The 129,366-nt window shown below is 53.2% G+C and overlaps 4 protein-coding genes and 2 long non-coding RNA genes across 19 annotated transcripts; 3 read left to right on the top strand and 3 right to left on the bottom strand.

The window, feature by feature from the left end:
- Positions 1-6: 6 nt before the first annotated feature.
- On the top strand, positions 7-4,819 carry LOC139440294 (uncharacterized). The gene is made up of 2 exons (XR_011650418.1): positions 7-168; positions 358-4,819. It is a non-coding gene; the product is annotated as an uncharacterized lncRNA (long non-coding RNA).
- Positions 4,820-11,371: 6,552 nt separating this feature from the next.
- On the bottom strand, positions 11,372-18,003 carry ACBD4 (acyl-CoA binding domain containing 4). Of its 5 annotated transcripts, none has more exons than XM_053911081.1 (10): positions 17,983-18,003; positions 17,261-17,396; positions 16,895-17,015; positions 16,740-16,824; positions 16,374-16,494; positions 15,973-16,059; positions 15,598-15,668; positions 15,427-15,505; positions 14,592-14,731; positions 11,372-12,158 (listed from the first exon to the last, which is right to left on the bottom strand). In XM_053911081.1, the coding sequence occupies exons 2-10, from the start codon at positions 17,352-17,354 to the stop codon at positions 12,033-12,035; spliced, it is 924 nt and encodes a 307-aa protein (XP_053767056.1). In that variant the 5' UTR covers positions 17,355-17,396; positions 17,983-18,003; the 3' UTR covers positions 11,372-12,032. The 5 variants fall into 5 exon arrangements, with proteins under 5 accessions (XP_053767056.1, XP_045045958.1, XP_024409379.1 ...); XM_045190023.2 differs by lacking the exon at positions 17,983-18,003 and adding an exon at positions 17,750-17,854 and having other exon boundaries at positions 16,895-17,093; positions 17,261-17,668; XM_024553611.3 differs by lacking the exon at positions 17,983-18,003 and adding an exon at positions 17,750-17,854 and having other exon boundaries at positions 17,261-17,668.
- A 1,272-nt stretch (positions 18,004-19,275) lies between these two features.
- PLCD3 (phospholipase C delta 3) lies at positions 19,276-39,299 on the top strand. Of its 2 annotated transcripts, none has more exons than XM_045190015.3 (15): positions 19,276-19,633; positions 29,030-29,191; positions 29,286-29,514; positions 29,814-29,943; positions 30,845-31,073; positions 31,373-31,574; positions 31,749-31,893; positions 32,506-32,658; positions 33,888-34,031; positions 34,160-34,310; positions 35,005-35,121; positions 35,883-36,049; positions 36,224-36,359; positions 36,473-36,622; positions 36,809-39,299. In XM_045190015.3, exons 1-15 carry the CDS (start codon positions 19,489-19,491, stop codon positions 36,895-36,897), a joined length of 2,349 nt encoding a protein of 782 aa, XP_045045950.2. In that variant the 5' UTR covers positions 19,276-19,488; the 3' UTR covers positions 36,898-39,299. The 2 variants fall into 2 exon arrangements, with proteins under 2 accessions (XP_045045950.2, XP_053767055.1); XM_053911080.2 differs by lacking the exon at positions 19,276-19,633 and adding an exon at positions 22,977-23,056.
- A 2,560-nt stretch (positions 39,300-41,859) lies between these two features.
- Positions 41,860-72,359, bottom strand: NMT1 (N-myristoyltransferase 1). Of its 2 annotated transcripts, none has more exons than XM_024553606.4 (12): positions 72,086-72,359; positions 58,793-58,901; positions 55,666-55,810; positions 50,770-50,888; positions 50,110-50,201; positions 49,149-49,265; positions 48,218-48,388; positions 47,261-47,369; positions 44,750-44,920; positions 43,986-44,153; positions 42,830-42,967; positions 41,860-42,216 (listed from the first exon to the last, which is right to left on the bottom strand). In XM_024553606.4, the coding sequence occupies exons 1-12, from the start codon at positions 72,214-72,216 to the stop codon at positions 42,196-42,198; spliced, it is 1,491 nt and encodes a 496-aa protein (XP_024409374.2). In that variant the 5' UTR covers positions 72,217-72,359; the 3' UTR covers positions 41,860-42,195. The 2 variants fall into 2 exon arrangements, with proteins under 2 accessions (XP_024409374.2, XP_024409375.2); XM_024553607.4 differs by lacking the exon at positions 72,086-72,359 and adding an exon at positions 71,788-71,917.
- A 152-nt stretch (positions 72,360-72,511) lies between these two features.
- On the top strand, positions 72,512-107,916 carry DCAKD (dephospho-CoA kinase domain containing). 8 transcript variants are annotated; one of them, XM_053911085.2, is made up of 8 exons: positions 72,530-72,637; positions 88,748-88,998; positions 91,937-92,158; positions 92,575-92,778; positions 96,351-96,438; positions 100,212-100,441; positions 102,477-102,599; positions 105,069-107,916. In XM_053911085.2, exons 3-8 carry the CDS (start codon positions 92,047-92,049, stop codon positions 105,215-105,217), a joined length of 906 nt encoding a protein of 301 aa, XP_053767060.1. In that variant the 5' UTR covers positions 72,530-72,637; positions 88,748-88,998; positions 91,937-92,046; the 3' UTR covers positions 105,218-107,916. The 8 variants fall into 8 exon arrangements, 7 of the variants coding, with proteins under 7 accessions (XP_053767058.1, XP_053767060.1, XP_045045956.2 ...); XM_053911084.2 differs by lacking the exon at positions 72,530-72,637 and adding an exon at positions 80,516-80,593; XM_053911086.2 differs by lacking the exons at positions 72,530-72,637; positions 88,748-88,998 and adding exons at positions 80,536-80,593; positions 82,972-83,115.
- Positions 106,822-109,193, bottom strand: LOC123479042 (uncharacterized). The gene is made up of 4 exons (XR_006654505.2): positions 108,759-109,193; positions 107,907-108,020; positions 107,125-107,209; positions 106,822-106,947 (listed from the first exon to the last, which is right to left on the bottom strand). It is a non-coding gene; the product is annotated as an uncharacterized lncRNA (long non-coding RNA).
- Between the last annotated feature and the right edge of the window lie 20,173 nt (positions 109,194-129,366).

Raw genomic sequence — 129,366 nt, 5'->3', positions numbered from 1 at the left:
CGCTGGAGGAACGTGAGCGACCATTGGTCTAGAGTCACATGTGTCGCGGAGGAAAGAGTGCCAATCACAGAGAAGATGGGGCGGGTTATGGACCATACCATTATGCTTAAGGAATACGAGAAGATTCCATGATCTAAGAAGACCCGCACAGAATATTTTCATGAAAAGGTGCGTCTTAAAGCCTGTTGTCGTTTTCTGTTCTCAGTGGAAGGGTTCTGGAAGTCGTAAACATTTGTTAACTATAGCAAAAAATGGTTTATTCCTAAAAAGTAGTCCCTAAAGTGTGAAAAAAAAAATAAATCTAATAAAGACATATGTTGGCACAGGGATGGTAACTCTCGATTCTTAATATTACAGAAATGGTTTGAAAGTGTGTGGTTAGTGCCTGGGACTGACGTTTGCGGATGGATATTTGAATACACTTTGTGAAAAAACGAAAAGCGCATGAAGAAGTAAACAAATGAGAAATAAAAAGTGCCGCCTTAAAGGGATAGTGTTGCTGTGTTAGCAATCAATCTCGGACTAGGCCTCAGAAGATGAGAAAGCAGGTTCGAGTCCTGAGTGACGCCCACCGTCACACTGGCCTCCCGACCTGTGGGCGAAAATGACCGAGACCAGCTATAATGTAGCCTTTCAGGCCGGCGGCAGCCCCAGTGACCAGTGCAAAATGGTGGGCCGCGACTGAGCCAGTCTCCTGGGCCCGGAACCAGGAAGCGCGGGGTGTGCGACCGGAGCTCCCTGGAAACCCGAGGCAGGAAGGCGTCACCCAAGGGCCTCAGCTTCCATCAAAGAAAATGGCCTCTTGGGGATGACTTGGTCTCTCCACTCCCAAGCCCACCTGGAGGATTTCCTGAGATGGACAGGGAAGTCCACGCCAACTAGTGAATCTTGTTGTTGGGGAGGGGGTTGAAATTAATAATGAATTTAAATAGTCGCTCCTGGCTAACCGAGAGAAAGAGAGAAGGGGATATCACCCACAGAGGTTCTTCCTCATTACTGAGCGTCAGCGGGAGGGAAGCAGATACACAGAGTAAGGAGGAGGCCTTGCCCAGAAACGGGGGCAGGGGATTTTGGTTCCTGACTGCGGGGTAGACTCATGGGGAGAGGGAGACAACTTTTTCTTGAGAAAAGTTTGCAGATTCCAAGCATCTCCTCAAGGGACAGAGCCAGGGAGTAGCCCAAACCCTTAGACCTAATCACTTAGGCCTAAATTCCAGTGTAATCTTAACTTCTCCCTTTTGCCGTATTCCTAGTGACCTATTCTTATTTCTTCCTGAACAGCAATGGCTGACGTTCCAACCGCATTCCATTGTATGTGCTCTTGCCACAGAACCATTTGATCCCACCGCAGCCCAGGCAGGATAGGAATCACAGTGTCCATTTTAGAGATAAGAAATTTCTAAGACTCAGAGAAATTAAGTGACTTGGCCAAGATCACATGACAACTAAGTGACAACTCTGGCTCGTGTGAAGGTCTTTGTGACCTCCTGTGCCATTTTTCTTTCTGTCACAAAAAAATTCCCTTCTTTCTCAAGAACTCTGCATTTTGTTCCTTTACATTCCTAACAGCTTCAGCCTAAGTCAGGCCCTTACTTCTTCATTAGCAAAGATTTATGAGGAGGGTACGCCCTGCCTGGTGGGGCTCAGTGGTTTGGGTGCCGGCCTGTGAACCAAAGGGTCGCGGGTTCCATTGCCAGTCAGGGCACATGCCTGGGTTGCAGGCCAGGTCCCCAGCTGGGGGCCGGTAAGAGGCAACCACACATTGTCTCTCTCCCATTCTCCCTTCCTTCCCTTCTCTCTAGAAATAATTCTCTTTAATCTTAAAAAAAAAAAAAAGGAGGGACAAATAATGTCATCCTTGCTGCTCACAGACTGTGTAGAGAGGCCATGAAACCACAGTGAGCCAAAATGGCAGGTGACAAAAATCCAGTAGGGTTTGTGAGCCAAGCTGCTTAGGAGTCGGGGATTGTGTACAGGTTTCAAGGGGAAGTAACTTACTGGCTGTCTCTGAAGGCTGAATCGTTTTCAGGCAAAGTGGCATTGAAGCAGGGTGCAGCCAAGAGGAGGGCCCCAAGAAGGGATTTGTAATGGGGTCCAGGACTCAGGGTGTCCAGGAAATATTAGAAAAATGTATGTAGGATGTCTTCACCCCCACAGGCCTGAGCCAAGGGGGATGGGACACATGGAACAGGGCCATTCAGAGCTGTTTTGGGTAGCAAGAGCTTTGCAGCTAACCCCTGGCACAGTCATTTAACATATCTATAACCTTTAACTGGTTTCATGGATGTGTTAAGTAGCTGTGGCCATGCTTTGAGCCAGGGGGATGGGACCAAATTCCACCCAGGATGGGACTGGGAAGCAACTCCCCCTGGTTACAGGGCCTGCGTGAGAGCGTGGAGATGATTGGCTCCATGCCATGGGGCCATACCTGCCCAGACTTACTATGGCAGCCCAGAAAAGCTGGAAGAATACAGGGATGCTGGCAGGTGTAGCTGACTGTAGGAGGAGTCAGAAATGGGGCTGCAAAGGAAGATGGGCACTGGGATTTATACCTAGGCCCGGCAGCCATAGAAAGGAGAGAGACCACGCGGCTTCAAAGAGTAGGGAGGACCACAAGGTTATGGGGGAGAAAGAAGAGACCATGCAGCTCTGAAGGAAGGAGTGAACCACGAGGCTCTGAAGCAAGTAGATAGATAGAGGTCCATGTGGTTCTGAAGTGGGGAAAAGGACCACGCGGTTCTGAAGGAGAGTAAAGAGGACCACGAGGTTTTGGAGTGCTTCTTCTTGCCACGCGGCTTAGGCAGCAGGAGAGACTTTGCAGCCATAGAGAAAGGGGAGAAAGGACTCTTGCTGCTGCGCCATGAGAAGGTGCCACATGGCTTTGGATTAACTGGAGATCGCAGCAGCCACACAGCTGATGGTGCCGGGAGCCTGAATCACGGACTTCTACTTCTTTTCCTGAGACACGGTACCCCGGACTGGGCACAGGGAGAGGGAAGGACTGTGCATCTGTGGGTATTCTAGAGGACTTTAGTATCTTACTGAAGACATTAGGTCATTATTCTAAGTTTGTGTAACTTTTGAATAAACAATTCCTTTCCTTTTCACCAGTCTCTGGCATTGAGAGACGTCTTTCCTCTGGCGGCGGGCATTGCGAACCTAGCAGGTGGGCGTGGGGGAAGGAACGTCCAGAGACAGAAAGGCGGAATCCTTTCTGTAATAATTTATCGTGAACCACCCCCACCCCCTTGCTCTGTAACAGTTTTTGGCAACCACGAAGGGACGTAATTGCCCGTGGCAGACCGACCCCCTCAGGTGTGGGAGAGTGAGACTGCGGAGTTTTCCCAGTCTCTGAGAGTTTTCTCTGCGCTCCTGAGGGCATCGGCCGCCTAATCACGCCCGGAAAGGTGAAAAGGAAACGGAACGGAGAAGGGAACAGGGACGCGAAAGTGTTTTGGTTGAGAATTTCTTTTCTGGTAACTGTTTCGGAATAATGGAGTTAGAGTTGTGGGCAATAGCTGGGGAAATACCCTGTCTATATGTCATCTGTATTCTTCTTGCTCTGAATCTTTGCAAGCTTTGTTGGAACTATACACGTTGTTCTGAGCCCGTACCTGAGTGGAGCCCACTGGGCAGAATTCTAAGGGATTGGGAGAACTACTGCTCTAAGTCGACAGATAAGAATCCCTTGAGTAAGCAGTTATTGATTTATTATTGTAACACAGTGTGGCCTACTTATGTTTTGAGTGATGAGATGGTGTGGCCTGTGAATGGTTCCTTGAGTTATTGTATTATTATGAGGTTGAAACAGTACTGCCGAAGGCGGGAACTCTCGGAAGAACTCCACTACCTTAATGCATTTATAATATTGCACAATAGCCTTATGCCGGAGACAGAGAAGCGTGTAATGGTGCAGAAGGAGAAGGTGGTCTCGAAACCCCTCCCTGATAGTAGAACGCAGGAGGAGAAAGATAATGAGGAGATAAACCTCATTAATGCTCTGAACCCCTTGAATGGACAAGGGATTGCCAGGTAGCATTTGACACCTTGAAGGAGAAGCTAGCTTCGGCCCCTGCATTAGGACTGCCGGACTTACAGAAGCCTTTCAAATTGTATATCCATGAAAGGCAGGGGATAGGACTGGGGGTGCTAACCCAGACCCTGGGGAATATTCCCCGGCCCATAGCCTATCTCTCAAAGAAGCTGGATCATACAACGAAAGGATGGCCACCGTGTCTCCGGGCAGTAGCAGCCACCTGTGACATCTTACAGGAAGCTGAGAAGTTTACCTTGGGACAACCTACTACAGTGTTGGTGCCACATCAGGTTCTGACTCTGCTAGAACAGAGAGGAGGATATTGGCTGACGGCAGGGCGTATGGGAAAATACCAGGCCATTTTGTTGGACAATCCAAATGTTACCTTGCAGACCACTACAACCCTGAACCCAGCCACCCTACTCCCAGATGTGGAAGGGGACTCCACCCTTGAGCATGAATGCGTAGAAATAATTGACCAAGTTTATTCTAGCAGGCCAGATCTGATGGACCAGCCGCTGGCATCGCCGGACTGGGAGCTGTATACAGACGGGAGCAGCTTCATGGACAATGGCCAGCGACGAGCGGGGTATGCGGTGGCCACTGCAGACAAGGTAATAGAAGCCCAAGGCCTTACGCCAGGAACCTCAGCACAAAAGGCTGAACTGATAGCCCTTACAAGAGCCTTACTGCTCTCCCAAGGAAAGAAAGTTAACATATATACAGACTCCAAGTATGCCTTCATGGTAGTGCATGCCCATGGAGCAATATGGAAAGAGAGAGGACTTTTAACCTCGGGGAACAAGGATGTAAAACACGCGGAGGTGATTTTACAGTTGCTGGAGGCAGTGAATGTACCGGACCGGGTTGCTATAATGCACTGCCCAGGGCACCAGAGGGTTGGCTCCCAAACCAGTCAGGGAAACCAAGTTGCTGACAGAGCAGCAAGACAGGCAGCCAAGAAGCAGCCATGCCTAGCAGCACTGGTTCCCCATCTGGACTTGTCAGAGTTTAAACCTCATTACACAGAACAGGATGAGAAACGGGCCCGTGAATGGGGATTTACTAACACTGATCCTAATTCTATGTGGAGGGTCAATGCCCATGGTATGATTTTACTCCCAGAGGCTCTAGTGTATCCCGTCCTCAAGCACCTCCATGAAGGGACTCATTATGGAAGGGATGCTCTAATGGACTTCATTAGGCCACATTTGAAGGGCCCTTATTTGCAAAAGACTGTCCATAGGATCAGCCAAGCCTGTCAGATATGTGCTAAGAACAATCCCAAAACAGAGCATGCTCCCACGGAAAAGGGAGTACAATACAAAGGGATGTGCCCATTCGAAGACTGGCAGGTGGACTTTACACAAATGCCTAAAACAACGGGAAATTTCAGATTCCTGTTGGTCTTTGTGGATACTTTTTCTGGATGGGTAGAGGCGTACCCCACCAGGACTGAAAAGGCAACTGAGGTGGCAAAACTGTTGCTTAAAGAAATAATTCCCAGGTTTGGACTTCCCCAGAGCATTCAAAGCGACAATGGACCATCGTTCACTTCAGAAATCTCCCAGAGGGTTGGGCAGGCATTGCAAATACAATGGAAATTGCATGCATCTTGGAGACCTCAGTCCACCGGAAAGACTGAGAAAATGAATCACACCATAAAGAAGACCTTGGCAAAAATATGCCAGGAAACACATTTAAAGTGGGACCAAGCACTCCCTATCGCTCTGCTCCGAATCAGAGTGGCACCCAGAAGTGGGCTTAAACTGAGCCCTTTTGAAATAGTTTATGGGAAACCCCTCCGAATATCTGTTTTAGGTACACCCCCTCTAGATTTGGAACATGAGGCAAGAATTAAGCAATATGTACAGCATTTAGGGCAAACACTAACCATTTTGCACAAGTTTGCTCAATGCAGGTCTGTCTACCCCTCTGACGAGCCCCTGCACCCGTTCCAGCCAGGGGACCAAGTCCTACTAAAGACCTGGAAGGCTCAAGGCCCTGAACAGCAACTGTCTGAACAATGGACTGGTCCCTACGATGTCCTATTGACAACGCATTCCTCCCTAAAGCTGATGGGAATTAAGCCCTGGATTCACCACACACGGGTAAAACGGGCTCCACCTAAGGGAGACGTAGACCCTCCTGCTGCAGCTGAGGCGGAAAGGGAAAGCTGGACCTGCACTCCAGAGGAAGGTTTGAAATTTCTCTTCCGGAAAAAGACAGTGAACCCCGATACAGGGTGACAGTGTTTGTTATTTCACGTAAATGTTTATACCAGATACTGAGTTTAACTACTGAGTTTAAGTATAGTCCTTCCCAGTGTGGGAAAGGGCATGTCTGTGCCATTGGTTATGTTTCTGATCAGAAACCCCCTGCAACTGAAGACCTAGTGAAGGTCGCCTGTAACCGGTTGGGGAGAATGCCCTTGCCACTCGGGACCCAGGAAGGGTCATTCAGGCCTGATAAGTGTTTCAGCCTGAGGCAAAGGAGCATGTCTCTGCCCAGAGACCGGACCTGAACGGCATGTCTGTGCCATTGTTTCTGTTTCTGATCAGAAACCCCCTGTACCTGAAGACCTGTTAGGGTCACTTGTAACCGGTTGGGGAGAATGCCTTTGCCACTCGGGACCCAGGAAGGGTCATTTGGGGCTGATAAGTGTTTCAGCCTGAGGCAAAGGAGCATGTCTCTGCCAAGAGACCGGAACTGAAGGGCATGAAAGTTTTGGAAAGAAATTATGTGGGGTTAGTAATGGAAGGTATAAGGCACAGAAATGCAATCTTGGTGGATATCAGAAGGGAAAGGATTTTCCATCGTACTTGGTATTTTTCTCCCTACCTGATCCCTCCAGAATTTGGCATTCTGAAGGAGTGAGTGATGACATAAGGTTTCTCTGCATAAATCCACTAAGACCAGTCATTAATGGTGGTTTGTTAACCTGTACTTTGACTGGAATGTCACGCCTGAAGGAGGCATGTCTGGGTTCTGGTCGTCACCAGGAAGCCCTGAGGAACTGGGATTGACTTGTGAAGCTAGCAAAAGCCCACGAGAAGAAGCCTGGTACCTTGGTTGGTTGTGTGGTTCGTAGCAGTCTTTCCAGGGAAGGAACGGAGGTTGCTTTCCTGAAAGATGGCTAAAAAGGAACCTGCAGGCACCATGGAAGCCTCGGATTTGAGGGAAACAACTGGTTCAGGCGAAGCCAGGTGGCGGATGTGTGGCTCTGCTTCTGTGCCCGGAGGGGCGGACTGAAAAGTCAGTCTAAAGGTTCCCTGTGTGAGTTCCAGCAAAGCGAACTTAAAGATCATAGGTGATCTAGGCTGCTCTTGGTATGTTTATGCAAACAAACAGGCAAAATTAAAAGTTGGACTCAAAGTAGTCACTTTAATAACAACGAGGGTGATCTTAAGGAGAAAAATCATGGTCTGAGGAAAATCACAATGCTCAGTACTGGATATCGGAATCGTGTAGCTAACTGTCTTGGAAGTTTGGTTTCATTTGAAAGTTGAAACTGGGTTTGTAACATCACCGAAGATGTTCAATTTACAGGCACGAAGGACCTGTCAAATTGCCATTGTTAGATGGCATTGCAGCAAGGGGCCTTGCAACTGAATGTCTTCCCAAAAGACAGTCTCGCAGGCATAGAGACTGGTTTGGGGATTGTTGAGTGAATTAACCTGTGTGTTCTTCTGTTTTCATAGGACGTAGGCCTATGACCTCATTACCTGAGAGAATGGTTGCAATATAGGCCTCACTTAAGGAGCCCACCTTCATCATCGCCCCCTGAGACTCAACGGTTTGGTTGAACTAGGTGGTTGGGTTGGTGAAGGGGTCGGGCGGTCTGTGGGCTTCACTTCAGAGCTGATTTTCCCTTTTCTGTCCAAATAGCCTGGACAGAAAGGGCCCAGGGATCTGAAAGGAGGGAAATCCTGATATTCCCCTCAGCCGAGCGAAGTGTAGTGAGCCACAAAGGTTTTGGACAGGTGTAGCATGCTTGTACACCTTCCTCCAGATAAGCCATTCTTTACCTCGGTGCCTGCCTTTGTTATTCAGTGATTGTGATTTAATTGTGCCTTCCAACTCTCTTGCCAAATCTGTCACCTCCAGAATACGACGAGGATGCCAGCTGTCCAGTAATGCCAGCCTTTGGACACCGAGCCTGCAACTTCGCAGTGACAGCCAACTGACTTGGATTCTGTGAGGTCCTTCCCCTTACAGGAAGGACTCCCTCCATGCTGCACCCCCCTTTCAGGGTAGCACTGACCCAAGGTTAGGTAGGACGACGTCCATTTCCAGCCGGAAGCAGTTACAAGAAGACGAGACCTTCGTCCATTGTCCTTTATATGATTATAAAGTGGTTGTAAATCTGAAAGGAGGGATTGAAGCAGGGTGCAGCCAAGAGGAGGGCCCCAAGAAGGGATTTGTAATGGGGTCCAGGACTCAGGGTGTCCAGGAAATATTAGAAAAATGTATGTAGGATGTCTTCACCCCCACAGGCCTGAGCCAAGGGGGATGGGACACATGGAACAGGGCCATTCAGAGCTGTTTTGGGTAGCAAGAGCTTTGCAGCTAACCCCTGGCACAGTCATTTAACATATCTATAACCTTTAACTGGTTTCATGGATGTGTTAAGTAGCTGTGGCCATGCTTTGAGCCAGGGGGATGGGACCAAATTCCACCCAGGATGGGACTGGGAAGCAACTCCCCCTGGTTACAGGGCCTGCGTGAGAGCGTGGAGATGATTGGCTCCATGCCATGGGGCCATACCTGCCCAGACTTACTATGGCAGCCCAGAAAAGCTGGAAGAATACAGGGATGCTGGCAGGTGTAGCTGACTGTAGGAGGAGTCAGAAATGGGGCTGCAAAGGAAGATGGGCACTGGGATTTATACCTAGGCCCGGCAGCCATAGAAAGGAGAGAGACCACGCGGCTTCAAAGAGTAGGGAGGACCACAAGGTTATGGGGGAGAAAGAAGAGACCATGCAGCTCTGAAGGAAGGAGTGAACCACGAGGCTCTGAAGCAAGTAGATAGATAGAGGTCCATGTGGTTCTGAAGTGGGGAAAAGGACCACGCGGTTCTGAAGGAGAGTAAAGAGGACCACGAGGTTTTGGAGTGCTTCTTCTTGCCACGCGGCTTAGGCAGCAGGAGAGACTTTGCAGCCATAGAGAAAGGGGAGAAAGGACTCTTGCTGCTGCGCCATGAGAAGGTGCCACATGGCTTTGGATTAACTGGAGATCGCAGCAGCCACACAGCTGATGGTGCCGGGAGCCTGAATCACGGACTTCTACTTCTTTTCCTGAGACACGGTACCCCGGACTGGGCACAGGGAGAGGGAAGGACTGTGCATCTGTGGGTATTCTAGAGGACTTTAGTATCTTACTGAAGACATTAGGTCATTATTCTAAGTTTGTGTAACTTTTGAATAAACAATTCCTTTCCTTTTCACCAGTCTCTGGCATTGAGAGACGTCTTTCCTCTGGCGGCGGGCATTGCGAACCTAGCAGGTGGGCGTGGGGGAAGGAACGTCCAGAGACAGAAAGGCGGAATCCTTTCTGTAATAATTTATCGTGAACCACCCCCACCCCCTTGCTCTGTAACAGCATGAAGGAAAGGCATTTGATGAAGAGCAAGCCTCATGTCCCAAGAAAGGACTAGTCTGGGAACTCAAGAGTGGGTCTGTGAGAAAGTGGTGGTGGGTGCTTAAAAGGAGATGGCAAGCAAGAATGCCTCGAGGGTGCAGCCGGATGTGTTGAAATTGACCGTCCCAGCCTGTTTTCCCGAAGCTTCCAAGAACTCAGGCCCATCTGAAGAGCCTGCCTTCTGTGCCTCTTCATCAGTCAAACACGCATGGTTCCCTAGGAGCAAGAGCTGCCCCTCACACTAGAAGTCAGGCCTCCGATTTGTTACCGCGCTTTCAGACTCCAGAGGACTAGTGTGTATTCTCAATCAGGGCTTTGGAAGGTGTAGCTGAGCCCAGCCTCAGTTTACTGGACAGGGCTCCGCTGTATGGGCTCATTTGTCATATTGGGGAGGGATGCCCAGACTACTAGGCTGTGGAATTCTAGAATTCTATCAAACGGGAGGTCAGGCACCTTACTATCAGCTGCATTTTACCCTTTGCCAGGTATTTCAGATGCCCTGGTCATTTTAACCACAGAACTGCCTTACAATAAAGACATCATCGTCCTTATTTTGCAAACAAGATAACCCAGGGCCTTAGTCTTGCTGAAGTCATACAACTAGTGTGTGCTAGTGGTGGAGCTGGCTTCTGCCCCCCCACACACACACCTGCGTCCCCAGCACCAATTTGGTCCCTCTCTCACTGCCTTCCTCTTGCTTATAACATTGGGCCAACTGTGGAGCCACAGGGCCACACGGCTGTTCTGAGGGTTACCACCTTGAGAAAAAGAGTGAGGGTCAAAGAGTGACAGTGTCTTCCAGTGGGGCAAGTGATGGCCAAGCCTGGGAGAGTTGGCAAGGACAGGAGTTGACCCAGATAACTCAGGAGTTTAAGGATCTCCAAGCAGGGGCCTTCAGAACTGCCTCTTTCTCACCCAGGGGCAGAAAGGCCCTGGGTCCCAGGTGCTGGCAGATACGGGGGGCTCAAGGCTGCTGCAGCCCTCCACGGGTACAGACCCTGGCCAGTGGCGTCTGCGGCGCCAACATAGCCTAGACAGCAGGGTTGGTGTTGACCAGAGGAAGCCCAGGGTTGCCAAGCAGTGAGAAAAATTTGGTGACCGAGCAAACAGCATCACTGAAAGGTGTGTGCCCTTGCGGGAACTCTGCCCCTCCCTACGGGGGCGCCCCGCTCCCTTACCCTACAAGGGAGGGCAACGTGGGGAGAATCCACTTGGTCTTCTCCTTCCAGAAAGTTCCCTGGGAAAAGCCCGGCACCGGGTTCACAGGAAGGGGGCACCAATAACTGAGGGGTAAGTGAGCAAAGGGTACTTCCGGGGCCAAGATGTCGGGACCCCTACCCTAAGCTCAACACGGGGAGCAGGGATTAGACGTCTCTCTTAAGGTGCTGACAGCTATGCCTGCGTCCACAGGGCCCCCAACAGGGAGGGGCGGGTGGAGCTGAGCTTCAGCCAGACCCTGCGGTGGGTGTGGCCTGTGCCCCTGCCCCCAAAGCCCCAGCTCCACCCATCTCGTGACAACCCCCACCTCTGCTTCCGCCTTTCTTCAAGAGCCTGGGCTCTGTGTTCCCTAAACTTGGCCTTAGAGGACGGACAATTTTCCTCTCTTAGAAACACCAACCAGTAGCCTCTTGTGCTGTCCGAAGGGGCAGGGGTGGTGGGGAGCAGGGAAGAAACTGTGCCTCACGCGTTCCAGACTCAATTTCTGCTTCACTTCGCTGACGGCATAAGATTAAGGTTTTATTTTATTTAGTGAAACGTTCATTTGTAAGCGAATCTTCAGTGAAGACGCCCTGAGTGTGTGTGGCGAAAGGCAGGCTAGCAAACGGAGCTCACGCCCCTCCCCTGGGGCCTGTTCTCTCTGCCTTCCCCCAGCTTGGCGGGCCTCCTGGCCTCCCTCCCAAAGTCTCCCAGCCAACCAATCCCAGGACCCGGCCCAAGTCCCAACTTGCCCAAAAGCTAAGGCTCCACAGGGCGAGGCTGGGCTCATTTATCATATTGGGGAGAAGAGTCAGTTGACCTAGGGGGTGGGGAGGGCAGAGGCACAGCAGCCCCGCCCCTGAGTCGCTGGCCAACCCAGAACCTAGGAAGTGCACCGCAAAAGCCACCTTCCAGTGAAACGTGGGATGGGTTGGGGGCTGGGAGAAGCATCCTTGCGAAGTTGCCGGGAAAGGTGGGGTCTTATTTGTCCCCTCCCCCAATAGGGGATGGGTGCCAAGGCAAACACTGATTGGTAGTGGTGGTGTGGGGGCGGGGATTAATGCTGTTCTAAACCCCGCTGATGGCTCAGGGAGGGTATGGCAGAACGGGACTCAGCCTCCTCTGTTGGCTGCAGAGACTCTGTTGGCTTCATTGAAAGTCACCTCTTCTGGGTCCGAAACTGTCTGACGAGCCACTGGACAATGAAGGGCCACAGGAAGAAGAAGAGCAGCGTAGGACCCGAGAGCCTGAGGGGCCAAGGCCGAGCACTGGATGGGGGCCTCTGCTGTCGAGAGGGAGGGAGGGAGTCAGGGGCCAGCCCACACCTCAGCACCGACTGCGCCCTCCTTGGGAACCTGATTGCAGAACTCAGTGGGAGCCTCTACTACCTCAAGATTGTGAGCACTAGGTCAGAGAAGCCCCTGCCCCCATATCTGCACCACTGGAAGGGAAGGGATCCTGGGGTTCCTGGTGTGTCCCTGACAGATTAGCTTCACTCACTCCCATGTCCTCCTTCCAGGACACTCCGAGGTGCCAAGAGGGCTGGAGGGGGCAGGGGCTGCCGGGTGGGTGGAACGACGACTGACTTCTGGGCTGCTCCCTCTGGGACCCCATATTGTAAAGGATGTGCCACATATTTCAAATGAGGACCTGAATGCTCAGATTTTAGTCTCTAAATATTCTTTGCTAAAAGGAGCCAGGGCTCCTTGGAGAAGTAGCTAGTTCCAGGTCTGGAGTAGGAAAGGCAGAGGTGAATGGGGAACACCTTGTGCCAGAAAGCAAGGAACCTTTATTGATTAACGAGGTCATGATAGGCCCCAACCCGAAGGGTCTCCACTGACCAGAGTTGTGATAATCTGAGCAGCAGAAAGAAGGGGGATTGCAGCTGACTGAAGTACTGAGGCTGAAATCCACCAGGCCACACTGACACTCAAAAAAAGAGAAAGTCGGAGATTTGTCACCACTGAGGCTGTTAAATCAACTCCTTACTTTAAAAAGGGAGAAGTAAGCACTTACTCTGCTTTTTCATAAGGCACTGGATTTCAGGGAGATCCTAGATGATCAAGGCAACTACTGAAAAATAACAGCTAATACATTTTAAAGGAATAAAAGAATTTAAAAGTAAACTTTCTTGGCAACCACTAAATAAATTATTGATTTAGACAAGGATTATCTATCAACTGTTTTCAAAACCTGTGTGACTAATGGGGTGGACAGGGAGCCAGACCCTCCCTGGCTCCAAGCGCAAAACACGATTTCACAAGGGTGGGCTGAGACCGTCAGCCCTTTATCCATGTGAGTGGTCCATGTTAGAATCATTTGTGGGAGTACATCCAGATATGTATCCCCTGGTGCGAAGGACATCACCTCTGATGAAACCTGGTCATGTAAACTAGCCAGGATGTAGACAGTCCCCCCAGAATGGAACATTTCTACAGGACCACTGGCTGAGTCTCATTAGTAAGTCGATAGCAAGGAACAAGGACTGGTCTGGGCTACAAGAGTCTTAAAAGGACAGGAACCAGCTGCGGCACGTGCTCCTGGGCCGGGCGGACAGACAGAGCAGCTGGAAAAGGAGAGACTGGAGTTTGGACTGGCTATGTGATGAGATGAAGGGATTACAGTGTGATAAGATAAGGTAGTAGAATGTTCTTCTTTTTAGAGATGCAGACCCAAGTATTTCAGGGTGGAAATCTTTAAAGATGTCAACATATACAATTAGGAAAAGGTGAACAAAAATTTAAAAAGCCCGGGGAGAGGGTGTTGAAATGTCAGCCACCGTGGATGTAAGGAAATTCCTGCCACCCTCATTGATACTCACTGTGCCAGGGGTACTAGAGGTCACCCAAGTGACCCCCCCCATCCAGCAACTAAGCCCTCCCCTGCCCCCACCACCCCAGGCTTCTCAAGAACAGACCCACTCAGAGTTCATGGTGGGTGCCAGTTTTGGAGGGATAGACCTCCAAAAGATAGACCTAGGGCCTATCACTTAATGTTAATAATACTCATACAGCTCTATCATTTAATGTTAACAATAATCCTAATACTAACAACTGCATTCCAGGAGGTACTGGAGAAGTACCTACATGCATGATCTCATCTGACCCTCACAGCAGCTCTATGAGGTTCTCCAGGCTGTGTGCCACCAGGTGGGTTACTCAGCTTCTCAGAGCCTGAGTTTCCTGATCAGTAATAGGGAAATGAACACCTATTTCATAGGGTCGTTTTGTGAATTAAGTGAGATAACGCAACTAATGGTATTTAGCACACCACTGGGACTCCAGAAATGCCAGAAGCTGAGGTATAAGGGGGCAAGCGGATCTTGGAGTTGAGGGGAGGGAGTAAGAGATGCAAGGGCTGAATTGTTTAGGGGTAAACCCTAAATCTGGGAACAGAAGTCCTAACTGAGGAGCAACAGGGACCTCCAGCCCCAATGCAAAGAGCAGACATGTCCTGTTGGAATTAGTTCTCCTGCTCAGTGTCTCTTCAGGCCAAGGGAGGTAAGGGCAGGAAAAGAGGGCCCTCCCCACTCTCCCAGGAGGAAGCACTTCAGATCCCCGAGTTCCCTGCTGGAGAGTTACACCCCTCTCTGGAGGAGACAAGAGTGTGGGCAGGTAGAGACGTGGGGTCAAAGAAGTGGCTGGATGAAGAGCCCAGAAGAGAGGCCTTCAGCGTTCTGTCCCCATCTTGCCCTGGGTCTTGGGGGAGAGGGGCTCACCTGCTTGGGGGGGCCGGTCATACTCTCCAGGCTTTGCAGTCTCCCCTGGACATCCCGCATGCTCTCCTGCAGTGCTCGCACTGTCCCCACCAGCCACGTGTCCAATTCCTGGGGCCCGGGCAGACTGCCTTCCAACCCCTCTGTAGAGAACAGACACACGAGGAAGAGGACTCAGGAGGTAACTCAGCTAGGGGGAGGTTGGTGGCAGGCTGGGGCAGGCCCAGGAAAGAGTTGAGAGTAGGGCACAGCCCCTTGGACCACATGTGACTTTTGTAGAGCCCATCCACAGGGCTGAGGAACAGGCTACCAAGGGTAGCTGTGCCACTTTGGGCAAGTCAGTAACTTCTCTGAGCCTTGTTTTGTCATCTGAAGGTTAGGAGACCTTATCTCCCTCACAGGGCTGCTGGCTCAAAAGAATATTTATGAAAAGTGCCCTTTATGGGACATGGCACACCGGAAATTATAGAAGGGGATAGGGCAGAAGTCATTGTTGTCCTTTGAGAGTCCCAAATGGGAGGCCCAGAGAAAGAGAATGACTCCCAAAACCATTCACCTGTAGCTGTAGGCGGAGCTAGTCCCTCCTGCCCCAGCTGCCCTTACTCAACGCCTGATGGCTCCTGACTGAGGGCCCTTGGCGAGAGGAGGCGGGGCAAGGACTTTGCCCATCCAGGCCGGCATATGGCTGTTTGGCAGCCCTTCCTGGGCAGAGGCTGCTCTCTCCAGTGCCCAGAGCTGGACTTTCATCTCTGCCCCAAGAGGGCAGCCAGGGGAAGGCCTGGGGCACTAGAACCATGGGGAAGGGCAGAAGGGGGTTAAGGGTCAAACAGTGTCTGACCTTTCTCTGTTGGAGGCACTGGGCTGTTTCTGTTGTCAGGCTTTCCTCTGGGGGTGCCCTTCTTCTGCTCTGCCCGGACCTGCCGAGATGAGTTACAAGGTCCCAGGAGAGCAGTCAGAGCAGCCGGGGCACAGTAGGGTGGGAAAGGGAGGGTACAAGGGGTTAGCTCACCAGCTCAGGCTCCAGCTGCTCCAAAGAATCACAGAAAACCTCGGAGTCCAGGTTCCTGGGTGGCTGAGACTCTAGGAAGGGGGTAGGTAGGTTAGTGACAAGAGGGAGGGTATGGAGGGAGGGGAGGAGCGCAGCACTGGGTAGAGGCAATAGAGATACTGCTGCAAGAAGCACAGGTGGGTCCCAGACATGAGGCCCTGGAATAGGAGTCCCAGAACCTTCCTCCTGGTTTCCCCTGGAGCACAGGAGGTCTCTGTCTGTGGGCATGAGGTATGACGGGCACAGCATGGCATCCAGCCTCCCTTTCACCTACCTGGAGGTCTCCCCAACCCTGGCCTGCGTTTGGCCGTCTGCCCCTCCTGCCCAGCCACTGACCTGCACTTGCGGGTGTTGATTCCTTGGGGAGGCAGGGAGGCTCTAGCGCAGCCCCAGCATCTCCATTCGGTACCTGCTCTTTCCAACCTGCACAGACACAGCACCCAGGGATGCAGGTGGGAAAAGGCTGGCACCTCCCAGTAAGATCAGACCGCTGTTTTCCATTAGCCATGGACTCTGCCTGAGACCTGCTCCATCTCTGTCAATGGCTGGGGTCCTTACAGGGACATCACCTGGACCCCTCTGCCCACCCACCCCCTCAGCGGCAGTGGCTGGGGTCCTTACAGGGACATCACCTGGACCCCTCTGCCCCCAGGCCCCCCTCCAGCTGAGCAGCCCCTTCAGCCTGAACCTACGACAGTTCACTCAGCTCTTGTGGCGCTCCCATCCTGGGGCCTGACCTGTGACCCTTCTCAGGAAGGTTTCTGGGGGCCTCGGCATGTCAGGGATCAGCTGGTACAGGGGCTCAAAGTAACCAAAAATGTCGTCTGCCACCTCACCCAGTGGCACTGTATCAATCACCTGTAGGGAATAAGGTTTACTGAGGGAGCAGCTAGCCCCTTCCACCCCTGCCCTCCTGTGCCTTTGAGCTGGGCCCCTCCACCTTGTGCCCAGTCAGAGACCAGAGACAGGGTTGAGAGGGCAGCATGAAGGTCATAATTCCAACCCGGTGTCCACGTTCAGGAAACACAATGGAAGGATGAGGGGCAGGCCACCTAGCCTGGAGCTTAGGGACAGTGAGGAGCCCACAGCCTATCCCTCCCTACCTTCTGTGCCACCACCTTCATCTCAGTAATGTAGGCGGACATGGCCTCCTCCCTGCTCATCTTGCCCAGGCTGTTCCAGGCATCCCTGAGGGCAGAGAGCTATGAGAAGCTGGTTGACAGCTGAGGCTTGTTTGCCCAGCCAGTGGGGAGCTCACCACTTATATCGTCCAATGGGGTCCCAGAACCCAGGGCGGGGAACCTGGCAGGGCCCCATGGTAGCCTGCTTGTAGTAGCTGTAGAATCGGAGCATCTCTTCGTAGGAGGGGCGGTAATAGCCTGGGCAGGAAGTTGAGAAGTGGAGAGCAGAGCATCACCCCCAGCTCCAAGAGGATGGAGGTGGGGGGCAGAGCCACCCTAGGAGAGGGCAGAGATGGTATGGGGTCTACTAGGGGCAGGAGGCAGAAGGGACCCACCGAGTGGCCCAGGCAGAGACTTGTCTGCAAAAACTGGAGGGATCAGAACCTACTGGGAGGCAGACCCCAGCCACCTTGACCCCCAAATGCAGGTCCCCGTGCCCTCACCATCACTGTTCTTAGGCAGGTTCTGAATGACTCTGACCGCGGCCTGGAACTGTTCCTGGCAGTCCGGTTCTGGAATTTCATTCTTGGTACCCATCCCCAGCTGCTCCGAGCACTGAGGCCCTACTTTTGAGCAACTCTGCAAGAACAAGCCTCTGTGTGAGCAGACCTCTGGGGTCCACCCCCGCACGCACCTCCGTGAGCCACTGATCCACTTTCCAGAGGGGCAAACTAAGCTCGTGAGAGGCCTGAGATATCCGTGGAGGTCAGAAGCTGTGCCTGAAGAGACTCCTCTTTCTACCCCAAGGCAGCGTTGGTATGGCTGGGGTGGGTGGCGCTGTCCTCGGTGGGTGGTTAGAGAGGTGGGTGGTAAGGGGTCTTAGTACCCCTTGAAATGCTCATCTCCAACTGCTAGACAAGGGAATGGGCAAGCCAAGGAATCAGGTGGGCGAACAATCCTTCCGCACCCCGGCCCGGGAGCCCGGCACTCACCCCGCAGAGACCCTGCCCGTAACCTGGGTCCTTTCTCGCCACTAGCCGAGGGCTGCCTACTGACCTCCCGGCCCAGGGTAGCCGGGATGGGGACGCGGGGCGAGGGGGAATTTAAGCCAATGAGAGAGCCGGTCTTAGATTCAGCTTTTATACCCTAGCCACTCAGCGAGGCCCTTTCAAGATTATGCAAATAGTTAGCTGTGCCTCTCCCAATCAGGCAGGGTGAATCCTACCCTGCGCTGCAGGAGGCGGGCAGAAGGGCCTCCCGGCGGACACAGTGAAATAACGTGGAGTACTCGCGCCCTCTGGTGGAATCTCGTCGGTCAGCTGAACCCACGACTCTTCAGACACGAGTAGCTGTGGATAAAATAGGGAGTCCTGTCCTGGCGTCTGGAGTTCTGAAGGAGGGGCATCGGGGCTGAGTTTTGGAAGGCTTAAGCCAGGAGAAGAATGAGGAAGGTCATTCTGGAGGAAGGAATTACAGGATCAAAAGTGCTGAGGCGAACACTTGACATCCCGGAAAGAATATCCAGAGAGGGATGGGGACCCAACCCAGAGATGGGGAATCTCTGAGTAGAGGATATTTAAGAATGGGGAGGAGCCTGGGGCAAATAGCTAATAAATCTATGTCCCGATGTACGCTCTGGGCCGCTGCGGAGTGGCAGCGGGCGACCAGATCTTCGCCCCCGAGCCAGGGCACTTGCGACAGACAGCTCAGACGTACGCGCACATGCAGTCAGTCAGCTGTCCATCCTACCCTTCATGAACAAGTACGCAAGTGGTTTTACATATAGTAAGTGGACAGTGGACGCTGTCACTAGAATCCGCACTCGACGCTCGACCACGGGTTGATGTTACAGACATCTAAGCAGAGTACAGCGGCTGTCCCGGGACGATCACGCTCCCGGTGAGGGTGCCAACCCCCCAAGCCTCGAACCCCAAAACCCGGTTCTGCCAACGACTGTAGACTCCAGACCAGTCAACCTCGCGAGACTCCTACAAGGCTACTGGCCGGGCGCTGAGAGGGTTAATCCTATGAGGTCACGGCATGAGCCTTCCTGCGCCCCCACCCACCACTTGCCGCTCCCCAACTCCTCCGGTTCGGGCTGCCCTGCTGCCCGGCTCTACTCCCAGGGCCCTATCAGTTTTCCGGGACCCAGGACCCTTGGCCCGGGACGAGCCGCCCTGCAGACCCCGTCTTCCCTCTGGCTCCCTTCTGAGGCCTCCCGGTGGGACTGGAGAAGGAGAAGGTGGTGAGGGGTCCTGAGTCCATTCTGAGTTTGGGGTCCAGGGAAAGGTGTCTGTGCGGGAGGACGACCCTCGTCCCCTCCGGTGCCCCTAACGGTGGTTCCGGTCACCGACGACGTTGGGATCCGCTTGGCAAATGGGGAGTCATGCGCAGGGGGCGAAGGTGGAGACTCGGAAGATGGGGGCTCGGATCCGCCCCCTCCTCCGACCCCCTCTCGGCCTGGAGTCCCCGCCTCCTCCCTTCGCACCTCCCTTGCTCGATCCTCGGCCCCGCCCCCTCCCTCTGTGTCCCTCCTTCCCAGAACCTTGTCCCTTCTATTCTCCCTCCTCCCGACACCTACTCCTTCCGACTCCCTCCCGGCGCCGCTAAGTTTCTTCGCCTGCGACCGGACGCAGAGCCGGGGCCGGGCCGGAGCGGCGTCCCCGCTGCCCTGTTCCCGCGCGCAGACACCGGGCCCGGCCCCGGCCTCGGCCCCGGCCCCCACCGAGGCATGCTGTGCGGCCGCTGGAGGAGCCGCCGGCGCCGGGAGCCCCCGGTGCCGGCCCAAGTCGCAGCGTCCGTCGCGCTCCCGCCTCCGCCGGCACCCCAGAACGGCGGCACCAAGAGGCCCGGGCTTCGAGCGCTGAAAAAGATGGGTCAGTGACCGGAGGGGGCGGTTCGGGTGGGCACGGACTGTCTCCCACGGCTCAGCCTGGGAGGGCCGGGGTGTTCCGGCGAGCCGTTAGGGGGCTTCCCGCTAGGCTTCAGGGAGGTCGTGGGTAGTATGGCGAGGTGTACAATGCCCGAGTCATTCCATCTGGGGGTCTCACCTACAGCCACCCGCGGTCCCGAGGCCCAAGCTTGGCGCCCGGTGTGGCCTTTGTTTCCCACCAGGAGGCGGCCGCGGGGCGTGCTGGAGTGAGAGTCTGGGCGAGGGGTGCGGATTGGGGGTCCCTGAGGGCCGGAGAGTGGAGTGGGAGACAGGCTGGAGGCGTCCACCTTTCCAACGCCCCGTGCCTTCCAGGGTCTGCGAGGGTCCCAGGGCATCCCGGGTTCTTGGCCACCCTTAGAAGGACCTAAGAGTCATGGAACAGACTGACCTCTCAAGCCAGACCCCCAGCCTGGCAGCCCCCAGAGGGGTTGCAGCAGCAACACAGCACTGGTAGGACTGGTCCAACTGGTGAGAACACTGTACCAGAAAGCCAGAGTTCCCATCTCCGATTTGGGGAGAACCCCTGGGGGACGGGAGTATAACTGTGGCTTATTAAGCATCTTCCAGAGACAGGCGGCACTGGGAAGTTAGTTCCATACGCGGTGTCATCCAGTCTTCACCTTCCTGACAGGTAGATGGTACAATTCCCATGTCGCAGATGAGGACACGAACTCAGAGAAGTTGAGGAATTTATCTATAACCACACAGCTAGTAAGAGGTGAAGGCTGGCCTGCAGGCTGTTATTCCACACTGTGCCTGGTCCCCTCAGAGTCTGGGAAAGTGGGGCTGCCTAGGTGGTCAGGTGGCTTCAAAGATGGGGGCACAGGTGTGAGTACTTTGTAAAATGTGAAATGCCGTGAAACTGGTGTATCAGAACTGCTGTCTGTAGAATAGTTAATGATGGAGAGCCCGGGGGTGGGGGGGGAAGGGGCGGGGAGTTGAGGGAACAGAAGCGCAGGGCTGCCCAGGAAACCTGTGTAAATCTTGGAGCAGAATTCAGGGGTCCCAATTGCCGGTCTTGCCTTTTTTTTGCTACTGCTCTCTACCCCCTTTTTCTTACTGCTACTTCCTGTCACTCATTCGATCTGAATTTATTTATGTTCTGAGCAACACACCTGGCATCCTCCTTATGAAGACATAAGACATGGTCTCTGCCCTCCCTCCGTCAATCATGCATGCATTCAACAAACATTCATTGAGTGCCTATGGTATGCTCTGCCCTGGGGATTCAGCAACAGATAGGACAGACACAGTCCTGGCCCTTCGAGAACTGAGCATTAGGAAGGAGGTCAGACAATGAAGCAAAGAAAGGAGACTAGGAAGGGAGGGGGCAACTGAGATGCCAGGGAAGCAGCAAGGGCTCTGGCTGCACCCAAGAGCCAGAGACTGGAGTGAGGCAAAAGGGGAGAGGCAGGTAGGGCCAGATCTCACGGCCCCTCCTTATAGGGCTCGGGCTTGCTCTGGAGGGCAAGAGCCGTGCCGAGCAGGGCTGGGTTGGATGAAGGCAGGGGTGAAACGGGGACCCATAGCCAGGAGGCTGAGGGGTGAAACGGGGAGACCCATAGCCGGAAGGCTGAGGGGTGAGCTGGGCAGACAGACTTGGGCTGGTGTGGCTGAGATAGATTCCAGAACCACCTAGGATTCAGACGGGGCTGGACTCTGCAGTCGGCGGGATTGGAAAGGGGTCTCCGGTGGGTGTCAGTGTCCTTCGTTCTCTGGGCTAAGGAGCAGTGGTGGCTTGGGGAGAGGAGGAAAGCCGTGGGGAGTTGAAGTGCCACCGAAGAGAGCCAGAGGAGCCAGCCACTCACAGGGTCTCTGGCTGCCAGGGGAGGGCAGAGGGGTCGGCCTGCACCCCTGTCGCTTACTCAGCGCCATCGGTGTGCAGGCGCCGGGCTGGATAACAGCGCCCTGCCCTCAGGGGGCACACAATTCCATGGCAGGAGACTCATGTAAACAAATAATTACAGCTGAGCCAAGGCTGCGTAAGGCCGTGCGGGAGCTCCGCCACTTGGTCACAGTGACACTGTCAAACTGTGTGGGTGTCAGAATGTCACCTGGCTGCCCTTCCTCCTCACCACTGCCTTGTCCTGCTGCGTGACTGCTCAGAGAGGAATGTCCAGTGTGTGGGGAATGCCCCTTCCCCAGGCCTCACTGAGTCTCAGGACAGGGTGGAGAGGAAACCCAGGTGTCCCGGGGCCCAGGCGCTCAGATGTCCACACCCAGGCCTCAGCTCGCCACCACGGTGGTCCTGAGATGACCCTCCTGGCTGTGGCCACACCCCTTAGGCTAACAGAACATATTTTATTTCAGATCAAGTCACAAGAGATACCTGGGCAGGGAGGGGCTCCGAGGTCAGACGCTCAGGGGGGCTAAAAAACAAAGGGCCTTTGGGACCGTACTGGGGGAACTAGGACAAGGGGCAGGAGGGAGGAAGGGCCACCTACAATGACTGGGAGTCATTTGTGGAGCCCTGGGTCCCTCTCCTCTCCCTGCCCCAGGATGGCTGCCGGCTTGGCCTGCCCCCTGGAAGCGAAGGAGTGGTTGAAGAGGGAGGAGAGGCCCGGGGAACACCTGTGGTAGGCCAGGCACAGTGCTGAGGCTGCATCAGCCCAGATCGAGCGTCAGCCCCAAGGGGAAGGCGCTGCCGCCGTCCTCACCTCACAGAGGAGAGACTCGAGGTGACGGGGTGAAGCCGCTGGAGGCCACACAGCCTCTGCCTGCCTGCCTGCTGCCAAAGCCTAGATTTCAATGGTGACTCTTTATTGCCAGAATGAAGGGATGCTAATCAACACCTGTATACACTGTGCCGAGGCACTGAGCATATTAGCTCATTTAGCGCTCACGATGATGTGACAGGGGCGATAGGGTGAGCCCGGTCTCACAAATGAGGAGACTGTCGTTCGGAGAGGTTCCGAGCTGGGCAGTAGCTGAGAGAGGACGTGAGCCCAGGCAGGCTGGTCCAGAGTCCGGACCCTGAACGCCATGATTGAATGAGCGATTCTTCCTGGGGAGGGCGCTGCCAGCCCCCAGGGGTGCTGTCACAGGCTTGCCTAATGCAATACAGGATGCCCGGTGAAATGTGAATTTCAAATAAAGAGTGATTTGGGACAACTTATACTAAAATATGATTCGTTGCTTATTTGAAATTCAAATTTAACTGGGCACCCTTTTATCTGACAACACCGTCTCCCAGAACCCCTTTCTGACTCTGCACTCCTCACGCCCCACCCTGTCCCCAATCCGCCCAGCAAGCAGAGCCCTGAGTGGGCAGGATCCTGCTCCCCGCCCTCCCTGGCCTGCACAAAGCGCCAGGTGCCACAGGGCAGGAGGGCTCTGCCAATGGGCTGCCCCGGATGTCTCCTGCGGGGTGAGTGGGGCTGCCCTGGCTGGCAGGTGGGGGTCGGCAGAGTGGCCCCCAGTGCTGGCGGTGCCTGGCCTGGTGGGGGAGGGGGCAGGGCATCCCTCCTGGCTGAGCAGGAGCATTCCAGGCAGGACTGGGGGGCTGACTCTGTCATGCCTTGTGGTCCCCTCACCTGCCACCTCAGCCTCTTCTCCTTCTTGAGCTCTGGGGAGCCCCCTCCCACAACCTCGGCCCCCACACCAGCTTCCTGCCAGTTCCGGGCCTGCCAGGAAGGGTGCCGCCACCTTCCTCTCACCGGATCTGGCCCAGGGGCAGGGGAAGCGCCACTGGCCTTCCCTGACCGTCCTGGTTCTCCAAGGAATGTTGTGGACTCTGGCGCTGAGCTCTGCTGGGCTCTAGCCCTGGGTGTGGCAGCAAGTGGGGGCAAGAGGGACTCGCTTGGTCCCCACGGTGCCGGGGCTGCCTACTGGCTAGAGGGTTTGGGTGGGAAGGTGTCTGGGGCCCCTCGCCCTTGTGTGTCCCCTCCCAGAGCCTCATGGCCCCAGCCACCGGGAAAAGCTGCTCTTGCTCCCCCTCCCCCATTGGCACGAAGCTGTCAGCTGTCACCGTTCCCTGCGTGTCTCACATTCCTGCTGGAACCCCACGTGCCCTTCCTGAGTGCGCACTGGCACACACGCACATTGTCTCCTTTCCTCCCCAGGCTGACCCACCTTTCTCCAGCCCACCAACCACACACACACACCCCAGTGCGCACACTCTGTACTGGCACACCACCCTGCGCACACTCTCACCGGAGACCTACCACTCTTTTCACACCCTGCTCTCTGCACCCTACCCCTCTGTCTACACTGGGAAGGGAAGGGGCCAGCTGGAGGCCGTGGGACTGAGGAGGACAGATGCGGTGGGACACCTGGGGCCCTCGTCCCTCCCGGGTCACGACCCGGCTTCCTTCTTTATTCTCATTTATCGAGTGCCTGCTGCGGGCCAGGCCCTGAATGGAATGTTTCTGTGCGTTAGCTCATCTGAGCCACTCTCGGCTCTGGGGTTAGGCCTCCCCTACTCTCACGCATTCCAGCTCCACCTCTCCCCGCCCCGTGACCCTGTTCAGGCCAGCCATGCTGCGCCTCTTTAACTTCTTTATTGAGAATTCCCATACCGTGCATTTGCCCGTTTACAGTGTACAGTGGTTTCTGACATACTACATTAGTGCTCTTTAGAAATTGTGTTAAAATATGTATATAGTATAAAACTGGCCATTTGAACCACTTTTAAGTGGCTTTTTCAATGGCATTATTTATAATTCACAATGTTGTGATATCTCTTCTAAAAACTTTTCTATCACCCTAAACAGAAACTCCATAATCATTAAGCAATAATTCCCTATTCCTCCCATCTCTCAGTCCCTGGTCCTCCAACCTACTTTCTGTCTCTGATTTTTTTTTTTTTTTATTGAAGTATAAGTGACATATAATCTGTCTCTATGAATCTGACCATATTAGGTACCTCGTGTAAATGGAATCATACAACATTTGGGTCTGGCTTATTTCCCTTAGCATAATGTTTTATTTTATGTTTTCATGTATTGATTTCAGGGAGAAGGGGCAGGCAGAGGGCGGGGCGGGGCGGGGAGAGAGAGGGAGATGTTCATTTGTTGCTCCACTTATTTACGCATTCATTGGTTGAACCTTGTGTGAGCCCTGACCGGGATTTGAACCCGCCGCCTTGGCGTATTGGGACGATGCTCTGACTAAGTGAGCTACCCAGCCAGGGCCAGCATAGTGTTTTCGAGGCTCATCCACGTTGTAGCCTAGATCACATTTCGCTCCTTTTATGCTTGAATAATATTCCACTGTATGGACAATACCTCATTTTGCTTATCTATTTGTCGGTGAACACCTGGGTTGTGTCCACGTTCTGGCCATTGTTTGTCCTCGCTGTTCCTACTGTTATTTCATGACCGTTCCCTCGCCTGCTCAGTGCAGGTAGCCATGGTGCTGCCAGCCCAGCGTCGAGGCAGAGACGTAGGGACAGAGAGCCCCCAGAAATCACAGGCAGCTGGAGGCAGGCAGCTTGTGCGCCCGCTCGGGGCAGGTAGGAATGAGGTGGAGGAGACATATGTGGGTTCGGGCTTGGCAGGACCTGTGAATGTTTACTGGGTAGCTGGGCAGAGAGCCAGGCCCTTCCCAGCATCTCTGCCCAGACCTGGTGCACCCCCTCACCTCTGTTGGTCCTGCCCCTTTTGTCTGCCACCTCACAGCCCTCACTACCCCTCAGTTCAGAAGCTCAAGCAATGGGGAAATAGACTCAGCACCCGGCCCAACCTGGCCCTACACCCTCCTTCTGTTTGGCTTGTCCACTGGGGACAGTGTGAACCAAGAGGCAGTGTGACCCAGGGGCTAGTGCCTGTTGGGTGGACAGACTGGAATGTCCCCCTTCCCCCCTGCAGATTCAGGGGGAAGCTGGGGCTGAGGCCAGAAGCAGGGACCTCCTCGGCGTGGGAGCCTGTCCCAGTGGGAGGCTGATCAAGAGTTCAGGCTGCCTGTCTCCATGTCCTGTTTGCAGAAAACTCTGGACAAAGCTGGCCCTGAGTGACTCACCTCCATTTCTGGCCTTAGTCATTCACTACCCGCCCCTCCTTTCCACCCTGCCCTCCAGCAATGGGCTTGGCATCAGAGGGCTAGCCAGGTCAGGGGAGGGGCTGCAGCTGCAGAGCCTGGTAGTCATGGAGATGAAGGGCCCTTTCCCCACAGCTGAACAGGTGGAGGGTGCTGGGCTCAGTTGTGGTGGCCCTGCAGGTTTCCCTGACTGTTCTGCCCCCACCCCACTGTTTCTCAGGAGGACAGAATTCAGAGGTTTCCCAGATGTGGGGATGGGGGTCTGAGGGCCTGGTGAGCCTCTTGGCCTGGTGCATGCTACATTCCACCTGCCCTTCCCGACTAGCGGGCACCGAGTGGGCACTGACGCATCCAGAGGACCGCAGTCTAAACCCTAAGAAACCCCCTTGGAGCCACTGGGGCCACAGGGTGGCCTCAAGGGGGACGTCAGCCTCCTAAGGATGGCAGACTTCTCCTGCTCCCGATGGCCTGATTGCCCTCAGTCACAGGGTGGATTTTTAAACTCACAGATGCTCAGGCCCCAGCCTGCACCTGCTTGATGAGAATCTCTGCTCCATGGGTTTTGCAGCCTCCCACAGGTGATACTGGTGCACAGCCAGGGTTGAGAATCCAGACCCACGAGGCCTCTGCCCTGAACTCGGTCAGAAGGGGCAGGGCTGGGGCCGGGAGCTCTTAGTACCCACAGCTGTCTGTCCTTCTGCCTCCCCTTTCAGAAAACACTGGGTGCAAGCCTGGCTCATCCCTGCCCTTGAGTTTATTCAAGTCTCCTGAAATTACAGTTCAGGTGGGATGTTTGTTTTAATTAAAGTAAAACGTGTTGTTAAGACTTCCTGGAGGAGGTCATGTCTGCGCTGGACCTTGAGGAACAGAAGGGGGAAGGGTACTGCAAAGGCCAAGAGAGAAAGAGAGAGAGACAGAGAGAGAAAGGGAGAGAGGGAGAGGGTGAGAGAGAGAGGGGAAGACCCAGGGATTCAGACCCGATTCCTTCATTCCGCATCTGCATCCGGGCAAGCAGGGGCCTTGGGGCACAGAGCCTAAGCCAAACCCAGTTTGGGGGGCTTGTTGAAATAAAGGGAGGAAGAGAAGCCCACCTTCCCATTCCCTTTGGCCCACACAGTGGTGTTTTGGGTTTTTCGTTGCTTTGATTTGATTCAGTTGCCAACATTGAAAAATCTGGAGGCCTCACTACAAATCCAGATTTTGGTTCTCTGAAAATTCTGGGCCCTCATCTGCCTCTGGCTGCCCCCTCCTCCCAAAGGGTGTGGGCCCCATAGTTTGCCAGGCTCCCACACCTCCTATTGTGCCCAGGCCCCTAAACCTGTGGTTTCAGCCCCTGCAGAGGCAGACCCAAGCAGGGTGGGCGCCTGCAGCATCTTGCCTGAGTTCTGGATTTTGCAGCGGGCACTGCTGTGGTCTCCAGTGAATGAATGGAGAACAAGAGGCTTAGAGAGGTCACAGGTTGGTGCCACCAAGGCTGTGTTCCTGGGAAGTGACAGTTAGGACTTGACCCTCCAGAACGCTGAATTTAAATTCTGCTCCTTCTAAAATACTTCCAAACCATATATCTGATAAGGAGCTACTACCCAAAATATGTTTTAAAAACTCATACAACTCAATGGCAAAAAAATATAAATAAATAAACAGTCTGATTAAAAAATGGGCAAAAGATCTGAATAGGCATTTTTCCAAAGAGGACATACAGCCGGCCATCAGGCACATGCAAAGGTGCTCAGCATCATTAACCATCAGGGAAATGCAAATCAGAACCAGAGTATCACCTCACACCTGCCAGGGTGCCTGTCATCAGAAAGACGAGAGACAGCAAATGTCGGCGAGGACGTAGGGAAAAGGGGAAATTATTGTGGGGGGGAGCGTAAGCCGGTGCAGCTCTGCGGAAAACAGTGTGGCATTTCCTCAAAAAAATTAAAACTAGAATTGTCATATGATCCAGTGTTCACATTTCTGGGCATTTATCCAAAAGAAATGAAAACACTAACTCAAAAAGATATAGGCACCCCGGTATTTGTGGCAGCATTATTTACAATAGCCAAGGTGTGGAAGCAAACTGAGAGTCCATTGATAGAGGAGTGGATCAAGAAGATGTGGTGTATATATGTGTGACCTCAGCCATAAAAAGATGAAATCTCGCCCTTCACCCCAACATGGCTGGACCTGGAGGGCATCGTGCGGAGTAAGATAAGTCAGAGAAAGACAAATACCATATGGTCTCTCTTACATGTGGAATCCAAAAATAAATAATAAATAAATAACCAAGCTCAGAGATACAAAGAGCAGATGGGTGGTTGCCGGAGGGGGGGTGGTAGCTGGTGGTTGGGGGGATGGGTAGGAGAAAATGGGTGCACTTTTTAAAAATTAAAATAAATTGAATATGAAATAAACAACTAATTCAATGCTGCCCTTCCCTGCCTGTCCTGCCCAGGCGGGTGGTGGGGCAGGGGAGAAGGGGGACGACAGGAGCAGAGGGGTAGGGGCTCCATATCGTGGCCATGGGGCGAATGTTCTGGAGCCGGACCTCTGGGGTCTTCAGCCTGTTCCCACCACTTCCGTCTGTACCTTAAAATTCCAGCAAGTGACAGAAGCTTCTGGCTCGTCTCCTCGAGTGTTAACACGTGAGCAGGGCCTGGGGCGTGTGCAGTAGGTCTTTGTAAGCTCTTTGCCTTGCCCAGGACGCTGTGACCGGCGAGCACATGTGGGCCGAGGGGTTGTGACAGTGGCTGGGCAAATGCCAGCTGTCACAGGAGACCGTGTTTTCAGCTGGGCCCCAGCGGGGCACAAAGAGGACAGCTGGAGAGTGGCCTCTGGTTAGCCAAGGCAGGTCCTGGAGGCTTTCATCTGTGATCGTGCAGCCAGAGTGGCCTCTGCAGTCCCTTCTCCTTGGGAAAGCAGAGGTGAGGAGCTTGGGTTGCAGCAAGAGAGATTTAGGTTAGATAATGAGACTACTTTCTTGATGGTGGTCAGGGTTTCATACGCTGTGAAAAGGATACATCACAGATTCTGGGCTTGAAGCCTGGAAGCCATCATGGAGGAGGGCGGCAGAAAGGTGGACTCTGAGGCCTGAGGCCCATGTCCTGCTAGAGGAGTGGTTCTGCTTCCAGGGCCTCCGGAGACTGCTGCAGCGAGGAAGGGCCTGGGACTGGCACACCTCCCAGGGGAATCTGGGTGGGACACACCAAGCCTCGGGTCAAACTCGGTATTGAGGGCACGTTCCACTAAGGAGAGAGAGTCCTGTGTGGGCTTGAAGAGGCTCTGGGAGGGAGGTCACAGCTCCCACTGGGGGAAGCGTGGCAGGAGGTCCTCGCAGGGCCCGGTGCAGCGCTAACGCACCCGGCCTCCTGCCCCGCAGGCCTGACGGAGGATGAGGATGTGCACGCCATGCTGCGGGGCTCCCGGCTCTGTAAGATCCGCTCGCGGACGTGGCAGAAGGAGCGGCTGTACCGGCTGCAGGAGGACGGCCTGAGTGTGTGGTTCCAGCGGCGCGTCCGGCGCGCGCCGTCGCAGCACATCTGTGAGTTGCGTGGGGCGGGCACCGGGTAGGCTAGGGACGGTGCCCTGCCAGGCCGCCGCCTGACTCGGCCGCGCGTGGCCACCCCTTCCCGCAGTCTTCGTGCAGCACATCGAGGCGGTCCGCGAGGGGCACCAGTCCGAGGGCCTGCGGCGCTTCGGGGGAGCCTTCGCACCCGAGCGCTGCCTCACCATCGCCTTCAAGGGCCGCCGCAAGAACCTGGACCTGGTGGCGCCCACGGCCGAGGAGGCGCAGCGCTGGGTGCGCGGCTTGGCCAAGCTGCGCACACGCCTGGACGCCATGAGCCAGCGCGAGCGCCTGGATCAATATCCTGCCCTGGAGAGTGGGGGGCGGGACCCTAGCCGAGGGGAGGTATGCCCTGTCCTTCCGGGGCCCACAGCCTGAGCCGGAGTCCCTAGCCCCTTGTCTTCAAAACTAAGGGTGGTGACGCGCCTCCCGACTCTGAGGAGCCCAGTCGCATGGAGGACAGCCCGCTGCGGTGCGCAGGCAGCGTACAGGGCCCTGCACTGGGAAGCCCCCCCCCCCCCCCCCGAAAGCCAGGTGGTGGCTACATGCCTGTCAGTTACCTGTCAGCTGTTGCTGGTTATTTCCTGAGCACCCACACCTGGATCCACTCCTACCTGCACCGGGCTGACTCCAACCAGGACAGCAAGATGAGCTTCAAGGAGATCAAGAGCCTGCTCAGGATGCTCAATGTGGACATGAATGACATGTACGCCTACCGCCTCTTCAAGGTGGGTTCTGCCTCCTCTGCGACCTCTAACCTCTGCTCTCGGGGGGGCCCCCCCTCTGAGTCATCAGCGTTCCTCTCCACCCAGCTTTTGTGGACAGAGGGAGGGCCTCTCCCAGCAGAAAGGCCACAGCTGGGCCCACTTACCCTTTGACCCTGTCCAGAGGCTACAGTGGCAGTGCCGCCTGAGCTGCTCTCCTTGCTCTCAGGAGGACAGAAGGCCCCAAGGGCAGGGAGGACCTCGGGGCTCCCTGCCCCTCCCAAGTGAGCTGCAAAGCTGTAGTTTTCCTTTCTCTAAGTCCACAGGACACCCTTTGCACAGATGACTCTGTGTGACTTGCACACGGGAGCAAAGGAAGGAGCTGGCTCCCAGGAACACGTGTGCACCCCCCTCCACTGTGGCCCGTGTGACACCTCCACATGTGTGGCAGTGCAGACGGGGCACACGGCTTGGGCTCTGCGTCCCTGGCCCAGTCAGGGCATGTGGAAGATCCCTGTGTGCATGGTGACTGTGTGACCAGCCCGTGACACCTGTACCCCCAGTCCAGCAGCTCCACGTTGACCCTGGGTGTGAACGTGGGGGTGTAAGGACAGTAATGTGCTCGGAGTTCAGGCCTGCCTCCAGGTCACCGTTTTTCCTCCCACACCTCAATTCTTGGGTTAGGTTATGGTACGGAGGGATAGGCACTGAACCCGAGGGACCGCCCTTAGCATCTCGGCCCTGCAGGTCACCAGCTGCGTGTGCTTGAGCAAGACCGGAGCCTCACTAGCCCTCAGTCTCCCCACCTGTGAAGCGGAGGACCCCTGCCTCCCCGGCCAGCTTTCCCAGTAGACGCCAGGCGTGCCAGGGCAGGCCAGCCTTCCTGGGGTGTCCCCTCCTCTGAATTTCTCCCTCTGTTTTCCAGGAGTGTGACCACTCCAACAACGAGCGGCTGGAGGGGACTGAGATCGAGGAGTTCCTGCTGCGGCTGCTGAAGCGCCCCGAGCTGGAGGAGATCTTCCACCGGTACTCGGGCGAGGACCGCGTGCTGAGTGCCCCGGAGTTGCTGGAGTTCCTGGAGGACCAGGGCGAGGATGGTGCCACGCTGGCCCGCGCTCAGCAGCTCATCCAGACCCATGAGCTCAATGAGACAGGTGGGCGTCCGACAGATGGGCTGGGGTCTGCACAGTCTGGGCCCCCAGCAGAGTGGGCTCCGCTATCCTTGGCTGTTGGCTGTGGGTGCCATCTCGGGAAGTTGTCCCGCCTCTTCCAGCCTCCACTGCCACATCTGTAAAATGACATATTAATGTACCCGCCTCCTAGGGTAACTTTGTAGAGTCCAGTCAGTAGACAGGAGCCCATTATTATTGAGTGCAGTGAACTTTGGGGCATTTGGGGCTGGGTGCAGGAGTCCCCTATGGGGCCTGATGCTGTCTTCTGCCCATCCCTGCAGCCAAGCAGCACGAACTAATGACGCTGGATGGCTTCATGATGTACCTGTTGTCACCCGAGGGGGCCGCCCTGAACCCAGCCCACACGTGCGTGTTCCAGGACATGGACCAGCCCCTCGCCCACTACTTCATCTCCTCCTCGCACAATACCTATCTGACCGACTCCCAGATCGGGGGCCCCAGCAGCACCGAGGCCTATGTTAGGTACCTAGTGGGGGGGATGGTGGCTGTGAGCACTCCTGGGAGCCCAGCTGGGTGGGGAAATGGGGCTCAGCTCCCACTGTGGGGTTTCTGGGGCCCACCTGGCTCAGCCTGTTCCCCTCCTCTGTGCCATCCACATCTGCATGATGCCTTACCTGTCCTTCTGTCTGTCTGCAGGGCCTTTGCCCAGGGGTGCCGCTGCGTGGAGCTGGACTGCTGGGAGGGGCCGGGAGGGGAGCCCATCATTTACCATGGCCACACGCTCACCTCCAAGATCCTGTTCCGGGATGTGGTCCAGGTCGTGCATGACCACGCCTTCGAGGTGAGCCCAGCTGCCCTCCGTCCTTCCAAAAGAAACCTCTGCCCAGAGAATCACTCACTCACCAGGCTCCGCCGGAGCGGCCCGCCAGTGGGGTAGGATAAAGCTGAGCGACAGGCTCCCTTCTCCCACCCCCATGTGCAGTAAATGTTTAAAATCCCACAATTTCCAGAAAAAGACCTGGGGGTAGGGAAGGACAGCGCAGGCATTACTCCCAGAGAGTAAGTCATAAGAGAAACTCAGTATGGCATCTACAAAAACTGCCGTTTTGGTCGAGCTGCACAAACCTTGCCGCCAACAAACGAACTGGGGGGAGAGAGTGCACCGCAGTGACCTGTCGACGTCATGACGTCATGACCGTAGAAAGCCTCCCAGACAGCCCGCCCCTTCCCTGAGGCCCCATATCTGACCTGTGCCCCCCACGCATGCACACACACCTACCCCAGTGTATGTCCCCCGTCCCACTGACTCAGTCCCCCCAACCACGAGAGTGCTCCGGAGCCCTGCCTTTGCCCGCCTGTCCTGAAGGGACTGGGGGTTGCAAGTAGCAGGGGTCCTGGTTGGGACGGGAGGAGGAGAGGAGTGACTCTGAGCTGCTGCTTCTCCCCCCAACAGCTGTCCCCATACCCTGTCATCCTGTCCCTTGAGAACCACTGTGGGCTAGAGCAGCAGGCTGTCATGGCTCACCACCTCCGCACCATCCTGGGGGACATGCTGGTGACGCAGGCACTGGACTCCCAGAACCCTGAAGAGCTGCCATCCCCAGAGGTGATGCTCCCAGAGCCCCAGCTTAGGAGGGGAAGGGTCTGTCTGCGGGCCACCTTCCCGGTCCGGCCCTTCCCCCCTCTCTGCCTTCACCTTCCCCTGCTCCTCCCTTCATCAGACATTTTCCACGTCAGGGTCTTAGCAGTTTCCTACCCTCCAATTTGGACTAGACCAACCCCGCCCTCTCACCGGGCATTCAAGGCCTTCCGTGACCCGGCCCCCATCCCCCTGCTTTCCCTAGCTGCCACCCACAGAGTCCCTGCGAGCTCAGCCATTCCTGCCTCGAAGGCCCTGGTTGACAACATCTCCACCTGGAGCTCCCTTCCCAGCCATCTGGCTTGCCAAGCACCACCTGCTTAGAATTTTAGTGCAGCTTAAGCAGCCTCTTCCTGTGGCCGTAGAAACTGCCCCAGCATTCTGGCCAGAGGCGATCCTGCCTCCTCTCCTCCCAAACCCCAAAGCATTTTATCTGCCCCCTCAGGATACGTATACTTTTCTAGCTCCTTGAGAAACCTCTCCTCCTGCTCCCAATCTCAAATATGTAAAAAATGTTGATTCACCTTTGTGTGTATGTAGTATAATTTTATATTATAATAAAATATTATTTGTATTATATTTATTATAATATCGATAATAATATATTAATAATATATTATTTATATTGGTATTAAATATAATAATAATTTATATTATATTAGTATAAAAAAACACATGTGGTAAAAAAAATTCGAGCTATACTAAGTGTATACAAAGGAAAAGGAGTTTGCTTCCACTTGAACTCACCCCGTCCTGTTTCACAGGAAGTGACCACCTTCAGCAGTTTCTAGTGTGCCCTTCCGGAGTCTCCCCATGCACGTGTACCCTGGTCCACAGCCATCTTCTCTTTCAAATGTTCCACAAGGAAGATCATGTGACTCCACGCCCTACACTTCTTCATTCGTTTGAGATCTTGTTTGAAGAGGGCGACTTCTCTTTCCCGAGTTGCCTCCTTCGTTTTAATGGCTGCTGTGTAGTATTCTGACGTTTGCTGGGACCTCACTAGCCAGTCCCCTATTCATGGCCGCACAGGTCGTTTCCCCTTTTTATTTTTTTCTATTAGAAACCACTCATCTTTGTGTCTCTTTCCTGGCCTCTCACCCCCAGCCAGCCCCTCACACAAGGGTGGCTGAGTGACTGAGCAGCCGGCTGACACGGGGTGAGAGGGCTCAATCCACCTGTATTGGCCTCTACAGCAGCTAAAGGGCCGGGTCCTGGTGAAGGGGAAGAAGCTGCCAGCTGCTCCGGGTGAGGACGGTCGGATTCTCTCCGACCGGGAGGAGGATGAGGAAGAGGAGGAGGAAGAAGAGGGGATGGAGGCTGTGGAACAGAAGCGAGGGGTGAGTAGGGTGGGCTAGACGGGGGCTCTGTACTGCTGCAGAGCTTGGGGCAGGTGGCAGGGGAGGGAGGGAAAGAGGACGAGGGCCCGGGGCCAGAGGACCCCCCCTGAGTGAGGCCCATCCCCCAGGCCAAGCAGATCGCCCCGGAACTGTCAGCCTTGGTTGTGTACTGCTGTGCCACCCGCCTCCGGACCCTGGGCCCTGCCTCTGTCCCGCCCCAGCCCCGGCACATCTGCTCCCTGAGCGAGCGCAAGGCCAAGAAGCTCATCCGAGAGGCAGGTAGGAGCTGGGGGCTGTAGGCTGCTTGTGTGGCGGGGGATTCCTGAAGATGGTCTGGAAAGGAAATGGAGAGAGTTTGGGGGGCAATAAAGAGGTCAGGGGGACCCCAGAGAGGGAACAGGTATGTAGCACATGGCCAGCACCAGGCCCGGCACTCGTGGAGGGGAGACAGCCCAGGGAGCAGGGAGTCTGCTGTCTACCCTCCCAGGCACACAGCCTAGTGGTAGAGCCAGACACAGCTGGGTAATTACGATACGGGGGTGCAGTTGGGCCATGATAGGGACTGGGGTGGGGTGGGGGGGTGCAGCAGAAGGGGGTGAGATCAGGGGAAGATTCCTGGACAAGTCATGGCTGAGAAGACACCTGGCAAGACGAGGAAGCAGCAGGGTGACCGGGTTGCACAAAGGCCTGGGGGCACGGCGCACAGGGAGCGTCCGGGAAGCCGTGTGCTGGAGGGTGTCAGCCTGGAGTTGCGTGTTCCGGGCACTGAGTCAGGAGTGCGGGAGGCGGACTCTGCCCGACTTCAGCAACCTCCTCTGGGTCAGAGAGAAGAGGAGCTGGAGCAGGGCAAGCTGGGGATGGGAATTCAGCCTCTGTTCCCAGCTTGTCTCTGCATTCGAGGGAGGGGATACAGGCCCTCCAGGTGAGGGACACCCCAGGAGCCTGTAACAATCACACCCCGGCTTCCCATCAGGGAACAGCTTCGTCAGGCACAACGCCTGCCAACTGACCCGCGTCTACCCGCTGGGGCTTCGGATGAACTCGGCCAACTACAGCCCCCAGGAGATGTGGAACTCGGGCTGCCAGCTGGGTGAGTGTGGCTGGAGGCGCGAGCGAGCGGGGCGATGCTTTGTTGGCGGCCTTCGGGGTGCATGGCAGGCCCCCACAGTGATAGGGCCACGCAGCTTTCTAGGTGGAAAAAGTGGTTTTTATAAAAATTTTATTTATTGATTGTGTGGAGAGAGAGGGAGAAACATCAATTTGTTGTCCCACTTATTCATTTATTGCTTGATTCTTCCACATGCCCTAATGGGGAATTGAACCCCCAACCTTGGCCTATTGGGACAATGCGCTCATCAACCGAGCTACCAGGCTAGGGCCAAGAGTGTTTTGTTGATAAAAACAATTACTAAAGAATTGCGAGCAGGGCCCTGGCTGATGTGGCTCTTGGATTGAGCACGAGCCTGCAAACCAAAAGGTCCCCAGTTGGGGGCATTCGAGAGGTTGCTGGCAGCCGGTTGACATTTCTCTCCCTCTCTCCCTCCCTCCTGAGGTACTGAAATCTCAGGCCTTGGCTCCTGGGGGCTTCTCCAGCATGCCCCACTCAGCCCCACATCCCAGTCTCAAGTGCTACCAGCTGGCCATGGAGGCTGGACCCGCTGGCTGCCATGACACAGCCCCCATGCCATGGTGGGGGGCAGCACTCCCCGGCAGTAGGGCCCAGGCTCCTCTTTAGACAGAAGCTGAGCCCTCTGCCTGCGGCCTGTCTGCGGGAGAGGGCAGTGAGGCTCCTGAAACTGCACAGTGAGAAGGCCACTAAGAGCCCCTGTCCTGACCCCATGGTGTCCACAGTGGCCCTGAACTTCCAGACGCCAGGCTACGAGATGGACCTCAACGCCGGGCGCTTCCTCGTCAACGGGCAGTGTGGCTACATCCTGAAACCCGAGTGCCTGCGGCAGCCTGACACAGACTTCGACCCTGAGAGCCCAGGACCCCCCAGAACTACTCTCACTGTCCAGGTTGGCATCCTGGGCCGTGCCCTGCACTGGGCTTGGAGCTGGCTCCAGCAGCCCTCATCCTCAGGGCGCCAGCCTGAAGTGGAGGAAGGCAGTGGAGGCCTGCTTGGTGGGAGGGCGCTCAGAGTCCTGGGTGGGTGTGGAGGCCAGGCTGAAGCCCCTCCTCCTCCCCTGCAGGTGCTGACCGCACAGCAGCTGCCCAAGCTGAATGCAGAGAAGCCTAGCTCCATTGTGGACCCCCTGGTGCGCATTGAGATCCATGGGGTGCCCACAGACTGCGCGCGCAAGGAAACCACCTACGTGCTCAACAATGGTGAGTGAGCCTACTGCGGCGGGGGTGGGGGGAGGCCGGCAGGCAGCAGAGGATGCAGGGCGCTGCCCGGCAGGACCAGCTGGCTTTGACCACCAAGCCTATCTGTGCCCTAGGCTTCAATCCCCGCTGGGGGCAGACCCTGCAGTTCCAGTTGCGGGTCCCGGAGCTGGTGCTGGTCCGGTTCGTGGTAGAAGATTACGACACCACGTCCCCCAACGACTTTGTGGGCCAGTTCACACTGCCTCTCAACAGCCTGAAGCAAGGTTGGCGGGATAGGTGGACATGAAGAGGGACAGGCATCTGGACCTCGGGGCTGCGAGTTTCCCATGAGCCGTGCCTGAGCTGGCCCGAGCTGGGACCCAGCCCCCAGGGGCAGGTGTGGGCTGCACCCTGCACAGCCCTGCAGGATGGTAGGTGGCAAACCTGACGCCCGGCTACTCTCCCTACAGGGTACCGTCACATCCACCTGCTTTCCAAGGATGGTGCCTCACTGTCACCAGCCACACTCTTTGTCCATATCCGGATCCAGCGCTCCTGAAGGCCCGACTGACCCACCTTGGGGATCTGCGGACACCAGTCTGCATGCTGCCCGCCCCAGAGGCCTTCTCCCCTGGGCAGTGGGAGGACCAGCCCCTCCAGCCTGCCCACTTTGTGTGCTCGCCAGGCTCCACCTCAGCCTCAGCCCCTCCTGAAGAAAGGGTGGTTGACCTTTGCCCTGCAGCCCTGATAAGGGCCCCAGCTCCTGGAATCCTCGGCCCACCTGCAGCCCATAGCCCATGAAGAGCCAGGCCTTCTGCCACCAGGAGCCAGGAGACCTGGGAGCAGGACGTAAGCGCCTCGCCCCCCTTGCCCCCCACCCAGGCACTGGCCACCCCCCTAGGGCTCCCTCCTCAGGTTTTCCTGGGCTCCTCCCTCCAGCTTTTGAACCTGAGCTCCCTTCTCTCGCTAAAGCCAGACAGAGTGGAGGTTGGGAGCCCTAGGGACACCAAGAAGTAGGTTTTAGCTCATGTCATAGAAGAGCCCTAGAGAGAACAGTAGAACAAAACTATTTTTAAAAATAAAGAAGGAAATTTCCTTTACCACTGCCACCCTAAGCACCCGAGGCCACAGCCAGGCCCATGAGGAGGGACAGGGGCAGGGCCTCTCAGGCCCTTCCGCAGAGGCTGGTGTGAGTTTGTCTAGACTACCAGCGGGTGCTGGAGGAGACTCCACGGCTCAAAGTAGCCCCCACCCCTCTTAGCTTAAAGCTGCTGCTGGCATCGCAAGACTGAGGACGCCAATCACAAGCTGCCCGCCCCCCCACCTCAGAGGGGCCTTCAGTGGGGAGGCAGCTGGATGGCCTTCTGCTGGGACAGAGCTCTTAGGCCCTATGGAGTGGGGGCAGGACTCTGAGGGGCCTCAGGCAGGTCCCCGACTTTCCGGACTCGGTGGGGTAGACAGATCCCAGAAATCCGGGGCTCACCTTCTGCCGGCCAAGCCGCCTTTCAGATGAAGGCCTGAAGGCCATGGCTGCTCCCGGCTGCCTCCAAAGATGCTAGGAGAGGGAGCCGCAGAGACACCAAATGACAGAATCCAGAGAAAACCGGGCAGAAACATGTTTTTCTAGGGTTAAAGGTGGAGCCCTGACACCTTGGGTCCCCCCTCAGGGAACACACTAACCCTGAACAAGGGCAGAGCTGGACGGCAGTTCCCAAACGCAAGTCGTGTCCTCTCAGGCTGCAGCTCAGGGCCCAGGTTCCCCCGAAAGGGGCTCAGGCACCAGCCATGGGGTCTGGAAGGAGCACAGGGTCAGGGAATGAATGAATAGTTCCAGAGGATGCCCTGGCCAGTGTGGCTCACTTGGTTGGAGCATCGTCCTGTAAACCAAAGTCGCAGGTTTCGATCCCCAGTAAGGTCACATACGAGGTAACCGATCCATGGTTCTGTCTTCACGCTGATGCCCCACCCTTCACCTCTCTCTAAAACCAATAAGCATGTCCTCAGTGAGGATAAAAATATGTATTAAAAGTATGTTTTAAGAAAATTTTAAAAAGTTGCAGAGGAAGACAACAGGGAATGAGAAGTCAAAGCAGTGCCTCAGGCCCTTCCGCAGAAGCCAGATCAGCAGGTGGGCAGTGGGGCTGGCTGACCTGCAGTGCTGAAAGCCCTGGTGGCTCAGCAGACCCCGGACCCCTGGCCCAGAGGGAGATGTGGCATCTGAACGAGTGAGAGGGGGCTGATCTACCAGCTGCTCCCCACACTCGGAGTGAAGCTGGGTCAGTACTGGCTCCTTGATGGTGGGTAGAGATTTGGGGGGGGAAGAGCCCAGTCTGCCCTGACAGGGTGGCCTCGCCAAGTGTCTTCAGGAGCTGCCCCGTGCTGTGGCCACAAAAAGAACCTTTCCTGCAGGGCGCTCACTCTCAAGGAGAGGGGGCCCTCTATCCCCCACAGGCTCATCTGCGCCACCACCACCTGCTGGTGCAGAGGAAAACCAGGAGGGCGGAAGGGGTTTATTCAGCTGCTTCCTTTATTAGAAACAAGTGAGATGTATCAAGCAGAACAATGCAATTCCTCCCCCACCCTGGAAATGGATGCCCCGCCCACAGCCCAGAGAAAAGCCAAGACAGAAAGGTGACACTTCTCCCTTCCCTGACGCAGCACCTTGCCTGCAGCCAGTATTTAATTGAATTGAATGAAACTGTCCCACAAAGGCTCCCCAGGGACAGTCTATTGGCAGGGCTGCTTTCACTTGGCAGTAGGGCAGAACCCAAGCCTTGGGTCTCCTGTCTGGGCAGGTGGGCCAGGCCAAAAGAAGGCTGCCCCCTCCCCTGCTGGGACAGCCCTTCCCCCTTCTAGTCCGTTGTGCCCCAAGGCCTTTGGGCCATCCCTTGGGCTGGTTAAGTGCTGGTCATCTCTGAGCAAAGAATTAAAAGACCAGTGGGTCACACACCCTTTGGCTTCAGTGAGCAGGGGAGTAAGGGCGGGGGCGGGGGTGGGGGGCAGGCTCGGGGCGGCTAATGGAAATTAGAAGGGAGGTGCAGGCAAGGTCTTCAGTGGCTAGGTGTGGGCCAGCCTTCAAACCAGACGTTAGCATCTACGAAATTAGGCATGTGTAGGGAAACAAGCCCTGTACAGACCTCCATCCAGAGACCAGGCCTCCTTCCTCTCCACCTCTCTCCCTACAAAAGGGAGGCTGTGGGAATTTGCCACAGGGTCAGGGGTCAAAAGCAGAGTCAATCCAAAGGCAGGAGATAAACATTCAGACACAGGGGAGTCCCCAGCCCGGCGCCAGCCCAGAGAACTGGCGGCAGAGTGAGGGCCACGCCCAGGAGGCTGTCCAACAGTAGCTGCCTGGGGCAGGTCCCAGGGGAGGCGGCCCCAGGTCCTTCCCTTGTTTAGTTCTGGCCAGCCATGGCTCCACCACCCTGCCCCAGCCAAGGCTCCTTGTGGGGAGGCCTTGAACCCCAAACAATGGTTCTCTGAGAGCTCTGACCTGAAGTCCTGGAAGGGGCTGAGTGAGGAACCCAAGGGCTATTTGGACAAAGAGGTGGCTAACATAGCAGTTGCCGAGCTGACTCCCAAAGACCTGGGTGGTGATGCTGAGGGTGGGGCAGGGTCCCCACCATGAACAACAGAGTCCAAGGAGCAGGCCACGCGGTTTTGGAGGGAGACACTGAGGCCTTTCCAGGAGATCTGTTTCTTCCGGAGCAGCCGCAGGCCTCACAGTTTCCATTCCATGACCCGGGTCAATCAAGGCCAAGCTCTCTCCAGGGGCTGCTGAGCACCCCACATCACACAGGCAGTTCGGGCTGGGACTTGGCCCAGAGCTGATCAAGCCTCTGCCAGGAAGTGTTTCCAAGTTCCAGGTCCTGCCCAAGGTAGGAAAGAGTCGGGTACTTTGTTCTTTGATATCCTTGGAAGCCTGAACAGGGCAAGCTGCTCGGGGACTCGGGGCGTTGTGTCTGATACCTGGAAGGCTGGAAGGCAAGCCCCTGCCTCTCCGACTCCTTCAGTCTGCGGAATGCAGTGAATATCTTGCTAAGAACAGCAGCTTCTTTGGTCTGGGTATCTTGGAGTCAAGGAGTCAAGGTCAGCCATGATCTCTGGTGCCTGCAGGCTGCAGCACAGGGGCAACAGGAGAAGGGAGGCCTCTGCAGGCCTCTTCTGAAAATCCAATCCCGCCTGCAAAGAGCGGGCAGCATTCCAGCAGGTGGCACAGCCCCTATCCCAAGCACACGATTTCCTCCAGCTTTGGGGACTGCAGAATTAGCCTCTGGCAAACCTCACCAAAACACCCTGAAACCCAGCTCTGCTGGCCTGCAGAGCCTGGCTTCAGTGAGTGAGGCCAGACTGAGCCAGGCCGCCTGGCTATGACTTCCTTTCCCCTGCAAGCAAGCCGAGAGGTAAAAGTAGCCAGGAAAGCCCCACGCCATGCTATCCACCCACTAACTTTCTCCTACAGCAAAAGTTACAGAGAAGTCAGGACTCGGGTTGCTGACAACTCCACAGCCCGATCCTCCCTAACATTCAGCTGAGCACAAATGAGAGATGCCTGCACAGCCACGTGCCTGGAGGCTCCATCCCTTGCGGGGAACCTGGCAGCATCCACAACTGTAACCACCACCACAAAAACCCACCAAACATCTTCAGTTGAAATCACGCTCGGACAATGGCAACACAGAATCATTTCTCTTGCCAAGTCCAGGTCGGCGTCTAACCACCATTCCCTGCCATTCCTTGAACTCTGCGTGTCTTGGAAAGGCGCCCAAGAGATGGCCAATGGGTTGGAAGGCACAAGCCAGGGACTGGTGGCTGAAGGGGCCTGGGAATCAGCCCTATACCACCCTTGCCCAGGCAGCCCCAGGGGCGTCAGGGTGCTGGCTCTTTGCTCTAAGATGAGCTGACCAGCGACTGCACTGACGTGGTCTCCTCAAGGTCTCAAATGCTACAAGGAGGTCAGAAGTCCCCTTCAAACTGCCAGTCATCCGTGGGAGTGGAAAAACAGTCTCTCAGGGTACTCGTGCCTGTAAGATTGGCAACAGCTGGCTAAAGAGTTGGCAGGACTTCCAACAGGGAGCAGGCCAAGAGGATGGAAGAAGGGACTCAATGAACTCTGCTTCCACAGGTCACCACGGCCGTCCAGTTTCTGAGTGCGGAAAACGCCCAGGGCCTGCAGGCAAGCCTCTGCGCAGGGCTGGCCCCGCCCAGGACTCCACCTGTGGTCTGTGAGACCTGAGCCTCCCCAAAGCTTGGCGCAGTCCCTCCACCGTACCCCGCCTTCTCGAAGCCAACCACTCCAGCCGATTCAGAAGTAGAACTGGATAAAATGCCCCACATCCTCTTTCTCCTGCTCCCCCAAGAAAAGTCAGTGCCTGCTCTCAGAAGGAAGCAAGTCGCTGTACCAATGTGTACATATGGCACTGTCCTTGATTCTGATTTTGAGGAATGACCTGGATTCAGCTTTTCATTGGAGACCAAACATCCTTGTACATTTGGAACATGAAAAGTATTTAAAAATATTTATATATATAATATATATACTTTTATTATTCACCCGTTAACTCCATAATATGCCAATCACGAGCCAGTTTTCAGCAGCACATTCCCTTGATCACGGCTGCATAAGGATGTGATGAACAGGAAACAGGGGACCAGAGACACGGCCGAGGTGACATCAAGCAGCCCACGCCATCACAACACAACTGTCAAATCCAGTGGCTGTTTGGTAAAGCCGGTTCGCTTCTGTTCCCTTTGCCAGGGATTCTCACGTTTGTGAAAATTGGACCAACAAGTGGTGGGGTTCCATTTCCTGGTTTGGATTCTCAGTGGCTTTATCCAGAATCTCACCGGCAACTGGTTACTGTAACACCAGCCCAACCTAGGAGAGCCGACGGGGAGAGGCAGAGTTGAGCGACAGGAGTTCAGAGCCTCTCCCACTTCCCCACTCCGACCTGAAGGGCCAAATGATGGCCTACAGAGCACCACCGGGCCGTGTGAGCGGAGGCACAGCGAGCCGAGGCTCACGCTCAACCTCCACTCAAGGCTTCATGCACTTACCACATCCTTTAAGGGGAGCCACTGCCATCACCTTAAAAAACACTGGTCACCAGGCCTCCCTCTAGCAGCCAGTTATTCTGTAACCGCTGACCACACACACGGCCCTGGGCTCCCTTTGGAGCCAGTGGAGGAAGGGCTGGGGAGGGTCCAGCAGTCCAGCAAAGGAAAAAATCTTCAAACCTCAAACTCTGAACTTCCTGGCTAACCATGTGCAACCTGGCCCATGTGGTTCCAGAGCCCACCCCTCTGCCACCCTCACACCGGCTGCTAAAAGGGCAGTAGTGACCCTGCTCGTCTGGCCGTCAGAGGGAGGGGACTTTGCAGGGGGCCAAACACCAGTTAACCAGAGCCCAGGCTGACAAGGGATCCCTGACCCAGGGCCCTGCCTTTGTTCCACCAACTCCTTGATCTGGGCGGCCCGGCTGCTTACACACCTTCTCTGCCCCCATGCTGGGGCACTTCCAATTGTAGAGATAATACTGCAGGTTGCCGTCCCCTATGCCAAACTTGAGCTTCTCCAAGAAGGTTTTGTTCTCCATGAGATCCAGTGCATTGAACACGTCAAACCCTTTCTGCAGAGCAGCAGGGAGTGAGAAGAACAGGTGAAGAGAGGTCAAAGCTGCCTCACCTCCCTGGCCTTTTCTGTCCTGCCAGAACCGTTCTACAGGCGGCCACGAGAGCCATCACCCTTGCAAAGCCATGGCTGCTTCCACGTTAAATCCCAAATCCCGCCAGTGCCCACTCGCTAATGGTGGCTCTCAGGACACTTGAAGCACCCTACCTGGCCTCTCCTTAGTGCCCCTCCAAGCACACTTGTCCAGGCCACTGCTCCCGTTGTTCCTCGCTGAATCTCCCTAAAATACTCTAGTAACTTCCACAGCCCTCTCTGAAGACCAAGCCCTGAACCCCCTTCTCGGAGAAGCTGCTCCTGCCAGCATGTGCACTGCGCTCTCACTCCCTGGACACCCCAGCTCTTAGGCCTTGGGTGCACACCCTGTGATTTCACGGCACCTGATACGCTGCTTTGAGACTGTGGCGACAGTACCTCCTACATCTTACCATCTTGACCTGAAGTGCTCCCAGGGCAGGGACTGGAATGTCCATCATCTGGCTGGCCCACGGTGGGCTGGGCTTACTCCAGGCAGCGCCCATGAGGGAGGACTGACTGAAGGTGACCTCACTGTGTAAAAGAAGCCGGGACCCTCCCCCATGCTCTATAGTCAGCAGCTCCAATGATTCACCACGACAGAGACCAATCTCCCCATTCCCACGCTGCGGAAGTCGTAAGGAGAACCCCTTTCCTGCCTGAGCAGGCCTGGCTATTCAGGCTCCTTGGCAGCGCCTCCCGTGAGAACGAAACTCACTGAAATAAATCAGGAGGAGTTCAATGCCTTCACTTCACATGGATGCTCCTTGCTCCCTCCTAGTTTCTCGCTGCTAAAAACTGCTGGGTCCTCCCTGAGTGGAGCAGGAGGGCATGGCAGGCTCACAGCCCCCAGCCCCTGGCAGCTGCCTCCCTGAGCTGCTCACCGCCATTCCACTGCCCCTGCCCCGCGGGGCTCCCAGCCCTCCCTTCCACCCGCTCCTCACCATTTTGGCGAGAACAAGGGCGTCGCTCATGAGGTCTAGAAGGGGGGTCTGGGTGTGAACATTGTAGAAAGAGTAAGCAGCCTTTAGACTCTTGTGGGTTGGATGGTTCATGATGGTGGAGGGAAGCGTATAGAAGCTCAGGAAGTCTGTCACCTCACCGTTTGCGTTCTGAAAGAAAAGACAATGAAAGGAAGCAATGCCACACATGCACGAAAATCCTGTAGTCTGGGAACAAAACATTTCCTCTTGCTCTCACACCACCCACAGGTGCCCGCCCCCCCCCCTCCCGAGTGGGTGGACACCGAAACAGAATATGCAGGGAGGGGAAATACACTGGCTGGGGCACTTAAGCACAGAGCCAGGAGGAAAATCCAGGCCGGGCGTGGGCTGAATCTCTCAGCTGTCTTTCCTGGCCTCCATGTTGCCAGGGACACCTCACAGTTCACATTCCCCCAAATTGTGACCCAAATGCTTGGCCTGCAGGTTACTTAAGAGGAGCTCCATTCTCTTGGTCACCAATGGGGATGAGGGGTGGGGGGAGGGAGAAGGGCTCACACCAAGTCCAGAGGGTATCACTTTAGTGAATGCAAACTACAGCTCTGCTCTCTGATTTAGGGAGGACCACGCATGATGGTCAAGGGAGTCTGGGGCGCCAGCACTCCCGCCAACTGGCTCTGTAGTCACTGAGCCCAGGAAACCCAGCCGCCTGAGGAGGGCGCCTCCCTGGCCACGGTCGGAAGGCCGGACCGCCCACCCCCACTCACCTCCACCACAAAAGTGTCGATGATGTTCTCCTGCGGGTAGAACCAGTGCTGCACCTCCTCCGGGCTCATGACTGGCGTGAGGTGGAACTGCTTCAGGTACCTGGTGAGGAGCTGGTGCACTACTGGAATGTCCTTCTTTTCCATTGGTCGCAGGCCAGGTGTCTTGGGAGACTGGAAGGAAGACGAAGACTGTGTCAGATGCGCTGCTGACGGCGAGCACCTTGCCTCCTCTCAGGTCCTGTGAGCACTAAAAACTTCATGCTGACCCCTTCTTACCCGACCCTAGATCCACCCAGGCCCTCAGAACAGACTCCTCGGTCAACCTCGGCAACCCCCTCTCCCCCATGTCCATATCCATTGGGCGTAAGGCCTGCTTCTCCAGTGTCTTTTGGCCCTTCCCTCCTAGTTAAGGCTGTTGCTTCAACTCCTTATTCATATGGCTCACGCCGTCTCCCTAAGAAACGTGACCCACCATACCCTTCCCTGTTCCAAAGTCCTCAGCACAGAGCACAAGACCTTGGACCGGTTGGCTGTTCTGACTGCACCTCTCGCCCCCAGAGGACACTCAATAACACTGGAAGGCATTTCCAGTTGTCACAAAGTGTGCAGCTGGCATCTAGAAGCCAGGGATGCCATTAAAACATCCTACCTGCCCAAGAGAGTTGCTAGGACACAGAAGTACCTGGCCTGCCCTAGCTGGTGTGGCTTGGTGGATTGAGTGCTGGCCTGCTAATAGAAGGGTCACCGGTTCAGTTCCCAGTCAGGGCACATGCCTGGGTTGCAGGCCAGGTCCCCAGTAGGGGGTACAAGAGATGCAACCACACACTGATGTTTCTCTCCCTTTCTCCTTTCCTCCCCCTCTCTAAAAATAAATAAATAAACTCTTAAAATAAAATAAAGAATTATCTGGCCCAAAACATGAGAGGTGCTAAGATGGAGAGAAACCCTGAGCAGCCCACGGGTGTGCTGGGTAGGCCCAGCCCAGCACTGTTCCCGGGGTTCTGCGAAGCCTTTCCTGACTGCCCCCCTCTGAGCCCTCACCACCATCTCCCATGGCACTGCAGCTGGTCTCATCCTGCGCCAGCCCCTCCCCTGCAGACTCAGTGCACCTCACAGGCAGGCTCTACCAGCACTGGGCGCTCGCCTGCCCACCTGGACCCCACGGCGTAAGCAGTCCCCTGACAGAACATTCATGCAAGGTAAATTCAGAAGAGAAGCATCAAACTCCTGGAACTTAATCTCAAACCAGAACCCCACCCCACAACTTTTCTTAAAAAGCACTTCAGTAGAACAAAGCGGGGCGGTGTTCTGAAGGAAATGCTGGGGCTGGGAGAGTACCCCAAAGGCGCAATCTGGAAAGGTGGGGTCGGCGAGATCTGGAAACAGGGTGGTTAAGCCTTCATTCCTCAGTCACTGCCCGACGTAACTGCTTCCCAGTGTAGGAACTGCTTTCAGAACAGCAGTTCTAGGGCCTCTCGCTGCCAAGATTCCTTGCTAATCCTGATGTCTCCAGGGAACACTTACTGACTTGTTTCTACACGGCAGTTCCCACAGTGACACCTCAAATCCTAGACTGACAGTGCAGCCATGCCGGGGGTCTGCACCCACAGGCAGAGAGAGCCAGAGACATTCTTTGTTTTTTAGTTGCTATGCACCTTAAGAACACTCTCTGCCCACCTAGAAATCAGGGCAAAGCCATCATAACAACAGAAAGAAGACCACCCCACCAGGGCCCCTCGAATCTGTTTTCCCTGGGGCAGTGTCTAATTGCGCTGCAGCGGTCCCTCAACATGGGACACTGATGACCCCAATCCACTGGTGGATTAGCTGATCCCAGGGGGAGCAAGCCCGCTGGGTGGCTGAGGAGTCCAGCCCTCTGATAAGCAGGCGCCCAGTAACCCAGTGGCCCCACCTGCGGGACCTCTGAAGGAAGAGAGGCGATCTGAGGACCTGTCGGGACCCTGAGGCCAGGCACAGCTGGAAAACGGGAGCATTTGTTTTGCTGGGAAACTAGGCAAACCGAGGTCCAGAACAGGAACCAGCTCACTGAAGGTGGCACAGTCCTTTGATGGCAAAGTCTGGACGGGGCACTGGGGCTGGAGTCTGGGCCTCCCTCAGGAGCCCGGGTCACCCGTCCTTCAGCTGGCGCGGCAGAGAGACCGGCAGAAGCGCTATGGCTGATTTACACTGGGCCCTGGGACACACTACCGCTCGGTGAGCGGCTTCACCTTCCCACCTAGGCTTGCTTAGGCTGCAAGTGCGGGAAGAGGTGTCCTCCCAGCCGATCCACAATGACAGAAAAGCTAGCCCAGCTGCAGGCACAGGGGAACAGAGAGTCTCAAACCAAAACCCTTGCTAAAAGCAATAGGAGCAATGGAAATGGAAAGTCCAGCAATCTGGAAAACATGGGGTGAGTCAGTTTTGTGTCCCCTCCCCCACTGGAAGCCGCGCTCCCTTCCCGCCAAGGACCGGGCTCTCCCGCCCCTGCCCGGGGCCCGGAGTGCCACTGGCCTCTGGCAGCCTGTAGAGCTTCATGGTGCGCTGCATGGTCATGTTCCTGCTTAAGTGGGAGAACTTCACTTCGATCAGCTTCCGTGGGTTCAGGGACCGATGCCAGTACCTGTGGGGACACAACTGCACTGTCCTCAGAGGACTCTGGCAAGTGCCGTTAAGAGGATGATGGCATGGACATTCCCAGATGGCCAGCAGGTGGCATGAGAGGCACATCTCTTGAGCCAGCACCAGTACTCAGCTCCAACCCCAATAATCACCGCCCACCCCCCCGACCCCCCACCCCCACAATGAATGCAGAGCTGCCAGAGCGCTTCCTGATTTTCTTTCTCCCTATTTTTATTTCTCAATTGCAAAAACCTCCTGTTACAAGAGCTGTCTGGGAAGGGCACTCCCCACTCCCGGAATCAAGTCCATGGAAAAGAGGCACAGTTCTCTGTAATAACTGTTTATGCTCTTCCTCCCTCCTCTACAGCATTTGCTGCTTTTACTTTTGAAGTTCTTGGGATACAGACTGGGATTGTTTCAAACAACTTTCTGAGTCAGAGGTTCTCCCTGGGTCACACAGGGATCAGACATGCTCTCTTGGGCCCACACACAATGTTCAAAACAAAATTGAGCCAACCATTAAAACCTTCACACATTCACCATAAAAATCCAGATCTGGACTTATCCCTAAAAACTGGAATAAAACAAAACCCTGGCAGACTGATCCCTTTGGAAGGGCACTCACTTTCCAGTCTGCTGTTCCTATAAACTCTTCACCTCTCCACACTCCCTCCCTGGCTCCTGGGGGCACCCACAGCCCCTCTTCTTTTCAGACACTGTTGAAGCAAGATGCTCCCCGGCAAGCGCTGGGCGGAGGCAGAGCCATGACGGACAGTGGCACAGCCTGTCCCGGCGAGAGCAGCTGGGCCGGCCCGCACTCCCAGGGCCTTGCAGGAAGAGACTGTTTACCTGCAGGTGCCGACAGGCTTTGGTAACACCACTCCAGCAGTGTAAACAGCTTGGAAAATGCCCTCCAGGTGAACCCGCCGGGTGATCTCGCGGATCAGGACTGGAGCCACCCTCTTGGAGCGCAGCTTCTTGTGGACACACAGGAAGTTGATCTCCACCATCTTTTTCTCTCTAAAGAGGGAGGGGGAAAAGCGACAAGGCTTTCAACAGGTAAGGCAACCCCTGCCAGTACGCGCCACCATCCCCACAGGGACCGGGACTCCAGCACAGTGTTCTGCTGCCGCCTGCTCTCAGCGGTCAGTGCTCGGGCTCCTTCCCGCTGCTCTGTTCCACTGGGCACGGAGCCGCTGTCTCCTCAACACAACTGCTTATCTGAAGGCAATGCCAGCATCTCCCTGATGACTCTGCAGTGGCAGGCTGGGGGAGTCCCACCTTTAGCAGACAGGGAAACTCACACAGTCAAGGGCTATTCTAGGATTGCAAGGGTTTAACACCAACAAGAACCCACAGCCTATAAACCCAGAAGACTGCGGCAGAAGGCCCTGACGTTTCCAGGGAGAACAAAGCGCTCCAAGGCCCGTCACTACCCGAATGACAGTCATACCGGCTCCAGTCTGTTGCCGAAGCCACTCAAGTGCATCAACATGTGACTGGTACGCGTGCGAACGCTGAGCTGCTTCTCAGGGAGCGGACTGGCCTCTTCATGGCCCTCTTCCAGCCCAGGTCCCAGACAAGACAATCAGCCACCGCTCAGAGTACAATAGGCAGTTCTTACTATGAGCATCTATTCACGGGGCCTGAAGCTCCGTCCCTTCACGGCACCTTCCCTCTTTCTTTTGTGGAAGGCATGTGTACATGTTTTTGTTCCCCTCCCCCCAGCCTGAGCAGGACGGTGGGGATGTGGGAGTTGGGAGATGGCACTGGTGCTTACGTGTCATAGATGTGGATGTTGGCTGGGATGGCACTGATAAACCCGACCAGCTTCCGACTTGAGACCACTCGAACCCCACAGTGCCACTGGGGGAGCCAGCCAGGCGGCCGGAGAGCCCTAGAAGAGACACGAGTTGCCGCTGCTCAGGACCCGCAGAGCTGAGTGTGGTTCTAACCTCCCGCTCCCACTTCCCTGGGGGTTAGCACCTGAATTCTCCTGGACACAGATGGAATTGAGCCACAGCCCCTTCTCGCTGCTCAGCCCCCATGGCCAACTGGCCCACCAATCCAAGGCCGCCACACTGAGGTTTCATACCCGATCCAATTTCTCTACACTCACTCACTCTGACAGCTTAAGCCAGAGGACAGGCTGCCTTGGCTCTGAGTCCAGTGGGTCCCATGGATGGGAGCCGACTGGGGAGCCCCTGGAGCGCTGGTCCCCATCCACCCTCTGGCCCCGCCACTGCCCTCTTCCTGCTTGCCCATTCTGCCTTTCCCTCTTCCACCAGGCAGCCCCTCTACATTTCAGCTTCGTGCCTCCACCTTTCCGGACACTGCATATGGCCCAGGACGACGGACGGCTCAGCCAGGCAAGGCTGCTCTCATACAGCTGAGCATATTCTGAAACTGCGTGGAAAATGACTTTTCTCTTTTAATTAAAAAAAAAAAACCTTGGTAGCTTTCATCTCTCCTTCCCTTCTTACATCAAGTCACCATACAATGGATGATCTTTTCTCCTGGGTAGTACTTCCACAAGCCCCCCTCACCCAGTCATTCTGTCTTAAATAAGGTTTCTATTCTAAACTCCACGGGGAGCAAGTCTCCTCCAGATGCGGGAACTCAGAAATTCCACACCAACTTGCCATTTAAAGGCTGGCTCAGGGGGGTAAAAACTCCAATGTCCTGTGGTAGGTCTGCTCTCTGCCTCGGCAGAGAACCGGGAGAAAACCCTCACAACTCACCATAAGAGAAATTCCGGGGAGTAATCAAATCGAAACATGTTGTCATCATCTTCCACATAATTCTCATTCAGGAGGGTGTATAATTCTTTTAGCTGTAGAGAAACAGGTGCTGTCTTAGAGGCATTCTGCCAGATGGGGGCCAACTCCACTACCCTGGAGCTCCAAGTCTGCAGAAGGGCAAGGCAAACTAACAAAAACTACGTTTGACCTCCTCAGTCCTTTCCGACCACGCATGGCAGGGACTCTTCTGGAATGAGCACCCTAGCTGTATTAGAAAATTGAGCCACCAAGGGGCAGAACGGCAGACTTAAGCACATAAAGTGGCAGACGACCAAGCACGTCATCCAAGTAACCAACCACTCCCTCATCAAGACAAGGGGATGAATGAATGAATGAATGAACAGGATAAATGGAAGCATGAGAAAGGGCATCCACCTTGAGGAGCTACAGAGAGAAGCCCAGTGCTCTCTCTGTGAAGCCTGGGGTAGGCCCCAGGGGCAAGCGATGTGGGGGGTCAGCTCAGGCCTGTTTGGCTCAGCTCTTCAGACAGCCCCTGAAGAAGGCCTGAGTATGAGTAGAAGCTGTTTGTTTCCGTGTGACTGCAGGGCTCCCCATGAAAGGGGCGCCCAGTCCACCTGTGGCCTGCCCGGGCCTACTCACCACACCACGGTCCCCCAGGTCCAAGGCATCCCAGGTGAAGCCCTGGGGCAGGGTGTAGGGCTCCTGGCGGATGTTATCTTTGTCTGGCTCCACGGGGCCATGGGTGTTGACCACTTCTCCTGGAAGAAGAACACAGCCACGAGCCTCACCCTCTGCCCCCAGGGGCCCCCCACCTGAAGAGCACTCTGTGCTTGGCAACTGCAGACCATCCCTCCAGCTGCCCTTGGCCCCTAACTGAGGGCCAATTCATGACCAAACTTCAGAACAATCACTGGGACTCAAGGTGGCTGGCTGGTTGGAAACCCTTTTACATCTTCCTCTGGTTGCCGAGTGACAGCTGACTGATTTGGCTTCCTGCCTCCTGTGAAGAGTGCTGTCGTGGCCCTGGCCCGTTGACCTAGATGGACGCATAAGGAGCTGCAACAAGGCTGCTTTTGTGTCAACAGCAACAACAACGTCCTGGGGCCATTCCTGAACCAGATGGTGGCATCTAGGCGCCAGGCTGGGTCTGGCGCTGCCAGCCTTAGCTTTCAGCACTGTGGGCCAGTTCCCTGCTGCCGCCAGCGTGGGCCCTCAGCATCTGCAGAGTCCTGCGAGAGCGTTTAGGCTGAATCACCGAGTCCACACAACGCTGCCGGGAAGTTAGGCTCTGGTACCACCCCTCTGTGGGGTGCGGGGCAGTGCTTGAGGGTGCTCGGAAGATATGGCCCCAACTCCCTCCCACAGGCAAATCAGACTCATCTGATAAATGCTGGACGAATCAACCACTTAATTCTGGCCATTGGCGTTATTTAGGTCCTATAATCCCGAGCTCACTGCTGTTCACACTTGGAAGAACACAATGTTTATTACATTTTGAAAACAATCTTCGAGAAGGACCCACTCAATACACTGTTTGCCCCTAACACAGGGCACTGTATACACCAGACGCTGAATTCGCACTCTGACCGACTTTCAGACTCCTGGCCCAAACGTATCGTTCTCGTGTGCTACGGGCAGCTCCAGACCCTCCCAGGAACAGATCTGTGGGGCAGATGAAATAGAAATGGCAACCTGTGGCTGTGAGCTGAGGACAGGCCACCAGTGCCAATCACCCAACTCTCTTTCACTCAACGACATCTACTGGTCACCAAGGTGCATCAGACATCGTGCACCAGAATACAGCCAGGAAAAGACACGGTCCCCACCTGCACAAGATGTACCATCTTCTGGGGAAATATTCAAGAAATGAGACATTACCAACACGCTAAGGGCCACAAACTGGAAACTATAAGCAACAACAGGGATACGCCGCTGGCTACCCATTACAATCTGGCCCCTCGAAAGGATTGCTTGGGACAGGTGATATTTTCTTCCTTCATTTAGAAACTGACCTTTTAATTTACTCATAAATCATAGCAGTTTAATACAAGTGAATCCACTTCCAATTCATGGCTCAAATTTTTTGAGCCTACAAAGCCAAGGGCTTGACCCTGGAAAGTACCAAGGATCGCTACTCTCACCTCATCTAGGTACTAGTCTATGATCCCTGTCCTAGAATGAACTCGTACCTTTCCAAAACACACTTAACTTCAGAATCTTTTATTACTGTTTTCCTAAGTGATTTCCATAGATGGGACACCGGTGTTCTCCCCCACTGCTCACTCACTACCACTGACGATGAGGACACCTTCTGAGAAATGCGTCACTGGGTGACCGCGTCATCGTGCAAACAGCACAGAGGGCACCAGGACAGACCAGACAGTCTAACCTGCCACACACTGGGGCTCTGTGGCCCGGCCTACTGTCCCTAAGCTACAAGCCTGTACAGCACGCGACTGCACAAAACCACCGGACATTAGATTAGGCACAAGAGAAAATGATGGAATCGAGATGAAACAATGAACATATAAGGCTGCTCTCAGCATAAGGTGGCAAACTGTTCTAGGGCAAACAATTTTTTAAATAAAGAGTATGCTCTAAAATGATCACACACAGTACAGTACACACAGAAATCGGTAACGCTGGTATTTAGCTCCATCGTCAATATTAGGCACTACATGTAACTAACTGCACCCGCTACACTTTATACAACAGGCGCGTGGGTCTGTTCGCCCGCATCACACACAGGCAGAAGCGACTGTGCTCACCGTGTGGCAATGCCACTAGGGGATGGGAACTTTTTCAGCCCCTTAGTCTTATGGACCCACCACCGCACACATGACCTGTTGTTGATCAAAGTGTCATCATGCAGCGCGTGGCTGTACTACAATAATCTCAAGGCCGAACCTTTTCATCAGGGCTGGTTACAGGACCTGCACTGCACGCGACAAGTATTTCCATTCTCTTCTGCACCACCTGTTCGTGGAATCTTAGCGTGCGCCAGTTCTGTGGCAAGAGCTGGTACATGGAACAGACATAGGTGGACTTAAAAAGTAAAGTGGCATGATCTGAAAAAGGAGGTAAAATTTTTATCCGGGAGCACATGGAACTGTTACACAGCCTAAAACACTTGCTGTTTAGAAAGCCTTTAAATGGGGAATTTAGGATGACTTTAAATTTCTAAAGAATACTAGGTCTCTTTAGTGGAATACAATCTAATTACAACTCTCCCAACTAGGTGGGAGTACTGAAAACACAGTTCACTGGAAATGCTTGAATTTTAAAATCATTGGCCCCATTTCAGTGGAAAATATAAAGCACGAAGCCAGAAAGCACACAGCCCTGGGGTACTCAGAAGTAGAACAAGGGACCTCAGCTGAGCAGGCCAGCGGGTGCCTGAAATGCGGCGCCCCCTGCAGGTCAGCTCATGGCAACTGAGGAGCCCTTCACTTGCCTTGACTGGCCACGGGCCTGAAAGGCAGATGGATCAGAGGCTCAGAGCGACAGCTCTTCCACACCACACGAAGGCACGCACAGCAGAAACAGCAGTGGGCCCCGCTGCGCCTTCCTGAGTGGGTCGGGCCCCTGTGAGCAAGGGTGTGGCTTTCTCATGAACCTTCTGAAAACAAAACCACAGGTGGAGAAACTGAGGCGAAGAACAAAGAGTAACTGGACTGAAGAGGAACAGAAGCCCATCACCTAACTTACCTCATCACCAAGTCTCCCTGTCTGTAAAAAAATGGGGCTAAGCTACCCACTTGAAAATTCCTAATGAAAAATAAAATCAAACCAAAACCCCAAATCCCATCTGATAACTGGACTAAGATGTCTGGCAGTCACTACAAAATGTATCTCCACGCATTCCTCTCAGAGGCAGAACGTGTGGCTCTGCATTCTTCCTGCTCTCTGCAGAGGGAGAGGTCACTGGGCCCAGCTACTAGTAATGCCCTAGGGGCAGCATTACTGTGACCCAGAGCCTTGCTGGAGGGCTTAGCAAGTGGGCCTGGGACCTAGGTGCCTGTGGCAGCCTGGAAGACAAGGTCGATGGGTTAGGACAGGGTTCTGGAATAGTGCCTGCTTGCTGATTCACGGCTCCTAACGCTGCAGGCAGTGTTTTGCCTGTAGGGGGCGTACCTCAGCTTACTTCTGGATTGTGACTAAACTGTCCAAGAACTGCGTGCTCTAGAGCAGAGCTCCTGAAACTTTCCCAGTGGACACAAATCCCCTGCACGTTCTGATTCTAAAGATCTGGAGCAGGACCTAAGACTCTGCATTTCTACAAGCCCTTAAGCAATGACCACCCTGCTGGTCTGAGACCACACTTTAGCAGCAAGGCTCTGTACTGCATACGCCCCACCTCTGGAGATGAATCTCCTCGGGCACAGCTGCCCCTCACCAGGCTCTGGCCCTGTCTGACCCTGCTCCCACCCCACCCCCAAACACACTACCAAGTCACACTCTGTTTCTGGAGGGAAGCAGTAACGTGCAGGTCCTGACAGTCACTCACATTTGGTGTCGGAACACACGTTCTTCCCACGCACTAACTTTCCCAGTCACACAGAAAATGGGAGCTGGGCTCTCGGTGGGCCCAGGGCAGTGATGCACGGCTCCGGGAACTTTGTCAGCAGGACCCTCTGACGTTGCCACCCAGGCTACCTGGGGCTCAGCCCCAGGAGGCATCTCCAACTCTGCTATGTCCAGTCTCTTCTGGGACTCTTTCAGATTTTTTTGCCTGTCCCAGCCTTTAAGAGTTTATCACAGTTTTCTTAAGGAGTGCCAACCAAACCTATATATGGTATTCCAGGTGTTGAACCATCACTGTTAAGCAAAATGTCAAATTACTTTTCATTCAGTAAGCGTGCACTGGCAAGTGACTAGGGAAAGAGACTGGGGACTTGGCCATTCCAGCAGTAAACATTTGCCCAGATAAACAAGACGGTCTCTTTATAAAATCTATGTGAAAAGACAGACCCCTGGGCAGATATCCCCACTCGTGATATGCCAGTGCGTCGTTTTTCTTTGTAGATTTATACTGACTGATGATGGACCCAAAGAATCATTATTTGTTAGAATCAGTGTGTGCTACGTGCAGTGAAAAGGTCCCTGAACAATAGCCTTTTCTACACTGTGCCTTCAAGACTATTCCCTAGCCCTGGCTGGTGTGGCTCAGTGGATTGAGTGCTGGGCTGTGAACCAAAGAGTCACCGGTTCAATTCCCAGTCAGGGCACATGCCTGGTTTGTGGGCCAGGTCCCCAGCTGGGGGCAAGCAAGAGGCAACTACACATTGATGTTTCTCTCCCTTTCTCTAAAAATAAGTAAATAAATACATAAAGTCTACCTGACTCCGAAAATAAACAAATAAAATCTTTAAAAAAAGACTATCCTCTAAAAATAACCACCAAGGCCCTCCAAGGCCCTCCAGGACTCTGTCCTCCCCTACAAATTCAGTGCGGAACCCCTGGCACAGCTATGGCACAGCCACGGCACATCCCTTGCCCCTGGCCCTGTAACTGGGGAAGAGAGCTCATACATACCCAGTTTGGGGACGGGCTGCGTGTCCCAGAACTGGTAGCTTCTCTTGCTAGCCTCCTCCATTGTTTTGGCAGGTCCCTGGCCCACTGAAAACAGTTCAATGGCCTTCTGTATTTCCTGGATCCTCTCTGCGGGCAAGGAGTTCATCTGGACAAGATGAAGTTGGGGAGAGAAAAGGCCCATTCTGTTAATAAGCATTTCTGATCAATCGACAGGGGTGTGGTCCCTCCGTTCTGATCCCAGAGGTCACGTATCGCACAGCTGGAGAAAGTTGCTGACAACGAGCAACATGATGTGGGTGCTTCCTACAGGGTTTGTCCCCTTCTTGTGATGTGTGATGTCAGACGTAATCCATGCTCAGTGCAAAGTTCCAAACAATGCAGAAATGTACAATACATATAAAAAGTAAAAAACCAACAATCCCATCCCTCAAATATAATCCTTGTCATCAAACATCTTAATTTGGGAAGTAGAGAGAGAAGAGGCAAATATAATTTCAGATGTTTTTGCTTGTAAGGTCCAAACACACACACAATTTCAAAAACTAGAATTGGACCATATAGTATTATTCTACAAATTACTCTTCTTCAACCGCTATGTCTAAGAGGCCTTTCCACGTGGCCACACACACGTGCCGACTCTAACTATTGTGCATGGACCTCAGTATACTTAGCCAACCCCCACCGATGGGCATTTTGGTGGTTTTGTTCTTCAGTGTCACAGACATGCTGTGATGAACTTTCTTGTACATCGATTTTTGCTCATTTGGACATGAATTCCCACAGGACAAGGTCTACGGAAGGAGGCTTGCTGGGTCAACAGATGTGCACACTTGACATTCTAATTAGCGGTTCATAAACCAGCAAATAGTGTTATGAGAGCATGTGTTTCTCCAGACTCTTACTACATTCACCAAATCTTAATCTCTGCCAATCTAGGAGAAAAAAGTATTGTTTTAATTTTCACTGTGAATTTAATCACCTTTTCATACACTGACTGAACATTTATATTTTTTCTTTGTGAACTGCCTACTCATTCCATTACTTTAAATTGACTAATTCATGTATTACAAATATTTCCCCAGTTTATTGTTTATCTTTTCAGTTTTACAGAGAAGTTTAAATTTGTCAAGTTTTCTTTATGGTTATGATTATGAAATATGCATAATTTTTTCTAATACTCTGCTGCTTTTGTTTTTGGTTAAATCGTGAAGGGAAGGAAGGCTGTAAACCAACATGTTTATACTGCCTTCTCCTGGGAGGCAGGACTGTCAACATTAAGAAACCTTTAAACCTGTAGAGAATTTTTATGAGTTTATTTGAGCCAAACTGACAACAATTGGCAAGGAAGCAAAATCGCAATGGACTGAGAAAGTGCTCCTGAGAAGGCAGTTCTGCACCTTATTTTATACATTACAATCAGAGGAGGAAGCATATCGGGTTACATGAAATCCATTGGTAATTAGATTAGGGAGGTAGGAGAAAAAGCAAAGCGGGGAAATCTCTGGGATTGGATAAAAAGTAAAGTGAAAAGTCACATACTTCTTTTACATTTGTGGGTATAGGACAGTTAGCAATAAAAACCACAATAACGGGAGGTTTTGTGGTTTCTGATCTGGTACAATGAGGGGCGGGGAGGGGTGGGATAGGGAGTGGAATTAAATTACCCTGACATTCCAAAGGTATGACTTCTAGATGCAAAAAGACAATAGGCTCAGTTAAGGTAAAGACTGACCCTGTCAGGGAAGACACTGGCCTAGGACATGACTACTAGCCGTGACTCGCTTTTTGTCAGGAAGTTTTCATTTCAGACCATCCTATACACTTTAGTTACTTTAGGTCTCAGGCCTAGTTACTTCAGGTCTGAGTTTGCAAGGCCCACCGTGCAGGCCCCCCCTGAGCATGTCAGGTTTAATATGCGGCCCCTTTTTCGTCCAGAGGATTGTAACTGATTTTAGTTTTCTTCCTCTTGATATGTTTTTTTCCCCAAATTCTTTACAATGAACTTCATCACTCTTATAAAAGGAAAATGGAAGAGCTATGTAAATAGTATTGTTAAAATTTTCTCATTTCCAAGGGAACTGTTCTGATATAGGCTCAAGCGCAAATTCCCCTGGAGTCACCCAAACACCCACCCCCACAAACAAAGACCAACCAAACAAAAATCCTTAAAGCCAAAGCGTGGGCTAGACTAGAATTCCCAACTGAAGACCTGGGCGAGCCACCTCTCTCATCTTTAAAATGGAAAGACTCCCATTTTAATATCGCTGTAGGGATACTGAAGTGCCCGGCAAGAACCTAGCCAGCACTGCGGTCAATAATGGTGGCATTTTTTTTCATAGGGGATTTGATGTTGACAAAGGTAAAAAGTTACTTTAAGCTCTATCTCCATAAAAAGGCTGAAGCTGGAGCATGATGCAAAGTGTTACGTACCTAGAATGAGACTGATTTTCTTGTGAGGCTTATAAACTGTTTGGGAGGCAGTTCTAAATAAAACAGAATTATGGATATGTTTTGAACTTTCCCCAGGGCATACTTTAAAGAGGACAGTACTTACCTGGAATAAAAGGTTTTCTTTTCTTAATGTAGTTTTATTTACAAAACAAAACAATTCTTACCCATACCTCTGGGTCTCAGGTCCGTGAGTCTTAGGTCACAAACTCTGGTAGGGCCGTGGTTCTCAGCCCTGAGACTCAGGGTTTCCGTGACAACGACCACAGCGGTGAAAGAACGCATGCAGTACATGAAGTCTGCCTTGAAAGGAGCAGGCCTCGTACTCCCACAGCGGAAGGGGCATGAGATGGGAAGGCTGAGAGCCTCTGCTCCAGGCAATGGGGGGTGGCACAAGGCGATCACTCTCCTCCACCTGGCACCCTGTGGGGCACCACGTGCAGTGATGCACCTGCGCGCTCTCAGGGGACACCATGCTTGGGAGTCAGTGTCTCACCTGCTGTGTCTTAAGGTATAAGATTCATCACCCAGGTCTAGGGGGACAGAGGGTGGCAACTCCTCCACCTTGAAGTATACCAGTGGAGACTGTCAATCTAAATTGTTCCTACACATTTACTCCCAAACTCTCTCATGTGAAAAATCGACTCTAAGGCACAAGAAAACAGAGCCTCCTTGTTACCTTTACAGGCTGATCCTGGGCTGAATCTGACTCGCTGCCTTTCTCTTTCTTCTTTTTTTGTTTCTTTTTCTTCTTTTTGGCTCCAGTGTCATTGGCTGGACTCAAACCACTGTAAAACAAGTAAATACCAATGCAGGGTTTGTTTAAAAAAAATCATCTGCTTCGGACTTCACTGACAAAGAACTTTCTGTGCGAAGCCAGACCTTCCTTCATCAGCCTGTTGGCTTCAGAAGCAGACGAGAGAACCCAGGCTCCCAGAGGGGCATCTGGAAGACACCCGAAGACACAGTGTCCTCCCCATTCCCATCAGCTCCCAGGGAGGGAGGGCTGTGCAAGGAATGTCTTATGTGTTGGAAAACAATGCTTCTATTCTTGCTTTTATTTTGTATGTTTATTTTCTTTAGAGTGCCAGGCTGCTGGCACCAGAATCAAATGATAACTGTTAACAGGGCACTCATACCACCAATACACCCTTAGAGCCCTAAGTTTAGCAGGGTGACACGGCGTCCCGATCCCCCAGGGTCGCAGGTTCCAACCACATCAGGGCACATACGAAGAATCAACCAATGAATGTATGAACGGGTAGAACACAAATCCATGTTCCTCTCTCTCTCTCTAAAACCAATTGGAAAAATGCAATAAAGTAAAATAAAAGGATGACAGCCAAAAGCCGTCTTTGTGGAAACCCTTCCTCACACCCACTACCAGCCCCCCAACGCATTAGGTTTAATGAGTTTCCCCAGCTGGATCTAAAGCACAAGGCAGTACTGGAAAGAGGGGAAGCAACAGGGAAAAGGCAATTTAACACTGCTGTGCTCTGTGTCCAAGATTGTATTGGGAAAAACGCCTAAATCAGGACTGAGGACAACCGTCAGTCAGTTAAGTTTGGGTGACACCGCAGGCAAAATCCAGTAGTACTAGGAATCTCGGCAAAAGCCAAGCACCCAGCCACTCCCGCCACAGAGAGATGACACCCAACATGCCGGCAATTGCCAGCAGAGGTGAGGGAAAGGGAAAGGTCACAGGACCCAGGGATGGGAGAGAGAAGAAAGAAGGGCTGAAGAAGAGCTCAAACTGAGAGATGAAACATGGGCGTGTCTCTCAAGCAGTGGCTGCTGCCCAGCACGCCGGCTGGCCCTGATCACAAAGCTACCTGCCCAGAGCTCTACTGGAACTCTAGGCGGAGCTCCATCAAGCCTTGGCTCAAGGACACTCCAACCTGAAGACTGCCCATTCTTGCATGGCTGCAACTTCAGCTATCCCTTCCTCCTGGCCAACCACACGTGGGTTCACTCTGGGGACCAGCCCTTCCCCTGTGTGACCAGTGTCAGGCCCATCTCTAGTATTAATTCATCCCCACAGATGGAAAGTCCTACTCTGCCAGAGGCTCCCCTGGCCATCCACAGGCAGGCTCTCACTGGGGAGAGGACGTACCCATGCCCTGACTTACCCCACCTTCTGGCCACCCACCAGCGTAAGCGCGCAGGCGGAAAGTCCTCCAGCTGTCCCAACTGCGGCACTCATTTTGCTTGCACCTCTGCTGGCTGTCCATAAGCACACACAAAGGTGAGAGGCCCCACAACTGCCCTGACTGTGGCCTCTGCTTTACCTACTCTTCTCCTCAGTCACCAGCACATCCACTCCAACAGCTGGCCCTTCCAGGGCTGAATGTGGGAAAGGCATCAAGTGCAAGTATAGCCTGGAAGCCCACAAGTGGATCCATCGTCTGGCAAGAGCCCAGGGTGGCAGCGGAGCTTTCACGACCAACTGCTGTTTGGGAGGCTGGGATGCCCCGGTTCATTCTGGTACTTCCCAGATATATTCCAATTACATGGGTGGGAGAGCTCACAAGGTGATCAGTTCCCTCTGGACAGGAAGAGGCAACGGCTATGTGATCGGGGGTAAGGAAAGGAAATGGGCGTTGAGGGGAAACAAAGCAGTGTGTGAGGAAATGAGCGGAGGTGAGGGCTCAGAGAAGGTCCTTCGGAAGGGATCCGAATGACCACCTGAGGGCTGAACCCATTTTCTGAGGTTTCTGCTCCCACTTCCGAGTCCCACTTGGGGTTACTTCACAGCAAACATTTCACCTAACTGGGTTTTCTTTCTGGAATGTTCTCTCCCTTAGAGCATTCTGGTCTGTATCTCTCCTGTTCCTCAGAGATGGGGTCCCTTAGATGTGAAACCTGTTAAAGGAGCGGGTACCCACTCTGGGGAGTCCCAGACCAGAGGGCACACTTTGGACCTGTCCCCGCCGGGGGAAGCTCATCCAAGGGTTCCGCCTTCTAATCCGTGCAAGTGAGATCTCCGGGAAGGAGACACAGGCGGTATCGTTGGTACTCTGCTCGTAAAGACCTAGAGGAGGTCACAGAGAACCAGAAGGCTTGTGGTGGGGAACTCACTCTGCACAGCCTATGGAAGTACTAAGCTTAATGAATTTAAATTTCTTCCAAAGCTTTTATGAATTAGCTGTTGTAATGTTTTTGTTCTTCTTTTCCTTCTTCAGATATCTGCATGTTTTCTGGATTTTCCACCTTTTGAATAAAGATGTGTTCTTGGGCCACAGCAGCTGGAAATATATAAGGTTAGGGACTTAAAAAAAAAAGTAAATTACTTGTAATTGGACTTGAAAGAAGGCACAGTTTCTTCAGTCTAATATTTTCTGTAACGTGTCAACAATTCAGAGATCTTTCTGACCCATTTAGATATGCTAGTCCTGCTTTAGAACGAGAAACCGGTGAAGAAATAAGCAAGGCGGTGGGTAGACTAGGCGTGTCTGCGTGCCAGGAGTGGTAGTGGGTGACTCCAACACCTCTTTGAACAAGGCTGCTTCTCTGAGCCTTGGGTTCCAAAGAGGATTATTAATGGGAACTGGGTGTTCTCTTTCCTGTACCACATAGTCTCTCCTTCATTAGGAGAGCTCGGTTCCAGGTCAGTCCATTTCCACTAGCTGAGTGGCCTTAAGCATATTAGTCAACATTTCTGCACCTTAGTTTTCTCATCTGTAAAATGAGGCTAATGTCACCTCCCCTGGATTGTCTGAGACAAAATGTGAAGGCACCTAACATGTCTTTATAGTCTGAAGAACAAATAGCAGAGGTGCCCCCCATTTTATTATAAAAGTTTTCAAAGATTCAAAAGAGTTCAATTTTATGGTAAATACGTCTACCACTTAGATTCTGCAATAAACCTAGGTTCTTTTGCTATATTTATTTTATCACGTCAGTCCATTTACCCCTCCACTCACTCACCCACCTTAGTCAATGTATTTCAGTCAATGTATAGTAAGTTACAGACATCACACTTCACCCCAAATACTCCAAAGGCTGAACTTTATATGCAAGAAACTTTAGCTGTCCCGTCCGTCAAGTTCAGATGCACCCTGTTATTGACAAGTAAAATTTACGAACCATAGTTGTCTCCTGTGTATCTGATACCTTCTCAAGTCTGGAGTCCAATCTGAGAGCACAGTGGACCTTAATCTGCAGGACCAGCCAAGCTCAGAGAACTGTTTTGGCTGTATACTCTAGATAACCAATTTTCAACGAATTAAGGTAGTATAAAATACCTTTTCCATACATTATGGTAAATACCACTTAAGCTTCATTTTATAATTCAGAAGGCCTTCATGGTCTTAAAATGACTTGGGGGGATTATGAACATTAATTATCATGTCATACCGTGCAAGGAGAAGGCAAACTGTAACCACACGCTGCCACTTCCTGTTGTACGACGTCTTCAGGCTGGTCTCCCCCTCACCCCGGTAGCAGCACTCACACCCAGACTTCATGACCTTACATGTGGACTAAAGTTGCCTCCAGTATTTCCTGGATCTCCTCGACTTCCCAACCTTTCTGCATCATCCTAAACTCTGGGGACGCACAGCTGAGGGGCTCACCTCTGTGGAAACGGGAATCACCGTGTGTCCCTCCCACACTGAAAGCCCAACTTCTCCCTGGGCCATGACACTGAGTTCCAGTCCGGCTCACTCACCCTGACCTCCCCCTGCTCTGGAATAACTGCCTGCACCCACCTGGCCAGGACCCTCATGGGATCCCTGATGCAAAGACTGTGAAGCCAGGGAGATCCAGGGAAAGCTGGAGCTTCCTTTAGTGCAAACGTAAGGTCACGAAGTCCACCTGCAAGCGCACACTCCTACATTTTATATTAATGAGACATAGAAGGCACAGCATGGAAGAGAAACCGGTAACAATTCAGAGGGGTGAAGGGGATTTTAAGGTGAACTCCTTACAATCAGACATGCTGCAAAACCCCCAAGGCCATAAAAAGAATAGGAACTGAACCATAAGTCATTTATGCCCAGAAGATAATTTTTTCTCTTAATAACTCAATTTTGTTATCGCACACAGGCCCATTTGTAGCCTATGACAACTCTAATTCCAGAGACATTCTCACTTTGATCTCGGGATTATAAGCAGCATTACAAGGTTTAAAAATTGGCTGATGTTAGGAGACAAACCAGCATCCCACTGTTGATACAATTTATAAATCCTTATTCATTTCAGCTTATGGAGTGCATTCTCTGGTCCCTGGATATGAATTACCATAAGAAGCATTTTTTATAATTCTATGGAAAAAAGAACCAAAAAGGTCAAGGTGAATACTGTTCCATTTTAATCAACTGGATACCCACTAAACACAATTTCACATAATGAAAAGGGAAGAAATTACTTCCTCCAACTTCAGACATCTTTACAAGTGCACAAAATCACTAAAAATCTATTCAGTGGAAACACTTCTAGCAGCCATCTCCTCAACAACCCCATTTTTATGGAAGGATCTTGAGCTGAACTCTAGTTCTTTTTTATGAACTGTTAGTACAAGTACCTGGCAAACTTCAAGACCCAAACTAAGACCATTTCCTTGTGTTGACTTCACTTTGCACAAGCAGCTACCGGAACAATCCTGTTCCAACTCGTACATCAAGCCCACAGAGACAACTGAAGAACAAAGCAAGTTCTTCTAAAAAGTCATCTTTACTGAGCTACCAGGTATTGAGCCACACCCATGAGAACACATTATCAGCCCACCATGGTCTTACAGTCAGCACCCCACACAGACTCAGAGATGGGACTTCCAAGGAGCCCACTAGGGGTAGCTTTTAAGGTGATTATAATTATTCACAAGAAACCAAGCTCAGAGACCTTGAGAGTAGGTTTTCAAGAAGCATTAGGAAGCCAGTATCATTTCACAGAAGAATGGCCTCAATCTGGATATGGGAAGAACCAAACCAGAGGAACCCACAGAAGCCAAGCTAGCCCTTCTCTAAGAATTCAACACTGTTTTTAAATTTTTAAAAAAAGATTTTATTATTTAGACAGAGGGGAAGGGAGAGAGAAAGAGAGCGAGAGAGAGAAACATCAATGTGTGGTTGCCTCTCACTCACCCCCTACTGGGGACCTGGCCCGCAACCCAGAAATGTGCCCTGACTGGGAATCAAACTGGCGACCCTTCGGTTCGCAGGCTGGTGCTCAGTCCACTGAGCCACACCAGCCAGAGCTCAACATCATTTTTAAAGGGACATGAAGTCCATACTCACTGGGTGGTTGTCACAGGGCATTCTGAGATTCTGCAAATTGACACAAATCTCTCAAGTTCTCTAAGCCTGCTAGTCACCTTAACATACTCCAAGATCAACCAGTACCTTGGAATACAGCAAATCAAAATCCAACTTTGGTTCATTTGGTTCCAAAATAATGAGCAGAAAATTAGTAAAATTTGCCTTCTTTTGGGTGGGGGGTGGGGTAGGAATTGGTGTGTGCATGCAATGGAAAGGGAGGAGGGTGTTCGCAAAACAATTTGAAAATTATATTCTAAAGTTGATCAACCCAAGTCATTAATGAACAACCTAGTAAGTGTGGGATAAATGAGCAGAATGACAGCCCCAGAAATGGAAGAAAAGCAATTAGGAAATGTCATTTTTTGTATGAAGGCCAAAATACTCTAACTTCAAACATGTAAGAAGAAATCCTATGGATTCTCTGATGGAAAGTTAGGGTTGGAGGATGAGATGGAATGAAACCTCAGTACTTGATTCTAGAAATAGAATACAGCGCCAGGGTTTGTGAGTAGGCAGGAGGGAAGGGCAAGCTGACGATGAGCAACAGGAGCAGCAAACTTCCAGACATGAGCAGTGAGGGTCGTGACACGGACCTCCTCTCAATGCCACTGGATGACAAAGTCCACTCGAAGGCGCGTGGCTGAGGAACCGCAAGCTGCTGTTGTGGGCGCTAAACCACTGGAGCTGTAAGAAACCTTCGTGCTATCTGGCTCAACCTATTGTTCACAGAAGAGGAAACCAAGACCTAGGACGTGAGGCAAACTGGTCACCAACCAACTAGTACCCAGAGGAAAGCCACCAACCTCCACAAAGCCTTGGCCCATTCTTCCCAACACAACAGCCTCATTCCCTGTGAGAATTTACCTGGGAATCTCCAAAGCCGAAAGAACACTGCTTCATCACACAGGGCCCTAAAACAAATTTTTGTGTGTCAGGAAAGTATAGAGGGCAATGAGGAAAGTGAGCCATGTTTTATACAGAAAGCCTTCCTACCCTGCTTACTCAGCTCTCCTTGATGTCTGCCTTGTTTAAGATTATGATCTCACAAATAATTTAATACTTTATATATAATAATGTGCTGCTTCCAGGCTTCCCAATGAGATGAAAACTTCCTAGGCGTAGAGACCACATCTTATATAGCCGTTTCCCACGGCACCTCCAGCTGAGTTGAGCACACAGTTAAGAGTTCAACAAGCCCTGGCCAGGTAGCTCAGCGGGTTGGAGTGGTTGTGGGTTCGATCCCCAGTCAGGGCACAGACAAGAAGCAACCAATGATGCAAGAATAAGTGGAACATCAAATCGATGTTTCTCTCTTTTCCTTCCTTTCTCTCCAATCAATAAATTAAAAAATTCTGTGAAAGAGTTCAATAACATTTTTTGGAGAAGAGAGTTCAATAAGCACTGGCTAGACGGATGCTTTCCAGGTGTAATGGACTAAAATAAAACTCTGAAAAGCTAGGGCTTCACAGAGGGTCAGAAAACATCTTTAGTGATGTTTCCGTAGGACATGCTGTGTTCTTCTGAGCTACTGGTTAAGATTTTAAATTATCAACTTTCTTACAAATTTTCTTACTTCTTGTCTCCTCCCTCCCCTGTAACTACATCAAATGGTTCCAATGTCTTAAACACAGACCACAGGTTTATCTTTGATCATGAGATCGACAGAAAAAAAGAGTTCAGAAAACGAAATTCACCTTTTTCAGTCAATTGTTTTCTACTCCTAAAATCTGGAAATTAATTCTTTGGGCTACAATTCAAAATTTCCAGAGAAGCTTACTAAATAAATTCTAGCCTCTAATACCCTTTTGGTTCTTTCAGACATCAGGAAATCCTTCTGCAGATCAATGTATCATGAGGTATGATACGTTCCACAGCAATCTGTTAGTACGCAGCGGGCCCAGGGCGAGACGGTCGCAGTGGCATTTACAGGGCACCCAGGTAGAAACTGCAGGGCACGAGCCAGCCCCAGGGGCCCATCCACCCTACTGCTGGGACAGGAGGGTCACACTTCCTGCAAACCCTGCAGATTTCTACCCACCAGTTATTTACATAAAATACTGCTTGTGAATCTCACGACAGGGAAAATGAAAACACCTTAGTACCGCCCCCAAGGCACCCTAGGAGGCCTATGAGAGAACCGCAGACGGAGGGCAGGGACCACAGCAGACTAGTTTACTTCGCCCTCTGCCTGCTGGGTAGTTAGCTACAGTTTTCAGGGTGAACAAGTCAATTCCTGACATGGAGGAAAGCATTTTTTGTGGGTTGTTTTTTTAAGGGTCACAAAAGCTCTGACAATACTCAACGGAACAGGAATGAGACAGAAATGTAGACTCCACATCCTCTGGGTTGGTGTGGGGAGCTAGACTGTAGCCTGACAACTCAAAGGTCAAGTCAAAGAGCACTTCAGAAACCATCTTTCGGTAATTTTTTGAAAAATGACTCAAGGCTGGCAGCAATTTCACACCCTAGAATGACCCCTAGAAATAGATATTGGTCCGTCAAGGAGGGTTTAAAGGGGTCAGCCACCTCCATCGCCAAGTGGAGCCCCAGTTAGGGGAAGTCCACGGGTTACAGAATACACCCAAAGACGAAACTCACACTCTCGTAGAGTCAGGATGAAGAAGTCAATTACAGCAGGGAAAAGAAATTTCTAAATTCAGAATGGGTCCTGCAGGGTGTCAAAGGGAGAGGTGAGGATGCAAATCCCAAGCCTCACTACAGAAGCTGAACCAATTATAAGAGAAGGCAAGCTGAGATAATCCAGGCAAAGGGCTTAGCACAGTGTCCGAGTGCCCAGTAATGGCGAGAGATAAACAGAGAACGTTCACTGGACACTACCAGCGAATCCTCTTCAGGGGCCTCTCAGAGTCAGCAGCAGTAGAAAACATCCTGAAGGACTCACCCTGTTGAAGAATTTTAGTTTCTTTCTTGTGTGTGTGCGCACTCTCGATAGAAAACACCATGTTTTGTGTGCCCTACATGCAACAACCACAAAAGCACCTTCCTTCAGGAATTAGAAGAGAGGCTAGCAGGGTAGATTTCAAAAAAACAGTTAAAGAGGAAGGGCTAAAGAATCATCCTTCTAAAGTGACTGAATCTATGGTCCCAAACTCTACAGACTCCACGGGGAAAGGGTTAACTGCAGACTTAGTAAAGCTGGGAAATCTTGGGAGTGAGCGCATTAAACAATGTGAAAAATCAGCAAAACTGGTTAGTTGTGAGCAGCAGTCTCCCTGAAATAGGCTCTCATTTATTTTTCATTTCTTCTGCCTTCCAGTCTCTTCTCTTTGAAGCAGCTCTTGATTAGTTTCTTTTTAATTGCCACTTAATTGGGAAATAAAATTAGAACACTTATTTGATATCAGTGATGAGGTTTCTCTTTTCATTTCTGCTTTGATCTAGTTTTGAAGAACCAAAGCTGAAGGGAAAGATTACGAAAAGAAACTAAAAAGATTTCTTCTTGCCAAGAACTAGATGCAGCCATAAGCCATCAAATAAATGTGGAAAGAACCACTGTTGGAGAATATGAACACTAAGAAAAAAAGCAAATAAGGATAGCCTATGGAATTCCTTTCAAAAAGACCTTTCTTTTCCCGTAAGTTTATTCATAAGGGACAATACTTCACAATTAGGAAGTGAGGAAAACTGGTAAGAACCCATCCTAACCTGTCCCCATGGGTGAGTAAGGGAACAGGATGGAAAGCAGACATCCCTTATCAAAGGGTTCTTGACCCATGGCCTACCAGCTTCTCAATGGTGTGGACGACATTGCAAAACAAATTCCAAAAGAATCCTAGGAACAAAATAGTTTAAAGGGTCTTTTCTGTTCCAAACACTCAGATAAACTTTACCTATTTGGTACTCCAAAACTGAAATCTGCCCCGGCTGGTGTGGCTCAGTGGGTTGAGCACCAGACTGCAAACCAAAAGGTCACCGGTTCGATTCCCAGCCAGGGCACATGCCTGGGCTGCCGCTCAGGTCCCTCGTTGGGGGCATGAGAGAGGCGGCTGATCTGTTTCTCTCACACATGCACATCCATGTTTCTCTCCCTGTCCTTCTCCATCCCTGCCTCTATCTCTAAAAATCAATCAATAAAATCTTAAAAAAATTAAAATCCACCAGCTGAGTGCATTTCCCTCTGGGAATACGCCCGCACCTTTCCTTCCCCCTCTTCTTCCCCCAGGCATGTTATCTTGGCCTTTTCTCTCTCCAGAGCTCCAAAGGCCCTCCTTCTGCCTCTGCAACTTGTTTCCTGAGCCTACGCAGCCCAGCTGGCTCACTTCTACTACCTCTGTAATTTTCTCTCATAACACGAATCCCTGCATCTGAATGTTTTCTTCACCAAACTCAGGAAACCAAGGTCCAACTGCTGTGGTCACAACTGGTGCCATTTCACAGCCAACATCACCGGTAACAAGATGACTGGTCCCCACCACCTGCGACAACCACCCCCATGTTAACCCCCCTCTCCGGAATGCCTCCTGCAGCTTGTTTTCCCGGGTGCACCCAACTGACTGATACAATCTTCGCCAGAAGTCACAAGACCGGGCCCCACAAAGAGAGGCTAAAAAAAAATCTACCAGCTGACAAGGTATATTCTTTAGTGATACTTCTTGGAAAGCCTTTCACTGAAAACAAACAAGCAAATTAAACCCGACAGATGAAGCGTGAACTGCAGGAGGATGTGGCATGAAGGTCACCTTGGTCCGCCTCTCCGGAGTTGTCCAGGGGCTGACCACGTCAGGCAGGTAACCGCGGGGAACATGCTGCTCCTCTCCTCTGCTGAGTGAATTTTCCCAACGACGGCCGACAGAAAAACTGCAGACAGATACATCCGCACGCACACGCTACATATGTATGCACACGTACATCTGTGTTCTTAGGTACATATGAAATTTACACCCACCCAATGCTCCGTTAGGGGAGAAACACATGACAAGCAAAGTCAAGAACCAAACTTCCATGCACGAAGGACCCTAAGAAGCCAGCACAACTGCATTGCCTACTGTCCCAGGGCTCGTACGAAGCTCACTTCGTCAGCCCAAAGCACTGGGAGCCCGCCCTGCGAGCAGAGCCTGCGAGACTAAGGCTCGGCTTGGACTACCATTAGCTAATTGCCTATTATACTTGAGAATCATTCCCATCAAAAGGAGATGCTCTCATTGAACTCATAAAATTTCCTGAAAACATTTTAAATAATGTAAGATGTGAAAAATGTTCGAGAAGCCAAAAAGCCGTGGAAAACTTCCACAGTAAACTCAAGGATCCTTGATTTCTGCAGGTATTTCACAAAAGCTGTAGTAAGGTTTACAGCGAGACTTATTTGGGGGAAGAAAGTGTACTGGAAATATCTGACATCCTTCCCCTCAGGGAGGAGCAATGAAACTCCACTGACACTGGGCTTTCAACACTGGCCCTTCAGCCAGCCAGCAGGTGCTCCTGAATGCAAACGGAGTAGCAGGCACTGCAAAGACATGCACCCTCTTCTCAGGCACCTTAGGGTCAGTGAGGCAAGGACTGGACACCTGCGTCACTTAACTAGTGTTACGATAAAAGCCACCAAGCCTACCCTACATGAGGAGGGCAGGGAGGCAAGCTGGGAGAGGAGGACGGGGAAGATTTGAAGAAAAACTGGGAGGGCGGGGGAAGACTGCATTCCAGACTTTATCTCATTTAATCCCCACAAGTGAAGGTTAAGTAACTTTCCCAAGGTCACAGGGACTATTCAGTGTCAGAACCAGGCTTTGAATGGCTCCCAAGTTTGAGCTTTTCCCACAGTGCCACACAGCTTCTTCCCAACACCGTTTACTCTGACAACTAATGGGAAAATGTTGACGCTCCCTCAGAATCTAAGGGAGAGTCAAGTGCCAGAACTAGACTCAGAGCTCTAGGCTGGGTCCTCTGTTTCCCACCTGCCACCTCCCAACTTGTTTATCACCGAGACCTCTAGATTCAGGGTCCGTTCACCCAGACCACAACCACACACAAAACAAAAATCACTGAAAAAAGAAACACCTTCAGAGTTTTCAAGGTTACCACGCTGTTGTACTTTAATAAAACAGGACTCTCTGCCAAGCAGTTCTGCAAAATGACTCATAGATTATAGAGAACAAAACCCATTAAAGAGCTACAGACACTGGTCAGAGCAACAACTTAGCAGAAAAAAATAAAAGTAACTACACAAAGAGCAAAGAAACTGTACTTTCACTTCTGAAATGACTTTCTAACTCAACGACTCCCACTTGTGAGTGGGATCTCTATTCAAAAGGGCTACACTTTCCCTTCTTCCTGTTCCTCCTCCTTCCTCTTTCTCAGTTCTTTCATTCTTAGGAATCTCAAACTTCAAACTTTAATGTGGTAGGCTTTTACCACATTAAGTCTGTTGTGAGTTACACCAAAAGAATATAGTCTTATAAAATCAAATTTGACAAGCTTCCTTTTCTTCTACCTTCTCAGCAGTGTCCTGCCAGTGTGCCAAGGTTGCCAGTTTAATCTCTCTCGGGGGACTTACAGGAATGAACCAATGAATGCATAAATAAGTAGAAAAGCAAATGGATGTTTCTTTCTCTCTCAATCGATAAATTAAAAAATAAATTAATTTTTAAAAAGAACATAAAAAGATCTTTTAACCTAAGGGTTCATCACTGGTAGATTATAAACCGCTTTAATAATCCTATGTTCTCCCATCTCTACAAGGTAGCAGGATTTTTAAAAAGACTTTATCCAAAGATCTCAACCTTCTACCTTACCTTCAGGAATACCATCAATACAGCAAATGACAAGATGGCTACGAAAATCAGACCAGTCTCAGCGGAAGTTACACGTCCAGAACACTCCCTCCTGACTTTACCTTTAAAAAAACTTATATAAATAGGGAGAGTGAGCGCCAGCTCCAGCCATTGCAACAATGTGAAGAAAGAGGAATGACGGGGTGTGGCTCACAAGAGTGAAAACTGATTTGGGAACAGAACTCAACACTCGAAACATTTCTGCTGCGGAAGGGACAAATAGTTACTAGTTGGCAACACCCTAAAGTACAGGAGATGCAGTGTTAAACCCACCTCCAAACACTCCAAGAAGCATCATCACTCAATTTCTTGAAGCTTGAGGCTACTTTGCAAACTTAACGGAACCAATATGCTGGAAGACCTAATTATATATCGTTCAGGAAACTTACGGATTTGGAGCAACAGGCACTGTATACCTCAAAACATTATTATACAGTAATTACGCAGGGTTTATAAGATGAGTTTATATTTTGTAGCGACATTTTACAATATAATTATGGTCTGTATAGCCTCAATTTCCTCATGGAGATGAACGGCCGCGAAATGTTTTATTACTCATTTACCGCTGATCACGTTGTTCCCACAATACGTAAGTTAACATTCCCTTTGAACTGTACTGTTATACTGACCTGCGTTCCGCCACCTAAAACCATCGTCCTACAGGCTCTCTTCCCAGGACGAGCCTGAAGCGCACATACAGGAACTTTTATATAATAAAAGTATTGAATGTCTCCGGCCCTTAATACACTAGACATCCACCTCTAGTAAACGACAACGACAAAAACCAATCGCCGGGCAGGATCTCGATGTCTCAGCCAATAAAAACATGGGGGTGGGGTTACACTAAGCTCCCGGTGACTTCCCCGCACCCCAGAGACCCAGGTTGTGGGAGGCTGAACAGGAATTGAACTCCGAGGAGCTCGTTACCCGCGGTTGTAGCTGTTGTCCTCCTCGTTCTCGCAATCGCTGCAGTGCTCATGGCCGTTTCCGTTCCCGTCCATCATCTGCGGCCGCGGAGGAGCCGGCGACTTCACTGCTGTCTCACTCTCGTCCGCCATCTTCTGTTCCGAGGGCCGGCCTCCAAGCCTCGCTACATGGGGGGCTCCTATTGGACGAGGGGAACTGGCGCTATCTTCTGGGTTTTGTAGTTTTTGTGGCGAAGGGAGCCGTAGCCAGGCGCGGCTGATTCCCGGGAAACCGGATCGAGGTGACTACAATACCCAGAAATTACGAGGGGAGGCTGTCCTGGGTCGCGGCCTAGCAGCACTCGGAAGCCGTGTGCGTTCGGCCGCGCTGCGAGGGCTGACCCTGCGACCCCGCGGGTCGTGTAGCATGCTGGGACTTGTAGTTCCATGCTCGTTCAGGGTTTCGGCCGGGGAGGCTCGAAAATCCAAGCTTTGACCTCACCCTGCCCTTGCTAGTTCCGGGGCCAGAGGTGAGCCGTTGTTGACCGCCGTTAAGGACTGTTACCATTTCCGGGTAAGTCAGAGAGCCTGAGACCCGCGGGCGTGCCCCACCGGCAGCCCGAACGCATCAGGCCTTCTTCCAGGGGCTTTCCTGCAAGAAACCAGGTTGGCTCCTGGCCGCCTTCCTTAAGGCCTCGCGAGAGATGGTGGGTTGTGGTGTGCGGAGCCCTGATTCAGACCCAGGAGACTTGACTTCCCGGTCAGGCCTTCCCTCTTTGGACCTGCAGGTACCGGTCTCCGAAGCTCTGCCGCACACAGCGTCCCTTTCATTCTCCGCAGCAGCCCTCCGCAATTACTCTTAATTGAGCCCTTCTACACCAGGCTCTGTGGTAAAGATTTCCGAGCTGCTTTTTCAGTCCTCTCAACAAGCCTAGCTTGTGAGCTCCTATTCCCCTTTTTTTTTTTTTTTTTTTTTACAAACGAAGAAATGTGGCTCAGATTAGTTGGTAAATTGCAGTTACATAGCTAATAAGTGGCAAAATCAGTATATCAACTTTAATCTGTCTGCCTATAGGCCCGCTTAATTCTTTACCACTACAAAAATCCCATTGTCTCATACATCACCGGAGGAAACCAGGTATTAGAAGGTAATTGCAACATCTTTGTGTATTTTTAGCCTTGACTGAATGCTTCAGTCTCTTGGGTCTCACCCTGTGATTGACTAATCACACCTGAGTTTTGTTTGGTGTTTTAGAAACTTTATTCAGATGAGTAGTTTGCAAAGCAGGGAAACGCAGCTTCTGCTGAAAATCGAAAGTGCGCTCTGATACACGTTGAGTTTTGCGGAGACGGCCCAAAGACGTGGTTCCCGTTCGGAGAGGTTTCCCGTTAGGGTTGGGTTGTTGTGGATGGTGAGGGAAGGAACTTCTTAACATCCGAGAACTTCTTAGCCAGAAAGGGAAATGATCTTTGCTTTGGGAAAACGTTCCCCATGGTAAGAAACAGTTCTCCTCTGACTTAGGGAAACAAAACAGAGCTAAGTATTGTTACCTCTTAGTTTTTATATCAGTGGCAAGAGTGGAAGTAAATATGATCCAAATCAGGTAGTCGCCACTTGTTTATATTTGACTTTGGACGGCAGTCAAAGACACGTGCTCAGGCTGAGAGCTGTCCCCTACACTCCTGTCTCAGGGCCACCTTACCTGCAGCTGCAGACGAGTGGAGGAGGTCAAAGATGATAATAGTAAAGCTTTCCGTGTATTACTTTCACCCGTTGTAGCCCCTGTGACCTTGTGAAGTAGGTAGGGAAAGGGACTTGAGGAAAATTGTGCTTGGGGGGAAAAAAAATCACAATGATATCTAGTTGCAGAACCAGAACCCACGGCTGGTGTTCTAGTTTCCAGCCTTGCGTTTTCTTTTCTCACAGACACACAGAGGGTTAAGGGACAGGGGGGAATAAAGGTGCTGGTTTCTGTGGACCCCACCATTCTCGTAGTTCAAAGCTTAAGTAAGACATTCTGCCCTGCGTGCTACCGCAAAGTGCACAGTTTTTGCTCAGGGGCGAGCCTCTCCTGGGAGGCAGGCAGGCAGTGGGACCCTAACTGAGCTCAGAATGCAAATACGATGCCAAAGTTCTGGAATCCAGCACCTCTGAGAAGTTCAGAATTAGAAGGGATGTAAGAGAGGCTCTTATCCCCTCTCTCTTAGGAGTTTTCAAGTTAGAATCCTCACAGATTTTGTAGGATCCATGATTTCTCTATAATAAAATGTAAACTTTATGTTTTTAAAAATAAATTGAGTATATGTGACTTTTCTTTTTAATGACCACTTGATAACTGAATATTACCAGTTTACTGATAATATAGTTAAACTATAATATAGTTTACTATATAATATTACTGGTGCCTAAGTTTACTTTTGAGCTTACAGTCACAGTGCAATATAGAGTTTCCTAAATTTGGTCTATAAATGCTTTCTTGGGGCTTCAAGAGTTCTCCTGTTTGTTCTTCCCCACTCGCTCATAAGAGACAGCCTTGCTCTTTCAGACAGCTCTCATTGGTGGAAAATTGGCCATGTTCTGACTTACGGGGTTATGTAGAAACATATGATCCTGTGTCCTTCTAGGTAGTTGTGACATATTCTACCATTAATAGCTGCTTACCTAAAATTCTTCTTTTTTCCAAGGTAAACATTCCCAGCTTCCTGAGCACTAGAATAGCAGGGTTCCCCCATGTACCTCTGCTGGCTCTTCTCACCCACCTGTCCTGGCAGGAGCATTATAAGAAGGAAGTGGGATGCAGTAGGGCCCAGAGGGTACCTGAGGGATGTGCCCCTGAAATTCTGCAGGTTCTGGAAGAATTGGCTCCTAGTGAGGACACCTCCACTATCCTTTCACGGTTGCTCCTGGGCACAGTAGGTTAGAGTGATTATGAGAACTGCCTGGGTTCTAAGTCTCGACTCTGCCTTTGCCTGATGAGTGACCTCAGGCAAGTCATTTAACCTCTCTGAGCCTGAATACTGCCATCTGTAAACTGAGACTGTGTACACTAAACTCTCTGTAAAGTGGCTGGGACCATCAATACCTGTAAATCATTTCCCTTCCCAGGAAGCCAGCAGTACTACTGTTAATGCTCAAAGAAAAACTCTCTCATAATGTCAGGACCTAGAGAACAGGGCTAGGCCAACGCAGTCCCCACCCTAGCTTCATTCCATGAGTCGGTCAGCACCCAGACTGACTGTTACAGAACGGTGTATAGGAGAGTGGGGGGCACAGGATGTTGCACAAGGGAGAAAGGGGTCCTGGAGGGAAAGACAGCCGAGTTTTCATAGGGGAAGCGGACGAACCAGGGCGGGTATTCTAGGCTGGAGGTCTGAAAAGGCCGTCTGCGTGAGCGTAAGGTGCTTTTGAGGTGCTACAACAAGGACGATGTGACTGGAGCTTCGAGTGAGGAGCATTTTGGAAGCTGAGGCTGGAGAGTACTCAGGAGTCAGACCCTGAGGGCATGTGGGTGCCACGCTGAGGAGTTTGGGTGTTGTCCTGAAGACTTGGGAGCCACGGGTGATTGTTAGCTGGGGACAGATAGGATCACGTTTTTGTTGGAGGACGATGGTACTCTAGGGAGCCGACTGGATGTCCTGGGAAAGAGTTTTTCTCCCCTGAAGAAGAACAGGGCTGGTGGGCTCAGTCATGAAATGAGGGATGGGGAAGTGGTCTTAGGCAGTGTCCTGTCTCTGCTGCAGCTCGTTTTTGGGAAGGGTACCCTTCCTTCCTATGACATCCCCTGACACCTGAGCCTGGAGCACAGTGGGTCCAGCCTTTTGCTCGTGCTGTGCTGTGTCAGAGAGTGCGCCACGCATTCCCTGCCCAGAAGGGAATTCTGGGACATAGAATTTCACATACAGTGAAATCCCGAAAACCGGGCTCACCCGAAAACAAAGTATTGTAACAAGGCCTGACTGGATATGATGAAATGAGCTAGATAGGTAAGCTCATTGAAATTGGGGGCAGGGCGAGGGGTGCAACTCTCTGGGGCTGCATGGTTAGGAAAGGCTTCCTGGAGAAAGCAGACTTTGAACATGGCAATGGAGACAGCTTAAATCCTGGACCCTCCATGATAGCCTCTGAGGGCAGGCCCTATAGACCCGCTCCTAAGCTTAAGTCACAGCCTTGCTTTTGTTTGTAACCATTCCCCCCACCCCCCACAAGACCCTACATTCTGTGAGGGCAGAGAACAGACTGGATTTTCCTCACCCCTGTACCCCTTGAGCCAGCACCCCTAGGCCCTCCGTGTTTGCTGGATTAATTAATGTGTGAGTGAGTAAGTGAGTGAGTGGTGAGAGAGAAGGGATAAAGCCTTCGGGGGGCAGAAATGATACAAGCAGAGGGCGGAGGCAGGAACACAGTGTAGGCGCCCCTGATGTGTGTGCAAGGCTGCACTGTCCACAAAATGCACTAACATAACACACGGTCTTGTTTGACCCCTCACGTCAGCTGCCTTGTTGACCCTCTGCAATGAGCAAGGCAGGTGTAAGTCCTGTTTTACGACAAGAAGACAGTAAGTTCAATGATTTGCCCCAAATCCCTGCTACTTAGTGTGAGTCCAGACTCGAACCCGGTGTTTTAACAAAAAGTCTGCGGCAGTAACTAAATTCCCATCCTCCTGGGCCTTTCCCCAGGGGAACGTGGTGAGACATGTCCGCGGCGATCAGGGGCCGAGTTATGGGAGGCCTTAAGTTTCAGGCTGAGGAGTTTGGACTTTTATCTTCTAGTTGGTGACAACCTTTAGGAGTTTTATTTTTTTGAAGCTGTTTAATAAAGGATAAATATTAATGGTATTTGTGAGGTACAGTGTAAGTTTAATTGCACATTAATATTTATTTAAAATAAACATCTGAAAAGTAAGTTTAATTTTAAGAACCAGGAGTCAAAGAAGTCATCTCTCCGGGATGCAGAGGGTTGCTCATCACACACGACTTGGGGCTGCACTCTATTCCAGGCGTCATGCTAGATGCCCAGGACACAGAGGTGACCGAGATGCAGGTCACTGTCGGGATGAAGTGCGACCGTGGGAGCAGCTAGAACCAGCTCAGAGTTCACCGTTGCCGCCCCGAATGATGGAGGCTTTGTGTGTGAGCTGCAGAAGCCCTGGTGGCAGCGCCCACAGCAGCCCTGCGGCCTTTCCTCTAAGGCCGTCCGGGAGCCGGGTGCAGCTGCTGCCGACAGATTGGACCGCGAGGGTGCCTCTTAGAAGACGAATCCCCCACTGTATTGATGGAAACTGAGTATCGCTCTGGTATGTCTGGAGTAGGGAAAAGATCCAGACCGCACACCGCAGTTATCTGTAAGCTGTTTGATGCAGGAAGGGGGCTGAGCCGTTCGACCTGGTCCTGCGGGATAGGTATTAGAATTGGTCCGCACGGCCCCATGGATCAGAACTAGGAACGATCTAAGGAAGAGCTTTCTGACAGGACTGGAGTTCGAAGACAGCATGAAGTTGTCTCAGAAATCAGCGAGGGAGTTCCCTCCTGACCCTGGACATGTCCAAGTTCGTGCGGGAAAGGTGATTTGGAGGAGTCAAACACTGAAGAGGTGTTTGGACCAAATGGGCCCTTGGATCAGGAGATGCGATCATCCTGTTTAGTGCGCGGTGCCTGCTATTGACGTCAGGGAGAAAGGTCTCAGTAACTGAAGTGAGCAGGGAGAGAGGTCGAATTACTTCATCCCTCAGTGTCTTGGATCCCTACTGTGCGGGGCACTATGCTGGGCACTGGGGATACCAAGGGTGAAGGTAGACATGATTGCTACCTTGAAGGAGGCAGAGCGCAGGAGTACAGTTTAGGGAGAGGGAAAGGGGTCAGGGCAGGAGTTCGTAAGGACCACCTACTGTATGTGAGGCACCATGAGATGCTGTCGTGTGTAGTAGCCCCCTCTTACCTGCGCAGGGCACTTTCCTCCCAGTGGATGCCTGGAACCGCAGATAGTACCAATCCCTATGTTTGCTATGCTTTTCCTGTACAGACACACCTTTTCACTTAAAGGAAGCACTTTACAGCTTCTCTTTGGTGTATCTGAGTTGCCAGCATCACTGCTCCTGGGCTTTGGGCCCATTACTGAGTAATTATTAAATATTATGGTATCAGATGGGTACTAGATTTATCGGGTGAGCACTTCATAAATTATGTAAATGTCTAATTATTTATATGGGTTGAACACCTGAAACTAATATATTGTACTTAAATGGTAATTGAAAACTAAAAACATTAAAAAAAAATGGAAATCCCGTGACACCAACTACATGACAGGGTTAGAGAAAGCGAGCGTGGAGAAACATTTTCAAAAACTCAAGTAAAAAGTGTGAGCCAAGAATTTCAGTTTTAAACTTTCAGAACTTAAGACATTTTCTATTCAAGAATTCTTACTGAGGATTCCACTAGGGGTCAAGTTTCATCCAATTAAGAGATGATTGGAATACTTCGGCAAAAGAACAGATAATGAAAATTGAATAGGTTTAATTATAAATCTAAGAGTGAAACAAAAATGGAGATAAGCGTTGAAGCACATTCTCTGACAAAGTAGAAATGCAGCTTACGTTGGGAGCCCAGGGGAGATGTAGAGTAAGTTCAAAGATTGGTGCACAGGTCATGGGTGGGAGTCAAAGGATATTGAACTGCAAACTGGATAATGGAAGCCTGAGTGGTAAGGCTGCTGCAGAGTAAGAGCTGAGATCCTCAGGTATTCCAGGGTACACCACCTCATCTATCCTAGTTGGTGGATTCACCTAAGCTTTCTTATGCTCTGACCCTTGTGGTATCTTTTAAACATTTTAAGTATCAGATAAGCTCTATACTAGACAAACCTGAAACCTGATTAACTTTAGCTTTAAATCCTAGCTCTAGAAATCACTTGTCTCTCTCTATATATGCCCCTTAGAAATCTAGCCTTTCCCTGGGATAATCAGCAACCCCCTAGGTGCAGAAGACAGTATCCTGGATCTGACTAATGGTCACACGGGCCAGACCTCTGTCAGGCTGAAGATAACATCTTTCTCTTTTTTAAAAAGATTTTATTTATTTATTTTTAGAGAGGAAGGAAGGAAGGGAGAAATAAAGGGAGAGAAACATCAATGTGTGGTTGCCTCTTGCACACCCCCAACTGGGGACCTGGCCCACAACCCAGGCATGTGCCCTGACTGGGAATCGAACCAGCAGCCTTTTGGTTCACGGGCTGGCACTCAATCCACTGAGTCACACCAGCCAGGTAGATATAACATCTTGACCTAAGTTATGTTTCAGGTCCTGAGCCCTAAGGTGGGATGACCCCTGGCTACTTTACCATGAAACCAGACAAAGGAACACTGGAACAGCGGTCAGAACTGTTCTCCAGACCTGAAAGAATGATTTGTTACCCTTACTTAAAACTGATCAGCTCCCAGCACGACCCCAAATCCCCTATCCCATGGTGTCTTGTGATTGTGCCCTTTATAACTTGCAACGTATACACCATGGGGGAGTTTTGGGCTTTTGAACATTAGCTTCCCATTCTGCTGGGTGGTGCCATTTATAATAAAATAGCCAATATTTCTCCACTGCAAAAAAATAAAATAAAAAATAAGGATCACTTGAACACAAGCACTGTGATCCTATGACAGTTGATCTGATACTGAGTTGGCTCCTAAGTGACTTACACGTGGATAGTGTGGATAAGCTGTAAAGGGGTAATTCACACCCTGGGTGGGATGGAGCAGGACGCATGAGATTTCATCACATTACTCAAAGACAGGCAATTTAAAACATGAATTATTTATTTCCGGAAGTTTTCCTTTAATATTGTTTAGACTGAGGTTGCCCGTGGGTAACTGAAAGCATGGAAGCAAAACCGCGGATAAAAGGGGGGGCTGCTGTATTTCCAGTTTTTTCAACAAGTGACACAGCAATTACCTGATTTATTACAGGAGACGGGATAAGAGGCTAAATGACTTGATAGACTTCTGTGAACAGAATCTGAGCTCTGCAGCCAACTGACTTTGTAAGACAGAGCGAACTGGTTAATTTCTAAATTATCAGTTTCCTCTTGTGTAAAGTGGGGGCGGTAACGGTATCCACCTCAAGGGCTGTTGAAATTCAATGAGATAACTCGTACAGAATCTGTAGGTAATCTGTAGGCTCTTAGGGTCTGGCAGGTAAGGATGGCTCAGTTAACTACCATAGCTTTGGTTACTTTTGCCAGAGGCCACACAGCCAATGATGGCCAGGCCTGGATTTGAAGCTAGTACACTGCAAGTCGCCCCCTAGCTTCCCACGTGGGAATGCTCTCGCTGCGAGGGAGGAATTACTCTAGGATCCCCACACTGGCCAGGGCTCTCGGGTTGCTGTTACCTGGCCACGCCCAGCTCCCCCGCCCCGCCCCTTCCGCTGACAGGACTTCCGGTACGCGTGCTCCCGAAGCCCCGCCTGCCCACCCGTAGTCACTCAGTAAGCGTCCCTGAGATTGGAAGAGCGGCGGCGGCCCAGGTCGGGTCAGAGGCCTCGGGTATGTAGCGGCCGCGCGGGCGTGTGGGTGATAGCGCCCAAGCCCCGGGAAGTGGGCGGGCCGGCGGGCGGCTCCGGGTTTGGCTTTGTTTTCTCCCGCGTCTATAGGCCAACTGGCCTGTGTCCCGTTGCTGGGCCGGGCCCTGGGCGCGCAGAACCGCAGCCCGAGGCGCGCCAGTCGTGATGGGGTCTAGAGTACGCGCCTTTTTTCCCAAGCCTTGGTTACAATTTATTGAGCACATACTACGTAGCAGTCATTGGGTCACTTTTACATCTACGGCTCACTGCCTTGACAGCAATCCTACTAAGCAAGGTGCTATTTTCCGTGTTTTACAGCTGTGAAGAAAGGTTTACAAGTAGAGAGAGGCGGAAAACGTGGGTTCAAACCCAGTTTCAGCCCAAAGCCATTTTATTGTAGAGCTTTCTGGTCATTCCTAAATTTGATTTTTGAATCCAGTCTGTGCCCTTTCCTGTTCCCTGACTGCGTACCACTCCGACTCTGAATTTACTCATCTGAAAAGAAATGAGGATGATACTTGTCTCAGGATGGATGTAAAGTTCTGTGCTGGGTAGCTCCTGTTTTGCCGAGTGATCGTCTTCGCTCTTCAGACAGGTTCCCCTCCGCTTTTCTCTTCCCCCGCTGGCTAGACTACTTGGGAAGTTTTAGTGAAGACCCCTCCCCCCACCCGCTAGCCAGCTTCCCAAATGGAGGCGGTAGCACCTTTGGCGTTGAGTTGGTTCATGAAGTTTTAAAATATTTTTCTTTCTTGCTCACTTATGGGAGAATTATCACCCAAATTAATAGTGACATTAAGTCCTAGTTTTAAACTGAAGGAAATGGAAGACTTTGAATATGGGATGGGGAGCTGATTTTTCGTAAACAAATCAGATTGATTTGGCGGATTGCAAACGCAGGCCTGGGAAATGGTGGAATGCTGGAGAGAGCTGGCTGATGAATAGAAAGTGGACAGGCCAGTTTGGGTGGTTTTGTCTTAGCAGGGCCCTAAATTCCCCCCAAATCCTCTTCTGTCTAGAGCAGTCAGAAATGTTTCAAGGGTTCAGAGCCTTTCCCTGCCTGGACCATTAGAAGAAAAGATTAGGGCCGATAGCTGAAGGCAGGCAAGTAGGGGGTGCTTAACTTTGTTTTGAAAACTACCCACTTGCACATTTCTAGGTAGCTAAATTTTTTTCTGAAGGTTTCAATAGCTGTAAAGGATATGATTTGTAGTTAATTGTAAATATTGGTATTTAAAAAATCAAATTGTTACATCAGGAATGTAAATCTTCAGTGGACCCTAAATACCAGAGTGATTTGATTTCCCTCATCCTTTGGGGAAAAAAAATCCATGAGCCAGTTTTTATTTAACATTTGAAGGTTTACATCGTTCCTTTTTCACCCTTGAACACATACTTCCACTTATTTCCTCCATAGAATATTTTCTAGTAGAATAGATTTTAGGATTGAAAGCCTTTGGTTTGTTGCCCTACTAATCTGCAACAAAAATACCTACAAAAATTAAAACATTTTTGAAAATTGTGTTGTGGTCATAGCAAACATTTTCCTTGAGATTGCATTTTTAGAATTTAAAGTACACAGTTGATCAAATATATTACTAGTTTTGATCATTTTTAAACAAAAAGTTTTCTATGAAATGCTTCTCTTCCTACGCTGCGTGGAACTTCTTCAGTTCAGACATTCACACGTATGTATATGCTGGATTCAGCATAACTTTTTTACTCCATGGTTGTAAGCATTGGCAAAGTTGGTTCACGTAAATAAATACACAGGAGTTAAAGGCGTTTTGCTGTGGCAGTACTACTCAATTCTTGGAACATCTTCTGAGTTATGGGCCAAAAAATCACAGTGGTCTATCACTGAAATCATTTATTAACGACCTGTCAGCTGACAGTACTTTCAGGTCCTCCTCTAATTTGATCAAAAGCAAAGGTTTGGAAACCACCTGACTCAGGAGGATTTATTACATCATCACTATGGGCAGTCACAGTCTCAGCATGAATACTGCTATTTTGAATGGCCCCTTTGTGGGGCCAGGGGTATTTGCACTGTGGGACAAAGCACCTTAGTAACATTTGCCCTGGGTGGGTAGTTACGCCTTTTTTTTTTGAAGCAGTGGGAGGTGGGTGAGTATGAATGGGGGGCCTGGGAAAAGAGAGCCTACAGGGAAAAGCCATGGCTGGTCTGTTCCCATAGGAAGAAGGTGTGGAACTGAGTTGAAATTGACTCCTTTTAAACCATGCGTTTGTGCCCCTTGCAAAATCTTAATGTATCCCGGCTTCTCATTCCCTAGTATGAGGACCGCCTGGAACTACTGTGGGTAAATCCCTAACTTCTTTTGACTTCCATTTTTTCACTTTTAGAATGAGAATAAATTGAAGAACTGGCTTTACTGGTGGTTCTGTTGATCAGGTGGCATCAAGGACGTCCCTGACACATGGAGAGCACTCCATGCGTGGCTGCTCTTATGCTCTGGTTCCTGCCTGGTGGGAAGTATACCTTCCTAGGTACTCTGCCTCAGTTTCTCTGTCTGTGAGCCCAAGATACTGTCAGCCCAGGGAGGTGTGGGTGGGAAGCAATGTGAAAAGATTTTGTGATTCTCATAGTAGGTTTCCTAGACCACATGTGCTCTTATGTTAAAATAATTAATGTTGAGTTCCGGCTTACCCATGAGCTGGAAATTTTGCTCCATGCTTTACGTATTCAACAGATCTTTTGAGGGCTTTCTACTTCCAGGCCCAGTTTTAAGCACCTTGGCTACAGCTGTGCCCAGATTCTAGGAAGAGAGGCAGGTGACAATAAATAAGCCCGGGCACTCAGTACATTGGGCAGAGGGGAATTGATGTGCTGTGAAGAAAAGTGAACAAAAGGAGAAAGGAGTGAAGTGGGGATGCTATATTATATGTTCGGGACAGTCTGGTACAGGGGTGACAGTGGGCCAGAGGAGGGAGTTGGCCATGCGGTCCCCTGAGGGAAGAGCTTTCCATGGGGAGGGAACAATGTGTCCACAGGCCCAAGGTGGGAGTGCACCAGCACGGTCAAGGAGCAGTAAGGTGGCTGGTGTGTCAGGCGGGGCCTGATCAAGGGGGAAAGTGACGGGAGATGCCTACAGAGGAAATACCCACGGCTGTCGTGAAACCCCTGTAGGAATCTGTAAGGACTTAGCTTGTGCTCCAAGTGATTGGGGACCCATTGGAGGGATTTGAGCATAGCGGTCACATGAGTGGACTTGCATTTTTAAAGGGTCACACTAGCTTAGCTGCTGTATTACGAACAGACTGTTGGGAACAAAGGGGGCAGCAAGGAAATCACTCAGAGGCTGCTGCAGTAATCTAGGAGCAGGATGGCAGTGATAGGTGGCACCAGGTGTCTGACTTGGTTGTGAAGGTGGGAAGCAGAGCTGGCAGGGGGCGCTGATGGGTTTGAAGGAGGAGCCAGGAGGACACTCACATTTTTGGCCTGAGCAATTGAAAGGATGGAGGTGCTATTTAGGGAAACGGAGTTGACTGCAGAGACTGACGGCACACTGAGTTGCAGAAGATGAGGTGACCATGACGTGTGTTACCTCATTTAATCTTGACAAAACCCCTGTGAGTAGTCACTGTTAATCCCATCTTACACGCAAGTTAACGGAAGTCCACAATGCTTGGGTATTGCCCAAGGCTACACAGCTCATTTAAGGGACAGAGCTGAGATGTCAGCCAAGGCCTCTGTGACTTCGGAGTACCCAAGAGATGGCATTCCCTTTGATCCCTTTTCTGTATCCATGCCAGCGTAGTAGTCCAGTCCAGTCAGCCTCCCTGCTCACCTATAAGCGCTCCCAGGAGTACTGGTTTGTGCTTGTCGAGAGTGCTCAAGAAGAAAGACCTGTTCCCTCCCTCCCCTTGGTGTGGGCAAGGGGAGAAGGGAGAGGAAGACTGACTGCCAACGCCTTCAGATAATTGGCAGTCTGAGGAAGGTGGTGACTTTTAATAGACTTAGCAGACGAGGGTTCTTGGACTCAGGTTTAAACAGCAGCCTCTCACCAATAATACAAGATTAGGAGTGGGGAAACCATAGCTAAAAATAGCATTTACTAGTTAACTGGAAAACAATATATTTTTGCAACCACCTCTTCCACAAGAAAATAATTGGGTCCCAAGACAGGGAGTGACTCTATTCATGAATGATTATATTGATCATTGGAGCAAAATGGCTACCTCCCCCATTTGGAGCGCAATTCAGAGGAGAAGCACTTGGCTGGTCAGACGTGCCCAGTATGAGATCCTGAGAGGCCACAAAAGGAGGAGGAAGTGAAGCTGCCAGCTAATGAGGGAACCAGGTCCTGCTCCTGCGCCCACAGGTATGGGCTGCTGCTGGGGGGTGCAAAGCGATAGAACCGTTTCCAACTTAAGTCCCAAGCTCTCCCAAGGGAGGAAAGAAAGAAGACCCATTCAAATACCGATTCCTTGTTCTGTTTAACCCATTGGGTGTTTTGTTTCCCTTTTGTTTTTTTCCAGGAGGGATTTACTAGCAGCGAGCAGCATGGTCTGAGGGAAAAAGGAGCAGGCTGGGAGTTTGGGTCCAGCCTCCCCTTTGCCCCTGAGAGGAGAATGTAATCCCAGGTGTTTTCCTTCTCCTTCCTTGGGCATTCAGTCATTCATTCTATCATAGTTATCAAACACTCTCTCATAACTAATAGGGAACATTGGTTGAGTGCTTAGCGTGTGCCTGGTGCTATTCTAGGCACTTCGGGTGTATTAACCCATTTATCTTGCACGGCAACTGAGCATAGGTGCCATTAGCTCCGATTTGCAGATGAAGAAACTGAATTGAAGAAAGGTTCAGTAACTTAGTCATCTTTCACCTGATAAGTGACACACACACACATTGGACGCTGTTAGGTGCTGGAGACGAAGGGATACGAAAGGGATACAGCCCAGGGCCTCATGGAGCTTGTTTTATATAATGTGTTGGAAACAGTGAAACAAATATTGTAAAAGTACAACGCCCAGTAGGTACAAGGGAAAGAAAGGAAACGGAGTGGTGGGCGGTGTCAGGGCCTGGTCTGGGCTGGAGGGAGGACCAGGCTGCTCTAAAAGGAGCGGTGGCTTGCTCGCTGCTGCTTTTAGGGCCTCACTCAGAGAGACCTTCCTGTCCTTCATCTGAAACACTGATTCCCTCCCCTACTTAGCACCTTAGCACCACCTCCCACCCCTCCTGGGCAGAGGGTGTTGAGCTTTATGGGGGGCAGGCGTGCTTGTTTTGAACAGTTTCTGGTGCCTGACAAGTTGAAGGAATGAATCAAGTTAGCCAGATGGTGAGTGTGGTGGGCAGGGGCCTCAGAGGGACGAAAGCGCCTGCGCCTTCAGGGACAGAAGGCAGGTGTATGACAAGCTTAGGAGTGATTTAGGGGCTGGAGGGGTCAACAGTGGACATGTCACACGGGGCCCAGAGACGTCTGTGAGGAGCTATAGCGGTGGAGGAAGAGCGCAGTGAAGGTTTTAAGTAGGAGAGTGATGTAATCAGGTGTCCTTTAAGCCCTGACCCTGGCTGCCTTGGGAGAAATAAGGCTGGGGCTGGAGGGTCAGGGCACAGGAGACTGCAGAGGTTGGGGCATGAGGTGCTGGCGGCCCAGGTTATCGGTTAGAACTCCGCAGGCAGAGCACAGCAGGGCACGTGTCTGGAAGCCTGTGAAGTGGTCCACTCTTAGTTTCCCCTAAGAAACATGGCCAGGGGAGATTCTAAGACAGACCATTCTTCCCTGAAAGGGTTTTCTTTGTCTCCTCCAGGCTGTTGGGGCCCAAGGGGTAAAAAACCCGAAAGGCAGTTTGGAGAGGAGAGGCTCATTCAGAGGGCCCACCATTTATGGAGCACAGTAGAATTGCGCTTCACTTTACAGCCTAGATGCCACTTCTGACTCCAGTCCTTCCCTTTCTTTACGCCTTGCTGCCCCTCCCTGCAGGTGGAGAATAAGGGGAAAGAAAGGATTGGATGTGGTTCCCTTGGGGTTGGAGCCCCAGCTTGGCTGATGAATCCCAGGCCTGGGGTGGGTTCTGGAATATGGCTTCCATTCCTCTTGCACCAGGCATCAGCTTTTCTTCCTTACTATGGAGCTCAGTGTCCTTCCTACAGCCAAGCCAGTTCTCTGAACCCCTTTGGGTGCTGGCAGGGAGATTCTTGGGCCCCCAAGGTCACGTCATTCTTTGGTTATTCCAGCAAGCACTTGTTGACTGCTCTGGGAAGAGCACTTTCAGAGAAAGAAGGCACCAGTGTGACTCTTTGCCTCCCCCAGGAGCCGATGCTGGCATTAGCCCTGGAAGTCCAGTCCCTCCCTCGTTTACAGGCTCAGAGAAGGGCAAGTATTTGGGGCTCTGCTTACCCCTAACTTGCCACCCTGGGCCAGGCTGTTGAGATGGCTTCCTGAAAGTAGTTCTGTGGCAGAGTTCGGAGACTGGGACCCAGGCCTCTCCACTTCCAGCCCACCACTTCTCATTTTAGCAGTGGTTCTGGTGCTTGGCTGGCTGGGATGCAAGGTCCCACCCTAGACTCAGATTCAGTGGGCTGGGGTACAGCCTGGGCTTCTGAACCTTTTCTAGGGTTTCCGATCAGAGCCAGGTTTGGGAGTTCCTCTGAGGAAATGGCAGTGGAACAGAAGTGAGCAGATTCTGGAGAATGATGACTTTCGAGCCAGAGCAGGAAAAGGATCATCAAAGGTTATCAGAGGCAGCCACCTCTGCTTGGGTGCCTCAGGAGGAGCTGCAGGGACAGATTAGGGTGGGACTTAGAGGCAGCTTGGAACCTAAGCATTTGTTTTCTTCTTGATAAGCCATGAGGGACACTGGGCTCTTGCTGGTGGTAGCTCCCTCCCTGGGCAGATTGGTGAACAAGCCACACACACTCACACGCACCCCGAGGCCCAGGATGAGTACCAGGTGACCACTCTTGCTCACCTGTCAGCGGCTTTCATTTGCTACCGTCTGTCTCTCCATTTCTGTTGAGGGGCAAGACCTGTGTTTCCCTTTGGTTGCTGGGAAGGTCCCTGGCATCATGCTGCGAAGCCCAGAGGAGCTCAGTCAGCAGTTGGTGAAGGGAATGAGTTATGGAGGGTTTGCTGGACAGAAACAGCTGTTATTTGTCCAGCCCCTTCAAGCCAGGGGCTCTGGGCCTCCCTGGACCCGTGCTTCTCCGTCCCCTTGGCCTTCCTGACGGAGGCCCAACAGCTGTTGGTCTGTTTCCGCAGGTGGTCATCCAGGGCACAGAGAAGGGAAGGTACTCATTAGGCTGCCCCAGGAGCCTGGGACAGAGCCCAGCCCGGATTTACCCCCGTGCCCTGTTTGTTCCCTATGAGACCCGCCTTTGTTCTGCTGAGGGAAAGTGCTGTGTGATCAAGGATCATTTTTCTTGGGCTCTGAAATGCTTTGCCTGCAGACAAAGTCACCGTCCTTATTTTGTCCTATTCTAAAGGTAAATTAATTTTTATTCCCTAGTGCAGAAAGGCAGGGTCTAGACTCAGAGTTTGGAGCCTTATGTTGCATCCAAGCCCTCTCACAGCTGTGGCTCTGGGCAAGTGCCTTCCCCTCTCTGAGCTTCAGCTCTGCTGCTCTCCGTGAAGAGTTAGAGTCGGTCCCAAGCCAAGGTACCCGGCACAACTGCCTGGGCGCCTCCATCCCCAGGATTCTGGCTCAGTAGGTCTCAAGAGTGTCCTGGTCCTGTTGTTACAGAACAGACCCAGGGAGTGGGGGGAGTGAATGATATGCTATTACCAAAGGGACCCCCGCTTTTACTCTGGGGGTTCCCCTCCACCCACTAGGTTCTCTTTGCCTGCCACCAGAGAAAGACATCTCAATGCCAGAGATTGGTGAAAAGGAAAGGAATTATTTACTTAAAAGCTATACAGACTTAGAATAATGACTTAATGTCTTCATTAAAATACGAAAGTCCTTTGGAAAACCCACAAACGCCCACAGTCCTTCCTTCTCCCTGTGCCCAGTTCGGGGTACCGTATCTCAGGAAAAGAAGTAGAAGTCCGTGGTTCAGGCAGCCCCTCAGTTCCAACACCATCCACTGTGTCGCCGCCACAATCTCCAGTTAATCCAGAGCCTTGTGGCACCTTCTCGTGACCCACCAGCAAGAGTCCTTTCTCCCCTTTTCTTCCAGGCAAAGTCTCCTGCCGCCTAAGCCATGTGGCAAAAGGGAGCACCCCAAAGCCGCATGGTCCTAACTCTCGTCTAAGCTGCGTGGTCCCAACCTACTCCGCCAAAGCCACGTGTTCCTCTCAAGTTTTGCTGCTGCGCCTGGGTTTAAATCCCTGCACCAATCTTCCTCTGCAGCCCCATTTCTGATTCCTACAATCAGTTACACCTGCCAGCATTCCCATATTCTTCCGGCTTTTCTGGGCTGTCAGAAAAGTAAGTCCATAGTAAGTCCGGGCAGACATGGCCCCATGGCATGGAGCCAATCATCTCCAAGCTCTCATGCAGGCACTGTAACCAGGGGGAGTTGCTTCCCAGTTACATCCTGGGTGGAAGTCACTCCCATCCCCCTGGCTCAAAGCTAGCCACAGCTGTTTAACACATCCGTGGAACCAGTTAAAGGTTATAGATGTGTTAAATGACTACTCCAGAGGTTAGCTGCACAGCTGTTGCTGTACAAAACAGCTCCCAATGGCCCTGCTCCCTGTGTCCCATCCCCCAGCTCAGACTGCTGGGAGAGAGGACATCATATATATTTTTCTCTAATATTTCCTGGACACCCTGAGTTCTGGACCCCACTACAAATCCCTATTTGCCACCCCTCTTCCCCCCGCTGTACCCTGTTAAACCGTGGGTGGGCAGGGGGTGAAATCTTAGCCACATGGCCTTCCAGACCCAGTCAGCCAACTCTGGCAAAGCCCCACTGACCTGGGACAGTGGCTTGCTTTTCCTGTAGAGAGGTTGGGGCCCTGAGGAGGACTGGCCTTTGCCCCTTTACAACCTGTTCTCGAGTCCCACTCCCATTGTTCCAGATTGGGCTTCAACAAAAGAGTAGCAGGCTCATTGATTTGGAGATATCAGGAAGGAATTGGAATTAAAAATGCTGTTGCTGGAGGCCCTGGCCGTGTAGCTTGGTTGGTTGGAGTGGTGCCCTGATGCTCAAGGGTTGCAGGTTTGATCCCCAGTCAGGACATGTAAAAGAATCAACAAATGAGGGGAACAATAAGGTGGTGTTTCTCTCTCTCTCTCTCTTTCTTTCTCCCTCCCCTCCCCACCTCAAATCAATTTAAATACATAAATAAAAACTCTTGCTGAATTCCCCACGTCAAACTTCTGCAGAGTAGATGATTTGTTTTCTTTCGGACAACTGAACCCTAGCATTAACTCTTTTTTTTTAAGCTGGAGGGAGACCACCTGGGGATGACTCCAGTCTCAGATTGAGAAGCAGTGCTTTGCAGATGGCTTAGTAACTTAGTTAGGTCTCTCCATGTGGATGACGAAGCCAGTGGATATTTTCCCCTCTCCACCCTTGGCTTCCCTGGGTGAGAATGAGCCCGGGCAGATCTAAACTTTGAGGTTGGCCCCTCTGCTGCTCCAAGCCACCCATCCCCTCAGCTCACGTCTGAGCAGCTGCCTCCCCCTGTCGTTTGGTGTGGCCTTGCGGGGGGGGGGGGGGGGCGTGCAGAGTGTAGTCAGGACAGTAAACCTGCTCTTCAGCAACAACAATGTCAGCAAAGTCCTGTGACAGATTTCCAGCTCCTGGAGACGGGATTTGATGCTGAGGGAAGGATGGGCAAGCCTGGCCTTCAATTTAAATTTCTTTCAGTCTGGGAGCAAAGTTCAAGACATGCTTAACCCTGTTTACTCCAGGTAATGCAACGTGACTTTTTTAAAAAGTCTGTTCTTAGATAGTCTCGGTTGCAGGAATGGGGACATAACTTCATGAAAGTCTCTTGCAATCTGACTGTCCCCCCTCGTCCTACCCCCTACCTCCACCCTCACTTCCCCTGCTGGATCAGGCAGTACACCGAGAACTTCATAAACATTTTCTCAGTCTGTACAACAGCCTATGAATGAGGCAGATGCAGTCATCCCCATCTTATGGAGGAGAAAACTGGGATTCGGAGAGGAAAGTGACTTGCCTGGGGTTGCACAGCACGTGAGCGAGGAACTGGCTTTGAAGAGGTCCGTGCGCCTGACCTTTGCTGTGCTGCTGCCACGGTCTGAGAGCCTCAAATCCCACCAGGCTCAGGGTCCCCCCCCTCCACCCCCCACCCCCCCGAGCCTGTCCTTCCCTCACATTCCTTCTTGGCAAGACCCAAACTTCTCTTAACCTGAGGCTTAGTGGCCACTGATCCACCGCTTGCCATTGAGGCTCCCCTCTGACCCACTTCTGGTTGACAAGGAGGGATTACTCATCTTGTTCTAGACGAGCCACCCGGTCCCAGTGCTGGTCTTGGGTGGGCCAGGCAGTCCAGTCCGTGGCTTCCCGTGAGCCTCAGTGCCCCACACTAGAAAGTGGAGGCTGGGGAGGGCAAATTGCTTCTGTGGGCATCTGGTAAGTGCCTTGGGTTCACCAGAGAGGGACAGGTGTCCCCTTCCTACTGGAAGTGTGCCTGCGTCCGTTACTGCCACCTCCTGAAAGCACACTTTGCTTAACGGCACCTGACCTTCTTCTGCCTCCTCAGCACTTTGCTAAATTTAGGCTGCGTTACTTTGCTTTCTTTATGAGTGTTTTTTGTTTGTTTGTTTAAGATTTTACTTATTTCCCCTGGCTGGTGTGGCTCAGTGGATTGAGATTGAGCTCCGGCCTGTGAACCAAAGACTTGCCGGTTCGATTCCCAGTCAGGGCACGTGCCTGGTTTGCAGGCCAGGTCAGGTCCCCCAGTAGGAGGTGCGAGAGGCAACCACATACTTTGTTTCTCTTCCTCTCTTTCTCCCTGCCATCCCCTCTGTCTAAAATAAATACATTAAATCTTTAAAAAAGAAAAAAAGATTTATTTATTTTTAGAGAGGGGGGAAGGGAGGAAGAGAGGGAGAGAAACATCCATATGTAAGAGAAACATTGACCAGTTACCTCTCATGCGCCCCCAACTGGGGACCAGGCCTGCGACCCAGGCATGTGCCCTGACTGGGAATCAAATGGGCAGACTTTTGGTTTGAAGGCCAGGGCTCAATCCACTGAGCCACACCAGCCAGGGCATGGGTGTTTTTAAAAGAATACTGGAGGCCTTTCCTGAAAGAGTGTTCTGTTCCAGGATGGACCCAGTGCTCCCCAAGGTCTGGCCTTGACTGCCCGGCCAAGCCGCCTCCCTCCCCTTCCTCTGCCTTGCTCCCCCAGCACTGATCAGGCCTGCTCTTGTCCAACTGGCAGGTCCTGCTGGCGCTCCTGCAGCGGCCCACCCTGATTGGCTGAGCCTGCCCTGCCCCAGTGACTGGCTGACTTCTGGGTCTCAATCTCCCTGACCGCTTTTTCCTGGGAAGATGTTCCTGGTGGGCCTGACTGGGGGCATTGCCTCGGGCAAGAGCTCAGTGATCCAGGTGTTCCAGCAGCTGGGGTGCGCGGTGATCGACGTCGATGTCATCGCCAGGCACGGTGAGTCCGAGGGCTCAGGTTGTGGGCTTGTGCGTGATGGCTCCCCCGCTCCCTTTTTATAAGGTCTTCCTTAGGAAGGTGAGGCTGCTCCACCCTTTTTTTAAGGCCTGCCAAGGCCCCAGAGGAGGGGAACACTTTCGTTTGAGCCCTGTCTGGTGCCCCGCTCCCTACCCCATGCTTGTCCTCTTGCTTTTCTCTTTGCTGCCGCCTCCTGTCCGACGTCTCCCTGCTTCACTTCACCCCGTGACCAACATGAGGGACTCGGTGCAGTCTGCCATCTTCCTTCCCCTTGTTTCATTTTGGTTTCAGCTGAGGGAAGCACCCCTGGGTCCCTCTGTCATTTTGCTTCTAGTCACTTGGGGTCCTCTGGCTGGCCAAGAGGCTCCAAAGAGTGACCCAGCCTCCTCATGTCACAGTTGTGCAGCCAGGATACCCCGCCCACCGGCGCATCGTGGAGGCCTTCGGCACTGAGGTCTTGTTGGAGAACGGTGACATTAATCGCAAGGTCCTGGGGGACCTGATATTTAACCAGCCTGACCGGCGACATCTGCTCAACACCATCACCCATCCTGAGATCCGCAAGGAAATGATGAAGGAGACCTTCAAGTACTTCCTTCGGGGTAAGACCCAAGGCCCCGGACAGGGGTGGGCAAAGCCCTTCTCCTCTGCAGAAAGTCTGGCTGGGGGTGGACAGGGAGCTGGGTAGCCAGGCTAGAGAGTTCACACTGTTTATTGGCGCCCGCCCCCCCCCACCCCCATGCAGAGTCCCATACCAGCCCCAGAAGAAAGAAGCACATATCACTCAACTCTTAAGGAGGTTGACAGTTTATTGAGAAGAGACACTTGAGGCTTTTGAGCCATGATCCCCAGGAAGTAAGTTGCTTTTTCTAGTAGGGATGGGAGTAATAACAGCTGATGGGTGATGGGGTCACCGGACCTGAATTGGCGGCCTGGCCCTCACAGCTTCTAGCTGTTCGACTTCGTCAGTGAGGCCACCCCTCTGCCCGTTTCCTCGTGTGCGTAGTGAGGCTAATAATGCCAACCTTGCAAAGCTGTTGGGGGGACTGAGAGTCCACTCAGTGACTGCCCATCACCCCACACCTAGAAACCACAGTCAGATCTGGCGCTGGTCGAGCCACCTGGGACAGCGAGTTTGCAGACAGGGAGTTGCGGAGGGTCTGGGACGGCCAGGGCAGGCGGGGGAGGGTTCTAAGTGGGGCATAACCCTTGGAGGATGGAGCTCAGTGGGGAGTCAGCCTGGCTCTGCAGGGACAGCCAGGTGCCTTGCCGGGACTGCAAGAAGGGGAGTGTTTGAAAAGCAGGGTCTGTGGTCAGTTGGCAAGAACCTTCTGCAGCTATTCCCCTTCCCAAGCCATATACTACATTTCCAGTCCTGTTCCTCGGAATGGTGTTGGGCGGGGGTGACCTAATACTTACTATCCACGATGGGGTCAGTCACCAAAGTGGTTAGGAAGAGAGCAGTGGCTTGGGTCAGGTGGAAGGCTGGCCAAGGGCCCCTGCAGCCTTTGGGATATGAGGCCTCCGGTCTGGGTCTCAGTGTTGAAGGCCCAGCTGCTTGCCTCCCCCACTGTCAGTCCTGATGCTGAGACTTTCCTTCCTGGAGGGCACAAGGGAGGCTTCTAGGTTTTCTTCTGGCTTTTACTCTGTGATCCTGGCCAAACCCCTTATTTCCTCGGGTGTCAAGTTCTATTATAGAGAGTGGGGAATCCCACCCAGCTCTGGCCAGAACCTCCAGATGGAAAGGGATGACTTGACAGACATCCATGATGTTTACCCCCCTCCCCACCCTGCTTCCACAGGCCGCCCCCTCCCCCCCAGCTCTGGCCAGGGTGGAGGCTGGCTCCAGGCACCCTCCCTGCTGGACCAGCTTTCCTCTGCATCTCAGCACCTTGCCTCAGGCCTCCCACCCCCACCCCCACCCCCCCGCCCTCAAGGAGAGTCTGTAGATTCTTCCTTTGTCCTGCCTCTTGTGTCTGTGCCAGAATCCCCTCCTGCCCCCACGAGGGAACAGGGCCTTCTGCCTTTCACTCCTGCCCTTTTGCGTGCGCTCCCAGGCTGGCCTCGAGTACCTCTGCAGGGCTTTCAGGCAACATGGCTTTCCCCTTATGAAATTAAACATCAGATAATGTCACTGCTCCAAAGTTCTCCTGCAGTGTCATCCACCCAGCCTCCCCTCTCTCCAGCCACCACCACTTAAATAAAAGCCAGAAAGCTCTTTTCAGCTTGATAAGGTGAAAAATGGGGACGACAGCTGTGGCTTCCACAGTCCCAGTTTTTCCCCAATGACTGTAACAAATACAACTGTCAGAGTTGGTATAATCAAACGTCAGATAAGATCACCAGCTGTTGGGGAGGTCTCTGTGTAGGCAGACGGATGTCTTAATAGAGTCAGGATAGTTTGCAGAGCTTATCAAGCAGGAGGGATGTGACAGCTGAATAGCGCTTTGCCGGTGAACCAAAGAGCTGGCCAGGAGCTCCCGAGAGGGGCCGAGGAGAAAGGACAGTGAGGGCAGAGGAAGGAGCGGGAGCAGAGCAGGAAAGAGAGATAAGCGGCCCAGAGAGAATCTGGCCCTGGCCCCTGTGCCGAGTTAGGGGTGGGGGGAGCGGGGGAGCCGGCACTGCATGCTCGGGGACCAGTAGCAATAATAACCATCATTTACGGAGCACCTAGTGAGGGTCTGGGTGAGGGGTGCTGCGTGGGCTGACTTCACCCATTTAATCCTCCCCATCTTCCTGTGAAGCATTCACACAGCGGGGGTTTGTTAGGGGCCCGAGTCACAAGTGAGAAAGTGGGGGGCCACAAGCCCAGACATGTCCTCAGGGTGCATTCTCTTAACCCCCTCACTCAGCGGAAGGCTTCCGGAGCGGCAGGTCCGGGGAACAGGAGACCCAGCCGTTCCCCGCATCACCGAGAGTGCCAGTTTCACTGTGACTCTCTGGGAATTGGTGTCATGTGTGCCTGGTTCTGTGGCCAAGTGTTGGCAGTGGGCACCATCCAAGCCAGGCCAGCAGGGGTCTCTGGGCAGAAGTGGGGCTCATTCCTTCCTCTTACTGCTCCGGGAGCCCACCAGCTTTATTGCACTTACACAGGGTCGCTGGCATACAGAGAACTGGGAGTGGAGCCCACGGCACTCCTGGACGGGCAGTCCAGGGATGTGTCCACTCACAGTGTGTGGGGGGCGGCCAGTGCTTTGACCCCAGTGTGGTTTAGTAGTAGTCATAATGACTGCAGCGCCTCCTGGCCTGTCCAAGCAGCGGCCTCTTTCCTGTTGGGGCTGCTGCTGCTGCCGCCACCCGTGTGAGCCTCTCTCGTGGAGAGCTGGTGGAGACAGCCATACACTCTCTTCAGCAGGGAGTCAGGCTTGGACCTGGCTCTTGAGGGAGAACCTTTTTATTTTTTCCCCCTTAAACAAAGGTGGGTGAAGTAGAGCAGAAAGGGCCTTCACTCCTGGAAACTCTTCCCAGTCTCCTACGATTTTGGCTGTGTCACTTCCCCACTCAGAAATAACAACTCTTTGGCCCTGGCTGGTGTGGGTTAGTGGATTGTGCCGGCCTGCAAACCAAAGGTTTGCCAGTTGGATTCCCAGTTGGGGCACATGCCTGGGTTGCGGACCAAGTGCCCAGTAGGGGGCGCATGGGAGGCAACCACACATTGATGTTTCTCCCCCTCTCCTTCCTCCTCCCTTCCCCTCTCTAAAAATAAATAAATTAACTTTTTTTAAAAAAGAAATAACACCTCTTTGGGTTCAAGGTCAAAGTGAACTTAGTGCATTGTGCCTCCCCTGACCAGCTCACCAGTTTTGCCTCACACTGCCCAAGGCCTCCACTTCAGCCAGAGCAGTAGGACCTCACCGTTCCCACTTCCTGGAACCGTCACTTTCATCCACTCATTTTCAGGTATCAGGAGTCCCACCTGCTTTGCAAGGCCAGTACAAATGACGTTTCTCCGACAAGGTCTTACCTGCTCCTCCGGTCCAAAAGGACTTCCTGCGGCATTTCTGTTCTGAATGGCACTGGAATCATGCCTATCCTTGGGAGGTGTGCCCCTCTGTTGGGGAGCTTTCAGTGGTAGGAGACAGTGGCCTCAACTCTGTTCCTGTGCCTAACACATCGTTAGTCCTCTCTGTGTACTTGCACACTTGACCTTGTGATTTTCCCGGCTTTTCTCCAGGGTACCGCTATGTGATTCTGGATATCCCCCTGCTGTTTGAGACCAAGAAACTGCTTAAATACATGAAGCACACGGTGGTGGTGTACTGGTGAGTGTGTGGCACTGCCTGGCCTGACAGGCTGCAAAGGAGGACCCCTGAAGTAAGGCATGTACCTGAGAAATAGCCCACATCACTGTGCCCTTTCCCCACAGGGCAGCCAGGAAGCACAGGGGGTTGGGGCAGCAGCATCCAGAGCCTACAGAAACTAACCCCTGTGCCCAATCCAGATATGCCCCCAGGTAGGTGTGGAAAGGGATGACCCCCAGGCTTCTCTAGTGCTTGGGAAGGGCTCCTCCTGCTGGCTGTTGGAGGCACTTCCCCAGATGCCAGGCCCTGCCTGGGGCTGCTGTGTTGTATTGGCTGGATCCCTTCCCTCCTCTGGCACTGCTCAGCGTTCCAAACAGCTCCACGCTTACCACTTCACTGAATTTACCTTTCAACATGAGGTATTCAAGTCATTAGTTGATACTTCTGTGTTCTAGAAGGGAAAACTTGGGGGCGGGGCCTAGGGAGAGGTACCCGAATTTGTCCAGGGTCTCCCCTTGGCAACGCCTATGGACAGAAAGTTGCAGGGACGGAACTGTCAGAGCCTAGCTAAGGAAGGAACTTTGTTCTCAGAATCCCTGAGGATATGCAGCAAACCAGAATCCGGGTTTCACAGAGGAGGATCAAACTGTCAGAGAAAATGAGTCACAGTCCCAGTGGGGTGAGAGAGTAGATGAGTGTCTCTGCTTCCCGGAAACTTCTTGGATGCCGCCCACAAGTACGGCAGACTCAGAGGTGGGCACTCGGCTCTGTGGGTATTTTGGGCACTGGGTGGCTCTCAGGGGACTGATGCATGGGAGGTTTCCGGCACTCTGGAGTTAGAGCCCGGGGGGCTCAGGGCCCTAAGCATTATCCTGCCCTCCCTCACCCCCACCCCCAACTCCCCATCATACACCATCATTTAAAACCTAGTCTGGCCCTGGCTGGTGTGGCTCAGTGGATTGAGTGCCGGCCTGTGAACCAAAGGGTCACCGGTTCAATTCCCAGTCAGGACACGTGCCTGGGTTGCAGGCCAGGTCCCCAGTAGGGGGCATGCCAGAGGCAACCACACATTGATGTTTCTTTCTCTCCCTTTCCCTCTCTCTAAAAATAAATAAAATCTTTAAAACAAAACAAAAAACAAAAACCCAGTCTGGCCCTGGCTGGTGTGGCTTGGTTGAAGCGTCATCCCTTAGACCAAAAGTCCGTGCGTGGGTCTGGTCCCCAGTCAGGGCATATATGAAAAGGCAACCAGGTCGATATTCCACCCCCCTCGCTCTTTCTCTCTCTCCCTCTCCTCCCTCTCCCCCCACCTCTCTCCCCTTCTCCCTTTTTCCCTCCCTTCCTCTCTCTAAAATCAATTAAAAAATGCCCTCAGGTGAGGATTAAAAAACATACCATCTGAATCCGCTGCACCTGGCATAGAGATTCAGGCTTTCTCATGGCTCCCGCTTGGACCCATATCTCTCCATGTAAAACGGCAGCCTCTCTGGGTTCTTCGTTCTCTGTTTGTGAAAGACTGTGACCTGAGGCCAAGCACACTCTGTGAAGACTTGGAATTCTCTTTGCCTTGGAATCTTAAGAGTCTTAATGCAATTGGAACTGTGTACCAAGGGATCCAGACAGAAAAATGGGTCTTGAGTGTAGGTGAGAGAACAGAAAGGAACAGCCTGCATCTGCAGTCACCCTGGACTCCATGCCTTCCCTCGCCACCTTGCCCTTCGGGCCCTTTCCTTCACAGCTGGTCTGCGGGCCGAGAGCAGAGACAGCTGTGGCTCCTGGCAGATACGTGGGGCTGCGTAGATTCTGTCTGTTCTCCAGCAGATCCTCCAGCCCCGCTCACCAGCCAGAGAACCTTTGCCAAAGTCCTGGTTGCTGGTTTTGCCCCACTTTTGGCACACATGGGTATGTGACTCCAGAGAGATGCCAGAGACATGAATGATTATTCACTTTTCGTAAAAGGGATCCACACTTTACAGAAATGAGGTTCTCCTCATGGACCCCTTTAACTGTTGCACTACCCCTGATGCATTTGAAGTAATACAGGGCATTTACTAAAGCATGATTACACCAAAATGTGGTAATTCATATTTTCAAGGAATGTGCAATTGTGGAAAAAGTGACTGATAAAAATCTCATTACCGCCTTGGCTGGTGTCCCTCAATGGGTTGAGTGCCAGCCTGGAAACCGAAAGGTCGCTGGTTCGATTCCCAGTCAGGGCACATGCCTGGGTTGCAGGCCAGGTCCCCAGTTGGGGGCGTGCGAGAGGCAACCACACACTGATGTTTCTCTCACACATGGATGTTTCTCTCCGTCTCTCCCTCCCTTCCCCTCTCTCTAGAAATGAATAAATAAAATCCTTAAAAATAAATCTCATTACCATAAATAGCATCAAAGCTGAAAGGAGCCGCATGGGCCTGTCTCAGCCCTGGGAAGGACTGGTGGAGCACTCTGCCTGCACAGCCCAGGAGGCCCTCTGGCCGAGGCCACACCTTCTGAGGAACACACACTCAGGTGGCCCTGCGCCATCTCTGTTCTCTCACCCCGCTTTTCCCAGCCCCAAGCCTGAGGTATTCCTAAGGCTGGAGATAGTTCTTTTCTCAGCCAGGCAGGGATTGGCCCGTGACCTGCACAGTACAGTGTCGCTATAACAAGGGAAATCAGAAGTCCTACTTACTTTGCAAGGCCATTACTAATGCCATCTCTTCTGAAAGGTACCCCCTGATCAGCCAACCAGAAATGGTTTTCTGCAGCATTTTGTTCTGAAACAGAACTAGCTAGTGTTCAGGTTATGTCTGTCCTTAGAAGGCCTGTCTTTACATCCCAGGAGTCCCTCGGGTGCAGGCCACACCTAAAAGAGGAACAAATTGTAGCGATCTATCATTCCATCTTATACATGGGAAATCTCAGGTCTAGTAGCAAAGCAGAGGGGCCCCAATGGCAGAAAGCGGCTCCTGCTGCCCTTTTCCCTTGTTCCCATTGAGGGGCTTAAGCAGTCACGAAGCTAGAGGGAGGTTAGAGACGATCCTGGTCCGGAGCACAGCAGGCAGACCCTCTGGACACAGACAGGACAGGGAGTCTCCAGAGGAAGGACCCAGGCAGTGATACCGGAGTGGGCCAAAGAGGTGGCCTCTGAATTCCCTTTGGAACTGGGAGGCTGGGGGTTGTTCAGCTTACGTGCAGGAGGGCTTTCTCCTGACCCAGGACCGAGGGTATCCAGTTCTCAAGTCCTTTCTCCACTGGAAGCATCCTGGGGCTTGCCGTCCCTCTTCACTGGTGGCATCAAGCACAGCAGCCACCATTTCAGCATGATGCTTTTGCTCTAAAATGTGGGAGTGGGGAGGCCAAGAGAGGGGCTTTGTGGCCCAGGAATCTATTTTTGATGCAGCAGGGCCAGGGCCCCGGAGAAAGTGCAGGAAGCCTTCAGCTTGCAGGCAGAGGCCTTTGGTAAAGGTCATCTACCCAGGGATTCAATTGTAGCTGATTCCAGGCAATCAAACCCTCCCGTCTTATAACTGGGGAGTCTTGGATCTGGTGGCAAAGCAGAGTTCCCAGGTGACAGGAAGCAGCTTCTGCAGCCTCTGCCCCCCATCATTCACAGTAACCCCAGTCATGTTACCAGGGCCCTCACAGAGTAGGGTGAGGTGGGGGCAGCTTGTGAGAGCTTCCAGGCTTCCCTCCCTGGCTGTGGGACCCTAAATTGATTTGAGAGAGGGTGCTGCCCACCCCTGTAACTTTCTGGGGTGGAGGAGGATGGGGCCTACAAAGCCTGATCAGCCCTTTTGCCCTCTCCTTAGCGACCGGGATACACAGCTGGCGCGGCTGATGCGGCGGAACCACCTGACCCGCGAGGACGCAGAGGCTCGCATCAACGCCCAGCTGCCCCTGAAGGACAAAGCCCGGATGGCCCGCCATGTTCTAGACAACTCGGGCGAGTGGAGTATCACCAAACGCCAGGTCATCCTTCTGCACGCCGAGCTGGAGCGCTCTCTGGAGTACCTGCCGCTGAGGCTCGGGGTCCTCACAGGTCTGGCCGGCATTGCCAGCCTCCTCTACTTGCTCACCCGCTACCTCCTGCCTTCCCCCTAGCTGGGCACTGCAAGGCAGGGGAAGCCCCAGCCTCAGTCTCCTTGGAGGCTGAAGTTAGGTGACAAATGCCTCCTGTTTCCCCTCACCCCCACTCAACACACTCTTTCTCTCTCTCTCTCTCTCTCTCTCTCTGTCTCTTGGCTGGAGCCCTGCATGGGGCTGCCCCTTCTTTAGGGTGCATTCTCTCTGAGGCCAAGAAACAGCCCTGTCAGTAGATATCCCTTCCCACCTTCCCCAGGACCCCTTGCTCTGGGACCACCTACGTACAGAACAGTGCCCGCAATGAGACATGAAAGCAACCATGGGAAACTTATACGTGGGCGGGGGTGAGGAACATTGGCTCTCTGGCCCTCGTCAGTGGTTAAAGCTGGGAGGTTCCCTGGGCTTGGACCCTGTCTAGCACATGCCCCACTGTGGCCAAAACCTCCTTCGTGAATCATGGCAAATCAGTTTGGACCATGGGCTACCGCCTTCAAACCTGACTCTTCCCTAGGTTGACGCCCTTGGCCAGGATGCAGTGAGATTCCCTGTGGGTGACGCAGTAGTCGGCAGAGGCCAGGCCCCTTCCGGGATGACCCACTGTCCCACCTTGGCATTTGTCCCTCACTCCCCTCACCCTCCTCACCACCTCCGACCACTCTCTACCTTCCCGCCCATGGACTCCTAGCCCTGAACTCATGGTAGTCCACGCGCACCGGACTGTTTCTGACCTCCGTGCCTTCACCATGCTCTTCCCTGACCTGGAGTCCCTTTTTTCCCCTCCTGTAACTGGCTGACTCCCAGCTCAGGCACTGTCTGCGGCCCCAGGCTGGGTTAGGTGCTCTGGGATACCACCATCCCTGTGTTTTGTCTGAATCCACAGTGTAGTAATCAGCCAAAAACTGCTGGTCTAGTCTCTCTTACTAGACTGTAAGCCCTTTGAGGGCAGGGGCTGTCTTATTTATCTCTATTCCTGATGCAGAGCCTGCATCGCTGTTGGTGCTTAATAAAGTGTGTTGATCAGAATGCCCTGCGCTGCCGTTGTTCCCCCAGCCCCGTGGACCGAGTAAAGTTCTCAGACCTGGCTGATGCCATTTGGGTTACACTTGGCCTCCTCCCGCACTGAAGCCTGGGCTCCAGAAGCTGCAGTAGCCTTCTGACTTCAGGGGACCCAGGGGGGTTCCAGCTAGGTCCAGGTGTACCCTGTGAGAGGCAGGTGGAGGTGCTGGGGCAGCATCACACCTACGTGCTCCATCTTCCTTCCCCAACCCAATTAGCCCAGGGCAGACATCAGCTCTCCCCCGCCAGAGGCGGCAGACCTGCTGATGTGGTGATCCTGTGGCCAGCAGCCTATTAAGGCCAGAAATGAGTGTGACAGATGTGAATGCTGTGGTGGCTGTACTTCGTGCCCCTTTCCCAGAGCTGCTCATACCTCAGAGGCCAGCTCATTAACTCCCTACAAACCCCAGCTGCAAAGGCTGGGCCAGGCTGTGGTGACCTTTGGGGTGGGGCCAGGGCAGGACCAGAAAGGCCGCTGCTTCCCAGGTTTAGCGGGACCTGGCAGGAAGGGTAAGGGGGAGAAAGGTGTGGCCCCCCATTGAGGTAACAGGGTGTCCTATTACCCTAGTCACTGAGAAAATGATCTCATGAATGCCTGCGGTGTGTCGGACACTTTGCTGGGTGTGTGACACCCTAGAGCAGCGATTTTCACCTGGTGTGCTGCAGGAATTGTTAAAACGTGCGACACCTGACTATTAGTCAGGGACCCCGACCTCTTTCCTATGGATGGTCAAAGGAAAAAATGACAACAGCCAACACAACTATAGTTGTCTGGTGTGAGTGAATCACAAAAATTACAACACATTTTTGTCAGGGTGACAAAATAATTTTCGGTGTGCCACAGAACTTTAGTAATTAGTTTGTGTGTTCCGTGAGATGAAAGGTTGAAAATCACCGCCCTAGAGGTGACGTGACATTGGTTCTTCCGATCCCAGGCCCAGAGAGCTGGAGGGATCTGATTCGGGTCAGCCAGGCTTCGAGACTCTGCCCACCGCACCCGAGCTTCCTCGGCAGCGGCAGATCTGGGATTGTGTCCTGTCCCCAGTTTCTTCCACCAGGTAGGCATCGTGATGCTGACGTCAAAGGACCTCATGCAGGACGGTAAAAACCCTGTGCAGACTGTAGAATTCCACAGAATTTCCTTCCTGACCCCGTCTGCCAAGTCTGGTGCGAGAATGTCAGGATGGCCAACCTGGCAGCGTGGCCAAATCGGAATTCAGTCCTCCCAGGTGCCCTGTTCCCCACCGGAGCTCCCATTCTCCCTCCTCAGGCCTCCTTCCTCACCGCCTTTCTTTCCCAGGTTCGGTGGCCCACGGTGGACTTAGAAGGCGGCCTACTTTCCCCCAGGGGAGTGATGGGGGGGTGACACTGTGGTTAGGCCACCCATGGGGCTGCGAAGCCCCCGAGAACAACTGGAGCTTAGCTGCAACGGGAGCCCCAGCCCCACACCCCGGAGGGTGTCATCCCTTCCGGCCGGCAGGTGGCAGCACCCACCTGGGTTGGGGGTCCGACCTCTGCAGTGGGAACTGTGGAAATGGTTATTTTGTCTCGCCGCCTTCCCTTTTGGCCAGGCCTCCTCAGATCCCCCACCGAGTGGCTGTGGTGGGAGCCCTGGGGGTGGGGGGCGGGGAAGGGTGTGCGCTACCTGGCCCCCCACCCCCAGCGCTTATTAAGAAGCTGTGTTGCTCACCTGGCACTGCGGGGCAGAGGGTTGTGTCCCCATTCTGCTCTACCCGCCCCCTCCTGAGGATGAGAGACCCCGGACTTCCACCCTCTCACCCTCCAGCCTCGGGCTTAGGCACTGCGCTTCGTTCCCCACTTGGGGCCTTACCACCCCAGCAGGGAAGGACGTGGAGCGATGAAGACTCCAGTGAGGGTGGCAGGCGGACTGGACTTCTGGCGGGCTATGAAGGGGACAGGCAGGCCCTAAAACCACCCTACTCTAGTCTTCCTTCCCCTTCTGGCCGGGCTGGTCCTGGGATAATTCTCAGAGCTCTACAGTTTGCAAAGCATGTTCATGTGGTTATCCACTTGAAATCTCCCAATTCTGTGAAGGAGGCCAAGCTAGAATTTCACAGAGGCTCAGAGGCTGATCCATGGGGTCCAAAGCTCTGGATGCCCAATACAATGTTCCCACTACCTGCACTGCTCCCATTAGTTACATCCTGGCTGTTTATCTAGGAATACTGTCAGCTCTCCAGATGTCTAGCTTCTCTTTGCTTGGGGACAGGCAGGGGAAGGTTAGGGACACTCCGTGATGAGCGTCCATAGCTCAAAACCGAATGTGAGGGATAGTCATACCTGCTGGGCACCACTAGTTCTTGCTAAGACGCTTTAGGTCAGGAGGAACCAGCCCAAGAAGCCGGAGTGGGAATGGGGTGGCAGTGATGACTGGCAGAGGGGCACATAGGGGTGGGTGGGGGAGACCCCGTCGCCCCCCGCCCCCGCTCAGAGATGGCAAGAGAGAAAGAGCAAAATAAAGGGGTAAAGCCCTGTGGGTTGCATTCCTGCTCCTTCCAGAAAGGGGTGATGTGGCTATGGCTCCCCTGTCCCACCCACAGAACTGAGGCTGCACCCATCTGAGGCCCAAAAAGCTGCTTCTTTTTGCTCCCTCCCCACCCTCCCCTCCCCGCCCTGTCACTCAGATTCCAATACAATTTCCAGCTAACCAGCATGTCGATAGAACAAGTGGGGCAGTCAGATTGCTGGCCAATTACAGGAAATCATTCTGCTCCACAGCTCAGTGCCCAGGGAGAGGGCGGGAAGGAGGAAGGGAATGTGAGGGAGCAGGCTTGCAGCTTACAGGCTGGGAAGGGGCTTGAGGCAGGGAATGAGCCGCCCGGGGAGGGAGAGTGGCAGTAGATGGGGAGGCTCCTGGGTTCAGCTTCGCTGGGTTGATAAACTGGTGCCCCAAGCAACGAAGAGAGACAAGTGGGGGCTGAGGGCTGATGAGGAAGGTTGGGGGGTTGTGAGTCAACTGCTTGAAGTATAAGGGGGACAGAGGGGGGATGGTGAGACCAATCTCCCCCAGAGCCCTGTGTTCTGGAATGGGGACAGCATCCAGGCCTCCCTGGTCCAGAGGAGCTTTGCAGGGCCATCTTACCACCTGGAAGCTGGGGCCCTCAGGGGCATGACCTGCACTCCCACACCCAGCCCTGGACCAAGGGGATCCTGGGGAAGGGCAGAGTGAGTTGAAAGGGGGAAAGGGGAGGGAAGGGGCCGCAGCCTGCAGCTGAGTGCACTGGCAGCAGCCTCCCTTGGTGCAGGGGTAAGCGTGGAAGCCATCCTTCCACTCCAGCCGGTGGGCGTAGAAGCGTGGGAGAGAACAGCAGCCTCCTGACTCACCTTCCCAGCCTCTCGGCCTTGTTTCCCAACTCCAACCCTCACAAAACTTTCAGATGAAAGGACTTCAAATCACCTCCACTTTCCATCTGTCTGGACCTGGGTGCCTCGTGACCACCCCCCACCTCCACCTCACCCCCATCCCTCATCATATCTTTCTTAGAACTGTCGTAACTACCCCCCAGGCTGCCCGTCCAGCAGACCCGGAGATGTCCCAGCTTCCTGGCACCAACGTTCAGCTCTTCTTCCCAGTCCTGGGGCCTCTCCCTTGAAGTACTGGAGGATTCTCAAGGGACAGACATTTCCCTGTGCACTACCTTCACCCAGGACATGAGTATTGTTGCTGTTTGTCTTGAAGCCCAAAAAGAGGCAATTGTGACCCCATGATCCCTTCCCCTGCTCCTGGCTGTGGCCACCTCTCTACGCCCTCTCCCCCATTCCCAGGATCTCACTGCCCCCTCCCCCCATCCCAAACTGTCTCCTTAGACCCCTCCAGGGGTGGAGCCTGGGTTCGACTCACCCTCATGGCTTTTGCCAACCCTGGTGAAGACTGATCCCTTCCTGAAATCTTCCTGTCCGCATGAAAGCAGACAAGAAAGGGGATGGATCTCAGCACCCAGGGCCCTTTGGCGCTCCGCAGCGCTCAGAAGAGACGCTCAGTGACGCTGCTGAACGGCAAGGCTGCCATCAAAGTTCCTGTGGTGGGTGCGTTGGGAGAGGGGGTTCAGCGCCCTGGGGTACCTCCTTCCCCGCTTCCTGCACACAGGGTTGGCCGTCCGGAGTGGGGGTGTCGGCTAGCGCTACCTGTGTCCCCCTCCCGGCACACAGTGGGCACCTCTGCTCCGCCAACTGAGGTTAAGCCACTGCTCCAGGCTCGGAGTGCTGCCTCTCCTGAGCCGGGCGCACCGGGCGCCCGATGATCGGAACGGGGTGCCCGCCCCGCACCGCCTTCCCCACCCTGGCCGTAGGTCCCCCGCCCGTTCCTGGGTCTGGCGCGCCGCAGGGCTCCGCAACCCGCAGGCGCCACACCATCGATCAGACAGCAGGGAACCCAGCCCGCCGAAACCCCCCCACCCCGCGTCCCTCCCTTTTCACTTTTAATTGAAGTTTGTTTGAGCAGAGTGCGGAGTAGGCAGAGGCAGAAACCAAATATTTAGTTGCTGCAAATTGGCACCTCCAGATCAATTACCCGGCCCGTGTCAGGGCTTGCGCCGCCCCGCCCCCTCCGCCCCCTCTGCGTCCCGTGGAATCTCAATGCCAGGCTGCCCGGGCGCCAGCGCTGCCTGCCTCCATTCCGCTGCACGTTTCTCATCAGCTCCAGCCATACATCACCCGTGGCCGCGAGGGAAAGATTTTCAATGGGAAAAGTTATCCGGGAGGGTCCTCGTTGCTGATTCATGCGGCGTCCTGAGCTGTCTGGCACCCCTCCCCACCCCCCCACCCTCCGTGGCCCTCACCAGCACTGTCTGAGGGGAGCAGCCCGGCAGCAGGAGTGAGCTCCAAAGCCAGGACTTTGGGGCTTTGGGTCACACGGAATTGACTGAATCTCAGTAACACCTTTTACCCGCTGGGTGACCTAGGAAAAGTCACTTGTGCTCCCTAGCCTCGGTTTTCTCGTCGGTAATATGGGGCTCTACCTTCCCCTTGCAGGGCAGTTGGGGGGTCAGAAAGGAGCAGGACAGGGCCCTGCACTGTGCGGCCCAGAGTGGCACCCACAGACACCAGTTCTCCGTCCTGCCATGGGGTAAAGTAGGTTCCAGAATGAAATGAAGGACCCTGGTTGGAAGCAACTCAGTCAAGTTACTGGAAAATACCAACGGGAAAGCAGCGGGCAGCCAGCCCAGCCCCCCAGGGTCCCTGGCAGAGGCTGGGCAGACAGCAAGATGGGGTCAGGATCCCCGGCGCTTCTGGGCACAACCAGAAGAGGAACTTCGGTACCACGGATGGAGAGTCAGCTGGGCCTGGAGGCGAGCTGAGAGCCAGGACCGCAGGCTGGACCAGGGAAGGAAGGAGGCTGGAGGGGTCTGAAAGTCGCTGTAGGCTGCGGTGAGGCTGAGAGCCCTGCTGAAGAATCAGGAACCCGGACGGTAGCGGAGGCTTGCCTTGTCCCACCCGTATGAGGCTGGGCGAGTTCTTGAAACTCAGCTTTCCCGTGTGTGAAATGGGGCTGACACCCTCTACCTCCCAGAGCAGTTAGGAATAATAAAGGAGATGATATGTGTGTGTGGGAAGGAAACTCACCGGGAGGCATTCAGAAGATGGTGAGAGTTCACGTGTGAGTTCCCATGCTCAACATTGCTTCCATTCCAAGAGCCTCTTGAGGGAACTAGAGTCAAATAGTTTGGCATTTTTAAATAGCAGCTCTGCCAGGCAGAATGACAGGTGTTCTGAGCTCAGAGCTCTGGGAGCCCTTCCTCCCGCCATCTCACCTCGAGGAATAAGAATCTCCGCACTGGCTTCCCCCTGGCTTCTGCCACCACCCTGCCTCCCAGACAGCTGTGCCCCACCCATCTCCACTCCTCAGGGCAGGAGCCAACCAGACCTGGAGGAAAGCGTTTTTCCCCATCAAGCTCAGAGTGTAGATGGAATGCCCAGGCTGACAGGGAATATGGAGTCCCGGGGGGGAAATACACTCACTCCTCGGCCCCTTGGTTTCCCCAGCTGTGGAATGGGACCGTAGGCGGTAAGTCACAAGTTATGAGGACCTGTGTGAACTGGCGGGTGACCTCTAGAAGTTACTGAGTCTGTTGTCCCACCTTCCACACAGTTTCCTACCCAGCCTTACCCCCACTGGCAACAGGATTATCTCTGCTGGCAAGACAGCCCCCCGCCCCCAGCCACCTTGGGGGGGCAGGCACCATTTGTCAAGTCAGAAAGTCCTTCCAACAGTCTACCTTAAATCTCACCACTTCTTTCACTGAAAAGTTAAAGAATGGACAACAAAAGATAAATGCTTATGAATAGGCGATGCCACACTATTTCTAAAAAATATCCCCGAAGAGGGCGGAGGGGGTGGGAATTACCTTCGGACACAATGCTCTTTACAGGAAACATCTTGGTGATAAATATAGCTGTGTAATTCTTTTTTTCTCCTTGGCAGAGAGAAAGGCTGAGGCTGGGCAGAAAGGCAGAGGGACCTGAAAATATAAATCAATATGTGACTTTAATATATGTGCTCTCAGTGTCTGTGTGTGCTGGGGGATTATTAGTAACCTTGATTCCAGCTCAGTGTCCATGTGAGGCAGGGAGACACACAGCCCCCAGGGAGGGGAAGAGAAATTAGGAAGCCAAATTCTTCTCCTGATTGACACCTGGGTAAACATTACCCTGGCAGAAGGGGAAGAAAAAAAGATCAATGCTGGGTATTTTTATCATGTTCCAGGGACAAAGGACAGGGGGGGAAATTAAAGAAACAATCCCGTAGCCTCATTGAACATACTCCTCTATAAGCAGGAGGCACAAGAGGTGGAACCCGGGCTGAGGATGGGGGGCAGGGGGTTGTCCCAGGGAGCAGAGGCCATTGCTTCTTTTGCCCAGGGCACTTATGGGACGGGCAGCAGGTACAAGGGAGCATGCTTTTCCCGGCAGGGCAAGGGCGCCAGCTTTTGACTCCGGCCTTAGGGGAGCGCCAAGAGCCATGTCTCAACGGGGTCGGGTGGGGGCTGGTGGGGTTTCCAGCAGGTTTCCAGAGTGTGTGAAGGGGAAAGGGGCTTCAGAAGGGGCCGGGGGAGGCGAGTGGCTCCCCGCCAGTGTGGAGAAAGGGGCATCTCTTGGATTGCCTTGGAAAGCGGTCTCCATTCTACAGTCGGGAAAACCCGGCCTGCACCCCTCCTGTCTGATCAAGTCGTCTGGCCTCAGAGTCCCGCCTTCCTTACCTGAAACATGAGGCTTGTAACCCCCATTCCTCTCATCTCACAAAGTTTTCTTTTTTGTTTTTTATTTTTCCACTGCCGTTGACATTCAGTTTCCTCTCATGGGGTTTTTGGGAGATTGCACCGAACTCCGCACAGGGGGCGGAGCCGCTGCTGTCTAGAGCGGCCCGTCCAATAGAAACTTAGTGCCAGCCACATATGCACTGTTAAGGGTTCTGGTAGCCACATTGAAAAAGTACAAGAAACAGGGGAAATTAACTTATTTTTAAATGTAATCAATATGTTTGAAATATTGTCATTTTAACATGTGGCACTAGCCATTCCAAGTGTTCAGTTGCCACGTGTGCTGACTGGCTACCATGTTGGGCCAGCAGAGATCTAGAATCAGAAGCCCACAGGCAAGGGACTTCTGCCTCTGTGGCAGCGGGGAGGGGATGCTGGAGGCTGAGGGCAAAGTGTGCCCCTGTGGAATTCAAGGCAGAGCGTCCCTTTGTGTTCGGGGTAAATTTCATCAACTCCAGGGGCCCACTATGCCCCGAGGGAGACTCACTGGGGAGGCAGAATGATGGTCGTGATCTTCCTTCAGCGGGCCCGCTGCAGGTCCCTAGTTCTGCTGGGCAGGACCTGGGGTGGACACTGAGCTCCCCTTTCTGATACCCTAGGCACTTGGAGCAGCCCGGAGTAGAGGAAAGAACCTGTTAGCTGGACTTGGAAATTCCTTTCATTCCTGGTGCCTCTGCTTGCTGGCTGGGGATCTCAGGCAAGGTTCCTCCCTGAGCTCTACTGTCTCTCAAGTGGGGATGGTCGTGACCCCCACTTCAGCAGGGGTAGAGAGACTTCTTACACAAAGAATGTATGGTTTGGAAGCTGTGAGCATGTGTGAGCAAGAGACAGAGAGGAGGGAGAGAGGGCAGGGAAGCCTCTTCCAACGCTGCCCCTTCTTTGGTGGCTGCTGCTGGGCATGCTCTTGGGGTCTGCAGTGGCCTCCTCCTGGGGGCGGGGCAGGCTCTGGCTGGAGGAGGAAGGTAGGAGAGGAGGCCCAGAGAGCATGTGATTCCCCAGGAGCCACACAGCAAACCCAGAAATGGTTTAGCTAGGTCTCCCTGGTTTGGGGCCCAGACACCTGGGCCCTGCTCCTCAGCTCTCATCACTAGGCTCTGTGGGAAGGGATGAATAAGCCTATATCTGAGCAAGGCGAAAGATGCTCGGTGCTGACTGGGATGCAGACCTCCCAGGGCTAGGCTGACGCTTTCTGCTGATGCCGGGAGCCAGGGAGGGGGCCTGGCATCCTGGAACTCTCGTGCCTGGGCTGGCTGTTCCTGTGCCCAAGTGGCCCCAGCTCCTATTACCCACCATTCCCCCCCTGTTCTGGCTGCAGAACTGTCCTGCCAGGAGAAGGGTAGGGGAAGAGGCACCAAGCCCAGGATCTAATGCCCTCAGCACACCTGCCAAGTCCAGGGAACCACGGTGAGCCCTCAGTTACAGCTACGCAAGACTCCTCAACCAAGGGAGAGCTGGGGTTTTAAGAGATCTGAGCGCTAGGAGGTCCATTGATGGGCTTCAGAAGATCTGTTTTCCATCTGTCTTCCATCGTTCAGGGCATTGTGCCCCTTGAGTATGAGGATTTTTCTAAGCTGAGGGTCTAAGCTTTTGTCAAGGCTTAGAGGCATCTGTGACTCCTTAAAGAGTAACAACCACTGCTCCAGACACACACACATATACACACTCACACACACTCACAAATACATATACACTTACCCGCATATAGACACATATTCTCCCTCTCTCTCTTTCTCAAATCAATTAAAAAAAAAAGTAAATCCCACCCATCTGCAAGGCCTGGCTCACATGACACCCCTCTGTGAAGCCTTTCACAGCCTCCTCACAAACTGCCCTCCTTGAATCCATCTCCCATAGCTCCTTGCAGGTCTCAGGCCCTGGACCCTTATTTTTTACAGCCTCAGACTCTGGGTCACTCGAGACTGCATTTAGCTTGTCACCCTGTGGGAACTGTAAGCCCCTGGAGGGAAGAGTCTGTGGGGGGTGTCCATGTCCAGGAGTCCTCTCTGAATACATTTCCCACCCTCACACGTCCTGCCTGTCTACACCCCGACCCCACCCCCTCCAAGTTAATTCCAAGGTCAGGTGTAAGAAAAAACAGATGAAACAACATTTTGCAAATCACAGTGTAAACTATGCTCAAGTACTCCCTCCCCGTATTCTTCCTGGACTCCCGCCCAACCTTGGCTCTGGTCCTTCTGGCCCTTTCCCATCCCCCCCAGCCCAGAGGTCCAGAGCCTGAGCCACTCACCTGGAGAGACAAGGTCTCTCTTATCTCTGAGTTTGGGTCTCTGTCTGCAGTCCCAGTAGACATCGGTTTCCTCCATCACCGGAATCACTAGGAATGTGAAGTTTTCTTTTCTCATTTCCCCACTCCATTCAAATAAGGATTTCAAACAGCTTTCAGAGACACACATGACCAGATAAAAAATGAGAGAGGAGCCCTGGCTGGTGTGGCTTAGTGGATTGAGTGCCAGCCTGCAAACCCAAAGGTCACTGGTTTGATTCCCAGTCAGGGCACATGCCTGGGTTGCAGGCCAGGTCCCCAGTTAGGGGCGTGCAAGAGGTAACCGATCGATATATCTCTTGCGCATCGATGTTTCTCAATGTATCTCCCGCCCATCGATTTTTCTCTCCCTCTCCTTCTCCCTTCACTTCTCTATAAAAACAAATAAATAAATAATCTTTAAAAAACAAAATGGGAGAGGAAGCCGGGGGTGGAAGAGGTTCTGCTTTCTCCTTCCCCAGGCTCCTTCTCTGGCCCCCAGCAAAGGGGCCAGAGTGACCCATCATGAGTCTTTGCTGGGCCCATTCGTCTCCTTTCCAGAGACCTTAGGTGCGGACCTGGCCAGCACCCTCCCTTCTTGCCAACCCACCGTGCTCCGCTGCCAGCCATGGCCCCAGCAGCCCCAGCTCCCCCGACCCAGCCCTTCATGCTTTGGCTCTCTCTCTCCTGCCCCCATCTGCAGCCACAGCACATCCCAGCTGTCTGATTAACTCAATTGATTAATTAAGCTCTAACGAGAGCTGTGACTCACCCCTGCAGCTGCTGACCAGGCCAGCTGTGCCAGGAAGGGCGCTGGGGCCACGTGCATGGGCTGAGGAGGGCCCAAGGGGCAAGATGCCCAGTGGTTGGTGCCACTGGTGAGAGAGGCCCAATGCCTGCCCGTGGCTAGGTCTCCTCCAGAGTCCTCTTGGGGGTGGGCGGCTCCACAGGGCTGGAAGAGGGCCTTCTCTCTTAGCCAGCCAGTCTGTTCCAGAGTGGCACATCCTGCACCCACCCCGCTGAGGGCAGGGAGGGCAGAGCAGGTACTGATTGGCTGAGAGGTGCAGGGAGGGGACTAGATCCCCTCAGAATCTCACCTTGACCCTCAGGGAGTGAATGCCCAAGGTCCAGAAGGTACTGTTATATGGAAGCTGGACGCTGACCCTAGGGGCCAGGCTTAGCCCTGCCAGCAGCTGCCCACTCCGTAGTTTCTCCCATCCCTACAACCCCCAGTCCTGTGGTCAAGGCACCGCCCATGTCGGGTCACTGGCTCCCAACCCCAAGGAACCACAAGGGGTCTGCAGAGCAAATCCTGCATTCCTGCTCCTCCCACCTCCAGCCTCCCCCCAACCCTGACCACCGACTCACCACTCCCTCAGACGCTGTCCCCCAGTTTGGGTGGAGGACAAACGGCCTCCGTTCACAATACTGGCTGAATGGAATTTTCCGTCTCTTGGAACACAGCCACATCCACCTGTCTCCGGAATCCCGTGAGGCAGCAGGAGCAGGGAGTCCGTTCTAGAGATGAGGAAACTGCACTCACACCTGGCTGGGCCCTGCTTCCTAGCCTGTGAGTTCATCTTGGGAAAACGCACTCCTCCGCAGCTCTGAGGCCTCTGCTTGGAGCTCACTTAGAAGCCCTCCAACTCCCCGGCCACAGGCGGGGGCCTCCTCTCTTGTAGTGGTTGGCTTGATCCTACCCGCCACTGGGACCTGAGGGCCGCCGCTGCTCTGTCTGTCCCTCCGGGCCTCGCATGAAATACGGACACAGTGAATATTAGCTGAAGATAAGAGAGAAGGAAGACATGAGTGAGCCACCACATGCGGCAGATATTCTGATCCCCAGGCTAGTGCTTAGAGGAGGGACACTACCAAGGACAGTGCAACCCAGCGGGGCATTTCAGTTCGGGGAGTGCAGGGCTCCCACTGCGTGCGTGGTCCATTGGACCGTGTGGAGAATGTGGGGGGACCCACCTAGGGAACTGCGGGAGAAGGTAGGGGGACAGGACAGGAAAGGGTGGGCAGGGACTAGGAGTGGGTGAAGCTGTGGCCCCAGGGTAGACTCCCTTCAGGGAGACAGGAAATGTGGGGTGGAGAGAGAGCTCTGGTGGGAGAGTTATGTGGCCCTGACTGGTGTGGCTCAGTGAGTTGAGCATCGTACCGCAAAGCGAAAGGTTGCCAGTTCTATTCCCGGTCGGGGCGCATGCAAGGGGGCAGCCAGTCGATGTTTCTCTATCACGTTGATGTTTCTCTCCTTGTCTTTCCCCCTTCCCTTCCGCTCTCTCTAAAAATAAATAAACAAAAGCTTAAAAAAAAAAAGAAAGAAAGAAACAGAAGGCCTAGTTGGAGTCCCAGCTTTGCTTAACCCCTCTGGGCGAGTTAGGTCTGTGATTTGAGGGCGTCTGATGGCACTAGGGCTCTGGACCTGTTTTCCCCCCGTGCTCTGGGAGCCCTGCAGCCCCAAAGACATGAGTGACCTGAGGACCTGGGGGAGGTGCTGATGACCAGTGGGCGTGGGGGTTGTGGCACCCCCACTGCCCACGGTGGGGGAGGTGATCACAGCCGGGGACCTCCGACCCCCGAAGAGCCCCCACCACCCTGGCCCCTTGCTGCCGGCCACTGCCCCTCAGATTCAATTTCCAGCTTGGCTTTCAAATCAAGCTCCAGCCAGTAACTTTCCTGGAGAAAATGATTATGTGATTATTTCAGCCTTGCTCCCAACACCGTTTTAATTGAATCTGGGAAAAGGCAATTTGGGCATCAGAGGGCCAATGGGCTGCAGGGGCAGCACGGGAATGTCAGGCAGGAGCCTGCAAGCCCCTGAGCCTTGAAAGGCAGTAGATGCTTCTGAGTCACTCCCCCGAGCGCCCCCTCCCTGAGAGTCATCCTGGATCTGGGTGAGCCTCAGCAGCGAAAGGAAAATTGATTGGGTGGCTTCCCAGGAAAGCGGGCTGGGGAAGAATGATGGGGGGGGGGGGCAGTGAGGGGGATGGACAGGATTCCAGTAGCTGTGTTTCCTGCCCAAAGCAGCTCTCAGTCACTTAAAAAGCTGTTTTTCTGCCATTCTCCCTTCTCAGCCTCTAGCCCCAGCCCACCTGGGAGTAAACCTTTGCTCAAACACTAGCCTGAGGAAGCAGAATTGGAAAGAACATCTGATTTTCCAGAATTCTGCAGAGCCTTCTACAGGGATTTGGTGTTATCTGCTCTGGGGATCACCCTGCCAGCTTTCTCCCTTTTAGACAAATAGTTGGGATGTAACTGCTGATGAATCTTTCTGAGCCTCAGTTTCCCCAACTGTCAAAGATCGAGTTGGTCCTAAGGCCCCTTCCAGCTCTGAAGAAAGCCATTTCCATTGATTCCCCGTGTACCCTGGCTCTCATGAGGCTGGAGGAAGTCCAGCTCACCTCCTCGGTAGCCAATCCTGTGGGGACCTGCGGGCTTCCAGCTTGTAGGGCCTGTCTGCCCCGCCAGCTAAGGATGTCCCTCCTCGCCCCTGGGCCAGAGCTCAGCCAGGTGCCAGGTAGAGAGAGTGAGCCTGGGACCGGGGCGGGAGGGCGGGGCCAGGTATGCCCCAAAGGTTAAGCGTTCAAGAGGAAGGACACAGTGCAAGACTCACCTCTGGCCTTTCTGGGGCTTTCTCTAAAGACTTTCCCCCACCACCCTAACAAACCCCGTGCCAACACTTTAGAAAATAGCTTAAAAGCTGCCGTTTTGGAGAAGGTGCTCTGGGGGGCTACCCACAGCAGGAGTGAATGTGCCCCTGCACCTGCCCACCAAGACATGGGCACGGGGACCACAGGGGGCTGGCCAGGCCCTGGCAGACTCCAGCATCTGCCAGTCATCGGCAAGCATTTATGGGGCACTTGGTGGGCATGGGTTGGGGGGCAGTGAGGTAGGTACAAAAGGAATAGAAGGTATTGATTAAATTTGTTTATTAATTATTGAGCACCTCCTGGGTGCCAGGCACAGGACCAGTGTGTGGCCTTGGGGAAGGTGGCAGTGTGATCTAAGAGACAGGACACCCCCTTCCTGGGATAACCTGGAACTTCGAGACTTGGCAGAAAAGATGGTGAAGAAATGAGGCTCTGGAGACTCAGGAGCTCTCAGTAACGGTAGGACAAAGACCTGGTGGAGGTCTGGGCGTGGTTTGGCTATGGGGGCGGTTGCTAGGCATCCTGAAGGACTACACAGTGGAGATGCACAGAGAGAAGAGGCAGGGAGGGAGAGAGAAGGTAACCATCCTTTGCATCTTGCACCTCACGACACCCCCAAGGTCAGGAGGGGCAATTACTATTTCCATTTTACAAACCGGGGTCCTGAGATGACAGGCTCAGACACGTGCCGGGCCGCACACAGCCGGGACGGACGGAAAGCAAGGTTTGCTCTGCCCCACACGCAGCCTGCCTGGCCCAGCCTCACCTCGCCTCTCCCTGAGCGGGAACACCAAGCAGGCCAGAGCCCAGGGCTCTGCTGGGCATGAGGAGGCTGGAGCCTGGGAATTCTGGGACTGTCGAGGATCTGGGAATGAGATCTGCGACAAAAAGGACCCCGGCCCTCCAGGCTGGTGCCTGCTTGGGGATGGGGGTTTCAAAGACACAGATAATGGGGGAGATGATATTGTCAAAGAGGAAAACCAGCGCTGCCATCCCTCCTTCATTCATTAATTTGGGGGGAAGTATGAGCTGTCAGCAAGCAGGGCCCTCCGATTCAAATTACAGAATTTGAATTCTTAATTTCTCCTAATCCATCAGTGAGCTGCCTTCCTGGGCTAATATTAGCAGCACTAGTGAGGCTTGTAGCAGAGTCATTGATGTCTCCCTCCCTCTGAAGAAAGCCCTGATTGATATGACCGGCCAGGGGTGGGCCCCTCAGGGGCAGGGACCCCCTGCCCCCACCCCAGGTGCCTCCAGTCCCAGGAAGAGAGTGCAGAGTTTTTTAGCGAGGTCCCTGGAGAGCAAAGGAGAGATGGGGAAGATGGAATCGGAACTTGAGAGAGACTTGGAAGAAGGGAGGGAGGGCGGACGAGACTCAGGGAAAGACAAAATTAGCAAGACTGAGAGAGGCGGAGGCAGAGAGTGATGGAGAGACGGAGCCAGCGGCCCAAAGCGATAGATGGGGACTGAGGCGGAAAGGAGAGAGGGCCCCAACAGAACTTTGGGTCAACACAACCCACACACTGACTGTTCGGGGCGAAATCACAGCAAACCAGAATTAAAGCCCCTGGGACCCCCATGGCATCGTGGGAGTGTTGGGTGCCACCTGACACAGCCCCCATACCACTGGGTGCAGTGGTCCTTTGCCGCTAGGTGACTGCAGTCAGGTACGGCGAATCAAATCACACCTCGAAGTCTTCCTCTGCCGGGAAGCCCCCTTCTTTTCTATCTGCAGACACTCCTTCTGCGTGTCTGCGGGTGGGGAGAACGTGGGGGCCCTCGGGATGGCTGCGAGGCTAAGGGCCGCTTGTGTGTTTCTCACAGATCTCTTCAACGAGGCAATGAGGTAGTGACTACTATTAACCCCACTTAACAGGTGAGGGAACAGGTACAGGTAAGTCACTTACCCAAGGTCATGGGACAATGAAGTAGCGACATCCTGGTTTGAACCCAAGCAGGCTGACTTGAAGGCAGAGTGGTTACCACCATGGGACAGGATCTTGGTGGGGATCCCCGGGATTGAATATGGTGCAGTCTCTGACTTGTTCCTTCACCCCTCACTGTGGAGGCCAGACCCGTGACACCCTCACATGACCCCCACTTCCACCAGCCAGTATTATTAACATCCAGATAGCCTTGTCCCTACCAGCCCCTCACCCAGCTCTCACCACTCCCTCCTGCCTGCCTATCTCCCCGAGTAACCCCCTCCACCCAGGCAGGCCCAGGCCAACGCAGGCCTTCAGCGGGAAGCCTCCCGTAGCCCTTGTCTGTGACCCCTGCGGCCTGTCCCTCCCTTGACTGATTCTTGTCCTTTCTTTGAATGTCCTGCCTCCTCAGCAAGTGTGAGCCTCTGTCCACACAGCCCGTGTGCCCTCCGGTGTCCTCGGACCCAGCCTCGCCCGGGTGAGCGCTCAGTAAATATTTGTGGACTTAACTAACTGATCAGTGAGATGGAGACGGGAGGCCCGGGACAAAGACGCCTGAGGACCGAGCAGTGTCGCTCTCACCGGGGGCCTGTGGGAGTGTCCAGGGGTCAGAGACGTGCGGGTGGGGCCTCTGGGCCCTGGGAGGTGATGAGGGCAGGGCAGCTTGCCTGGCTGCTCTCCCAGCTGCCCCTCAGGGGGCCCTGTCTTTCCAGGTTGGCAGATGTGGGGATGTGAGTGGGGAAAGGAGACAAAGGGGCCCCTCAACTTGGGGGGTGAGCCCAGCAGGGGGCTCTTGAAGCTCCCCACTCTACCCAGGCTCTGCCCAGGCCCCTGGAGCAAGAGGCAGGCTCGAGGGTCTTCCCTGGGGCTGAGGTTACTGTTCCCACTCCTTCTGCTGTTCTTGCTGGTCCGCCTCCCCTATCCAAGAGGCTGAGCCTGAAGAGAACTATTTTGGGCCCAATCTCTGAATTATACATGGTCTGGCCAGCGAGCCTGCCACTCTTGGTCAGTGGCAGTGGGGGTTGGGAGTAGGTGCTCACTGCGTTTCGCTTTTGGTGTGAGTGTCTGAGTTTGTGCAGGTGGCAGATGGAGTGTGACGGGTGGCTTGCACGTGCTTGTGTAGATTTGGAGACTAAGGGATTGTGGGTGTGCATGAACAACTGTGGGTCCACGGGTAGGAGTTGTGGGTTCCCAGAGATGCTTTTCCTCCCTCTGAAGCTTCAGGATGGGGGGGCCCTGGGCCCAGCCCCTGTGGTCCCCAAATCTGTGTGTCTGGCCAATAGCCAGGATGGCTAGAGGCCCAGCTTCACACACCCCGCCCCTGCCTTGGCTGCCCATGGGACTTCAGGAGCCAGATGACCAGAACGGAGAGACTGCGCCATCAGGGCCAGATCCAGGAGAGGGGAAGGAGGGCCGTGAACTACCCGACAATAGTGGCGGTGCTGGCCGCCAAGAGTCGCGGGCCTCCTCTTGGTTCAGGCACTTTACAGACATGAACTGCGTTCGATGTCACGCCACCTGTGTGTGGGGGGGGGGAGACCGCTCTTCTCCCCATTCTGCTAATGAGGCAACCAGGAGTCCGAAAGCCTTGAGGAACTCACCCCAGGTTGCGCGTGTGGAGCAGGAAGAATTGAGATCCAGACAGCCGAGGAAATAACGAGGCCAGCCTGGGAGGTACACTTGCCGTCCCAGTATCTGACAAAGGGCTTGTGTCCAGCGAACTCATACCGCTCGGTAATAAGGAGATGAAATCGATCTTTAAAATGGTCAAAAGAAAATACAGAATGGCCAGTGTGCATATGAAAAAGATGCTCAACATCCGTCATTATCAGGGACACGCAAAGTAAAACCACGATGCCCACCACACGCTCGCGAGAAGGCTGACAGAGCTGAGGGTCGGTGAGTCCGGGGAGCGACTGGGACTCCCTCCCGCCGACCGTGCAAATGTACCGCGATACCACGACTTCAGGAAAGAGCTTGTCAATGAAACACACCCTCACCAGCAGATCCAATCATTCCACTCTTAGCTATTTACCCAAGAAAAATAAAAAACATATTTTCACGGAAAGACTTGTACCCACGTATGCACAGCGGCTTTGTTCACAGCGGCCCAAACTGGGACACGGCGCAAGTGCCTGTCAATAGTCAGCCAGATTGTTGTATGTCCGTACGATGGGGTCCTACCCAGCAATAAAAAGTTGTAAGCTGACAGAACAACAACATGCATGAAGCACTCTGTGAACAGGGAAGAGCAGCCAGACACCCGGGGTGCACATCACACAAGGCCGTTTGTGAGAAACGCCCGAGCAGACAATCTAATCGGTGGTGACAGGAGGCAGATCAGCGGTTGCCTGGGGCTGGGGGGAGGGTGGGGGTCCGCTGGGAAGGGGCGCGAGGGAGCTTTTGGGGATGATGAAGCTGTTCTGTATCCTGATTTAGTGGTGGTTATGTGTGTGTATAAATTTGTCAAAACTCATCAAACTGAACACTTAAAATGTGTGCATATTATTGTATGTAAATTATACGTCAATACAGTTGAAAAAAGAAACCCAGGTAAGCCGAGCTGAAATCCGCTCCTGCAACTAACTGTTTAAGCCCTGGGTCTCTTGAGTGGCAGGTGAGTAATGGGCACCTCCAGCCCCTCTCAGGAAGAGATGGGGCTTGGTTCTAAAATTGATTACCTGCCTCCACCAGGAGGAAGCATCCAGCTTTCCTCGGCCTTATCACCCCTCCCCCCAATACCCCAGACTCTCTGTGGCTTTCCCTGTAACAGGAGGAACTCACCACCTGGGGGTGTCTAAGTTCTCGCTGGGGTCCCTCCCAGACCCCTCCAATGGAAAGCATCTTTCAGCTTCCTCAAGCAGCATCCTGGCTGGCAGTTTGAAACCCCTAGGGAGTCAAAGTTTGGTTTTCCTCCACCCCTAGGGGTCAAGCCCACCCTTGCATATCCTCCTGAGAAGCCTCTCTCACCCACGAGCCAGGAGCTAGGTAATGGGCCTCCAGAGTGCAGTGGGAGGGGGCAGGGGCACTCTGCCCCGAGGCAAGGACCAGGCTTACCCACCCAGGGTCCCCCAGGGAAGGCCAGTGCGCTGGGGCTTGCTTACTCAGTTACTGTGATCATCAATCACTTATTGAGTGCCTATCCAATGCCAGGCTTTGAGTTAAACCCCATGCTCTGTTAATCCTCCCGCAGGAGGCCAAAGCTATTATTGCCTTCATTTCACAGATGAGGCTACTGAGGCAAAGAAAAGGTAAATAAGGCCACACAAGTGGAAGGGAGGCTGACAGCAGCTAATGCTGTGAGTTCCCAGCGATACTTGCACCAACCACCTTTGAATTCCTTGGAGGGTTTCCTTAAAAATACACATTCCCGCCCTGGCTGGTGTGGCTGAGTGGGTTCAGTGCTGGCTTCCCAGGTATGGGGTGCATGAGAGGCAACCACACATTGATGTTTCTCTCCCTCTCCTTCTCTAAAAATAAATAAATAAAATCTTTTAAAAAATAAAGAGTTTACCCAAGTAGAGGATCAGCTCTGGCCCCTGCAGGGCCCTCTGGGTTGTGACACGTGCCTTCCCTCCGCCCCTCCAGGGACACAGCACCAGGCTCCCCAGGTGGGCAGAGTGCCAGTTCCTCTGACTGAGGACAGAGGCAGGGCCCTTGGTCAGGACCTTCTGGGGTTGGGGGCCGGCAGGGAAATGATATCTACAAATACCAGCAAATTGCACATTGATTTCTGCCCTGCTGTGGGGAGCCCCTGGACCAGCAGGAATGGGGTTGGGTTTTAACTAGAGCCTAGGGCAGGAGGGCAAAATCGGAGGCAGGACACCAGGGCTGCTGTGCCTCAGAGGTACCAGGGGTTAGACCAAGGTCCTGAGGAAGTGGTACCCTCAATCCGCCTGCCCCTGGGGAGGCAGGTTCCCGGAAGATGACCCCAGAATCCAACTGATTGGCCTGCAACTGGGAAAAACACAAGAGGAAAAGGCTCAGCTACTCAAAACACCTGCTTTTCCAAGGTGACCCGGATCTAAAACACCCAGCCCCATCAGACGCTTAAGCACGCACAGCCAATCACAGTGTACACTTGGACTTGGTGATCAGAACACACCCTTCATGCCCTGAAAGAGAGGTCCCTAACCACCCCTCATCAGCCTCTTCCCCATCCCGCCTGCACTCCAGGCTCCTTGGAGCTGGCGTATGTCTCCCAGGCCCCCACGTTCTCCCCTCCATGTTTTTCACAGGCGGTTCCCTCTGCGTGGAAAGCCTTCTCCATCTCCTCTCCATGAATCCACATCCTGTGTGATTCTGAAGGTCCAGACTAACTCCCTCCTAGCTGTCGACAGCCTTCTGGGCTTGACCTCCTGTGGTCTGTCCCATACAGCAACCTCATACTCTCGCCATCTCCGAGAGAGAGAAAGAGAGAGAGAGAGAGAGAGAGAGAGAGAGAGAGAATGTCCACGGAGGGCAGGGGGCTCCATGAATGCTCTGGATGTCCTGTGGTTTCTTGGGTGACAATCCCATCTCCTCCATTGGACAGCAAGAGCCCGATCATCAGGAGCCCTGTCTTAACTGTCCCCGTCACCCTCGTCGCCGCAGTAGACAGCACAGCCCGTGGCTGCTGCCTGGTCAGCCTTAGACTCACGGTCTCCTAGACACCTGCAACTGGAAGGAACCTCGGCAACATCTCATCTCCTTCCCACCAGCTCAGGAAGTTCTAGTGATGATGGGCAGTCCTTACATCATCACATCACTCTTAAGAGTTTCTGCCCCGTCCTCTGGGGGTGGCAGGTAGAAGGGATGCAAGGTATCTCAGCATCCAGTCTGCCTCCCATCCCCTTCACCTCCAATTCCTTCATCTCCCAGAGCCCCTGTGCTTCCCCCAATCTGTCCTCTGTCCAGAGCCAGAGGGCCCAGGACAGCTTTCTGGCCCCTGAGCCCATCCTCCCTTCATGCCCTGGTGTGAGGGTCCTCCCATCCACCACCTGGGCAGATGGTAACTCTCCTTGGATCCCCAAGGTGGGGCTCGAAAGCAGAAAAAGGGTCCAGAATCCGGAAGACATGACCAACAAGCTCAGGACAAGTTACCGGGGCTGTGGCAGGGCCCCGGCAAGGCGGGGAGGAGCCCAGAGATTCCTGCTCAGGGCAGCTGGAACAGCAGCACCCCTCGTTGGAATTGTGGGGAAACTGGATCATGGACACAGCTGTCAGAGTCAAATCCAGGAGCCAGTCTCCCACCTGAGGTGTGGGGTCCCCAGGGCCCCAGCTCCAAGGCAAGAGATCACAGCCGGCCCATGCAGGTCCCCAGACGGGCTCCACAGAGAATGTGGGTGGACAGAGTGCCTCCCGCCCCTTCGGCCAGGGCTGGGCCAGAGCACCCAGGGACAGAGTGTTCTCCAGTCACTGGGCCCGTAGACCCAGTCCACCCTATCCTCTGCCCACTCTCAGAGCCTGTCCTTGACGACTTCACTTTGAACCCCGGCTCCTGGAGGGGACTGGGCAGGAAGAGGCACCTCCTTCCACCTACTGCCACATCAAAGGCAGCAGTCTTGAGGCTTCCCTGTGAGACCAACCCAGCCCAGAGCCACGACCCTTCGTAACTACCGCTGCTAGTAACTAACACCCTGGTCTGCGGTGGGGATGGGGGGTGATGGAGGCGGCCAGCAAGCAGCAGCCAGGCTTCTCTGAGAACAGCCCTGGGACGGTGAGGAAGGCCCTCCCCAGCCAAACTACACTCAGCTGGTCAGTACCGGCTGCACGAGGCCTTCGGGCCTGGTCAGACGGAGACGGGGGAGACTGGAGAGCCAACAGCTCCAACGCTGGCTGAGCAGACAGGCCCCAGGAGCTGGTGGAAGTTCAGGTTAGTGCCCAGTCAGGGTCAGGGCAGTCCAGCTGTGGCCAGCAGGCAGCTGAGGAGTTAGTTGCACAGGGCCCGGTAGAAAGCGACGGGTGATTGTGACTAGGGAGAGGGGTCCTGGTTGGGCAGAATCTCAGATGGCCAGCGGAGGGTAGTTCGGGGTGATTAATTTGGGGTGGCCAGCTTGGGAAAGATCTGTACTGAGGCTTATTTCTGTATGTTGGCGTAGAGATGCTGGTGACGGGTGACCAGTATGGAGAGGGCACGTTAGCACATTGACATTGTGCTGTCAGGGGTGCTAGTCAGTGATAGGTCATTGGCATTTGATGGCTGGGCACGGGCCACCAGTGTTGGGAGGTGGGAGCTGGGGCAGTGGGTGGTCAGTACTGCTGGGGATGGTCACTTGGCTAGTCGGCGCTAAGAGGAAGGGGCTGAGTAGCCGGTATTTGGAGGTTGGGATAAAGTGATCCGTTCCCACACCCTGAAAGCGTGGCACCCCTTCTCCCACCCTGAGTGGAGCCTCATAAGACTCAAGCAATTCTGAGCCCAGAAACAGTCCCTGGTCCCGCCGCAGGGCTTCCTCTGCTCCCAGGCTACATTCAGTCAGAGCAAAGCTGCCCTAGGGCTTGGCCTTTTGGGACATGGTGGCAGATGGGGAGGCAGGGCCGGGCCCCGAGAAGTGATGCATGGGGCATGGCAGGGGTGGTGGGGCAGGGTGCTGAAATGCTTGGGGATGCAGCAAAACCCCATAGGGGCTGTGGGCCCCAAGGTGAGGATGCTCATTGATCTATTGATCCCCATTATTGACGCTGCTTGGAGAAGTAGTGAAAGGTGGAATTGGGGGAGAGGACAGGGTTCTCACGGAGAAAGCCATGGTCCAGCTTGGCCACTCAGAATACAAATGGGACCGTCTGCTCACCTCGCCCTTCCCGGCAGCCCCCTCCAGTGCTGGCGAGAGGCTCGAACGTGCGCCAAGGCGAGCAATGAGCTGCAGGTGTGGGTGTCGGGGAACCCGGGGTAGGCTGTGGGCTGCAGCTCTTGCCTGGAGCCTCCTAGCCCTGGGAAAGCTAAGGACTTGCAGGCAAGTGTGCAGAAAGCATCAGGCTTGCATGGGGCCGTCACAGAAGATGAATTTTGGCTTCCAGTGAGGACAGCTTCTCCAGAAAGCATGTCGTTTTCCACGAGAGCTCCCTACTTCCAGGGACACCGAGTTCCCTGGGCTGGGAGTGTCCAAGCAAAGTTTGGAAGATCCGTCTCTCAAGAAAGATGGCCTCTCAGTCACCCCCTCTCACCCCCCTGCTCCAGGATTGTCATCAGGGACCCCAACAGTGGTGTGAATGGTGGGAAATGGCCGTGACCAACGAGGGGCACGCAGATGCTCAGCATGCAGGGAAAGAGCAGGGACTGGTTGCTGTGCCTACCAACCGTCACTAAGGGGCCAGGCAGAGGGAAGAGTGGAAACCGGGGCAGAGCTGCATGTATCCCGGCAGGTCACTGCAAGGGGAGTCTGGTGCGCACCCAGGCCGAAGCCAGGAAGGGACAGTATTACGGACCCCTGCGAGGTGGGGCCAGGGATGGCTCAGGATGGAGCCAGTGTTAGAGCTGCTGGGACCCTGTAATCACAGGGCGGAGGCTGGAAGAGGGGTAATCTGACGGGAGAGGCTCAGTCTCTGCCCTGGGTGCCCCAGTCTGAGGGTACAGACCAGCCTCTGCCTTGTGGAGCCCCCAAGTCTACAGGGGAAAAGAGTGCCTTCCCCAAAAGTACCCATCCCTTGGGAGGAAAACGAGAGGCAGGTTGTCCTGATTGGAGCAGACCTCCGGCACCCCAGGCCGGAGATGGGAGGCAGGAACATGGGGGCCAGCGTGGCCCCAAGTCGGCAGCTGCGAGGGCTCGGTCTGAGGACATAGGCATGCTGACTTCCTGCCTCCAGCTTGCTGGTGCTGCCCTAAATTCACTGCCACTGGCTGTGACATTCCCCACCCTACCTCCCCTCGCTGCTCCGGGCTCCGCTCTGTCCCTGATGAATTATTGAAGATACTCACACCAGCAGGAGCCCAGAGCTGCCGCTCCCTGGCAGAGAAGAGGTGTTCCCCCTCCACTGTGAACACCTGCCCACTCTGCTCCATACCCTCCACCCCTTCGGCCTGTCTTGTCTACCTCGTCACCCCTCATCCAAGCACCCCATACACAGAAAGTCTGCGAGGGGAGGAGGCTAAGTAGGGGAGCAAAGCCCTCTCTCTGCATCAGACCTGAACCCTCGGCCTGGCTGTGGCAATAACTTGCTCTGTGACTTTGGACAGGCCCCTTCCCCTCCGTTCCTCTGGGCAACGAGTTGGTTAGACCTCGTAGCCCCCCAGGTCCTTGCAAACACTGATCTCGGAGCACAAGGAATGAGTAAGAGCAGACGCAGTTTGAAGCCCTGCCATTGACCAACGTGTGACCTCAGGAAATGATTTTACCTCAGGAAGCCTCAGTTTCCTGTAAAATGGGCGTGCGCGCTAAACCTGCGTCTTGGGGCCAGTGTGGGTCCTGCCACATGCTACACACCTGACAAATGTCACTTATGGCTATTATTGCTACTTTCTTCCCAGGAGCAGGAATGTCTCTGACAGCTCTTCTCTGGGCCCCACTGCCCCTTCTCTGGGCAACTCCACCGCAGCCAGGCCTTCTGCCCAAGTCTCATCCCATATGGTCAGCCCCCGCACAGCCTACCATCCCACTCCTGTGCCACCTTCCCCAGCCCCCCTCCCAGGGACGAGGCTACACTGCCCCCTCCCTCCACACCCGCCATCATTCAGTGAACCCACCTCCCAGCCCACTTTCCTGCAATTATGTAGAGCAAACAAGAGCAGCTGATGGGAAAGGAGCTGCTATTAGCTTAACCTTTCGGGACTGGAGCTGCTGGGAGGAGATGGGGAGGCCCATGGAGAGGGGGGCTCCCGAAGCAGGTGGGATGGGGGAGGGAAGGCTGAGGAAGGGAGGTGGGGAGCGCACTTGCTCTGAGCTACTAATGGGTAGGATGCAGGACAGAAAAAGCAGAAGAGACAGAGAACAAAAGGAAGACAGGGAAGAGGACTTGAGGAGAATGGAGCAAAGCAATAGACAAGGGAGAGGAGGGAGGCAGAGGAAAGGTTGGGAAAATAAAGCCCCCTATCGCTGTGCCGTGTTCATACCCCGGCCCCTCACTCATAATAGGATGGGACATTAGAGGCTTTAGACAGGTTTATTCCCTCTGACAGGGAATGGCAGAAAGAGGGTTGCCGGAGGCAGCTGCGACAGACCTCAGACACCACCTGGCCCGGCCCTCCCACTTTACAGATGGGGAAACAAAGGCCCAGAGAAGGGCTTGTGGCTTCCCAGAGTCACAGTGAATGTCACAGAAACTGGGTGAACATTTAGGCCTCTGACTCATGACCCTGAACTCTTCCCTCTGTATCACCTCGCGTCCGTCCGTCCATCCATCCATCCATCCATCCATCCAAGGAGGCAAGCTGGTTTTCCAGCCTAAGGAGCTTGGATATGGTGGGAGTGACCCACATAAATAAGGAAACAAAACACAGGGTGGAGAGTCCCACAGAGAGACGGAAGTCCCACTAGGCATGACGTGTGATTGCCTCTCCTCAGTAAATTTAATATTATTAAAGTGTGCCCGTGTGTGAACACATAGCTACTTCTGTGTGAATTAGGGAGGCTTCAGGGAGGAGGTGACTCATCTGGGGCTTGCAGGATGAATTGGAGGAAGCTGTGACAATTGCAGTCTTCCCAGCAGAGCTATCTAGCAAAAGCTGGGGGGTTAGGAAGGCCCTTCTCTGAGTTTGGGAGGCAGAATGAAGCACAGGTGTGCAAGGAGGTGAAGAAGGGACCTCGGCTAACTCCCTCCTGAGGTGGGAGGGGCGACGCATGGGGCAGGCCCCATGGAACTGATTGGGAGTTGAGCAGAGGATTGCCACAGGTGGTCAGGAACCCAAGAAGGGCTTCCACCTTTCTTCCTGCTCCCACCAGGGCCTCACCCGCCTCTCTCGTCCCCAGCTCAGGTGGGCCAGCCAGGGCAGGGGAGGAGCAGGAGTCAGATTTTTGAAGGCCTGGGGGAGAGCCCTGCAGCCTGGCCTGGCACAGCCAAGCCTGAGACTGGCTGTGACCCTTCATCCGGAGGCCCACTCAGGGGCCGAGGGAAAGAACGGGGATGGGAGGGGGTAGGGAGGCTTGACTCACACTTAGCCCACAGTCTCGGCGAGACAGCAAGGAATATTTTTAGGAGCTCATTAAACAGGGAAGAAAGAAAGGGAAGGGAAGGAAGGAAGACGAGGATTATGCATTATTTTTCATCCAAGTGACAGCTCTGAGCATCTCCACTGGAACTGTCACGCAGAAGAAATGGCATGTCTAATATTATTACAGAGCACGCGTGCCCGTGTGTGTGCGTGTGAGTGCGCGTGCCGCCAGTGTGCAGCTCGGCGGCGTGGGGGCCGAGGGCGAGCCTGGACGAGCCCCTGCGTGGGACACCGGGCTCGGGTGCTTGCTACAAGAGCCGCAGTGGGGCAGGCTGTGCCTGTGAAGAGGGGGGTATGTGCTAGTGTGGGGAGGGCCGGGAGCCCCGTGACTGTAACTGGGGGGAAGTCTGCAAGGTGGTGTGTAATGGGGCATGCAGGCTGCATACACCTCTGTGTAATTGGGTGTGTGTCACTCTGGGGGCGTGAAACGTCACTGGGAAGCCTGTACCCCTGGAGCTGTGTGGGGTGGGCCGGGGGGCAAGGAGGCCACATCCTCACAGGTGAAGGAGCAGCCAGAAGGTGTGGCTGGGCAGGGGCGCACAGATAGGAAGAGAGGATGGGTGCAGAGGTAACTCGGAGTCAAGCCCCCAGGAGGCCATGGGGAAATGGGACAGGTGACAGGGGCGCTGGGCCTACCTTCCCTGTCGCGAAGGGAAGAGGAGCAAGAGGCCAGAGCCCCCAGCTCACACCCACACTGTCCCTTGTCTGACCTGGCTGACCATAGGGCCGGGAGGAAGGACCACCCCGCTGGTGTAAGTGCCAAGTTCTTTGCCTTGAGCTTCAACTCTGTTGTGGGCACTTTAGATGATGCCACCAAGTTTTCATCCCACTCTGGTGAGGTAGGTACTATTATTATTCCCATTTTGTGATTAAGAAGCCTCCCAGACATCACAGAAATCAGCAGAAAGTAAAGCTGAGGTTTGAATGGGCCTCTGTTGAGTCTCCACGTGGCTTCTGAGAGTCTGGGGAAGGGGGTCATCCGGGGAGGCTGTGAGTGTGAGCTTAGGGTTTGGGGAACCTTCCCAGGACTTCACTGAGGTTCTTAGGGAGCCTTTGTGGATGACAGGTGCCCAGCAGGGGGAGGGGACCCCCAGAGAGCTGGTGGGATGACTGGAAGCGGCCTGCCACTCGGAGTGTGTAGAGGTTCACTTCTGTCAGTGGCTGAGCGGGGGTGCGGGCCCCGCCGGCTCGGTAACTAAAGCCAACCTCGTAAGTGGCTAATTGATTTCTGTTCCCTGATTAAATGTGCAGCATTTTACATGGCAGCGGAAGGAGGTCAGCGCTCCCCCCACTTCTCCAGCGCCACGTGCGCGTTCGGAGAGACAAAGAAATTGATTTTCCAATCGATGCTCTGAGCAATGATTAAATGTTCTCTGCACAGCGGGCCTAATGAGTCCCTGAGGGGCGTGCCAGTCCTTTAATTAGAGACTCCCAGGGGGTCCTGTGATAGGGGCTGCCCTGGATTGAGGGGGTCCAACCTGGGGGGAGGCCTCACCCCCAGGGATTGGTGGGCTGGGCCTCTGAGGGAGCACCTGGCCTAAGGGATGGTGTCTAGGGGCCCCTGGGCATAGAGAACCTGTGGGTCCCTGAGTGCTCAGGCCCAAGTCAAGACTTCCCTGCCCCTCCACCCCCTGGCAGCCAGGTAGCCAGTGGTTCTCCCCAGCGGCTGGCCCACTGGCACTGGCACCCGAGATCAGACCGGACAGGAAATGAATCCCCTGCTGTGAGCCGCTGCGTTTTCATTATTCAGCTGCCCCATTGGAGGAGCCGACTAAAGACTTTAGAAATTCAAATGTGGATCTCGTGGGAGAGCAGGCTTAAACATTCCCCTGTGCAGGCGGCTTTATTGAAGGAATAAACTATATTTGCAAAGTAAGATATTGAGGCTGTCAGTTTCTCTTAGGGGTATAATGAGATCCTGGGAGGGGGGCGGCTGGCGGGACAGAACTCCCAAGGGCAGGAGCCCTGGCCAGGCGCTGGGGTGAGGGCGCCGCACGGGTCAGGCAAAGCACCCCCACACACCCCAATTCTGTAACCATCACCTGGTGGAATCGAGCCCATTCCCGACACCCACGGTCCTCATCTTCCTTGTCAGAGCTCCTGAGAGAGGTGGAGGCACAAAGGCAATCCAAATGGCTGGGCCTGGCCATGGAAACCCCATGATAGTGGAGTCCCCTAAAGACACCCCCCCACGTGCACACACACACTTACAGGACAGCTCTCCTTCCTGCGTAGAGCTCTGTGGATGTGGCAGACCTAGAGGGCAGGCATTAAGACTCTGGTGTGGGGATGTGGCTGAGTCTCGCCTCTGCTATTTGCTAGCTGTGTGACCTTGGGCAAATGACTTAACCTCTCTGTGCCTCAGCTGTCTCATCTCTAAAACATTAGTACCTACCTCATAGGATTGTTGGGAGGGATACATGAGTTATTACATATAAAGTACTGAGCACGCACCTGTTTTATGGGTGGCACTCAATAAATAGTAGCTATAATTAAAGAGGAGAGAGAAGATGTAGAGGAAGGTAGTGACCAGTCAACTTTCCTCCCTCCTCGGGGCCATACCTTACTCCGATCATCCCAGAGA

Source organism: Desmodus rotundus, chromosome 9, assembly GCF_022682495.2.
Source record: "Desmodus rotundus isolate HL8 chromosome 9, HLdesRot8A.1, whole genome shotgun sequence".
Taxonomy (NCBI): domain Eukaryota; kingdom Metazoa; phylum Chordata; class Mammalia; order Chiroptera; family Phyllostomidae; genus Desmodus; species Desmodus rotundus.
Note: the sequence above shows the minus strand (reverse complement) of the source record. Positions and strands in the feature narration are given on the sequence as shown.

Bases quoted from the DNA above. Each gene is read 5' to 3' on its own strand.
- DCAKD (XM_053911083.2), top strand. From the start codon at position 92,047: ATGTTCCTGGTGGGCCTGACTGGGGGCATTGCCTCGGGCAAGAGCTCA. The intron at 92,779-96,350 runs GTAAGACCCAAG...GCTTTTCTCCAG, and splicing joins CTTCAAGTACTTCCTTCGGG to GGTACCGCTATGTGATTCTG. The intron at 102,600-105,068 runs GTAGGCATCGTG...ACTACCCCCCAG, and splicing joins TCCCCAGTTTCTTCCACCAG to GCTGCCCGTCCAGCAGACCC.
- PLCD3 (XM_045190015.3), top strand. From the start codon at position 19,489: ATGCTGTGCGGCCGCTGGAGGAGCCGCCGGCGCCGGGAGCCCCCGGTG. The intron at 29,515-29,813 runs ATATCCTGCCCT...GAGCACCCACAC, and splicing joins CAGCGCGAGCGCCTGGATCA to CTGGATCCACTCCTACCTGC. The intron at 34,311-35,004 runs GTAGGAGCTGGG...GCTTCCCATCAG, and splicing joins GAAGCTCATCCGAGAGGCAG to GGAACAGCTTCGTCAGGCAC.
- ACBD4 (XM_053911081.1), bottom strand. From the start codon at position 17,354: ATGGGTACCAAGAATGAAATTCCAGAACCGGACTGCCAGGAACAGTTC. The intron at 16,825-16,894 runs GTGAGCTCCCCA...CTCTGCCCTCAG, and splicing joins CCCATTGGACGATATAAGTG to GGATGCCTGGAACAGCCTGG. The intron at 12,159-14,591 runs GTGAGCCCCTCT...CCCTCTCGACAG, and splicing joins TGACCGGCCCCCCCAAGCAG to CAGAGGCCCCCATCCAGTGC.
- NMT1 (XM_024553606.4), bottom strand. From the start codon at position 72,216: ATGGCGGACGAGAGTGAGACAGCAGTGAAGTCGCCGGCTCCTCCGCGG. The intron at 50,889-55,665 runs GTATGTATGAGC...TTCTTCTTCCAG, and splicing joins GCAGCCCGTCCCCAAACTGG to GAGAAGTGGTCAACACCCAT. The intron at 44,921-47,260 runs GCCAGTGGCACT...TCTTCCTTCCAG, and splicing joins AGCTCTACAGGCTGCCAGAG to TCTCCCAAGACACCTGGCCT.